General features: G+C 43.6%; 2 protein-coding genes across 3 annotated transcripts; both read right to left on the minus strand.

Moving 5' to 3' along the window:
- Positions 1–25,003: 25,003 nt before the first annotated feature.
- On the minus strand, positions 25,004–74,399 carry IL27RA (interleukin 27 receptor subunit alpha). Of its 2 annotated transcripts, XM_040415091.1 has the most exons (14): positions 74,024–74,398; positions 70,758–70,833; positions 50,700–50,817; positions 50,459–50,619; positions 48,504–48,667; positions 45,298–45,454; positions 44,487–44,554; positions 43,924–44,104; positions 42,945–43,139; positions 37,632–37,733; positions 30,450–30,602; positions 28,224–28,352; positions 27,955–28,133; positions 25,004–26,464 (listed from the first exon to the last, which is right to left on the minus strand). In XM_040415091.1, the coding sequence occupies exons 2-14, from the start codon at positions 70,825–70,827 to the stop codon at positions 26,288–26,290; spliced, it is 1,854 nt and encodes a 617-aa protein (XP_040271025.1). In that variant the 5' UTR covers positions 70,828–70,833; positions 74,024–74,398; the 3' UTR covers positions 25,004–26,287. The 2 variants fall into 2 exon arrangements, with proteins under 2 accessions (XP_040271025.1, XP_040271026.1); XM_040415092.1 differs by lacking the exons at positions 43,924–44,104; positions 44,487–44,554 and having other exon boundaries at positions 74,024–74,399.
- Positions 74,400–89,823: 15,424 nt separating this feature from the next.
- On the minus strand, positions 89,824–113,145 carry RLN3 (relaxin 3). Its single transcript, XM_040415838.1, has 2 exons — positions 112,538–113,145; positions 89,824–90,283 (listed from the first exon to the last, which is right to left on the minus strand). Exons 1-2 carry the CDS (start codon positions 112,716–112,718, stop codon positions 90,003–90,005), a joined length of 462 nt encoding a protein of 153 aa, XP_040271772.1. The 5' UTR covers positions 112,719–113,145; the 3' UTR covers positions 89,824–90,002.
- Between the last annotated feature and the right edge of the window lie 31,034 nt (positions 113,146–144,179).

Raw genomic sequence — 144,179 nt, forward strand, 5'->3', positions numbered from 1 at the left:
GGTTCCAATGAGAGTCTGGATTCTGGTTGAAGGTATTTTGGACCATTCCTCTTTACAAAACATCTTTAGTTCATTCAGGTTTGATGGCTTCCGAGCATGGACAGCTCTCTTCAAGTCACACCACAGATTTTCAATTATATTCAGGTCTGGGGACTGAGATGGCCATTCCAGAACGTTGTACTTGTTCCTCTGCATAAATGCCTTAGTGGATTTTGAGCAGTGTTTAGGGTCGTTGTCTTGTTGAAAGATCCAGCCCCGGCGCAGCTTCAGCTTTGTCACTGATTCCTGGACATTGGTCTCCAGAATCTGCTGATACTGAGTGGAATCCATGCGACCCTCAACTTTGACAAGATTCCCAGTCCCTGCACTGGCCACACAGCCCCACAGCATGATGGAACCACCACCATATTTTACTGTAGGTAGCAGGTGTTTTTCTTGGAATGCTGTGTTCTTTTTCCTCCATGCATAACGCCCCTTGTTATGGCCAAATAACTCAATTTTAGTTTCATCAGTCCACAGCACCTTATTCCAAAATGAAGCTGGCTTGTCCAAATGTGCTTTAGCCCACCTCAAGCGGCACTTTTTGTGCTGTGGGCTGAGAAAAGGCTTCCTCTGCATCACTCTCGCATACAGCATCTCCTTGTGTAAAGTGCGCCGAATGGTTGAACGAGGCACAGTGACTCCATCTGCAGCAAGATGATGTTGTAGGTCTTTGGTGCTGGTCTGTGGGTTGACTCTGACTGTTCTCACCATTCGTCGCTTCTGTCTATCTGAGATTTTTCTTGGTCTGCCACTTCGAGCCTTAACTTGAACTGAGCCTGTGGTCTTCCATTTCCTCAATATGTTCATAACTGTGGAAACAGACAGCTGAAATCTCTGAGACAGCTTTCTGTATCCTTCCCCTAAACCATGATGGTGAACAATCTTTGTCTTCAGGTCATTTGAGAGTTGTTTTGAGACCCCCATGTCTTCAGAGAAAATTAAAAGAGGAGGGAAACTTACAATTGACCCCCTTAAATACTCTCTCATAATTGGATTCACCTGTGTATGTAGGTCAGGGGTCACTGAGCTTACCAAGCCAATTTGAGTTCCAATAATTAGTTCTAAAGGTTTTGGAATCAATAAAATGACAACAGTGCCCAAATGTATGCACCTGCCTAATTTGTTTAAACAATTATAGCACACTTTCTGTAAATCCAATAAACTTCATTTCACTTCTCAAATATCACTGTGTGTGTCTCCTATATGATATATTTAACTGACATTTTTTATCGTAATAACCAACGATTTATACAGGAAAATGATGACGCTTAACAAGGTTGCCCAAACTTTCGCATCCCACTGTATTTGCCCAAAAAAATAAACGTACGGCACATGAATATCATCTGTGTGCTGTCCGCATCTGTATGTCCGTCCCGCAATTATAGAACATGTCCTATTCTTGTCCGTTTTGCGGACAAGAATAGCCATTTTTCTTAATTAGACTGAGAAAAATGTAGATTGCACATGGAAGCGATCAGTATTTTGCTGATCTGTGGTTTGCAGACCGCAAAATACATACAGTCGTGTGCATGTAGCTTATGGCAGTCGAATTCTGTAAGCTGCCGGATTGTACGTACTATAATGCTCTCAATGTAGAAGAACAATAATACTGCCTCCTATGTACAAAAATATAAATACTATAATACTGCTCCTATGTACAAGAATATAACTACAATAATACTGCTCCTATGTACAAGAATATAACTACTATAATACTGCCTCCTATGTACAGGAATATAACTACTATAATACTGCTCCTATGTACAAGAATATAACTACTATAATACTGCCTCCTATGTACAAGAATATAACTACTATAATACTGCCTCCTATGTACAAAAATATAACTACTATAATACTGCCTTCCAAGTACAAGAATATAACTACTATAATACTGCTCCTATGTACAGGAATATAACTACTATAATACTGGCTCCTATGGACAAGAATATAACTACTATAATACAGCTCCTATGGACAAGAATATAACTACTATAATACTGCTCCTATGTACAAGAATATAACCACTATAATACTGCTCCTATGTACAAGAATATAACTACTATAATACTGCTCCTATGTACAGGAATATAACTACTATAATACTGCTCCTATGTACAAGAATATAACTACTATAATACTGCCTCCTATGTACAAGAATATAACTACTATAATACTGCTCCTATGTACAAGAATATAACTACTATAATGCTGCCTCCTATGTACAAGAATATAACTACTATAATACTGCTCCTATGTACAAGAATATAACTACTATAATACTGCTCCTATGTACAAGAATATAACTACTATAATACTGCCTCCTATGTACAAGAATATAACTACTATAATACTGCTCCTATGTACAAGAATATAACTACTATAATACTGCTCCTATGTGCAAGAATATAACTACTATAATACTGCCTCCTATGTACAAGAATATAACTACTATAATACTGCCTCCTATGTACAAGAATATAACTACTATAATACTGCCTCCTATGTACAAGAATATAACTACTATAATACTGCTCCTATGTACAAGAATATAACTACTATAATACTGCTCCTATGTACAAGAATATAACTACTATAATACTGCCTCCTATGTACAAGAATATAACTACTATAATACTGCTCCTATGTACAAGAATATAACTACTATAATACTGCTCCTATGTACAAGAATATAACTACTATAATACTGCCTCCTATGTACAAGAATAGAACTACTATAATACTGCCTCCTATGTACAAGAATAGAACTACTATAATACTGCCTCCTATGTACAAGAATATAACTACTATAATACTGCTCCTATGTACAAGAATATAACCACTATAATACTGCCCCTATGTACAAGAATATAACTACTATAATACTGCTCCTATGTACAAGAATATATCTACTATAATACTGCTCCTATGTACAAGAATATAACTACTATAATACTGCTCCTATGTACAAGAATATAACTACTATAATACTGCCTCCTATGTACAAGAATATATCTACTATAATACTGCTCCTATGTACAAGAATATAACTACTATAATACTGCTCCTATGTACAAGAATATAACTACTATAATACTGCTCCTATGTACAAGAATATAACTACTATAATACTGCTCCTATGTACAAGAATATATCTACTATAATACTGCTCCTATGTACAAGAATATAACTACTATAATACTACCTCCTATGTACAAGAATATAACTACTATACTCACCTGTCCTACCTGGGTATCAAAATTCCCTATAAACTAGATAAAATATTCCAACTAAATTATGCTGCATTATTGAAAGATATCCAACAGCAGTTACACACCCTAAGGATTCCATATGTATCGTGGATGGGTCGGAAGAATATGCTGAAAGCATTTATTATGCCTAGACTATTATATGCCATGCAGATGCTGCCTGTCTTTCTTCCCTCTTCCTTCTTTACGCAAATCAGACGACTCTTTAGCACGTTCCTTTGGAGGGGGAGGGGAGCGAGACTGGCACATCGCACGCTGATATTAAGGAAAGCTCAAGGAGGTATGGCCTTACCTGATGCTCAGCTATATTATAAAGCCATACACCTGAAGAGGTGTTTACATATTCATGCCCCTTGGTCCAATATCTTAGGCAGAGAAATAGAGACCGCACAACTTGATAGGAAACAGAGAGCGGGTTTGTGGGGCCTGAACTCCTCTTCACTACATTCACAAGTGCTGCTTAAAGGCACAGTAGCTGTTGTTAGACAACTAAATAAGGATAAAAGCTTGCTCCTTGCTCCGTCATCATTGATGCCAGCCGACCTTGCTCCATTCCTAGTTAGACCAAATGCAGATGGGGTACCACCAGCATGGAACAAAATACACTCCTATACTATAGAAGAATTCCTAGATGGGGCATCAAGTGCTCTTCATGACCAACATCCTATAAACAACGTTCTATCATCTTGTAACTTTCTAGATACCATTGAATTTAATTCTGTGAGTAAACCATTACTAAAAGACAGACAGAGCAAAACAGAAACCACTTGGTTTGAGAAGCTGATGCTTTTAGAGTCGCCCCCTAACAAACTAATATCTAAACTATACTTAGCACTTAATGTCCAGAACCCTGTAGGGATGCCACACTATTTTAAAACCTGGGCTACAGAACTAGATATAGAATTCTCAGAAACTGATATTTTGCGTATCCACGCACACTCTCATGAATTCTCAAGATGCGTGAGAGTACAAGAGCACTCATACAAGTTACTAACTCAGTGGTATCACACTCCGAAACAACTATTCACTAAAGGTCTCAGCAATTCTGACCTGTGCTGGAGGTGTGGGGAGGGGAGTGGATCGCAAACACATATATTTTGGTCTTGTCCAAAAATACGCGAGTATTGGGAAGGAGTATCTGAAGTAATAGATAAAGTCATAAATAGACACATCCAGCTATCACCAGAATTGGTGCTTCTCTGGCTTCCCACTCCAGGCCTGTCTCCATCCAAATCAAGCTTACCTACACATCTAATACAAGCCCCGAGGCTTCTAATTCCACAGAAATGGCTCAGTAAAGAACCACCTGCACTCCCATATTGGGAAATAAAAGTAGACCAGATATGTAGAATGGAGGAGCTTGCTGGCTGGGAGATCAGGCGGCACGAGAAATATCTTAAAACTTGGTCCCCATGGTTGACATACAGGAACCAGAGTACAGACTCTCAGGTGCGATAAGATGTGAGAGAAGCAACTTATGCAGCCGCCTTATTATAATCTCAATCCATGACCACCAAAATCCAGCAATGTCTGGTAGAGCGTGTATAGATAAAGCATATATGAGAAGCATTTGAAACATGTGTGTTCAGGAGGGTCTCCCTTAGGAGGCCTCACAATCCCAATTCCCTTCCATCCCAAGTTGAAGGTCTATTGTCCCTTTTTCCTCCCCCCTGTATCCCTTTTTTCTTCTGGTTGGAACTTTCCCTCCTCCTACAGATACTGGCGGTAGGGGTAAATATTAGTTCACTTCAGGAAACAGTTATCCTAATACCCACTGACATATATACATCTTAATAAAGCTTACTATGCATGATACAATTATGCTATAGAAACAAGACACTTCACAGGATCTAGGTTGGTCGTGAAATCCTTTATATAGCACTCACTATGTTAAATCTTACAGCGACATAACTCAATGAACATTGTAAAGGAATGCATGTTTTACTCCTCACTAAGTACGCTATATATGTGATGCCTTTGTCTTGTATGGGAAATTGTGAAGTTGGAATGTTTCGACATTGTTTTTATTCTGCTACTTTTATCAATAAAAAGAAATTTGACAAAGAATATAACTACTATAATACTGCCTCCTATGTACAAGAATATAACTACTATAATACTGCCTCCTATGTACAAGAATATAACTACTATAATACTGCCTCCTATGTACAAGAATATAACTACTATAATACTGCTCCTATGTACAAGAATATAACTACAATAATACTGCTCCTATGTACAAGAATATAACTACTATAATACTGCTCCTATGTACAAGAATATAACTACTATTATTCTGCCTCCTATGTACAAGAATATAACTACTATAATACTGCTCCTATGTACAAGAATATAACTACTATAATACTGCTCCTATATACATGAATATAACTACTATAATACTACCTCCTATGTACAAGAATATAACTACTATAATACTACTCCTATGTACAAGAATATAACTACTATAATACTGCTCCTATATACAAGAATATAACTACTATAATACTGCTCCTTTGTACAAGAATATAACTACTATAATACTGCTCCTATGTACAAGAATATAACTACTATAATACTGCTCCTATGTACAAGAATATAACTACTATAATACTGCCTCCTATGTACAAGAATATAACTACTATAATACTGCCTCCTATGTACAAGAATATAACTACTATAATACTGCTCCTATCTACAAGGATATAACTACTATAATACTGCTCCCTATGTACAAGAATATAACTACTATAATACTGCTCCTATGTACAAGAATATAACTACTATAATACTGCTCCTATGTACAAGAATATAACTACTATAATACTGCCCCCTATGTACAAGAATATAACTACTATAATACTGCTCCTATGTACAAGAACATAACTACTATAATACTGCTCCTATGTACAAGAATATAACTTCTATAATACTGCCTACTATGTACAAGAATATAACTTCTATAATACTGCCTCCTATGTACAAGAATATAACTACTATAATACTGCTCCTATGTACAAGAATATAACTACTATAATACTGCTCCTATGTACAGGAACATAACTACTATAATACTGCTCCTATATACAAGAACATAACTACTATAATACTGCTCCTATGTACAAGAATATAACTACTATAATACTGCTCCTATGTACAAGAATATAACTACTATAATACTGTCTCCTATGTACAAGAATATAACTACTATAATACTGCTCCTTTGTACAAGAATATAACTACTATAATACTGCCCCTATGTACAAGAATATAACTACTATAATACTGCTCCTATGTACAAGAATATAACTACTATAATACTGCCTCCTATGTACAGGAATATAACTGCTATAATACTGCTCCTGTGTACAAGAATATAACTACTATAATACTGCCTCCTATGTACAGGAATATAACTGCTATAATACTGCTCCTATGTACAAGAATATAACTACTATAATACTGCTCCTATGTACAAGAATATAACTGCTATAATACTGCTCCTATGTACAGGAATATAACTACTATAATACTGCTCCTATGTACAAGAATATAACTACTATAATACTGCCAACCTATGTACAGGAATATAACTGCTATAATACTGCCTCCTATGTACAAGAATATAACTACTATAATACTGCCCCTATGTACAAGAATATAACTACTATAATACTGCCCCTATGTACAGGAATATAACTACTATAATACTGCTCCTGTGTACAAGAATATAACTACTATAATACTGTCTCCTATGTACAGGAATATAACTACTATAATACTGCTCCTATGTACAAGAATATAACTACTATAATACTGCCTCCTATGTACAAGAATATAACTACTATAATACTGCTCCTATGTATAAGGATATAACTACTATAATACTGCCTCCTATGTACAGGAATATAACTACTATAATACTGTTCCTATGTACAGGAATATAACTACTAAAATACTGTTCCTATGTACAAGAATATAACTACTATAATACTGCTCCTATGTACAAGAATATAACTACTATAATACTGCCTCCTATGTACAAGAATATAACTACTATAATACTGCTCCTATGTACAAGAATATAACTACTATAATACTGCTCCTATGTACAAGAATATAACTACTATATTACTGCTCCTATGTACAAGAATATAACTACTATAATACTGCCTCCTATGTACAAGAATATAACTACTATAATACTGCCTCCTATGTACAAGAATATAACTACTATAATACTGCTCCTATGTACAAGAATATAACTACTATAATACTGCTCCTATGTACAAGAATATAACTACTATAATACTGCTCCTATGTACAAGAATATAACTACTATAATACTGCTCCTATGTACAAGAATATAACTACTATAATACTGCTCCTATGTACAAGAATATAACTACTATAATACTGCTCCTATGTACAAGAATATAACTACTATATTACTGCTCCTATGTACAAGAATATAACTACTATAATACTGCCTCCTATGTACAAGAATATAACTACTATAATACTGCTCCTATGTACAAGAATATAACTACTATAATACTGCCTCCTATGTACAAGAATATAACTACTATAATACTGCTCCTATGTACAAGAATATAACTACTATAATACTGCCTCCTATGTACAAGAATATAACTACTATAATACTGCTCCTATGTACAAGAATATAACTACTATAATACTGCTCCTATGTACAAGAATATAACTACTAGGGGGGCGGAGCCTGGCTGTGTAGCTGGATGGCTGCAAGTTGCTGAGCTCCTCATCCTTACCGGTGAATTAACCCTTATAATACGCTAACAGCACAGCTCTGATGGGCAAAACGGGCAAGGATCGATCCAGGGATCAAGCGGATCCTACTCCTGTGAAATCCAGACAGCCTGACATGGATCAATTTGTTAATAAGCAACCGAAGCTGAGGTCGGCTGAGACCCCCAAGATGGCGCCCGCTCCAGCCCAGGCATCTGACATGGAGGAAGACACAGATGGCGGCAGTGTCTCAGATGCCTCGACTTATAAATCTAGGAAGCAGAGGGGCTTATTTACTAAAGCGGCACTCCTGGATGTGCTGAATTCGGCACTAGCCCCTATCAAGAGGGACCTGTCCGAAATTAAAGAGGACCTCCGGAGCATGGGTCACCGGGTGTCAGACCTGGAAGGCGCGCAGGAGGCAGCTCTCCGGAGGGAAGAGAAAACCTATAAAGCACTCAGTTCCCACACTGACCTGCTTAACGAGGCGCTCCTGAGGGTCGAGGACCAGGAGAATCGGAGCCGCAGGAGGAATCTGAGGATTCGCGGGCTCCCAGAATCTTTTGCTAGTGAAGCGCTGGAGAAAGTGGCGCATGAGATATTCGCCGACCTGCTGGGCCCTGAGAGAGCGGATCGTGTAATCATAGAAAGGATCCACCGGGCGCTGAGGCCTAAGCCTAAGAATACAGATCCCCCGCGTGATGTCATCTGCGGCCTCCTCAGTTTCATCGATACCGCAGCGCTAATGAGAGCCGGCAGGGAAGCAGATCGTCTGCAATATGGAGGTACGCCGATCATGTTTTTTCAGGACCTGGCCCCGTCCACCTTAGCTAAGCGGCGCATCCTCAAGCCGCTTCTGGATGCGCTCAGAGCAGCAAACACCCCGTTCCGGTGGCTATACCCGTTCGGGATCGCGGTCCTCAGAAACGGACGCCAGATATCCATCCGATCGCCAAAAGATCTGCAGGCTAGCTGGGCTCAGCTGGGGGTAAGCCCGATCGAGATCCCCTCATGGATGCCGGCCGACATGGCGGACCCACCTCTCCCGCCACCCCAGGCTGCTGAATGGCGCCCTGTGTTTAATAAAAAGTCGCCCAAGGCCAGGGCTGAGAAGGCTGATCACCCTCCTACCTGAATATGGAGATCTCTTAGGGGACCTTTGTTCTGTTTCCTGTTCTAATCGGTGTGCCTGGGACTTACTGCCTTAAGGTGAAGTGCCCTGGAGCTTACCTTTTGCCTAAAGGCTTTTGGCCTGATGTCAGGACAGTTATGTCCACCTGTTGTGGAGAAGATTGTTCCGGTGTGCAGCTGAAGGATACCCAGTGCCAGTCTATCTTATGGTTCACTTAAAGCTCTGGACTTTGCCTAATCTTTGATCTTTGTTCCTTGTTCTTTGTTCATTTTCTAATATGCAGGGGTTAACCCGGTATTACCTCTGGGTCACCTCCTTTTCCCTGTAAGATGGCCAGTATTTGGCCCTCTGTAGCTCTGCGGGACCCCCCCACCTGATAGACCCCGGCTGGTTGCCGTGATGAGAATGGGTCGTACTGTCAGGTGCTCAGTAGAGCTTTCTATGCAGAATGTATTTGCACCATTGTTATGTAGCTTACCTGTTTGTCTCCCCTCCTTTCCTCGTGTGTCTCCCCCCCCCTCCCCCTCCATCAGATGTCATATATTGTATTTTCAGATGCTGACTGTATGCTTTCTATTTCAGAATGTCGTCTATTGTGATTTCTTCCTTTAACGCCCGGGGAATGAACGAGCCTTGCAAACGATCCCAAATCCTGGCCCTTTTACAGAGGGATAAAGTGTCTATAGCATTCTTTCAGGAGACCCATTTCCGAGAGGGTAAGATCCCCAAATTGCCCCCCAAGAGATTTTCCCAATGGTTCCACAGCACGTATAGTTCGGCTAGCAGGGGTGTCAGCATAGCGATCCACAAGCAGCTCCCCTTTAAGCACTCTGCCGTCTCTGCAGATCCTGAGGGTCGTTACCTGTTTGTTAAGGGCACTATCGCTGACACTCCTGTTACCCTGGCAACTGTATATGCTCCTAACAGGGGGCAGGTTGCTTGGCTCGTTCAGACCCTAGGCCTATTGTCCTCCTTTAAGGAGGGAATGGTTATTCTAGGAGGTGATTTTAATGCTACCCTTGATCCTGCATTAGATTCTTCTAATGGGAAGTCTGCCATTACACATGCCCGTTTGCGGCGCCTTAAACTGGCCCTACAGAGGTTAGGAGTTCTAGATATCTGGCGCACCACAAACCCTACTGGTAGGGATTTTTCCTTTTATTCAGCTGCTAAACTATCTTACCATAGATTAGACTACCTATTTTTATCCAAATCCTGGGCTAACAGAGTTATCAATTCTCACATAGGGAACATCACCCTGTCTGACCACGCTCCGGTATTTTTGAGTATCTCTCTGCAGGACCTCCCGAAGAGGGAATGGAATTGGCGCATAAATGAGACCATCATTTCAGACCCCTCCCATGCTGCTAAACTATCTTCTATCATAACGGATTTCTTCACATCTAATACTTCAGGCCCTGACGCTCCCTCCCCTTCCATTATTTGGGAAACCCATAAAGCGGTCCTGAGAGGAGAACTAATAGCCTTAGGCGCCCATATTAAAAAACAACGGAATCAGGCGGTGGCGACACTTCTTTCCCAGATTCAGGCTCTAGAGCTAACGCACAAAGCCTCCCAGGCCCTTAGCTGTGCCTTGGAGCTCTCAGAAGCCCGTACTAAGCTCAAGAACCTGTTAAATGTCACGTCAGCTAAACTTTTACTTAGAGCCAAATTCCGCTCATATGCGCACGGGGATAAAGGGAATAGGCTAATGTCCGCTTTAGTGAAGAAACAAAAAACTGACTCCTTTATTGCTGCAGTTAAAGATGACAGAGGCGTCCTTCATAAAGGGACTGCAGACATAGCAAAGACCTTTTGTGCCTTCTATAGGGACCTATACAACCTTAAAACACCAGATAATATGTCACCAGCTCAATTAGGTGAGGCAACTGAGAAGTTTCTCTCCTCCCTCCAGTTACCTACTATTACCCCAGCTCAGTCAGCCATGCTCTTATCTCCTATCACAGACGATGAAATTGGTGGGGTTCTCTCCTCCATACCCTCAGGGAAAAGTCCAGGCCCTGATGGTTTTACCATCTCTTACTACAAAACCTTTAAGCAGACCCTAATTCCCCATTTTAATACCTTATGTAACCACTTACTCCAAGGGGGCTCCCTCCCTCCCCAATCACTTTCAGCCCATATTACGGTAATCCACAAGGAAAATAAGGACCCCCTAAATTGCGGGAGTTACCGTCCTATCTCGCTTCTAAATACTGATGTGAAGTGGTGGGCCAAAATTTTGGCTCAACGGATTCAGTCGGTTCTCCCTGGCATTATCAACGAGGAGCAGGTGGGATTCGTCTCTGGCAGACAGGGGAGTGAGAATACGGTCCGTGTCATACAATTGATCACGCATGCTCGTCAGCACTCAATACCTTTAGCTCTTCTCAGTACAGATGCAGAAAAGGCCTTTGACAGGATCAGCTGGCAATTCATGTCTCGGGCACTGTCGAAGTTTGGCCTTCCGGACCAGTTCATCCAATCCGTTTTCTCACTTTATTCGCTCCCCTCTGCCAGAATACGGATTAATGGAACACTCTCTCCAGCTTTTCCCATTACTAATGGGACGAGGCAGGGGTGCCCACTCTCACCTGCCCTCTTTGTTGTTGTCATGGAGACCCTGCTGGCCAGGATCAGGCAAGATCCGGACATTAAGGGGATCACCTTGGGGTCGCATACCCATCTAACGGCCGCTTTTGCAGACGACCTTTTGGTCATAACGTCCAACCCTCTAACCTCTTTCCCCAGACTTCAAGCCCTTTTTGAAGAATATGGAGCGGTCTCAAATTTTAAGATCAACTATACTAAGTCACAGGCCCTGAATATTTCTTGCCCATCCGCTACTGTAGACACGCTTAAAGGTTCCGCTGCTTTTTCGTGGGCCAATAAGTCAATCCCTTTTCTAGGTACCCATGTCTCAGCAAAACCAGAAGATCTTTTTGAGTTAAATTATGTCCCTTTACTGAAATCCATTAGAGCACACTTACACTCTCTAAAACTTCCGTTTATCTCTTGGATTGGGCGGAAAAACTTCATTAAAGCTTTTATTGTCCCCAGACTGCTCTACCTCATCCAAACACTCCCTATCTGGCTACCCCATTCCTTCTTTGTGGAGGTCCGCAGGGTCATCTCAACCTTTGTTTGGTCTGGTAAGTCCCCCAGGTTGGCTTATGCCACTCTCACTCGGGAGAGGAGGTTGGGAGGCTTCGGCCTACCCGACATCTACCTCTACTATAAAGCATCAATGCTGAACAGAGCTTTGAGCCTCATCTCTTGGCGCCCTCTCGGCCTTGTCTCCCGACTGGAGTGTGACTTGCTTTCATATAGGGACAAGTTAGTTCTATGGGGCTTACGCAAATGTACTGCTAATAATAAGTTTACCTCGCCCTTATGGAAGGGTCTGTTACTGGAATGGACTAAACTATATAGGTCCTCGACCCTTAGGTTCCCAAGCTTGAGTCTCCCCTTAGAGCTGCTGCAGGCACACGTTCACCCTACCACCTCTGATGCAACAGGAATTTGGGCTTTACTATCTAACTTTAAACTGAAAGACATCATAACTGCATCAGGTGCCCTAAATTGGAGTAAAATATATGAGATCCCTAGGGTTCAGGGAGCCTCTTTCCTAGCGCTTATGGCTTTTAAGAAAGATTTGGCGCTTTTGGAATCTTTTCCCAGGCCTACGGTAGATCCCTCTTGGTTGGAGGGGAAAATCTCTAACGCCCTTCGCCCCAAGAAACCTCTCTCCACATTCTACAGGGAGCTACTCTCCTCCGCACCTCCAGATCTGTGGTTCCTTGCAGCCTGGGAGAAGGAGCTATCCCTGTCCCTATCAGAACCTGAAAAAGCGTTCATCCTCACACACTCACATGGTTTCAACCGTTGTATTAGAATACAGGCAAACTCTTATAAATTACTTACAAGATGGTATAAGACACCGGAATTCCTTCACAAGCTCAATCCCGCTATCCCAAACAGTTGCTGGAGGTGTGGAGGAGATATTGGTTCTTTATCTCACATTTGGTGGAGCTGCGAGAAAATAAAACCGTTTTGGGTTGAAGTAGAAGCAGCTATAAACAGGATATGTAATAGCCAGATTACCTTAGATGCAAAACTCCTGCTGCTCTGGTGTCCAAATGGCACGCTTACCCCCTCAAAGTATAATCTACAAACCATGCTTATTACAGCAGCTCGACTGCTGATCCCTCTATTGTGGAAAAATGAATCAGCTCCCTCGTTCTTGATGTGGACCGAAAAAATTTACCAACTATATCGGTTTGAAGAATTAGCCCACTGGGAAAATCACTCTAGAGCAGTTTTTGTAAAACTATGGTCTCCTTGGAAGCTATACCGCAAATTCTAGGCTTAGATATGTCTTGACTTAAGATTTTGATTGGCATCCAACTCTCCCCCTCCCCTCTCTCTCCCAACCCACCTTCCTTTGTCTTGTTAGCCCCCCCCCCTCGTCAGATATTTGTTTACATATGTCACTTTCTTATTTGAAGTCGTGTATGCAATCATCTTGAATATATTGTGTTTGCTGACTATGCACTTATCCAGCTGCGTCTGGGCACAAGATGTAGGACTTTCTACATGACTGTATATTTTTCTCAAATAAAAAGAAATTTGATAAAGAATATAACTACTATAATACTGCCTCCTATGTACAAGAATATAACTACTATAATACTGCTCCTATGTACAAGAATATAACTACTATAATACAGCTCCTATGTACAAGAATATAACTACTATAATACTGCTCCTATGTACAAGAATATAACTACTATAATACTGCCTCCTATGTACAAGAATATAACTACTATAATACTGCCTCCTATGTACAAGAATATAACTACTATAATACTGCTCTTATGTACAAGAATATAACTACTATAATACTGCTCCTATGTACAAGAATATAACTACTATAATACTGCTCCTATGTACAGGAATATAACTGCTATATACTGCCCTGAGTGAAAAAATGGTTAGACGACTGGAGGAGCTTTTAAACTAGGATCTGGAGGGGGGGAGGTGTCATACTAATAAGGGGGTAGATAGTGTAGATAGAGAGTGGGTTATAGAAGGGGACAGTGGGGTTTTAGTGGGGACCGGGGTTAGCAAGGAGAATAGGGAGAAGACTGGAAATTTCTATACATTTATAAAAAATAGAACTGCTGGTAACAAGAACCTGTTACATACAAAAATTAACCAAGGTAACCAAAAAATCCCAGATATTCACTTTACAGGTAATAGTAATTTAAAATGTATTTTCACAAATGCCAGAAGTCTATCTAGAAGAATGGGGGAGCTGGAGGCTCTGGTACTAGAAGAACACATAGATGTAGTTGGTGTGGCTGAGACATGGTTGGACTCTTCACATGACTGGGCTGTTAATATTGAGGGTTTTACACTATTTAGGAAAGACCGGGTCAATAGAAAAGGTGGTGGTGTGTGCCTGTATGTGAGGAGTGATCTGAAGACAAGTGTGAAAGAGGCAATTGTGGGTGAGGATGTGGAAACCTTATGGTGGAAGATCAAAGGGATATAAACACAAAAAAAATAATACTTGGTGTAATCTATAGACCCCCTAACATCACAGAGGAGATAGAAACGCGACTGTATAACCATATAGAGCGGGCGGCACAGGCTGGTACAGTGGTCATAATGGGAGATTTTGACTTCCCAGACATTGACTGGGGTCATGGTTCTGCCTCAACCGCAAAGGGGAGAAAATTCCTCGACTTACTGCAGGACCACTTTATGGGCCAATAAAGAAGGAAGGACCAGCACTCGCGATGATGATGAATGTTGCGTTTATTCAGTCACATATTAAGGACATATAGTGACGCGTTTCAGCACAACACGTGCTTTCTTCAGACTATACAATAAACTCCTATCACATCTCTTTTTTACACAGAGAGAGGGAGGAGTAACAAGACAAAAGTAAAATGACATCATACTATGTAGCTCCACCCACCTCAGGGCTGACACAGGTGAAGTAATGAAAGATGCAATAAACCAAAAAAAAAAAAAAAAAAAAAAAAAAAAAAAAAATTCAATGTAGATACATTGATGAAACAATGGAACAGTTGATAACAATTCAGGAATCAAGTCCGCTGAAAGAGACAAATGAAATGTATATTATTATAATCTAAATTCTTATAATAAGAATAATATAGTCAAGAACTAGGTGAAACTGGAAATATTATACTCGCGGTTGAGCCCCCTTGGATCCACAGTTTGTAACCGGTGGATCCAATAAGCCTCACGCTTTAAAAGCAAACTATTCCTGTCGCCGCCTCGGCGAGGTAAAGATACGCTCTCAATCACTTGAAACCGCAACTGCGATATCGCATGACGCTTCTCATGGAAATGATGTGGTAGGGGTAACAACAAATTCTCAGTGCGGATAGTGGACTTATGCTTACTTAATCTATCTTTAATCCGCATTGAGGTTTCCCCTACATAGACCAAACCGCAGGGGCATTTCAAAATATAAATGACATTTTTACTATCACATGTGAACATGCCTTTAATAGGAATTTGTTCTCCAGAATGAGGGTGGGTCAGTGTAGAACCTCTAATGACACTTGAACAGTTGTTACAATTTAAACACGGAAATGTGCCCTGACGCGGAGTAGTCAGTGTGGTTTGTCTGACTATAGGTTTGTTAGTGCCTATGTCTGCTCTAATAATTTTGTCACGGATATTGTCCGCTCTTTTGAAACACATCATTGGAGAATTTTGAAATATCTCCATATGAGGATATGATCTAGACATAATGTGCCAGTGCTTATTGATTATACCCCTTATTCTCTGTGTCCAAGGATGGTACTTCACTATTAATGGAATGCATGGTGGTTTGATAATCTTCTGTCCCTGCGGTTGATCTAACTTCTGCTTTTGGGATTGTAATAAGTGTAGGGGATAGCCTCTGTTGAGGAACTTTTTCGTCATCTCTTGCAACCTAATTTCACAGGTGTCAGGATCAGTCACGATCCTTTTAACCCTCTGGTACTGTGAAAAAGGAATCGCCTTCTTGATTGCTGGGGGATGGCTACTAGTGTAGGTAAGTAGACTATTTCGATCTGTATCCTTGATATATAAATCAGTATACACTGTACCATCATCCTTGCGCTTTACCCATGTATCAAGAAAGGATATTTGTTGAGAATCAAAGTGTATGGTAAATTGAAGCTCACTCCAAATGGAGTTAAGATGACTGTTAAATTCCATGAGGGATCGAACGTCGCCTCGCCATACGCAAAACACGTCATCACTTTATGGGCCAGTCTGTAGAAGCCCCCACTAGGGGTGATGCTCTGTTGGATCTGGTAATCTCTAATGATGCAGAGCTTGTTGGTAATGTTACGGTTCGAGAAACACTAGGTAATAGTGACCACAATATAATTATATTCCCCCTAAACTATAAAAAGCAAACTCTGTCAGGCAAATAAAAGGCCATGGGGGGGTTCATTTTAGCCGTTTATACTTGTTACCTAAAGGGATCAATTTTTTTTAGTGCAATTACTCAATGTGGATTTGAAGCTCTCCCATTTAGCCTCAGTATTATTATGTGACAGAAGCGGCTCCCGGTCTATAAATAAATTATAGTGGGGCACTCCCTGTAGTATTGGGATTTTATTTAATAGGAGATAAAATTTCGGATGATAAATAGTACAATTGGTGGTATAGATAGGTCAATAAAACAAATACTTAATATTAAAATTGATAGCAGGTAAATATATAAATATACACGTGTTCACAATACTGCTAAGAATATATCCAATTGATCAACTCATCCGGAGATCTCAATCTCTGGAAAACAGCAGTCAAGCAGACCTCTGATGATGTGAAATGTTCGCAATACAATGGTGACCAAAAAGTCTTCCAAAAGCCAAAGTAGTATATCAGGTAGTTGTTGATCTCAAGCGCAGGTAAGTGCTGATAACATGCAGAGCGGCGTCCCGCTCACTTAACACAAACAGCGGCGTCCCGCTGTATAATCCACAAGATGCGATCGCTTTTTTGAAACAAACTGGCACAATCTTACCGGGAGGTCTTTAGTGGACTTCGTTGCCCTCGACACGGTATGTCTCCTATGGAAATCGGGGTTCTGGTCTCAAGGGCTATTACTTGTGTTTGAATTCCGCGCCAATCCTTAAAGTACACGTGACCAATAAACATTGTCATAAAATTTGAGAATTTCTTACCTGCAGTTCGGAAGACGTTATATACGTAATTGAGTGCCCATGCAAATACCAATATGTAGGTAGAACTAAAAGATCGCTTAAGAAACGTATCTCAGAACATGTTGCAAACATTAGGAAGGGCTTTGACAATCACTCATTGTCAAGCCACTTCAAAATGGTACATAATCAAGATCCATCATGTTTAAGATTTACAGCCATCGATAGAGTACATAGGGATTGGAGAGGTGGTAATCATATAGAAAAAAATGTCGTGATTAGAAACAAAGCGTATTTTTGAATTGAAGACACTCCAGCCGCTAGGCTTAAATGCAGAGTTTGAACTCTTTGGCTTCTTGTAGATGGGCGCCGACTAACTGGGCGGTTTTTTATTCCGTCCAGTTTCTCCTCGACACTCGGCCCCCATCTACTTTCTTCATCTGTCATCATGCATGCATTTGAAGATCTCCTTTTAGAGAAGTTTTTTTAGGATCTTTTGATACAGCGAGACTATCCCATCAGAAGTCTGAAAGAACCGATCAAATTCTTTTGAACAAATAGTTTGTGGACAATTATTGTGACCTTTGTAACTTTTATCTTCTTTTTTACATTATTTTTATAGTTTTAGATATAATTTATATTCTAGAATGTTTTCCATTTGTATGAAAGGTTTTTAGTCTAGGAAATTGCTAACAGCTTGATTTTACTTTATATTTGAAGAATGTGTTATGAACTATTTGGTTTATCGGATGCCCTTTCCTTGGTATAATCGATTGTTTACTTAACTTCGATGATGTGAAATTGTGGATATATATTTATATATATGTGTGGACTCTTAGGAAAATTCGAGATCCATGGAAATTCGAAGGACCTATTCCAAGCCAGGTTTTCTTGTGAACTTTGACCCCTATAAAGGAGGGGCATTAACAGGGGGATGTTAGCCACTGATGAAGGGGTCATTTCTCTAAACCCCGAAACGCGTTTGGTATTACCCCTTATCTTCAAATAAAGAAAAAACGCACATCGACCGCCTGAGGAGGCGTGGATGTTATTACTGGAAATATCGAACCGCTCAGACAACTTTCGCTGCACGGAGGAAACCCCGACTCATCGCGGGGTCACGTGTACTTTAAGGATTGGCGCGGAATTCAAACACAAGTAATAGCCCTTGAGACCGGAACCCCGATTTCCATAGGAGACATACCGTGTCGAGGGCAACGAAGTCCACTAAAGACCTCCCGGTAAGATTGTGCCAGTTTGTTTCAAAAAAGCGATCGCATCTTGTGGATTATACAGCGGGACGCCGCTGTTTGTGTTAAGTGAGCGGGACGCCGCTCTGCATGTTATCAGCACTTACCTGCGCTTGAGATCAACAACTACCTGATATACTACTTTGGCTTTTGGAAGACTTTTTGGTCACCATTGTATTGCGAACATTTCACATCATCAGAGGTCTGCTTGACTGCTGTTTTCCAGAGATTGAGATCTCCGGATGAGTTGATCAATTGGATATATTCTCCCGTGTGCGACATAATTCCGAATTTACATTGATTGCTCCCAGTCTATGCCCTGAAATGCTGCCCTCAACCCAGTTAGTTTAACTTCTGTTGTGGAAAAAATGTTTGAAGGACTCTTAAGGGACTATATACAGGAGTATGTATGTGACTATAAATAATATTATAAGTGATAACCAGCATGGGTTTACCAAGGACAGAAGTTGTCGGACTTACCTGATGAGGAGGTGAGTAGTAGCCTGGACAGAGGGGCGGCTGTGGATGTAGTGTTTCTGGATTTTGCAAAGGCTTTTGATACTGTTCATCATAGACGCTTAATAAGTAAAGTAAGGTCTATAGGCTTGGAAAGTATAGTTTGTAATTGGATTGAAAACTGGCTGACGGACCGTGTCCAGAGAGTTGTGGTCAATGATTCCTATTCAGAATGGTCCCAGGTTACAAGTGGTGACCCCAAGGTTCAGTGTTGGGCCCTCTATTATTTAATTTATTTATTAATGATATTGAGGAGGGGATTAATAGCACCATATTTATTTTTGCAGATGACACTAAGCTGTGTAGTACTGTACGGTCTATGGAAGATGTCCATAAACTACAAGCTGACTTGAACACTCGGAGTGATTGGGCATCAACTTGGCAAATGAGGTTCAATGTGGACAAATGGAAAGTTCTGCATCTTGGTAGTAATGATCTCTGTGCTTCATATGTCCTAGGTGATGTAGTACTGGGGGAGTCACTTATAGAGAAGGATTTGGGTGTCCTTGTGGATGGTAGATTAAATAACAGCATACAATGTCAATCAGCTGCTTCTAAGGCCACCAGGATATTGTCATGAGGCATGGACTCGCGGGGCAGGGATGTAATAGTTTATACCACTTTACAAGGCATTGGTGCGGCCTCATGTGGAATATGCAGTCCAGTTCTGGGCACCAGTCCATAGAAAGGATGCACTGCAGCTGGAAAAAGTACAGAGGAGAGCGACTAAACTGATCGGGGGCATGGAGGGTCTTTGTTATGAAGAAAGATTAAAATAATTGAATTTATTAAGTCTTGAGAAGAGACGTCTAAGGGGGGACATGATTAACCTGTACAAGTATATAAATGGGCCATACAAAAAATACGGCAAAAAGCTGTTCCATGTAAAATGTGCTCAAAAGACAAGGGGGCACTGCCTCCGACTGAAGAAGAAAAAGTTCAGTCTCCAGAAGCGTCAAAGCTTCTTTACTGTAAGAACTGTGAATCTGTGGAATAGACTTCCTCAGGACGTGGTCATAGCAGGAACAGTGGACAGTTTCAAAAAGGGTTTAGACAAATTCTTAAAAGTAAAAAACATAAATGCGTATGTAATACTGCTCCTATGTACAAGAATATAACTACTATAATACTGCTCCTATGTACAAGAATATAACTACTATAATACTGCTCCTATGTACAAGAATATAACTACTATAATACTGCTCCTATGTACAAGAATATAACTACTATAATACTGCCTCCTATATATAAGAATATAACTACTATAATACTGCCTGCTATGTACAAGAATATAACTACTATAATACTGCCTCCTATGTACAAGAATATAACTACTATAATACTGCTCCTATGTACAAGAATATAACTACTATAATACTGCTCCTATGTACAAGAATATAACTACTATAATACTGCTCCTATGTACAAGAATATAACTACTATAATACTGTTCTTATGTACAAGAATATAACTACTATAATACTGCTCCTATGTACAAGAATATAACTACTATAATACTGCTCCTATGTACAAGAATATAACTACTATAATACTGCCTGCTATGTACAAGAATATAACTACTATAATACTGCCTCCTATGTACAAGAATATAACTACTATAATACTGCTCCTATGTACAAGAATATAACTACTATAATACTGCCTCCTATGTACAAGAATATAACTACTATAATACTGCTCCTATGTACAAGTATATAACTACTATAATACTGCTCCTATGTACAAGAATATACCTACTATAATACTACCTCCTATGTACAATAATATGACTACTATAATACTGCCTCCTATGTACAAGAATATAACTACTATAATACTGCTCCTATGTACAAGAATATAACTACTATAATACTGCCTCCTATGTACAAGAATATAACTACTATAATACTGCCTCCTATTGTCGGGTATTTATTTCATATAAGATATGAAATCATAAAAATTATGATTTCATATTTTTATGAAATATGAAAAATTAAAAATTTAAATTTTTATTGGCGGACATATAAACGCCAGTTCTTTTATTGATGAGATCTAAAGTTAATTTGTGCAGATAATGAAACAGGGTGCAATTAATTATATAAAATATAATTTATTACAAATAAATACATGCAGTAAAAATGGCATACAAATGAATACAAGGATAATATCAAAATTGACCACAAAATGATGCTCCGCCGTTTACGCCGGGCTTACTTAATTTAGTACACCAAGTACAATACAATGTTATTCAAATTATTATCAAATTATTACCGATTATTAAAATATTATAATGTAACAATAACAACAAAACAATAGAAATGAATCTGTGGAAAATTCCTTATGCTCATTCAAAGAATATGGCAGTAAGAGACACCTTATAAATACACCCGTTGGCCTAACTACGGATAATAAAATCCGATCAGAGATTCCACTCTGATAGCAATATTACAGGAATTCTAATGATGTGCACGTTCATTAAAATTTCCCATAAAATTATTGTTTTAACACTATCGACCCACTAATAATGGGGTCTCAACTATATGCCAATTGGAGCGATTTATAATTACTGCAAATGAAATAGATTATACATTACCCCTGGCTTTGGGATAAAGAGCTTTTAGTATGGACCCAGCTTTCCAAGGTTCAGATATGTCCCGTCCTATGGTATGTTCCTGACGTGTGAAGTGATGCTGATGAATAAATCTTTGTAAAGAGTTCCGTTGTGAAGAAGTCCTTGTGAAGTTTTTCCTTTTGTGAAGTTTGTGAAGTGTTTGAAGAAGTCCTTTGCTCTCCCAAAACTGGATCAGATATCCCAATCCTTATCTATGCCCATCCCCTCTTGGATTAGGGATTACCAATTAGATAAGGTGGGTGTGACGTATGTTAAACATGGGGATGATGTCATCTAATTGACATTCCTAAGAAACTTCTGCCCATCTACCACTTGATGGCACTGTTGTATCATATAACAATTTTGAATATTTTAAGAATTAACATATATACAGATTGTTTTATTACTACTTAAACTTTGCCCTTTCACACCTTAAATCAATTAGGAGGGGCTCTTTCTGACACTTTGCTCAGACTGACTGGCGGTATCAGAAGTTTCCCTAATCCCTGAATTTATGGGGCAGATAGGAGTAATGATGGTTTTTCTGGTTTGTGTACCTTAACTGTCTTCAGCTATTGAGTAATGATGTTTGAAATAACATCAGCTCCTCTAAAATAAACCCTATTTAAGAAATTTCCACTTAAACACATTTTATATCCCCTAGAATATACCCTCTCAGTGAGATATAGACATATAAAGATACATTAATAATATTTGGTTATAATACATCAATATTGCATAGTATATATGAATCATTAATAAGTTCAAACGCTAAATAAATGCACACAGGAATATATCTATATGCGAATATATGAATAGATATCTGTTCCACACCAGATGTGTTTTATGGACGTCTCTTATCAGATCATGGTTTAGCCATGAAACACCCATTGTTCCTCAGACAGACAAGTTTAGAGAAACCTGTGTAGATAAATCCATGTCTCTAAACAATAATAAAAGTATAGTCTTCTCTATATTTTCACTTTTAACACATTGAACTTGCTATGAACCCATCTTGGTTTTTTTCAGGTTCATGCTGATCACATGTTGTTAAAGGCAATGATCATCCATATTGAATATGGTATCATCAGATACATTGTACACTTATGAAAATGCACAACACTATGTACAAGAATACAACTACTATAATACTGCCTCCTATGTACAAGAATATAACTACTATAATACTGCTCCTCTGTACAAGAATATAACTACTATAATACCGCCTCCTATGTACAAGAATATAACTATTATAATACTGCCTCCTATGTACAAGAATATAACTACTATAATACTGCCTCCTATGTACAAGAATACAACTACTATAATACTGCCTCCTATGTACAAGAATATAACTACTATAATACTGCTCCTATGTACAAGAATATAACTACTATAATACTGCTCCTCTGTACAAGAATATAACTACTATAATACCGCCTCCTATGTACAAGAATATAACTATTATAATACTGCCTCCTATGTACAAGAATATAACTACTATAATACTGCCTCCTATGTACAAGAATACAACTACTATAATACTGCCTCCTATGTACAAGAATATAACTACTATAATACTGCTCCTCTGTACAAGAATATAACTACTATAATACTGCTCCTATGTACAAGAATATAACTACTATAATACTGCCTCCTATGTACAAGAATATAACTACTATAATACCGCCTCCTATGTACAAGAATATAACTATTATAATACTGCCTCCTATGTACAAGAATATAACTACTATAATACTGCCTCCTATGTACAAGAATATAACTACTATAATACTGCTCTTATGTACAACAATATAACTACTATAATACTGCTCCTATGTACAAGAATATAACTACTATAATACTGCTCCTATGTACAGTAATATAACTACTATAATACTGCCCCTATGTACAGAAATATAACTACTATAATACTGCCCCTATGTACAGAAATATAACTACTATAATACTGCCCCTATGTACAGTAATATAACTACTGTAGGATATGTGATATCTGGCTGATTGCTGTGTCTTTTAGGCTGAGCCTCATGTTGTAGTGATGGATAGACTCTCTTGGTTTTCTATGTTCCTGTATACAGACATATGACCTAGATATACTGACATATAATGTAGTATTATACTTTGTGATAATGGCCTTTGTGCGTCTTTTCTTCTTCACGCCACCAGTCTTCCTCAGGACAAAACACAATTGACGTTTTTATACAATAGTCGCAGGTATGTGCAGCCTGGGCCCGCAGCGATGTGTCCTGGGTGGGCTGTGCCAGAAACATGATGGCTGAAGGCCAAGCTATGGAGGTGTTGTCCCTACAGGAACCAGTCTGCAACTGGGATTTCAGTGGCAGCCAGTGCCTGACTGGTTGCTGTTGTTATAGGCAACATTTTTATTTCCTCCATTCATTTTATGTTATTATTACTGAACTGAGAGAAGTTGCTTTTTGCAAGAAACAGCAGCGCCCCCCTTGTGCACAGTTTACATGTGGTACTGCAACATTCAAGTAAATGAGGCTGAGCTGCAATACCAGACTTTGCCCATGGAAAGGAGTGGTAGTGTAGTCTATTTCTCCATGTTATCATTGTAGGGTTCTTCGGCACAGTAGACGTCTGTCCCTATGATCTCTGCTTCATGTCACCTGTCTCCAGTGGCTTCCATGCTGATGTATCGGATGCACAGAGGCCAGCTCCATCAGATGGCGGTATAATAAAGGATTGCTTCTAGGAGAAAATATCTGGTGGACCATGGTTTGGTAGCAAACAAAGACTACACAGCCCCTGTGTGCTGCCGTATAATGAAAAGTTATACAATTTTCCAATTCGTCGATAATTTCAATATCCCTGTTTGCTTTAATTTTGTGGGAACCTTCGTTATTTTCTCCCAGAAGATACAAACCTGCCAGCTGTCGACACATAGGTGCGCGGCTTGTTATCAGAGTTGTGTCCTAGTGTCCATCACATGACCAGGACAGATTTGTATCCAGTGGAAATAAACTATGAAGGTTTCAATGACAGCAAGCGGCGATTTTATTGGAAATTCTATAATTTTTAATTATGCCATGAATACTGCTGTAGTTGTGTTGTATTGGCTAAGACTGGAATACCCCTTTAAGAATGAGACACTTCTTCCCATTCCAATTGGGAAAACATAAAACCGAAATCACACAGCACACTGTTGTAAGAAAAAAGCGGGAGACACCTTCAGTTCTTATACCTATTTTATATAAAAATAATAATAAAAAATCAAAACAGTGCACAATATTGTCCTCACGGGGTGGGGGGTGGTTGGGTGGGCGGCCATTGTCACGTACGCCGGGTCAGTGATATGTAAACTGGACATGAGGTCTGGATCTTACAGTACACAATGTGGAGAGGCGTCACATAAAAGACAGCATAAACCTCACACACAGGAGATGATGTGGGACGGGGCGAGCACCATTACCTCCTCATACCTGAGAGATTATAGTGGGAAGAACCTATCCCAACTAATGTATCCCATCCATAGAAAAGTAACTACCACCTCAACTCTACCATGAGGTGACCGAAATCTTACCAGTCCTAGTTCTTACCCTGAGTGTAGGTGACCATTCTATCTAATACAAAGTGACCAGGCCCCAACTATGTCGATGTTGACCAGAGACCAGTAACTTGTAGTCACTGGAAGAGAACTAGTCAGACCAAAGATGTCAGAAATAGCTAAATCTTGTCTCTTTACTAGGGTCAGACTGGCCCATCAGAGACTGAAACAGGGCCAGGCTAGCCCACCAGGGGCCCGAATAAGGTCACACTGACCCATCAAAGGTCCAAACTTGGTCAAACTGGCTAACGATAGGTCCAAACTGAGTCAAACTGGCTAATCATAGGTCCAAACTGAGTCAAACTGGCTAACCATAGGTCCAAACAGGGTCAAACTGGCTCACTATAGGTCTAAACAGGGTCACGCAGGCCCACTAGAATCCTTTTGACTCATAGAGGGTTACACTGGCACATCAGATCCTGAAACTGGATCACACTGGCCCATCAAACTAGTCAGCTATAGGCCCAAAATGGTTCATAGTAGTCAATCATAGGTGACCAACACAGTGACACTGACACACTAGAACATCCAAGGCCCCAACAGGGTCACATGGGCCCAGCAGAAGACCTAATTGGGTCATACCGGCCCACCTAGGGCATAAAGAGGGTCACACTGGCCCAAACAGTGTTAGACTAACCAGCCAGTTACCAAAATAGACTCATACTGGTCTATCAGAAGCCAAACAGGGTCACACTAGACCAACAAAGGGAGCAAATGGGGTCAGACTGGCCTAACAGAGGATCATCCAGGTTCTTCAGGTTCAGTTGTGAATAACTGACAAGACCATCTGTTGGGTTTATCACTTTTTTGGTTCTTTGTCTGGACATGGCTAGCTTTGAAGGCCAATACTGCCTATTCTGGCCAGGGCAGCTGACTTGATCTTCTTTCCACCTTGAGTAACTTTAAATGTCCTTTAGCGAAAACCAATAACCTCTTCTGGGGTTGGCATGAAGTGTTTTTCATACCCAGAGATGATGACAGGAGCCTTATTCAGTAGAGTTGACGGTGGTGATGGTGGTGGTGGTGGTGTCGGCGGTTGAGGTGGAGGCTCTATCTCCTCCACTACTGTGATGGGCGGGCTGAGGGAAACCTGTAGCAATATAAGCATATAAATGATATTACATAAGAAATCTCCAGTGGCTAACGGTGTAAACCTATATAGTCATACCAAGTTCTAATAATGTTTAGGCCATTTCATCTTGTTGCCTCCTTAGATAATTTACATTGACCCAAAGCAGTGAGAAAATTCCTGTGTTATAGACATTCCCAAGATGGGGTGCCGTTTAAAGTGCCCTAACCCCTTGTAAAATTAACATATCTGACCTCCGGAGGTGCTGTTCAACTATTTCTCAGAATACTTTAAAAGTGGTATGGTCCAGTCTCTCTAGGATAGACCTCAAGATAATTTAAGGTGGATTTCCATAGCAACTTAATTTTTCTTATGCTTATGGGGTCAGGGAGACCCTCACATGAAGGTGGGAAGAAATACGGCTACCACTACTACTCCACCATGGCTACCACAGCCCCACAGCTCTGATTCCATTATACAATGTCATGACCCATTGTTGCAGGAACTTGATTCCAGTCAATTACAAAGGACAAACAGTTGGCTGCGTTCCCTAAACAAGCAGAGAACGTCATTGTTCTCCCTCCCTCTCCTCCACATCCGCAAAGTATACAGAAATCACAGTCTGCATTTTGTCAATCCTGTCTGAAACGTGTTGGGACAATGAAACACGTGAATCAGCATTACATATGGGGGAAGTGGGCGGATGATGACAGATATCTGCTTATTCGCTGTCTCCCAGCTTGGCCAACTGAGTAGCCAACCCACCCCACACAGAGCCGATATCAGCTGATCATGAGAAACGCGTTGTGTCCTGTGTGCTTAAAGCACTGTACTTCAAACATTAACCTTGTGAGTTCCCCGTCATCTGTTGTGTTTGTTAAAACTCCACCAAGCTCTTCCAATAAACTGCAGGATGGGGCGCTGTTACCCTCCATATATATAACAGCAGGGACGCCCAGCCGGTCATGGCCTTAACCTACATGGTGACAAGTTCACTGAATGGTCAATGAACCTCGCACCAAGTGTGAGCGTCAACGATGGGGCTCAGCCCTAGTGAACCTTTCCAGTAAGAAATATATAGGACTGAAACGAACGTCCACCTGTTACCGTCATGTTGTTTTTTTGGTCACACATTGTGTTACGAGTCATATCTTGATACAGAGCTCCAAATACCCTGCAGTTATAATGATAAACTTCGATGTCTCTGCAGCCACCACTACGGGGAGCTCAGGAGTTTACCGTATGCTGTTTTATTATGAAATCCATGTATAAACAGTATACTGTGAGCCCCAAAGCTCCCTCTAGTGGTGACTGCAGGCAGACAGAATTTGGTAATTTATGTCTAAACCGGGATTTGGAGCTGTGTGTCAGAATAATGGAGTAATATAGAGATATGTATAAAACTAGCATCATGGCTTTCATTTATAATGAATCCAATAATTCATGATGAATGCCATTGACTAAGAATGTAAAAATAGTATTCAAGTTTTATGTTGTAAATGGTTTTCTACCTGCTGGGGTTGCCACATGTTGACACTCGATGCCATGAAGAGTTTCTTAAACTTATCCTCTGGTCTGGGAATTTTTGGCCACAACGGAGTTCCACAGTCACAGAAACACAGAACAGCTCCACAGACAAACAGTATATTGATGACCACGGGCACTATGAGCAACGTACGGTGCCGGTTTCCTGGTGTTGGAGAGGTAGAGAGCATGCTCAGGACACAGTGCCCAATAAAACATATATGCTGCATATGCCAAGAACTTTTCGTGTACATACCTGTCATTTGAAAGGTCTTATGTGGACTTGACTGTCCTTCACCTCCTCTAGTGGAAGCCGTCATCCAGATGTTGTACACAGTGCCTGGCGACAGGCCTGAGAGCGTCTTGTTCCCACTCCTATTAGATACTAGGACAAGACATTCTTACTATTATACCATGGCCCACTGACATACAGTGACAAGATCAGTGCACATATGATGAGTGTGTCAAAAATACTGAGGATTAGAAGGAACAGTAATAGTGACCATGGCTATGTTTAAACAAAATATAAGGGGACAGTAATGGGCACGAACGAGATGCAGATCTGTCTTTTGAAATACTTAATATAAGTGACGTAAAACAGCAGTCTGTTGTGCTGGTGGCCCATGCCCGCCATTCCGCCACTCCTCTGGGTGCCACATTACTGATCAAGTCCCGCTCTCTTCTATCCTGCAGCCCAGACCAGCTTCTTGTTTCTCTACTACTGATAGTTGGTCTTCCTCATTCCCTTCTTGCAAGCTTTAGGTATTCTAGTGTTTGCTAGTCCTAGTGAAGGTGTGCTTATTCTTTCTGTATGCTCGAGTAACAAACTCTGCCTGTTTACTAACTGTGACCCTCCTCTGCGTGACCTGACTACTGCCTGTTTACCATATTGACCTTTATCTGCCAACCACACTGGGATTATTACTACAACAGGTAGCAGCCTGGTGGCTCCCCTGCAGTGAAGACCAGATCCCTGTACAGGGGTTAAAGGGTGAAGACCAGGAGACTGCCAGGACAACACCCTCAGTAATAGCCCAAATCAAACCAGTTAGTTGGTAGACTATCCACCCCCAATGTATGTTACAAAGTCATACATGTGTTTAGTCACCTTTATACCATGTGAGAACATAGCTATGGATGTGTGTAGTGGTGATACTATAAAGTGTGTTAAGGAACAGTGATCGATACCTGTGTGGCCCTAATATTGACTGCGTTTATAGGGGGTGAGGAAAAAACATTGCCATATGGTGCCAATATTAGTTACCCATATACTGGGTGTTAAGACACAATAATGGATACTTGCTATCTATATATGCCTACAGAATGGTAAGGTACAGTAATGTGTGCCTATGTGGTGCCAATATAAAATACCTTTATAGAGAGTGAAAATGTACAGTAACGGGTGTTCATATAGTGCCAATATAGAATACTTATATAAAGAGTGAGAAGGTATAGTAATGAGTGCCCTCGTAGTGCCAATATAAGACACCTTTATACAGAGTGAAAAGGTACAGTAATGGGTGCCCATTTAGTGCAAATATAGAATATATATAGAATAACTTTATACAAAGTGAGAAGGTACAGTGATGGGTGCGCATGTAGTTCTAATATAGAATACATTTGTACAGAGTAAGAAAGTGCCAAAATAAAGTACTTTTATACAGAGTAAGAAGGTACAGTGATGGGTTTGCATGTAGTGCCAATATAAAGTCCTTTTATACAGAGTAAGAAGGTACAGTGATGGGTTTGCATGTAGTGCCAATATAAAGTCCTTTTATACAGAGTAAGAAGGTACAGTGATGGGTGCCCATGTAGTACCAATATAGAATACCTACAGTACATACAGGGTGAGAAGGTTTAGTAATGGGGGCCCATGTATTGCCAATATAGAATATCTTTATACATAGTGACAAGGTGCAGTAATGGGTGCCCATGTAGTGCCAGTATAGCATACATTTATACAGAGTAAAAATGTACAGTAATGGGTGCCCATGTAGTGCCAGTATAGAATACCTTTATACAGAGTGAGAAGTGAGAAGGCACCGTAATAGGTGCTCATTTGGTGTAAATTTTATTTACCTTTATACAGAGTGTGGTGTGCCCATGTAGTGCCAATATTAGTTGTCTTTATACAAAATGAGCAAAAAACTTAGATGGAAACTTGTATTAACTTGTGTTAATACTGTCTATATAGTGAGCAAATTAACAGTGGTGGGTGCTTATATAGAACTAGTACTGACTGTGTATTCAGAATGAGGAGGTACAGTAATGGGTGCCCATGTGATGCCAATAGTAGATACTTTTATAGTGAAAATTATAGTGATTGATGACTATGGGGTGCCAATCCTGGTAGCATTTATGCAGGGTGAGAAGGTACAGTAATGGGTGCTCATAAAGGGTGAGAGGAAACACTGATGGATACATGTGTGGTGAATGGTGTCTCGGGAGGAACAGTCACGAGGATGATGATGGTGATGATTACCTCGATGATCCTCAGCGTGGTCCGTGCTGTTTATGTAGATGGTATGATGTGAAATGATTCCTTTTCTGTGCCGTCTTGGTATCTCCTCCCATGAGACAAGGACATTTCCCACAGAAAGAATATGGCTGGTAAAATTTGGTGCAGTATCAGGAACTGCCAGGTGAGAATAGAGAAGAAAGATATTGTGAATTCTCAGCAAAACCCCCATACCTATGATCTCTGAATGGCACAAGACTGAGAACTTTCACTCATGTCAAAAAGTTAGCAAACTATACTGCCACCTGCTGTTCATTGCATGTAGTGCATACACAGTATATGCATATGGATTACAACAGCACCACCTGTAGTTAGTTGCTGGTATTACTTTACTTTTATGTTATATGTTTTGTGTGCTAGAAATGGTTGCTGTGTTATAAACGTGCATGTTATGGATTCCTTAACTATTATGGAAATTACTTATATCAGGGATGCCCAACCAGCGGCCCTCCAGCTGTTGCAAAACTACAACTCCCAGCATGCCCAGACAGCCTACAGCAGGGCATGATGGGAGTTGTAGTTTTGCAACAGCTGGAGGGCCACAGGTTGAGCATTCCTGACTTATATTAATTACCTTATTTTACTTTCTAAACTGTTGTCTACATTTACAGCTTTGCAAACAATGTTAAATTAGTGGCTCATCGTACACAACTTTTTCAAGATCTGTATGGGATGTCGGCTGTATGCGAGATGTAGTATAGCTCCCTAGGGGAAGTGGCTGCGTTACCCAGTGTGAAGATGAAGGAGCTTAAAGGGAACCTGTCACCGGGATTTTGGGTATAGAGCTAAGGACATGGGTTGCTAGATGGCCGCTAGCACATCCGCAATACCCAGTCCCCATAGCTCTGTGTGCTTTTATTGTGTAAAAAAAACCGATTTAACCACCTCCGGACCGCCTAACGCAGGATCGCGTTCCGGAGGTGGCAGCGCTGCGCACAGTCACGCATATACGCGTCATCTCGCGAGACGCGAGATTTCGCTCCAAGCCGGCCCGCGCATGCGCATCGCGGGCCGGCAAAAGTTAAAGAACAATTTCGTCACCAGCCTGCCAGCAATGATCATTGGCTGGCAGGCTGGCGATTTTTAAAAAATCCAATCACAAGCCATATAACAGATCATATTAGTAAATATGATCTGTTATATGGCTTCTCTGCTCCTGTGCTGGTCCTTTTCGTCGGTTGGATCCAGCAGAGAAGCAGACTGAACTGTAAGTACACCAAACACTTCACTGTAGCCCCAGATCACCCCCCTGCACCCCAATTAACCCTTTGATCGCCCCTGTCAATCACCAGTGAAAGGAAAAAAAGTGATCAGTGTAAACTGTCACTTTTTTTTTTTCACTAGTATTGGCTGTTAGGTTTTAGGGATAGTTTAGGCCTCTTGGTTAGGTAGTTAGCGCCAGTTAGCGCCCACCCCACCGCAGTCACTTTTATTCGCTGATTAGCGTATCGCTAATCAGCATTTGTACTTTTATAGTATCTGTATGTGATCAAAACTGATCACGGTCAGATCTATAATAGTATTAGTGTCACTTTAGTTCGCCCTCCACCCAAAACGCAGTGTTTGCCCGATCAGGCCTGATCGGTCGCCCACACGTGCGTTCACCCACGCCCGCCCCACCGCAGTGACAAAAAATATATATTTTTTGATCTCTGCACATTCACTTTACACGCACTGCGGCGATAAAAAAATCAGTTTTGATATTTTTTTATCAACCGCAGCGGCCTCCGGTACTTCGCTAGCCTCCCCTTTGTAAGACAGGCTTGCTTTTTTTCTTGGGTAGTCTCAGGGAATACCCCTAAATTTAGTAGTCCAAAATGTCAAACAGGGGGTATTCTTCTGAAGAGGCCTACAGGATTCTGACCCAGTCGGATGAGGAGTGGGAACCCTCATCTGATGAATCTAGCGGGTCAGAATATGAACCTGTGGAAAGCAGTGGCTCTCTGACCCAAAGTTCGGACGAGGAGGTGGAGGTCCCTGGCAGCACCAGGCGTACCCGGCCCCATGTCGCTAGACCACAGGTTATGCAGGATCCGCTTCAAGAGCAGCAGAGTGGGGCTGTCGCTGCCGGATCACGTGGTGAGGCCTACACCAGCAGCGCAGCCCTCCCTGGACCTAGTACCAGCACTGCCGTACAACATGGTGACGTGGCGAGCACCAGAAGGGCAGTTGAAGCTGGTACGGTGGCACGTGCACTAGTTACCCCGTCGCAGCCACCGCACAGACAGGCCCGTAGAGCCCCTAGAATCCCTGAGGTGCTGGCAAACCCTGATTGGCAGTCACCAACTTCAGCCGCACCAGTAGTTCCCCCTTTCACCGCCCAGTCTGGAGTTCGGGTTGAGACGGCTCAAATCGGTTCGGCCCTGGGATTTTTTGAGCTGTTCTTGACTGCGGAGCTCTTGGACTTAGTCGTGGCAGAGACCAACCAGTATGCCACACAATTTATATTCGCCAACCCGGGAAGCTTTTATGCCCAGCCTTTCCGGTGGAAACCAGTCCAAGTTTCCGAACTTAAAATTTTTTTGGGCCTTCTCCTCAACATGGGCCTGACAAAAAAGCATGAATTGCGGTCATATTGGTCAACGCACCCGATTCATCACATGCCCATGTTCTCTGCTGCTATGTCCAGGGCACGATTTGAGGCCATCCTCCGTTTCCTGCATTTTAGCGACAACACCACCTCCCGTCCCAGAGGCCACCCTGCTTTTGACCGGCTCCACAAAATTCGGCCCCTCCATAGACCATTTCAACCAGAAATTTGCAGATTTGTATATCCCCGAGCAAAACATCTGCGTAGACGAGTCCCTAATACATTTTACCGGGCGCCTTGGCTTCAAACAGTACATCCCAAGCAAGCGTGCCCGGTATGGGGTCAAATTGTATAAGCTCTGTGAAAGGGCCACAGGCTATACCCACAAATTTCGGATCTATGAGGGAAAAGATCAGACCCTGGAGCCGGTCGGTTGCCCTGACTACCTGGGGAGCAGTGGGAAGACAGTCTGGGACTTGGTGTCACCCTTATTCGGCAAGGGGTACCATCTTTATGTGGACAATTTTTACACAAGTGTGGCCCTCTTTAGGCATTTGTTTCTAGAACGGATTTGCGCCTGTGGCACCGCGCGAACTAGTCGCGTAGGCTTCCCCCAACGGCTTGTAACCACCCGTCTTGCAAGGGGGGAGAGGGCTGCCTTGTGTAACGAAGAACTGCTCGCGGTGAAATGGAGAGACAAGCGTGACGTTTACATGCTCTCCTCCATTCACGCAGACACGACAATCCAAATTGAAAGGGCAACCCGTGTCATTGAAAAGCCCCTCTGTGTCCACGACTATAATGCGCTCATGGGAGGGGTGGACTTCAATGACCAGATGTTGTCTCCGTATTTAGTTTCCCGCAGAACCAGACGCTGGTATAAGAAGGTGTCTGTATATTTAATTCAATTGGCGCTCTACAATAGTTTTGTTCTCTACAGTAAGGCTGGGAAAACACGATCTTTCCTCAAATTCCAGGAAGAGATCATCGAGAACCTCCTTTACCCAGGAGGTTCCGTGGCCCAATCCACCAGTGTAGTTAGCCGTCTACACGAGCGACATTTCCCCAGTGTCGTTCCTGGTACCTCAACCCAACCGTCACCCCGAAAAAGATGTCGTGTCTGTAGCAGGAGTGGAATAAGGCGTGACACCCGCTATTTCTGTCCTGACCACCCTGCCCTATGCTTTGGTGAGTGTTTCCGGAAGTACCACACACAGGTACACTTAGCATAGGGATTGCATCTCACAGGGCTATTAGGGCCCTTTTACTCTCAGCTGCTGCAAACCTCTCCTTTCACCTGGGATAAAGTGCATAACGTACTTCGCCACATCTTTGGGCGATTTGCGCTTTGCACATTGTCCCATGGGGAAGGAGAGGTTTGTTCTATAAAGGTAAAAAAAACTAAACAAAAAAAAAATTACCGGTAAGTAAAAAAGTTAAAAAAGTTAAAAAAAGTTAAAAAAAGTTAATATGTTCTGTTCTAAAGTTAATAAAGTTATTGCTTTGCGGCCTGGTTTTTTCTTTTTTGTTTTGTTTTTTTTACCTTCCAGGTGGACCAACCGATCGACCAGCTGCAGCACTGATGTGCATTCGGACAGAAGCATTGCGCTGCTGTCAGATTACACGCAAGTCGGTGTATGCGGCGCTGCAAGACGAGATTTCTCCTCTGCAGTAAAAGATATGTTTGCCGAGGCATATGAGCTGAGGAGGTGGCGGTGTTCATATACTTTGGCAAACACTTTGTATATATAAAAAAAAAAATCCCGGCAATGATTTATTCATCCACATCGATTGATGTGAATGGAGAAATCTGGTTTGCCAGGGCATACGAGCTAAGTGGGTATGGATGTTGGGCGGAGCTCCTATGTCCTGGCAGACGCCTTTCCCCTCCTTTTTCTTTTTTTGGCAGAGATTTTTTCATCCACATTGATCGATGCGAATGAAGAAATCTGTGCCGTTCATTTTTTTATTTCAGCCCAGAAGCTGAACGGAAAAAAAAAATCTCATTACCCGTATGCTCAATATAAGGAGAATAGCAGAAACTCCTAATGCTGGCCATACATGTAATGATTGCGGAGACCCTCAAATGCCAGGGCAGTACAAACACCCCACAAATAACACCATTTTGGAAAGAAGACACCCCAAGGTATTCGCTGAGGGGCATATTGAGTCCATGAAAGATTGAAATTTTTGTCCCAAGTTAGCGGAAAGGGAGACTTTGTGAGAACAAAATCAAAAAAATCAATTTCCGCTAACTTGTGCCAAAAATTTTTTTTTTCAATGAACTCGCCATGCCCCTCATTGAATACCTTGGGGTGTCTTCTTTCCAAAATGGGGTCACATGTGGGGTATTTATACTGCCCTGGCATTTTAGGGGCCCCAAAGCGTGAGAAGAAGTCTGGTATCCAAATGTCTAAAAATGCCCTCCTAAAAGGAATTTGGGCCCCTTTGCCCACCTAGGCTGCAAAAAAGTGTCACACATCTGGTATCTCCGTACTCAGGAGAAGGTGGGGAATGTGTTTTGGGGTGTCATTTTACATATACCCATGCTGGGTGAGAGAAATATCTTGGCAAAAGACAACTTTTCCCATTTTTTTTATACAAAGTTGGCATTTGACCAAGATATTTCTCTCACCCAGCATGGGTATATGTAAAAAGACACCCCAAAACACATTCCTCAACTTCTCCTGAGTACGGAGATACCAGATGTGTGACACTTTTTTGCAGCCTAGGTGGGCAAAGGGGCCCACATTCCAAAGAGCACCTTTCGGATTTCACAGGTCATTTTTTACTGAATTTGATTTCAAACTCCTTACCACACATTTGGGCCCCTAGAATGCCAGGGCAGTATAACTACCCCACAAGTGACCCCATTTTGGAAAGAAGAGACCCCAAGGTATTCGCTGATGGGCATAGTGAGTTCATGGAAGTTTTTATTTTTTGTCACAAGTTAGTGGAATATGAGACTTTGTATGAAAAAAAAAAAAAAATCATCATTTTCCACTAACTTGTGACAAAAAATAAAAAATTCTAGGAACTCGCCATTCCCCTCACGAAATACCTTGGGGTGTCTTCTTTCCAAAATGGGGTCACTTGTGGGGTAGTTATACTGCCCTGGCATTCTAGGGGCACAAATGTGTGGTAAGGAGTTTGAAATCAAATTCTGTAAAAAATGACCAGTGAAATCCGAAAGGTGCTCTTTGGAATATGGGCCCCTTTGCCCACCTAGGCTGCAAAAAAGTGTCACACATCTGGTATCTCTGTATTCAGGAGAAGTTGAGGAATGTGTTTTGGGGTGTCATTTTACATATACCCATGCTGGGTGAGATAAATATCTTGGTCAAATGCCAACTTTGTATAAAAAAATGGGAAAAGTTGTCTTTTGCCAAGATATTTCTCTCACCCAGCATGGGTATATATAAAATGACACCCCAAAACACATTCCCCACCTTCTCCTGAGTACGGAGATACCAGATGTGTGACACTTTTTTGCAGCCTAGGTGGGCAAAGGGGCCCATATTCCAAAGAGCACCTTTCGGATTTCACAGGTCATTTTTTACAGAATTTGATTTCAAACTCCTTACCACACATTTGGGCCCCTAGAATGCCAGGGCAGTATAACTACCCCACAAGTGAACCCATTTTGGAAAGAAGAGACCCCAAGGTATTCGCTGATGGGCATAGTGAGTTCATAGAACTTTTTATTTTTTGTCACAAGTTAGTGGAATATGAGACTTTGTAAGAAAAATAAAATAAAATAAAAAAATCATCATTTTCCGCTAACTTGTGACAAAAAATAAAAACTTCTATGAACTCACTATGCCCATCAGCGAATACCTTAGGGTGTCTACTTTCCGAAATGGGGTAATTTGTGGGGTGTTTGTACTGTCTGGCCATTGTAGAACCTCAGGAAACATGACAGGTGCTCAGAAAGTCAGAGCTGCTTCAAAAAGCGGAAATTCACATTTTTGTACCATAGTTTGTAAATGCTATAACTTTTACCCAAACCATTTTTTTTTTTACCCAAACATTTTTTTTTTATCAAAGACATGTAGAACAATAAATTTAGAGCAAAATTTATATATGGATGTCGTTTTTTTTGCAAAATTTTACAACTGAAAGTGAAAAATGTCATTTTTTTGCAAAAAAATCGTTAAATTTCGATTAATAACAAAAAAAGTAAAAATGTCAGCAGCAAAGAAATACCACCAAATGAAAGCTCTATTAGTGAGAAGAAAAGGAGGTAAAATTCATTTGGGTGGTAAGTTGCATGACCGAGCAATAAACGGTGAAAGTAGTGTAGGTCAGAAGTGTAAAAAGTGGCCTGGTCTTTCAGGGTGTTTAAGCACTGGGGGCTGGGGTGGTTAATACATATGCAAATTACCTGAGATGAATCCTGTACGTGAGATGAGTCAGGGACAGGACTCATCTCAGGTTTATTTGCATATGTATCAAATCGGTTTTTATACACAATAAAAGCACACAGAGCTATGGGGACTGGGTATTGCGGATGTGCTAGTGGTTATCTAGCAACCCATGTCCTCAGCTCTATACCCAAAATCCTGGTGACAGGTTCCCTTTAAGAGCAGAGGAGCCTCATCCAAACGCTTGCTTACCTTCCTCTTGGCTATAGGCCTCAGCAGAGAAGGTCCGGATGCAGCTATTGTTGTAGAGGACATACACAGAGACGTAATAGGGGACCCCTGAAGTAAATTCACCTATAGGAAGAGATTATGCAATACACATTAAGTGCTGATAATGATGAGGAAGCAGCAGGGCCGGGTCAGTGTGTATATGCGCTGATGGGTAAAACACCACTCCATTAAAAAGAACAGAGCAAATAGTTAATAGCTCAGGAAAAATAGACAAAAGTGTTCAAACTGTTCTACAGTTCCCAAATAATACCTGTATATAGTATCCTTATACCACCACACAGTACCCAAATAATACCGGTATATAGTATACTTATACACCCATACAGTACCAAAATAATACCGGTATATAGTATCCTTATACATCCATACAGTACCAAAATAATACCTGTATATAGTATCCTTATACACCCATACAGTACCAAAATAATACCAGTATATAGTATCCTTATACACCCATACAGTACCAAAAATAATACCGGTATATAGTATACTTATACACCCATACAGTACCAAAATAATATCGGTATATAGTATACTTATACACCCATACAGTACCAAAATAATACCTGTATATAGTATCCTTATACCACCACACAGTACCAAAATAATACCGGTATATAGTATCCTTATACACCCATACAGTACCCAAATAATACCTGTATATAGTATCCTTATACCACCATACAGTGCCCAAATAATACCTGTATATGGTATCCTTATACACCCATACAGTACCCAAATAATACCTGTATATAGTATCCTTATACACCCATACAGTACCCAAATAATACCTGTATATAGTATCCTTATACCACCATACAGTGCCCAAATAATACCTGTATATAGTATCCTTTACAGTTGTGTTCAAAATTATTCAACCCCCAATGCTGTAAAGGGTTTTAGGCAGTGGCGTCTCTAGCTTTCAAATTTTGGGGGGGCACACTGGGGGCCAGGACAAAAGTAGGGGGGCAGCTATAACAACGATACATTTACACAAGTACGCTTAGAAATGCTGCAATACTTTACCCAATACCTAAAACCGCAACAGGGAAGAAAAGTCCAGCTGTCTGTGGATGACACTTTTATAGAGAGGGGGATCTGTGGGTGACACTGCTATGGGGGGGATCTGTGGATGCCACATACCGTATATAGCATCTTATGCTATATGTGTCATCCACAGATCCACCCCATGACAGTGTCATCCCCATTTCCCCCTCCATAACAGTGTCATCCACAAATCTCCCTCCCCGCCTCTCACAGGAGTGTACATATATATAATAAACATATTTCACATGAACACTTACAGTTACTTGGCTTGGCCCTTGGGGATCTCGGACGCCACTTCAACACTTTGGCCGGGGGCTCGGTGGAGCTGATGTTGTGTTTTATCCTAATGAGAAAGATTTCATAATAAGGATTTGGAGAAGGGGCAGAGGGATAGCAGAGCAGGGAGAGGCTGGTGCTGCTACTAGGGGGTCATACCATGGGGGAGTAATAAAACCCACCATAATGCCTCCCAGTAGAAATAATTCTCCTTATAATGTGCAAAACATACCCCCTTATGCCCCCAGTTGAGCTAATGTCCCCCATAATGTGCCAGTATAAAATACCCCTAGGTAGTGCCCCAGTAAATGCCTCCATAGTGCTCCTCTCCCCCCTTCCTGCTAGTGCCCCCCATAATGTACCAGTATAAAATGCCCCATATATCGTGCCCCAGTAGATGCCCTCAGTGTCCCCCATAATTTGCAAGTATAAAATACCCCTTCTTAGTGCCCCCCGTAGATGACTCCATAGTACTCCTGTCTCCCCTTCTCCATAGTACCCACCATAATGTGTCCCAGTATAAAATGCTACTGTACAGAGCCCCCCATATAAAACACCCCTTCTTTGTGGCCTCAGTAGATGCCCCTATAGTGCCCACCAATAATGTGCCAGTAATAAGTGCCCTCAATAACGTTCCACTGCCAGTAACAAGAGCCCCCCAATGTGCCAGTAATAAGCCCCCATCACGTGCCAGTAATAAGCCCCCATCACGTGCCAGTAATAAGCCCCCCAATTTGCCAGTAATAAGCCCCCCATCACGTGCCAGTAATAAGCCCCCCATTACGTGCTAGTAATAAGCCCCCCATTACGTGCCAGTAATAAGCCCCCCATTACATGCCAGTATTAAGCCCCCCATCATGTGCCAGTATTAAGCCCCCCATCGTGCCAGTATTAAGCCCCCCCATCATGTGCCAGTATTAAGCCCCCCCATCATGTGCCAGTATTAAGTCCCCCCATCATCATGTGCCAGTATTAAGTCCCCCCATCATCATGTGCCAGTATTAAGTCCCCCCATCATCATGTGCCAGTATTAAGTCCCCCCATCATCATGTGCCAGTATTAAGTCCCCCCATCATCATGTGCCAGTATTAAGTCCCCCCATCATCATGTGCCAGTATTAAGTCCCCCCATCATCATGTGCCAGTATTAAGTCCCCCCATCATCATGTGCCAGTATTAAGTCCCCCCCATCATCATGTGCCAGTTTTAAGCCCCCCCATCATGTGCCAGTATTAAGCCCCCCCCCATCATGTGCCAGTATTAAGTCCCCCCCCATTATGTGCCAGTATTAAGTCCCCCTCATCATCATGTGCCAGTATTAAGTCCCCCCATCATCATGTGCCAGTATTAGGTCCCCCCCATCATCATGTGCCAGTATTAAGTCCCCCCATCATCATGTGCCAGTATTAAGTCCCCCCCATCATCATGTGCCAGTTTTAAGCCCCCCCATCATGTGCCAGTATTAAGCCCCCCCATCATGTGCCAGTATTAAGCCCCCCCATCATGTGCCAGTATTAAGTCCCCCCCATTATGTGCCAGTATTAAGTCCCCCCCATCATCATGTGCCAGTATTAAGTCCCCCTCATCATCATGTGCCAGTATTAAGTCCCCCCCCATCATCATGTGCCAGTATTAAGTCCCCCCCATCATCATGTGCCAGTATTAAGTCCCCCCATCATCATGTGCCAGTATTAAGTCCCCCCCATCATCATGTGCCAGTTTTAAGTCCCCCCCATCATCATGTGCCAGTATTAAGTCCCCCCATCATCATGTGCCAGTATTAAGTCCCCCCCATCATCATGTGCCAGTTTTAAGTCCCCCCCCATTTTAATAAGCCCCCCCAATGTGCTAGTAGCACTATTGTAAAAAAAAAACACTTATACTTACCTCAGTGTCAGCGATGCGATGCAGACTCTTCCTGTGTCACGCGCTGTAAGGCTCAGGCGGCACGATGCCTGCAGCCTATCAGAGGAAGGGGAAGGGACACGCCTCTCCCTCCCCTGCACCTCCGCTGGCACAGGCAGATTACAATGGAGATGAGCGCAATGGAAGCGCTCATCTCCCTGTGCCCGTGGCGGCGGCACACTTAGGGGGGGGGGGATTTTAGTTGGGGGGGCACAGCATGACGTAGGGGGGGGGGGCCGTGGCCCCCTCTGGCCCCCCCCCCTGGCGACGCCACTGGTTTTAGGGAATTTAGTGTACATTTGTAATTGTGTTCAGAATGAAATCTTACAAGGACTTTTGTAAGAACCAAATGCAACTAAAATGACATCAATTGTTTTTGTAAAACAGTATTAAATGTTTTTTTTTGTGATTTCTTCATTGACACAATTATTCAACCCCTTAAAGACTACCACTCTTAAGAACAGAGGTTCATTCAAGTGTTTTTGATCAGGTATTGAAAACACCTGTGGATGTCAAGGAGCAGCAATCAAGCATAATAAGCACCAATTAGGCAGATGTAAAAGGACTGTGATACTCAGCTCCTTCTAGACATTTACTGGTGTGTTTACAAACATGGTGAAGTCAAGAGAATGGTCCAGGAAGACAAGAGAAGAGGTGATTTCTCTTCACAGGAAGGGCAATGGCTATAAGAAGATTGCAAAGATGTTAAACATACCAAGAGACACCATAGGAAGCATCATTCGCAAATTCAAGGCAAAGGGCACTGTTGAAACGCTACCTGGTCGTGGCAGAAAGAAGATGCTGACTTCGACTGCTGTGCGCTACCTGAAGCGCAAAGTGGAGAAAAGTCCCCGTGTGACTGCTGAGGAACTGAAGAAAGATGTGTCAGATGTCGGTACTGAAGTTTCAGCTCAGACAATAAGGCGCACACTGTGTAATGAAGGCCTCCATGCCAGAACTCCCAGGCGCACCCCCTTGCTGTCTCCAAAGAATAAGAGGAGTCGACTGCAGTATGCCAAGTCATGTGGACAAACCACAAAAGTTTTGGGATAGTGTTCTGTGGACTGATGAAACAAAATTAGAACTGTTTGGGCCCATGGATCAACGCTATGTTTGGAGGAGGAAGAACAAGGCCTATGAAGAAAAGAACACCTTGCCTACTGTGAAGGATGGCGGGGGGTCAATCATGCTTTGGGGCTGTTTTGCTTCTACAGGTACAGGGAAGCTTCAGCGTGTGCAAGGTACCATGAATTCTCTTCAGTACCAGGAGATATTGGATGAAAATGTGATGCAGTCCGTCACAAACCTGAGGCTTGGGAGACGTTGGACCTTTCAACAGGACAATGATCCCAAGCATACCTCCAAGTCCACTAGAGCATGGTTGCAGATTAAAGGCTGGAACATTTTGAAGTGGCCATCGCAGTCACCAGACTTAAATCCGATTGAGAACCTCTGGTGGGACTTAAAGAAAGCAGTTGCAGTGCGCAAGAATGGGCGAAGATACCCGTAGATCGCTGCAAGACACTTGTGTCAAGCTATGCTTCACGTTTAAAAGCTGTTATAACTGGAAAAGGATGTTGTACTAAGTACTAAGATTGAATGTCACTTGGGGGTTGAATAAAACTGATAATGATGTGAGCACAGAAAAGACATTTGTGGTTATTTCATTATAAATGTTATGTTATATTTGTCTGACTTACAAGTGCCTCTTTGATTTAATTGTAAACAAGATGACTGAAATGATCAAAATCAATGTCAAACTGGCCAAAACACTCAATTTCAGTGGGGGTTGAATAATTTTGAAAACAACTGTATATAGTATCCTTATACACCCATACAGTGCCCAAATAATACCTGTATATAGTATCCTTATACACCCATACAGTGCCCAAATAATACCTGTATATAGTATCCTTATACACCCATACAGTGCCCAAATAATACCTGTATATAGTATCCTTATACACCCATACAGTGCCCAAATAATACCTGTATATAGTATCCTTATACATCCTTGGATGACGAGGATGTCTGGTGGGACCCTCACCTGGGAGCACGAATGTCTCATTGATGGCCTGGCTTCTCGTCCAGCGTACCTCCGTCCTCTCGTTTTCTCTCAGCTCTCCCCACTCTATAATGTAGCTCAGGGGGTTGTCAGGTGTCAGAGGTTCTTCACACAGAACATTGAGTCTTCCACGGGAATCTCCCCAGACTTCGCAGTCTGTAGTTGTATTTGCAATTTCTGTAAGAACAGTTATCAAAAATGACCATCAGTGAACAAGAGAAACCACAGGGCAACTCACAAGTGACAGGAAGTGTTACAGGACCATGTACAGTGACAAGAGGAATAACATGATAAGGCGCAGTGACCGGAGGAATCACAGGACCATGTACAGTGACAGGAGGAATCACAGGACCATGTGCAGTGACAGGAGGAATCACAGGACCATGTGCAGTGACAGGAGGAATCACAGGACCATGTGCAGTGACAAGAGGAATCACAGGTAATGTGCAGTGACAGGAGGAATCACAGGACCATGTGCAGTGACACGAGGAATAACAGGTAATGTACAGTGACAGGAGGAATCACAGGACCATGTGCAGTGACACGAGGAATAACAGGACAATGTGCAGTGACAGGAGGAATAACAGGACCATGTACAGTGACAGGAGGAATCACAGGACCATCCACAGTGACAGGAGGAATAACAGGACAATGTGCAGTGACAGGAGGAATAACAGGACCATGTACAGTGACAGGAGGAATCACAGGACCATCCACAGTGACAGGAGGAATAACAGGACAATGTACAGTGACAGGAGGAATAACAGGACAATGTACAGTGACAGGAGGAATCACAGGACCATGTACAGTGACAGGAGGAATCACAGGAACATGTACAGTGACAGGAGGAATCACAGGACCATGTGCAGTGACAGGAGGAATCACAGGACCATGTACAGTGACAGGAGGAATAAAAGGACATTGTACAGTGACAGGAGGAATAATAGGAAGGTAACTTCACCTGTACAGATGGGGGGCACACATGCGGGGGGTCCTAATCCCATGGAATTCCGGGCTCTGATGAATACTGGTGTGGACTGGAAAGGAAGTATCATACTACAACATGGAACCTCAGTGGTCGTCTTCTCATATGTGACCTGGTAACCAAGGATTCTGCCCCGGGCACAGCGATGGTCCAACTCCTGCATGACCAAAAAGAGGGGTCTTATCAGAAGCCACCGCAGCAGAGCCCAGTGCATCATAGCACCTCAGCTATGCTACTAGTGGTGCGTCTAACAGCACAAGCAGCAGCTGGAGAAATGAAGAATGCAGCTCTGGATGTGATTGGAGAATACGACACATAAAGTGAATGTGTACAGTTATTAACATTAACATTTTTCTGATGTGTCTTCTCAGGATTCTCCTGGTTTCCGCTCACCACAGAGAAAGGTATTATGGGATGATATAGATGATGTAGTTACATAGTTGCATCTTAGCTGCTAAGTCACATGTCTGACAGCAAGTTGGAGCTAAACCATTGTCTGTTTCCAAGGGCAGCCAACAAAGTGTTAACTACAACTTTACCTTCCACATTATTTGAAGGGAAGATCCGTTCTGCAAACTTCTCCACACATCACAGCTTCCATTAGGAGCTAAAGGGGTGAAGATGAGAAATGTCCTGATAAGAGATGTGAAGATGTAATGAAGACTTAGGAGAATTCAAGAGGTGAGGTGGAACGGAAGGAGAAGACACAAGAACTTTGTGGTTAGATGGTAAAGTGTGACTATAGGTGATACATATATAAAAATAGTGTGGCAGTCTAAGACGTTATATCTTATGATGCAATCAGAAGACATAAGAAAAACAGAAGATGGTGGAGTAGACTTGGACCTCCTATGAAGCTATAAGAAGAATACATAGGGCCATAAACAACGGTGGTGGGACTGATGGAGAGTGGAAACGGTGATGGTGGTCTATCAACATCCAAAATGGAGTAGAAAATGAAAACTGGGGTTTAGCTGATGGACTGGAGTCTGGAGGGTGGCCTGTGACGAAGGAGCCTGATTCAGATTCTGTTAGCCATAATGGGATCTAGTCTAATATCTATGGTGGCTTCCAAACATACACCCAATGTCTGCCATTCGCACGGACACAAAGGCAGTACGACTTGTTCACCTTCGTGATCCTACAGTTTCCTTGGAAATAAATGGCACTGAAGACATCAGGCAGCTACTTTTCTCAATTGGTCAAAGCTAAATGGGTGACCTGGGGCTGATCAGAAACAATCTAACATCTATTGTTGTGGAACTGCATGAGATCTGAGGAGTAGCCTGGAAGACATTAGATACCAGGAGTAGGCACAGGATGGTAAAAACAGCATTACTCCACTCTTACCCTTTTCTGGACTAGTTAAGACGTGACCCTCGCTCCATGGACTTCCTTTCCTCTTTTTCTTCTTATCTGGTAGATATCGTATCTGGAACTCATAGTCCGTGTACAGCACCGGGTCATCCAGTATATATGTATTTATCTGCAGGTCACTGTCATCCACCTGTGATTTTGGGATCAGAACAATAAAATAGATTTAATATTCTATGGCTCTATCAACATCGGGGGCAGTAAAGACTGAAACTAGAGATATGCCGTTTGATAAACTATGGATGTAATCATGTATATAAGAGGTCTTCTCATTTTTTTTGTCCCTCAGACACAACCATATATCTAGGGAAAATACAACTTATTTCAGACATCCCTGGTGGTCCAGAGTAGTGGAGAAGTTTATGCCAACTGTCCTGATGGTCTAAGATGGGGATTGGGGTTAATGACAGGGTCTAGGATTCTGTGTTTTTCTGTGTGTGTTGGGGGGGGGGGGGGGGGGGGGAGTTTGAAATGTCAGCTTCCCTGATATACAGTCAGGTCCATAAATATTGGGACATCAACACAATTCTAACATTTTTGGCTCTATACACCACCACAATGGATTTGAAATTAAACGAACTAGATGTTCTTTAACTGCAGACTGTCAGCTTTAATTTGAGGGTAATTACATCCAAATCAGGTGAACGGTGTAGAAATTACAACAGTTTGTATATGTGCCTCCTACTTGTTAAGGGACCAAAAGTAATGGGACAGAATAATAATCATAAATCAAACTTTCACTTTTTAATACTTGGTTGCAAATCCTTTGCAGTTAATTACAGCCTGAAGTCTGGAACGCATAGACATCACCAGACGCTGGGTTTCATCCCTGGTGATGCTCTGCCAGGCCTCTACTGAAACTGTCTTCAGTTCCTGCTTGTTCTTGGGGCATTTTTCCTTCAGTTTTGTCTTCAGCAAGTGAAATGCAGCTCAATCGGATTCAGGTCAGGTGATTGACTTGGCCATTGCATAACATTCCACTCCTTTCCCTTAAAAAACTCTTTGGTTTCTTTTGCAGTATGCTTTGGGTCATTGTCCATCTGCACTGTGAAGCGCCGTCCAATGAGTTCTGAAGCATTTGGCTGAATATGAGCAGATACTATTGCCCGAAACACTTCAGAATTCATCCTGCTGCTTTTATTAGCAGTCACATCATCAATAAATACAAGAGAACCAGTTCCATTGGCAGCCATACATGCCCACGCCATGACACTACCACCACCATGCTTCACTGATGAGGTGGTATGCTTAGGATCATGAGCAGTTCCTTTCCTTCTCCATACTCTTCTCTTCCCATCAGTCTGGTACAAGTTGATCTTGGTCTCATCTGTCCATAGGATGTTGTTCCAGAACTGTGAAGGCTTTTTTAGATGTCGTTTGGCAAACTCTAATCTGGCCTTTCTGTTTTTGAGGCTCACCAATGGTTTACATCTTGTGGTGAACCCTCTGTATTCACTCTGGTGAAGTCTTCTCTTGATTGTTGACTTTGACACACATACACCTACCTCCTGGAGAGTGTTCTTCATCTGGCCAACTGTTGTGAAGGGTGTTTTCTTCACCAGGGAAAGAATTCTTCGTCATCCACCACAGTTGTTTTCCATAGTCTTTTGGGTCTTTTGGTGTTGCTGAGCTCACCGGTGCGTTCCTTCTTTTTAAGAATGTTCCAAACAGTTGTTTTGGCCACGTCTAATGTTTTTTCTATCTCTCTGATGGGTTTGTTGTGTTTTTTCAGCCTAATGATGGCTTGCTTCACTGATAGTGACATCTCTTTGGATCTCATCTTGAGAGTTGACAGCAACAGATTCCAAATGCAAATAGCACACTCGAAATGAACTCTGGACCTTTTATCTGCTCATTGTAATTGGGATAATGAGGGAATAACACACACCTGACCATGGAAGAGCCGAGAAGCCAATTGTCCCATTACTTTTGGTGTCTTAACAAGTGGGAGGCACATATGCAAACTGTTGTAATTCTTACACCGTTCACCTGATTTGGATGTAAATCCCCTCAAATTAAAGCTGACAGTCTGCAGGTAAAGCACATCTTCTTTGTTTCATTTCAAATCCATCGTGGTGGTGTATAGAGCCAAAAATGTTAGAATTGTGTTGATGTCCCAATATTTATGGACCTGACTGTATGTCCATTAAAATATGATGAAACACATAGTCGGTGACAGCGAAAATCTGCATTTGCTGGGTTGCTTCTAGTGTCATTTATCAGATGCTGGATTGCTTCTATGAAGGCTTCTCTGGTGGTCTATGATAGTAGAGGGGTTAGTGATAGATTCTTTGATGGTCTGTGGTAGTAGATGATTTAATGTCTGCTTTCCTGGTGGTCTAGAGAAAACAAGGGAACAACTTCTCTATGTTAAGAAGCAGAGGAATAGCTCAGAACTCCTTTAAAATCTTTGCCAGTTTCTCCAAAGCATCAGATATCCTCGTCTTATGTGCTGGAGAAGTCACTGGGCCCCACCAGGCACCAAGGCTATACCACTAGTATAGAGAACATGATGTCATAAGGAGCTTCATTAATTTAAAGGTTTATAATATTATCTTAACTATAACTTCATTGGTCATGGATATTATTATCAGTTGTGATGGGAATTTTACTTAAAGGGGTTGTCTCATCATGGACAATGGGGGCATATCGCTAGGATATGCCCCCATTGTCTTATAGGCGCCGATCCCAGCGGTGAGAATGGAGCTCTGCAAGTGAAGGAGTGCGCACTTCGCATGTGCAGCCGTCCTCCATTCATTTTCTATGGGGCCAGCGAAAATAGCCAAGCACTGGCTCGGCTATTTCCGTCGGCCCCATAGAAATTAATGGGAGCGGGGGCCGCGCATGCGGTACACTCCCATGGGGAGCGAGCTTAGTGGTGGCCGGACCGGAGTCCTCCAGCCACCACCTTGCGGGGCTCCGTTCTCAAATTAGGTGCGGGTCCCAGTGGTGGGACCTGCACCTGTAAGACAATGGGGGCATATCCTTGTGATGAGACAACCCCTTTCATGTAAACCTCCAATTCATTTCCAAATAAATCTTCTAGTGGTCAGCATTCTATTTTCCAATCAGTGCTTCCACCACTAGGGGGAGCTCAGGAGCTGGCTGCCTACTGTTATACACTGATACAGTGCGCTGTATACCAGGTTTAACCACATAGCGCCCATATTATTATCACTGACCTCAGTCCAGTTGTCGGCTCCCCGTATGCGATACCTCAACCCCACTTGTAGGGGCTCTGCTTCTAGACAGTTCGGATTCTCTACGTCCTCTGGATGTCTCCAGGTAATTTGTATGCTCTCACTTTCCAAAATGGATGAATAAAGTTGAGGTGGTTGGATGATGACTGCGAGAAATGAAGGAATATATTGAGCGGACATTCTTGCTGATCTGCTGTTACCCCCAATATATACATTTCCTCTATATAACATGTGATATGTGTAACTATGTAGACGCATGGATCCTGTACTGGTCCCAAGTTGTATTGTACTGCGGAGCTGCATTCACAATTCTGCACGTATCAAAGTTAAAATTTCCCTGTGATCCCTGCTTGTTCAGTGTCTGCATAATAGAGCTTAGGCCCTGTAATATATAAATGATTGGCTAAGGGTCAGATACGTGATATGTATGAGTCACTGTATGATTATACCGCCTAGGTATAGCGTTGGCCAAGCACTAGGCGCTAAGTATGTGTGTACCAGTCACGTGAATCACCTGATTAACTGCCCCTGGGTTACAGGATATCAGCGGCTGTTATGGGTGTCTGTCAACAAACTTCAGGTCACATAGGTAAGTAAAAATAATTACAGTACTGTGCAAAAGTTGTAGGCAGGTGTGAAAATGCTCCAAAGTTAAGGGTATGTTCACACAAAGCATTTTGAAAATTTGCCTACAAAATTCAGAGCCAGAATCCACTTGTGGTTTTATTTTATTTTTCGGCGCAGTTTATCACACTTTATTTCACTTTTTTTCAGCAACTTTTTTATGAGGTTTTTCAGCACACTTTTTTTTTTAACCAGTGGGTGTTTATGTCAATACAAAACTGCCTGACGGTGTTACATGATGGATAAGTATCTGCCGGGCCGACACAGAGGCTGGGGAGGCTCCAGCCTCTGGGCGGCAGGCAGGCCACTGACCACGTCGCTGCTGCTGCCGCGCCTGCCTGGCTGCCGGCCGCGCTGGAGGACGGAGGGAGTGGTGAGCACTTGGCACTGACTTACCTGCTCCCTCCCCGCTCTGGCTCGGCCGCTCCGCTGCTCTGGTCTCTGCTCAGTCGCTTGACTGGCTGCGTACAGCGCGCACTTTGACCTGACGCGCTGTACGCATGGGTTGGGGTTGATGTCTGAATACTAACAAACATACATATCTAAATGGCGGGGGGCGCACTTGGGCAGCTCAGCCTCTGTTGGTGGTGGACCTTGTCCCAGCCCTGCTTCTCAGCATTAATCCTGACCAAATCCTCATTTGCTGAAAACTTGATGATGGACACATCATGCTCACTTTCCTTTCAAATCATCAGCAAAGAACTGGCAGAAACCAGTGGGACCCAGGTGCACCCATCTACTGTTTGGAGAAGTCTGGCCAGAAGTGGTCTTCATGGAAGAATTGTGGTCAAAAAGCCAAAACTGTGTAGAAATATGTAGAAGCAAAGCCAAGCTTAAAGGGAACCTGTCACCGTGATTTTGGATATAGAGCTGAGGACATGGGTTACTAGATCACCGCTAGCACATCCGCAATACCCAGTCCCCATAGCTCTGTGTGCTTTTATTGTGTAAAAAAAATGATTTGATACATATGCAAAATAACCTGAGATGAGTCCTATACATGAGATGAGTCAGGGACAGGACTCATCTCCGGTAAATTTGCACATGTATCAAATCGTTTTTTTACACAATAAAAGCACACAGAGCTATGGGGACTGGGTATTGCAGATGTGCTAGCGGCGATCTAGTAACCCATGTCCTCAGCTCTATACACAAAATCCCGGTGACAGGTTCCCTTTAACTATACATGAAAACATAGGCTTTAGATGCAGCATTTTTCCCATGTCTGCCTAAAACTTTTGCACGGGACTGTAGAAGAGATCATATACATAAGCAATTGGACCATTATATTGTCTGATTTTCTTGCTACTTACTATTATATCCATCATTACTGTACATGAAATTCTCAGTCTGCTTCGTGCCGTCACCAGTAACTGTAATGTTATACTCATGACACAGCACCAGGTCTTTCCGTAGGGTTACCTGCCAGTTTCGACCAGGAGGATTGGTGAAGAGAAGTGACGGATTATGTGTGCTGGAGGAAGTAATCACAAAATGGATCATAATTTCAAAAATGTCTTTACAAGTTCACATAGAAATCTTCACCACACTTACTTTGTGAGATCCTGCAGGAATACTGAGTACTGAGTCCAGACATCACTTCTCCATGAACAGTTCAGGTCTCTAGTCTTCTCTTGGATTTCACATGAGATAAAGCAATCATGGAACAGTCCTGTACACAGCATAGAAAGGGTCACAGACAAATGGATGGCATACATAATCTGTACACGCTCTGCGGACTATAGAATATAACTACTATAATACTACTCCTATGTACAGGAATATAACTACTATAATACTGCCTCCTATGTACAAGAATATAACTACTATAATACTGCTCCTATGTACAAGAATATAACTACTATAATACTGCTCCTATGTACAAGACTATAACTACTATAATACTGCTCCTATGTACAAGACTATAACTACTATAATACTGCTCCTATGTACAAGAATATAACTACTATAATACTGCTCCTATGTACAAGAATATAACTACTATAATACTGCCTCCTATGTACAAGAATATAACTACTATAATACTGCTCCTATGTACAAGAATATAACTACTATAATACTACCTCCTATGTACAAGACTATAACTACTATAATACTGCCTCCTATGTACCAGAATATAACTACTATAATACTGCTCCTATGTACAAGAATATAACTAATATAATACTGCTCCTATGTACAAGAATATAACTACTATAATACTACTCCTATGTACAAGAATATAACTACTATAATACTGCTCCTATGTACAAGAATATAACTACTATAATACTGCTCCTATGTACAAGAATATAACTACTATAATACTGCTTCCTATGTACAAGAATATAACTACTATAATACTGCCTCCTATGTACAAGAATATAACTACTATAATACTGCTCCTATGTACCAAAATATAACTACTATAATACTGCTCCTATGTACAAGAATATAACTACTATAATACTGCTTCCTATGTACAAGAATATAACTACTATAATACTGCTCCTATGTACAAGAATATAACTACTATAATACTGCTCCTATGTACAAGAATATAACTACTATAATACTGCTCCTATGTACAAGACTATAACTACTATAATACTGCTCCTATGTACAAGAATATAACTACTATAATACTGCCTCCTATGTACAAGAATATAACTACTATAATACTGCTCCTATGTACAAGAATATAACTACTATAATACTGCTCCTATGTACAAGAATATAACTACTATAATACTGCCTCCTATGTACAAGAATATAACTACTATAATACTGCCCCCTATGTACAAGAATATAACTACTATAATACTGCCTCCTATGTACAAGAATATAACTACTATAATACTGCCTCCTATGTATAAGAATATAACTACTATAATACTGCCTCCTATGTACAAGAATATAACTATTATAAGACTGCTCCTATGTACAAGAATATAACTACTATAATACTGCCTCCTATGTACAAGAATATAACTACTATAATACTGCCTCCTATGTACAAGAATATAACTACTATAATACTGCTCCTATGTACAAGAATATAACTACTATAATACTGCTCCTATGTACAAGAATATAACTGCTATAATACTGCTCCTATGTACAAGAATATAACTACTATAATACTGCTCCTATGTACAAGAATATAACTACTATAATACTGCCTCCTATGTACAAGACTATAACTACTATAATACTGCTCCTATGTACAAGAATATAACTACTATAATACTGCTCCTATGTACAAGAATATAACTACTATAATACTGCTCCTATGTACAAAAATATAACTACTATAATACTGCTCCTATGTACAAGAATATAACTACTATAATACTGCCTCCTATGTACAAGAATATAACTACTATAATACTGCTCCTATGTACAAGAATATAACTACTATAATACTGCTCCTATGTACAAGAATATAACTACTATAATACTGCCTCCTATGTACAAGAATATAACTACTATAATACTGCCTCCTATGTACAAGAATATAACTACTATAATACTGCCTCCTATGTACAAGAATATAACTACTATAATACTGCTCCTATGTATAAGAATATAACTACTATAATACTGCTCCTATGTACAAGAATATAACTACTATAATACTGCTCCTATGTACAAGAATATAACTACTATATGGACATCCCATATCATATTATAAGACCTTCAGAGACATTTTGACTCCTCATTTTCAGACACTCTGTAACTTTCTCCTGTCTGGAGGATCTCTACCCCCTCAGACATTAGAAGCTCACATAACCATAATCCACAAAGAAAACAAAGACCCCCTCCAATGTGGCAGTTACCGCCCTATCTCTCTGCTAAATGCAGATGTCAAGTGGTTGTCCAAAATATTAGCGCAGCGTACTCAGCTGATCCTGCCGGATCTTGTGGACAGTGAGTAAGAGGGATTTGTGCGTGGCAGACAGGGCTGTGAGAACACGATACGCCTGCTCCATCTTATGGACTGGGCTAGAAGCTCATCCACGCCTTTGGCCTTGTTGAGCACGGACGCAGAGAAGGCCTTCGACAGGGTCGGTTGGCATTATATGTCGCGGGCCCTGTCGAGGTTTGGTTTCCCAGACTCGTTCATATCCGCGATCTTCGCTTTGTACTCAGCCCCGTCTGCCAAACTCAAAATATACGGTACGCTTTCCCCCTCCTTCGCCATCTCTAACGGGACGAGGCAGGGTTGCCCCCTCTCTCCATCTTTATTTTTCTTAGTTATGGAGACTGTGCTCTATAAGATCCGGCAGGACCCTGCTGTTAGGGGCCTTACCATCAATTCTCAGACCCACTTGACAGCCGCATTTGCTGATGACCCATTAATAATGACGTCTAATCCCGAAACTTCTTTCCCTAGGCTCTTGTTCCTTTTTGAGGTATTTGGTTTTGTTTCAAACTTCAAAATCAACTATAGTAAGTCCATGGCCCTCAATGTCACCTGCCCTGACTCGGTGAAAGAGGCCCTTCAGAGAACTACCCCCTTTCAATGGGCTACAAAAGATAGCTACATGTCCCTGCTCAAGCAAAGGATTTGTTTGCTCTTAATTATGCCCCCTTACTCTCATCGGTTAGGAAACACTTACAATCTATCAAACTCCCATTTATCTCCTGGTGTGGAAGGAGGAGCTACCTCAAGACATTTATAGCCCCCAAATTCTTGTACCTACTACAAGTTTTGCCTATTTGGCTGCCGCACTCATTTTTTGTCGAGACTCTACGAGTTTTCTCACTCTTTTTGTGGGGCAACAAACCTGCCAGAATTGCTTATTCTGTGCTGACCAGAGAGAAAAGGTTTGGCGGCTTTGGTCTGCCTGACATGCGCTCCTACTATGCGGCTTATCAACTATTCCGAGGTCTGTCTCTTCTTAATAACTCCTATGATGCGCCATATGTGCGTCTAGAGCGCTCTCTGCTTACCACTAAAATGAGACGGATACTCTGGGGTCTATCCCCTTGTTCACCTGGTAGCTCCTCCTTCTTGCCCCTATGGAAGAGCCTATTGTTAGAATGGGCCAGGCAATACAAAGCCAAAGTGCTTACATTTCCTATCCCAGGCACACCACTCTCCTCCTTACAGTTCCACGTTCACCCGGAAGCTAAGACGCCTTCAGGCATCTGGCCTCTCCTGGCTGAAATTCCCATTAGTGAGATCCAGACTCCAGATGGGAACCTAAATTGGACTTCAGTCTTGAATGACCTCAAAATTAAAAATGCCCACTTTCTTCAGGTGTTCGCCCTGCAGAAAGATATTAAATTAATTAAACTTCAACCTTCAACTACCACTAGCTCCCCTTCTTGGTTAGAAAAACGGATTTCAGACACATGTAAGATTCCTAAACCGCTGTCTACCATATATAAATAATTGCTCTCATCCTCCCCTCCTGAGCTACACTTCCTCAATTCTTGGGAAAGGGAGCTCTCTATTCGGCTCTCAGATCCGGAAAGGGCTTTTATCCTCTCACACTCCCATGGCTTTAGTCGCTGTATTAGAATACAAGAGAATTCATATAAGCTACTTACCAGATGGTACAAATCCCTGGAATTTCTACACAAGCTCAACGCAGACATCTCAAGTGAGTGTTGGAGGTGTGGGAAGGATATAGGTTCCCTATCACACATTTGGTGGTATTGTGAGAGGATCAAAGCGTTCTGGTTAAGCATAGAAGCATTGATCAATGAGGTTTGTGCTACGCAGGTCAAACTAGATCCCAAACTGATCTTACTTTGGTGCCCCAATGACTCGCTGTCCCCCTGTAGATCTGATCTTCCCACTATGCTCATCACGGCGGCGAGATTGCTGATACCGCTGCTTTGGAAGAATGCTGAACCTCCTACTGTAATGATGTGGAGAGACAAGGTGGATCAGATTTATAGATTTGAAGAGCTGGCCCATTGGGAATCCTTCACCCGCCTTCGATTTCTTAAAATCTGGTCACCATGGAAAAACTTTAGAAAGTTTACTTGACTGAGTTAGATATCTCTTGATTCCCCCCCCCCCCCCTTACCATTCCTTTCCCGTTGTTCCTTACTGTTATTATTTTGCCATTAATGGTTTTATTTTAGTGTTGAATCTATTTTTATTGAATAGAAAAAGAACACAACAATCATACATAGCAACCAAGACATTGTATGAAAAGTATATCTCCAATTCCATTTCCAAGACCATGTAAAACATAAAATAAAGTGCACAGATGGATTCAGAGACCACCATATTTCTCTGGGACGCAACCATGAAGACCAGAGAAAACAAATGCCATCAAATAAATGCTAAAGGAGAGGTTCAGCAATATTAGATACATACAGTACGATATGAAGAACCTTGACTACTGAAAGGGAAGGCAAAAGGAACTTAGGACACAATCCTGAGATACTCAGTGATGGCGTTTTGAACAAAGGGCTACTAATATGTAACTCTTAAGTGAAACAGATTAAATCGTTAACCTAGGAGAGACAGGGGGACAGACAAGAACAAAACACGACGAAACAAAAGACAGGGGAGGGAGGGGGGGTGGAAAGTAGGGGGGGGGGGGGGGGAAGGGGAAAGGACAAGACATCATATCACGTATCCCAGGTACAGTCACCTGAGACCAACCAGGTTTGAAAACGAGAGGAGCTCCTAAATTGATTCCAAGGTTCCCAGGTTAGTGCAAATGTTTGGACTTGGTTACAGGCCTCAGCTTCCATTTCTTCCATCCTGAATAAGGCATCCAGGGCACGTATCCACGTAATTCTCTGCAAACTGTCTGAGGATCTCCACTGGCGTGGTATGATCTGTCTCATAGAAAGGACAAATGTTTTAAGTACTCCCTTTTTGACATGTTTGATCCTACCCGGGAATATAGAGAGCAGGGCAATCAAAGGGGAGGGAGATATAGTAGACCGGTAAAGTGCATTATACAGAGAAAAAACATCTTGCCACAAAGGGGCGACCCCAGGGCAGTCCCACCAGATATGTAGCATGGAACCAACCTCTGAATGGCACCGCCAACAGGTGTTGGGGACCGATGGATAAAAATGATGCAACTTAACCGGCGTCCTATACCAACGAGTAAGGATCTTATAGTTCAACTCCTGTAAACGACAGGACCTGGATGATTTATGCGTAAATAAGAGGGAACGATTCCATTGCTCAGAGGACAGGGAGAACGTCAGTTCACTCTCCCAACCAGAGGCAAACCCAACACCTCTCATCTGTTCAACGAGTGATAGGTCCCCATCTCCACCGGCACCCAGCAAGCCATATATCAAAGAAATACCATGATCTGGGCCTGTGTTGGCAACACAGAGCTTTTCAAAATTTGTCAGAGGGGCAGACAGCTGCGATCCGGGAGCCAGAGAGCCCAAGAAGCTACGAAGTTGAAAGTAGTGGAACCAGCGGCTCGGGGAGTTTTGGAATATGTGTGATAGATCCACGAGAGGTAGGAGCCCTGAGCTGTTAAAGATGTCCCTAATTAGGATCCGGGGCGGGGGAATTGTGCGGAAGAAGGGGAGATTCTTGATCTGTGAGGGGAGGCCAGGATGAGCCACAATATGCGTCAAAGGACCCGGTGCGGAGATTAACTTGATTTTGGAGGCAAATCTACTCCATAGTTTGATCAGGATCTGAAGTAGGGGAGAACAAAGAGTATGTAGAAGGCTATTTAGTGTTGCTATAGGGAGCCAAAATATCCCAGGTACCATATGGGGCTCGAGGGTGTGTTCTATGTCTACCCAAAGTTTCAGAGATCGTTTGTGTATAAGGTCTAGAACACAATTAGAAATGGAAGCTCTAAAATATGCCTGGAAGTCAGGAAGGCCAGCTCCCCCCACACTCTTCGCTCTGGATAAAACTCTGTAACTCACCCTGGCCTTAGTGCCATTCCAGATAAACCTAGAAGCTAATGACCGCAATTGGGCAAAAAAACTATTTGGTATAATACACGGGGCAGTCTGGAACAGGTAGAGGAATTTGGGTAAGATATCCATCTTTAGGGCATTTATTCTACCAAACCAAGAAATCTGCAGGGGGGACCACTTCTGGAGAGAAGCCTCTACCTTCCTAAATAAGGGTTTGTAGTTCATTTGAAAGAGGAGATTGGGGTTTGCTGGGAGGTTAATGCCTAAGTGGCGAATCGAGTCCGAGGCTACTTTAAACGAGAAGCTTTCTTTAACATGAGAAATTTCCCTGCGTGGTAACGAAATATTCAAGATTTCAGATTTCTGGATATTAACTTTGAAGTTACTAAGCCTCCCAAATCTCTCAAATTCCCGCAGGACCGAAGGAAGGCCTATTCTGGGGTCCGAGAGATAGAGAAGCAAATCATCGGCAAAAAGGGAAAGTTTATGCTCCTTAGTTCCAACTCTCACCCCCTTTATATCTTGATTATTGCGCAGCGCATTAGCTAAGGATTCCATGGTCAGAATATATAGGAAGGGGGATAAGGGGCAACCCTGGCGTGTACCATTCTTGATAGCAAAAGGTGTGGATAAAAGGCCATTAGCCCTTACCTGAGCTGAGGGAGAAGAGTAGAGAGCCATAATACGTTTAATCATTTTAGAACCGAGTCCTAAATGCTCCAGGGTTAAGGTTAAGAAGCCCCAATTGACCCTGTCAAAGGCCTTCTCTGCATCCACTGAAAGTAAACACAGAGGAGACCTAGTATTCCTAGCTCTAGCTATGATGCCCAAGGTCTTCAAGGTACTATCTCGAGCTTCCCTGCCCGGGACAAAGCCCACCTGTTCCTGATGGATATACTTCGGGATGAGGGGGTGTAATCGTAAGGCTAGTAATTTAGCGTACACCTTTAGGTCCACGTTTAAAAGAGAAATAGGCCTATAATTGGAGCAATAAGAGGGATCTTTATCAGGTTTAGGTATAACCGTTATATGGGCCTGTAAAGTTTGGGGAGGGAAGGGGGTTCCCACTGCTATGGAATTAAAAGATTCGAGTAATAAGGGGGATAGCTCATCTATAAGAAGCTTATAAAAGCGTGGGGTAAGGCCATCTGGGCCTGGGCTTTTCCCATTTTTGAGATCTCTTATAACTCCCGCAATTTCTGGGGATGAAAAGTCATCTTCCAGCGCCAAAGAATCTACGCTAGGAATCTTTTCAGGGCCGAATTGGTCTAGATAATCTTTAGTATCCTGTGTAAAGGAAGCAGACGCTGAGTCCCTCCCTGTGTTCAAGTCATAAAGAGAGCTATAATAGGTGCGGAATTCTGATGAGATTTCGGATGGAGCATAAACAATTCCCTTGTCGGATGTGTTAAGTGAGGATATCTGGGTCTGGGGTAACCTAGGATGTAGAGCTCTGGCAAGCCACTTCCCACTTTTATCGCCATATTCAAAAAATCCAAATTTTACCTTATCACGCAAACATAGTGATCTTTGGTCTAGAATTTGAATTACTTGTTGGCGGAGCAGCGAGATATCAGCTTTCAACTGATCAGAGGGGGTCAATTTATTTGAGGTCTCTTTCCCGTCGAGTTGTGAAAGTAGGGAGGAGAGTTTAGCGGACTTCTCCTTTTTGAGTCTAGCGCCATGAGATATGAAAATCCCCCTGAGCACACACTTAAGGGCTTCCCATTTAATCGGCGGGGGAGAGGGGTCTGTTTGGTGGTTAACTGTAAACTCAGAGATGGCCTTCCTAATGTCTGACATGCACACCAGGTCGTTAAGAAGATTGTCATTCAATCTCCACGTGAAGGGACGGGAAGGCGTCTGCTGAAATCTCAGTAGGCCATACACTGGAGTGTGGTCAGACCAAAGGAAGCCATCCATTGAGCTAAGTGGATCCTCCTCAAGCAAAGATTGTGAAATAAATAAATGGTCTAGTCTGGCATAGCTATTGTGGGCTAAAGAATGAAAACTGAAATCTCTGACTCCCGGATGCAGCACCCTCCAGAGATCTACAAGGCGGAGAGAGGACAGGATTTCCCTAAAGGAACGCTGGGATGTCGGAGAGATAGCTGACCTACCAGACGAAGAATCCAGATCCGGGTCCATCACCATATTCAGATCACCGCCCAGGATGATAGAGGATCCATCTGCAAAGCGAGCCAGTTTCCTGAGAATCTTGGAGCCATATGGAATCTGCCCCTGGTTGGGAAAATAGACATTAGCAACCGTGTATACACGTGGACCATCAGACAGCTTGAGGAATACATAGCGCCCCCTACTATCAATATCTGTAGCCAAAATCGTAGGCCGAAAAGATTTATGGAATGCAATAGATACACCTCCTGCTTTTTTGACGGGGTTGGGACTATGGAACCAAGTCGTGTAATACCCACGGTCACACCTGGGAACCGAGGCAAGCTTAAAGTGGGTCTCCTGGAACATAATAAGCATGACCCGCTTCCGGTGAAAGCGATATAGAATCTGGCTACGTTTTTCTGGTTTATTTAGGCCCCTGGCATTATACGTACAAAAAGAGAGAGGGGACATCTTACCGACCTCTGAGAGGAAACTGGATTAAGTGGGGGAGGGAACACGAGGATCCAAACAAAAGGAAAGAGACAAGGACTAACAAGCAACACGCAGATAAAACAACAAAGAAAAAGAAAAGAAAAAAAACAAAACAAAAGAAAAACCTCCTATAAGAGAGAGCCAAAAACTATGGCTCCGAGGTAGACTAGTAAGTGACTATAGTCACGTTCGACACCAGGTGTCGATACCCCTAACGAGGGGAGGAGAGGTCAAGGGCAAGGCAGCAGCCCCACTGACCCCCGGCATATAAAAAGGAATATCAAAGATATATAACATATAGCATAAAACATTAGAACATGAATACTATACACTGAACCAGCGCATTGGGATAATATGTGAAGTCCCACGAAAGCCAATTAGGCTCAAACAGGTGGTCTGGAATGGCGTCTGGGATGCCTCTGCGGTTTCGGGATCGCCTCTTGCCATTCTTCACGATCACTAACGGGCGGCACCATGAGGGGTCTGGGCCAGTCAGGCAGCTCCACCGCGGGGAGATCTAGTGTAGCCAGAAATCTGGGGAGGTCTTCAAGAGATTTGAACGTAGCAGACTTCCCGTTTCTCTTGGCCGAGAGCTGGAAGGGATACCCCCATCTATACAGGATCTCATTGTCCCTGAGTGTGGATAGAAGCGGTTTCAAGGCCTTCCTAAGTTGTAAGGTGCGGCGTGCTAGGTCCGGGAGGATCTGGATGGTATTCGGGCCCGATTCAGGGCCAGCCGCAGCTCGAGCAGCTTTGAGGATGGACTCCTTCTCCTTGTAAAAGTGAATACGGCAAATAATGTCCCTGGGACGTTTCAGGTCCGTTGATTTTGGGCCCAGCGCCCGATGGATCCGATCTATCTCAATGATCCTGTCCGGATTAATTTCCAAAAGTGAGGCAAAATGGCGTTGCGCCCAGGATGGCAGATCTTCTACAGATTCAGGGACCCCCCTTATTCGGAGGTTGTTTCTCCTATTGCGGTTTTCAATATCGTCCATGTGGGTTAGAATGTCCTGCATTTGAGCAGCGTGCTCATTAATGACTGCACGGTGACAATCCAGAGTATTAAAGATCTGCTCCTGTTTGTTCTCCACCTCCTCTACCCTCTGCCCCACATGCCTGATATCCTGATGCAAGGCCGCAATATCTTGCTTGTGGGAAGCTTCCATCCTGCTGAGCAAAGCATCTACCTCAGCAGTAGTGGGAAGGGATTTTAAATGGAGCTTCCAGTCCCAGTCATCCTCATGGGAGAGGGCAGTGGGCGATCTACTGGAGGCAGCCGACAAGGCAGGGGAGCTGTGGTGGGAGAGCTGTGGGCCTGAATAGGCCTCTGAACCCCTGGAGGCTGGCGATGAAGGGACGGACCCCAAGGTAGGACTCACCGCTGCTGCCACTGCTGCATATGAAACCGGAGGTCCTCCGGTGCTATGTTCCCCCTGGTTCCTGGAGGTGAGGGCCGCAGTTTTCCCTCTAGTCAGAGGAGTAGAGGCGCTCGTTTCCCGCGCCTGCTCCGCCATCTTGGAGGTTGTGGCGCCGGATCTCAGGCTTTCAGGCTGGCTGGACGGGCACAGGAACTTTGTGATGTCCCCCGATTCTCGTGATGCGGGTGCCGGGGTGTTAGCTGTGCCCCTCTTGCGACCCATGAAAAATCTGTGGGCTTCTGGATGCTATATGGGGCTGTAAATGCCGGCGGTGCTCAGGAGCTCAGGCAGTGTGCTGCTCACTCCGCCATTGGCAAGCTCCGCCCCCAATGGTTTTATTTTAGATACCATGTACAGCTTTGATTTGCATTATTTGTCACTTCACTTGCATGAAATGCTTGTCATTCTGCCTTTCATCAAAGTATGATGGTATGTGATTGTATAGTGTACTTTATTCTTTTAATAAAAATAAATTTGGTTAAGAATATAACTACTATAATACTGCTCCTATGTATAAGAATATAACTACTATAATACTGCCTCCTATGTACAAGAATATAACTACTATAATACTGCCCCTATGTACAAGAATATAACTACTATAATACTGCCTCCTATGTACAAGAATATAACTACTATAATACTGCTCCTGTGTACATGAATATAACTACTATAATACTGCCCCTATGTACAAGAATATAACTACTATAATACTGCTTCTATGTACAAGAATATAACTACTATAATACTGCCCCTATGTACAAGAATATAACTACTATAATACTGCTCCTATGTACAAGAATATAACTACTATAATACTGCCTCCTATATATAAGAATATAACTACTATAATACTGCCTCCTATGTACAAGAATATAACTACTATAATACTGCTCCTATGTACAAGAATATAACTACTATAATACTGCTCCTATGTACAAGAATATAACTACTATAATACTGCTCCTATGTACAAGAATATAACTACTATAATACTGCTCCTATCTACAAGAATATAACTACTATAATACTGCTCCTATGTACAAGAATATAACTACTATAATACTGCTCCTATGTACAAGAATATAACTACTATAATACTGCTCCTATGTACAAGAATATAACTACTATAATACTGCCTCCTATGTACAAGAATATAACTACTATAATACTGCTCCTATGTACAAGAATATAACTACTATAATACTGCCTCCTATGTACAAGAATATAACTACTATAATACTGCTCCTATGTACAAGAATATAACTACTATAATACTGCTCCTATGTACAAGAATATAACTACTATTAAGCACATCCTGATCCCACATTTTAACATCCTTTGTAATTACTTACTCCAAGGAGGTTCCCTCCCCCCACAATCGCTATCGGCCCATATCACAGTAATTCACAAAGAAAATAAGGACCCCCTAAACTGCGGGAGCTACCGCCCTATTTCGCTTTTGAACACTGATGTGAAATGGTGGGCTAAGATTTTGGCCCATCGGATCCAGTCGGTTCTCCCTGACATTATTAATAGGGAACAGGTGGGATTCGTCACTGGCAGACAGGGGAGTGAAAACACGGTCCGCGTCATACACTTAATCACGTATGCTCGGCGGAATTCTATACCGCTAGCCCTTCTCAGTACAGATGCAGAGAAGGCCTTTGACAGGATCAACTGGCATTTTATGTCTCGGGCACTGTCAAAATTTGGCCTTCCGGACCAGTTCATCCAGTCCATCTTCTCACTCTATTCGCTCCCCTCTGCTAGGATTCGGATCAATGGCACACTCTCTCCAACCTTCCCCATCACTAATGGGACGAGGCAAGGTTGCCCACTATCACCGGCCCTCTTTGTTATTGTTATGGAGACACTGCTGGCCAAAATTAGGCAAGATCCGGACATCCAAGGGATCACCTTGGGATCTCATACCCATATGACAGCTGCCTTCGCAGACGACCTCTTGGTCATCACGTCCAATCCCACGACCTCATTTCCCAGGCTCCAAGCTCTTTTTGAGGAATATGGTTTGGTCTCTAATTTCAAGATCAATTACGGTAAGTCACAGGCCCTAAATATTTCCTGCTCAGCCACTTCCATTGAAATGATCAAACGCTCCACGGCATTTACGTGGGCTCCCAAGTCAATTCCATTTTTGGGCACCCATATATCAGCGAATCCTGAGGACCTTTACGAGCTTAATCAAGCCCCTTTACTTAGATCCATTAGAGCACACCTGCAATCCCTAAAACTCCCGTTCATTTCGTGGATTGGAAGGAAGAATTATATTAAAGCCTTCATTGTCCCTAGACTACTTTACTTCATTCAAACACTACCTATTTGGCTACCCCATTCCTTCTTTGTGGAGGTCCGCAGAATCTTCTCAGCATTTGTATGGTCGGGTAAGTCCCCCAGAATAGCATACACCACCCTCACTCGGGAGAAAAGATTGGGAGGTTTTGGCCTGCCAGATGTATACCTTTACTATAAAGCGTCAATGCTAAGCAGAGCTCTAAGCCTCCTCTCCTGGCGCCCTCTCAATCTTGCCTCCCAATTGGAGTGTGATATGCTCACCTATAAAGATAAACTGGTCTTATGGGGTTTGCGGAAAAGTACTGCTAATAACATTTATGCCTCGCCTTTGTGGAAGGGCTTACTGCTAGAGTGGTCCAAACTATATCAGGCGTCAGTTCTTAAGTTCCCTAGTATGAATATCCCCCTGCACCTGCTTCAGGCCCATATTCATCCCGCCACCACTGCACCATCAGGAATTTGGGCCCTACTATCTAGCTTAAGGTTACAAGATATTATATCTGAGTCTGGTGCTTTAAATTGGAGTGATGTTTTCGCTCTTCCAAAGGTCCAAAAGGCTTCCTTTTTGGCAGTTATGGCCTTTAAAAAGGACCTAAAGCTTATTGAAAAGGTCCCACGACCCACAAATGATCCCTCATGGATGGAGGGGAAGATTTCAGTAGGCCAACGCCCGCGGAAGCCTCTCTCCACATTATACAAGGAGCTGCTCTCCTCCGCCCCTCCAGATCTGTGGTTTCTCTCAGCTTGGGAGAAGGAGTTATCCATAACTTTGTCAGAACCTGAGAAAGCTTTTATCCTCACACACTCGCACGGATTCAACCGTTGCATTAAGATACAAGCTAACTCCTACAAATTGCTCACAAGATGGTATAAAACACCAGAATATCTTCATAAGATCAATCCTGATATCCCCGACCGTTGCTGGAGGTGCGGAGGAGATCTTGGCTCTCTTTCTCATATATGGTGGAATTGTGAAAAGATCCGGCCTTTCTGGATAGAGATCGAAACTATTATAAATACGATCTGTAAAAACCAGGTTAGATTAGACGCAAAGCTCCTAATGTTATGGTGTCCTAATGACACGCTGACCCCCTCAAGGTCAAATCTACCGACTATGCTTATAACAGCAGCTCGCCTATTGATTCCATTGTTATGGAGAAATGATTCTCCTCCATCCCTCTTGATGTGGACCGAGAAGGTGGATCAGCTTTACCGGTTTGAGGAGCTTGCACACTGGGAGACTCACTCTAGAGCAAAGTTTATCAAAACATGGTCCCCTTGGAAGCTTTATCGTAACTTCTAGATTCACACGAAGCATATGATAGACATCTATTACCCCCCCCCCCTTACCTCCTTTTCCCCCTCCCCTCTTCCCATGTCTTGTCTTTACTTTTTCGTATTAATTACTTTTATGCACATGTTAATGTGTTATTGAGTCATGTCGCCACTGCACTTGAATTGATGCGCTTAGCGAATAAGCATTTGTCCAGCTGCGCCTGGTATTTAAGTGATTGATTTGTCACATGACTATTTGCGTTTTCTTCAATAAAAAGAAATTTGATTAAGAATATAACTACTATAATACTGCTCCTATGTACAAGAATATAACTACTATAATACTGCTCCTATGTACAAGAATATAATTACTATAATACTGCTCCTATGTACAAGAATATAACTACTATAATACTGCACCTATGTACAAGAATATAACTACTATAATACTGCTCCTATGTACAAGAATATAACTACTATAATACTGCACCTATGTACAAGAATATAACTACTATAATACTGCTCCTATGTACAAGAATATAACTACTATAATACTGCTCCTATGTACAAGAATATAACTACTATAATACTGCCTCCTATGTACAAGAATATAACTACTATAATACTGCTCCTATGTACAAGAATATAACTACTATAATACTGCTCCTATGTACAAGAATATAACTACTATAATACTGCTCCTATGTACAAGAATATAACTACAATAATACTGCCTCCTATGTACAAGAATATAACTACTATAATACTGCCCCTATGTACAAGAATATAACTACTATAATACTGCTCCTATGTACAAGAATATAACTACTACAATACTGCTCCTATGTACAAGAATATAACTACTATAATACTGCTCCTATGTACAAGAATATAACTACTATAATACTGCTCCTATGTACAAGAATATAACTACTATAATACTGCTCCTATGTACAAGAATATAATTACTATAATACTGCTCCTATGTACAAGAATATAACTACTATAATACTGCTCCTATGTACAAGAATATAACTACTATAATACTGCTCCTATGTACAAGAATATAACTACTATAATACTGCCTCCTATGTACAAGAATATAACTACTATAATACTGCCTCCTATGTACAAGAATATAACTACTATAATACTGCTTCTATGTACAAGAATATAACTACTATAATACTGCTCCTATGTACAAGAATATAATTACTATAATACTGCTCCTATGTACAAGAATATAACTACTATAATATTGCTCCTATGTACAAGAATATAACTACTATAATACTGCTCCTATGTACAAGAATATAACTACTATAATACTGCCTCCTATGTACAAGAATATAACTACTATAATACTGCCTCCTATGTACAAGAATATAACTACTATAATACTGCTCCTATGTACAAGAATATAACTACTGTAATACCAATCACTATGGGTCAGGGCAGGTAGGTGTTTTCAGCACATGATAAGTGTATTTGCACTTTTCACTGGATTTTCCCCCTGTTTTATGTGTACATACTGTATATACCTTTGATGTGTCACAGTTTCCAGGATGTTTATCACATCGCAGAATAAAGAAAGGATTTATTTTGGTCCTGATTGTAGAACTCAGTAAATATTTCCAACCTTTGCACCCCGTAAACCTATGCTTAAGGGCAATGCACGTTTTTCTCTCACTTCCATATCTGACTACGAATAGTTACTGAGTATGACGACCGCCTAACCACAAAACAGGATTCAAGTGGAAGACAACCGCTAAACAGTGTGTAACACATCACGGAAACTAACTCTTCTAGGCACAACATGAATTGCTCACATAGTCAGCCATCGGCTGAGCAGAAACTGTCTTTTGGTGCCCCTTTAAGTGAACAAGTTCATTGCACATCCCTGTGGTCTGAGAAGATAACACTGTTGGCCACCATGCAGCAGTAAGGAGTGGAGGGGGGTGAAGACCTAATACACAGGTCACAGAGCACGCTCACTACAATCTAGATAGCTGGTGGACAGTGGACACAGTTCACCTCCACTCCCTCTTTGCACAATGACTATTGCAAATGTTACAGAGGATGCCCACTATATTTTCATATAGAAGGAGATAGGTGATGGACAGAGCTGTGATGTCTGCGCCTGTTAAAGAGCATGCTCACTAGACTGTATAGAAGCAATTAGGTGACCACTGCACATGTTATAGAGAATGCCTATTAGACTTCCATAGAAGTCAGTAGGTGATAGACAGAGCTCACCTTCTACTCCTCCATGGAGAGTGAATTCCCTGCATGTTACAGAGCATGCTCACTACACTCTATAGAAGTCAGTAGGTGATAGACAGAGCTCATCTTCTACTCCTCCATGGAGAGTGAATTCCCTGCATGTTACAGAGCATGCTCACTACACTCTATAGAAGTCAGTAGGTGATAGACAGAGCTCATCTTCTACTCCTCCATGGAGAGTGAATTCCCTGCATGTTACAGAGCATGCTCACTACACTCTATAGAAGTCAGTAGGTGATAGACAGAGCTCACCTTCTACTCCTCCATGGAGAGTGAATTCCCTGCATGTTACAGAGCATGCTCACTACACTCTATAGAAGTCAATAGGTGATGTACACAACACAGCTTACCTCCTACCCCTCCTTCCATAGTGAAGTCAGGACATGTTACAGAGCATGCTCACTACACTCTATAGAATTCCGGAGGGGGGTGTACACAGCCCACCTCCTCCTTGCACATTGACCACTACACAATACGGAGCATGCTCAATAAAGTCTAAAGAAATCCACAGGTGATGGACACAGGTCAACTCTCTTCCCTCCTTTCACAGTGACCACCGCACATGTTACAGAGCATGCTGACTACAGTCTGGAGAAGGCAGTAGGTGATAAAACTCAATGGAGGAATAAACTTTTTAGACATTAGTTAATATAACCTTCATCTAAGACTGGTTTAAAATAACCAGCTGTTTTCACCCCCATCTCGATAGAGAGCTCACTTTGTGTCTCCTTTATGGGTATTCACTGAGACTACCTTCTTAGGTAGCCCATTGTTCCAGGGTATCGAACACACTTGAGCTTCAGGAGGCATCCTTAAAAATGACCTTAACAACATCCAATAAAACAGACCTCTCTTTTTCTCAGGCTAGCACCAAATCAAATTTCAGATGTTCTGATTTCTCCTATTCCTTACAATTACTAAGCGATGCCCAACATGTCCTACAGCCCATGGGAGAGAGAGATTGGAACGTGTCCATCTGCCTGAGACTAACCACCATAACCAACACAAAGAGATTAATCTCAACTTTACTCTTCCTTCCTCCAAAACCAAATAAACTGCAACCATACTCCGAGAGGAATAACCAAATGGGCTTTACCAAGAAACGTGATAGTTCAGGACCTGTCCTAGGCCCAGAAATACATGCCCGGCAGTTTCCTACTGGGAAACATGTCTCATATATACAGTATCTCCCAAAGAAACTTGGGCAATATCCAGGAGACGACCTGCTCTAGATGCAGGGATGCCTCTTGGCCTGCCTGTTAATCCAGTCTTCTGCCACAAAACTGCAAGTCTTCTCAAATAAAATACCAACAAACAATACAAGTCTTCCTACTTTTCTTCTTAGTTGGGGTCTTTTGGTTCAAATAACCCCAGAAGGTAACAGAATTCTCCCACTACAGAAAAGGCTACTTTTCTGTGTTTCTGCAGCAGCCTGCAAAGCCATCTTAGAAACATGGCTGGAGCCAGAACATCCAACTCTTCATCTTCATCATCCTAGAAAAACTGACATTTCTTCCAGGGCTTCATGCAAACAGAAACTAGAGTCCAACTTTTCTTCAACACACGGAAACCTATTATTCCAATTATTCCAAGCCACATTAAATCCAGAATCAATTAATAATTTTGAACTGTAAGATGGAAACATCTAGAACCATTGCAGATGATGAATCCATGTGATTCAATGCTAACAAATCCAACGTTCCTGTGGCCCAAAATATTCTTTATCAAGGCTACGTGGCTCTATGTGTCCTCACCAACCTCCTTCACATCCCAACTTTTCTTCAACACATGGAAATCCACTATTCCAATTCTTCCAAGTCACATTTAATCCAGAATCAATTAATGAGTTCGAACCACAACCTGGAAACATCTAGAACCATCGCAGATGATGAATGTGATTCAATGTTAACAAACCCAACGTTTCTGTGGCCTGAAATATTCTTTATTAAGGCTACATGGCTCTACGTGTCCTCTCCAACCTCCTTCCATCCCAATCTTTCTCTCTTCCATTCTACATAATAAATACACCCTCTAGAACAGTATATTAAACATCTTCATGGAGGACTTTGTTAACTCCCCCCTGTATACTCCACTTAGACAGTAGTCATTGTTGAGGTGAGATTCCCCGCTGGACAATCTCTATTCCCACCTCTGTTTCTAACTATCCAGAATCCTGATCCCGCTTATGTCCGGAAACTTAGACTTAGATATTTTTTTTGTTGTGTTTTGATGAATCCAGTTAGATGGACTTTGAAACCAAACTACCTCACAATTCTTGTTTATTAGCTGCTGGCGTAATCACCAAGGTTGCAAATTCCCCTACTCCTGATATGTTGATAAACTGTATAAAAAATATGGCATGTGAATAGGTGAGCTCATCTCCTTCCATCCCTGCACCGTGACCTCTGCCCATGTCACAGAGCATGCCCACTACACTCTCCGATATCAGTCCAGACTGAGGTTTCCTGTGTACAAGTGGTTGTAGCTGTGGATAAATTCCCATTACTACTCATTCTACTTGACCCCCCACCTCTTCTTCCCAGAAATGTACTTATCCAGTATGTCGTTTATGTCATTTTAGGTATTGCAGAACTATGTTTCATCAGTTGTGCAATAAATCGGTGACTCACTGAATGAAGTTATGTAATACTCTCTACTATGTTCTTGTTTCTGTTCTATCGATACCGGTACTCATCTCTGCATGGATATATACAGCATGCCTACAATAAATCGGTGGTATTACATGAATTACACCCCGAGTGTATAAGAGGCTAGCATGTGACCCTCCCAAGAAACAATATGACAAATCTCTGCCTTAGTATATTATAGGGGGTGGACGGCCCGGGCCACAATGATGACTAGCTGCTAGTTAGAATTTTCAATAATGGAAGAAAAGAAGCTTGAGACATGAGCAAATCTTTCCGATGTAAACCGTCCTGAACTCCAAGTTAAAACCCATACTTGCCAACTCTTCCGAAATGTCCAGGAGGTTCTCGGAAAAAGGGAAGACCCCTCCAGACTCGCAGAAAAATTGGCAAATCTCTTGGGTTCCACATGGTGGATTCCATGAACTTCAGTGGTATGTGGTGCCAGGATGCTGTATCATCAGATGCATCCCCAGTACCCAAAACTACACTGATGCAGCAGTAGGCCATAGCTTAGCTAAAAAGAGAAGTTTTTCAGAGCCAGACCTCACGCACCGCAGCCTCCCATCTCTCTCAGACCTCCAATAATGGGCAATCCAACAGGTACGGAGACCATGAATGGTTCCATATAGTAAGAATGTCCACACTTAGTACCTACACAGTGGAACCAACCTGCACCTATTTCTCGATGTGCTCATGAAGTGACATGGGCAAAATAATATTTCAAGCACCCTTTCTAATATCTTTAAGTTTTTGGAGTATGTAAGGAAACAGGAGAACCCAAAGAAACCCAATGTGACTAGGAACATCCAGTGCTGACAACCATCAAGCCACCATCTCCTACAGCTCCTGTAGAGGACTAATCTATTGCACGCCACAGTCCTGCAGTCCCTCTCCAGTGACCATGGTAACGTTTGACAGGTTCCTCACCTACCATGTCCATTTATGATACCAGGGTGGTTTGTGGCACCCAGGCCCTTATGTACCAGGGCCCTGAATTTTAAATAAGAACACAGATTTTGGTCAGGTTGTGAGAAGTAGAGTAAAGAAGGTCATCCAAGTCTTCCAAAATGACACTCCAGTATCCTAAAGGGTAAAGTTCTGCAAACCTCCAAGAAAGGTTAGTACTTGTAGAAAGAATTATTCAGGTCAAATAGCCAGCATGGAGGATAAGAATAACTACTTACCATAAGTGTGGCTGAGATTCAGTACAAGGAGTCCGCTAAGAAAAGCCTTAACCCAACGCCGGTCAGACATTCCACCCTAAAAAATAAATTATCTGATAAACCATATATACACAATAAAATCATATAGACTACACAACCAAGGCCTGAATATGAAATATACTCAAAATGTGCTAGAGGAAGCTCTGCACCATTGTAGGTGCATGGTGGATAGCAGTGCACCCAATGAAGTCTCCTCCTATTACAGTATCTCACAAAAGTGAGTACACCCCTGACATTTTCATAAATATTTTCTTCCATCTTTTCATGGGAAAACACTAAAGATCTGACACTTTGATACAATGTAAAGTAGTCAGTGCACGTCTTGTATAACAGTGTAAATTTGGTGTGCCCTCAAAATAACTGAACACACAACCATTAACATCTAAACCACTGGCAACAAAAGTGAGTGCACCCCTAAGTAAAAATTGCTAAATTGTGCCCAAATATGTTGTGTGTCCACCATTATTTTCAAAACTCAACATTATTTTCCAGCACTGCCTTAACTCTCTTAGGCATGGAGTTCAGTAGAGCTTCACAGGTTGCCACTGGAATCCTCTTCCATCCTCCATGACGACATCATTGAGCTGGTGGATGTTAGAGACCTTGCGCTCTTCCGCCTTCCGTTTGAGGATGCTCACTAGGGTTTAGGTCTGGAGACATGCTTGGCCAGTCCAGCACCTTTACCCTCAGTTTCTTTAGCAAGGCAATGGTCGTCTTGGAGGTGTGTTTGGGGCCGTTATCATGTTGGAATACTGCCCTGCGGCCAAGTTTCCAAGGGGAGGGGATCATACTCTGCTTCAGCATGTCACAGGACATGTTGGCATTCATGGTTCCCTCAATGAACTGTAGCTCCCCACAGCTGGCAGCACTCATGCAACCCCAAACCATGACACTTCCACCACCATGCTTGACTGTAGGTAGGACCTCACCTGATTGCCGCCACACACGCTTGACACCATCTGAACCAAATAAGTTTATCTTGGTCTCATCAGACCACAGGAGATGGTTCCAGTAATCCATGTCCTTAGTCTGCTTGTCTTCAGCAAAATGTTTGCGGCTTTCTTGTGCATCATCTTTAGAAGACGCTTCCTTCTAGGATGACAGTCATGCAGACCAATTTGATGAAGTGTGCGGCGTATGGTCTGAGCACTGACAGGCTGACCCCCCACCCCTGTAACCTCTGCAGAAATGCTGGCAGCCCTCATACAACCTCTGGATATGACGCTGAGCACGTGCACTCAGATCCTCTGGTTGACCATGGCGAGGCCTGTTCTGAGAGGAACCTGTCTTGTTAAACCGCTGTATGGTCTTGGCCACCGTGCTGCAGCTCAGCTTCAGGGTGTTGGTGATCTTCTTATAGCCTCGGCCATCTTTATATAGAGCATCTTTTTTTCAGATCATCAGAGAGTTCTTTTCCATGAGGAGCCATGTTGAACCTCCAGTGACCAGTATGAGAGAGTGTGAGAATGATAACACCAAATGTAACAAACCTGCTAATTGGGCACAATTTGACCATTTTCATTTAAGGGTCTACTCACTTTTCTTGTCAGCGGTTTAGACGTTAATGGCTGGGGGTTGAGTTATTTTGAGGGCTGTTATACAAGCTGTACATGGACTACTCTACATTGTATCAAAGTGTCAGATCTTCAGTGTTGTCCCATTAAAAGATAGAATAAAATATTTACAAAAATGTCAGGGGTGTATTCACTTTTGTGAGATACTTGTACATATAACCTCTCCTATATCTCCCCCTATTACTCCATATAACCTCTCCTATATCTCCCCCTATTACTCCATATAACCTCTCCTATATCTCCCCCTATTACTCCATATAACCTCTCCTATATCTCCCCCTATTACTCCATATAACCTCTCCTATATCTCCTCCTATTACTCCATATATCCTCTCCTATATCTCCTCCTATTACTCTATATACCCTCTCCTATATCTCCCCCTATTACTCCATATAACCTCTCCTATATCTCCTCCTATTACTCCATATATCCTCTCCTATATCTCCTCCTATTACTCTATATACCCTCTCCTATATCTCATCCTATTACTCCATATAACCACTTTTTATATCTCCTTCTATTACTCCATATATTCTCTCTTATATCTCCTCCTTTTACTCCATATATCCTCTCCTCTATCTCCTCCTATTACTTCATATATTATCTCCTACAGTATATCACCTCCTATTACTCCATATATCCTCTCTTATATCTCCTCCTATTACTCCATATAACCTCTCCTATATCTTCTCCTATTACTCCATATATTATCTCCTACAGTATATCTCCTCCTATTACTCCATATATCCTCTCTTATATCTCCTCCTATTACTCCATATAGAACACATAGTGCAACAGCACTCTACAAACCAAATAAAGTACAAAGGTATATTGTATTGCCAATGCTATGCTAATAACTTAGAGATGCTTAGCAAATACATTTTGTACAAAATTATTTGAGCCCGTCTGCCGCATGCCAAGGCGATCTCTATAAGACGGGTCCTAACACTAAAGCTCACCTGTTGGGTGCCATAACAGCGACCATGAAATTCAGGAAGTGTAGGTCCCACATGCATGCTGGGCCCCTTTTGGTTTATATATTTCTATGATGCCAAAATGGCCTCCAATGAATCCAGGGACTACAAATACCAGCATGCATGCTGAGCAAACTATGTACTCATGCTAATTAAAATCAGCCCATGACGCAAAACAGGCCATATAACCTCTCCTATATCTCCTCCTATTACTCCATATAACCTCTCCTATATCTCCTCCTATTACTCCATATAACCTCTCCTATATCTTCTCCTATTACTCCATATAACCTCTCCTATATCTCCTCCTATTACTCCATATAACCTCTCCTATATCTTCTCCTATTACTCCATATAACCTTTCCTATATCTTCTCCTATTACTCCATATATTCTCTCTTATATCTCCTCCTATTACTCCATATAACCTCTCCTAAATCTCCTCTTATTACTCCATATAACCTCTCCTATATCTAATCCTATTACTCCATATATCTTCTCCTATATCTAATCCTGTTACTCCATATAACCTTTCCCTATATTCCCTCTCCTATATTTCTTCCTATTACTCTATATACCCTCTCCTATATCTGCTCCTATTACTCCATATAACCTCTCCTCTTAATGTTCCTATAACCTATTACTCTGTTATTACTCCGGTATGAATACATACACATACCTGCTGTAGGGGACTTTACTGTACATCTTCCTCCTGGCAGTACCTGGGCTGCAGACTTTCGGCTTTCTTCCTCCTCCTCCTCCTCCAGTCTTCTGTGGCTTCCTCTTTTCTCTTCCGTCTTCTCTCTGTATATGGGGGTCAGTGTTCTTTAGGCCCCCACATGGCCACTGTCGGACCCTCCAGCTGTACCCCTCAGTGTCAGTGTGTAACTTCCTTCCTCCCTGCACCTCTGTATAACTTTCATAACTCCCACATGTTCTGCTCCACCCGGTGACGTCTTCCTGTCGCTGTGTAATAGTATCACAGGTCTCATTAACCCTCTCCTGCTGTCTGTAGCTGTCACCCTGCTACTGCCATGCTCAGGGCCGTCTTTAATATTGATTGGGCAAGAATTTACTTGGATCCCGCCTTCCCACACCCTACCATGCAATCACGCCCTCCACCACAACACACACACATAGGCGTGCGCAGCATATTGCATTAGGGTGTGCACCCTAAAGAACAAACACACACACCTCGCGCGTGTATGTATGTATATATTATACACACACATATATATATATATATATATATACACACAAATACACTCTGCATACAGACAGACAGACCTGCACTATCAATATAATGAAGGGAGAAGAAATCATTTTTAAACTTACCCGTATTTTTCGCCCTATAAGACGCACCTAGGTTTTAGAGGGGGACAATATGGGAAAATATTTTTCATTACACCTGAGGTCAGACCACCAATCAGACCCCCAATGTTAATCAGACCTCAGCTGACAGCCCCAATAAGACCCCCAATGTTAATAAGAACACAATAAGACCTCAGATCAGACCCTAATGTGAATGACCATCTTCAGCCCCCCAGGCGCCTCTCTTCAGCCCCCCAATGCCTTATATCAGCCCCCCAGTGCCTCATATCAGCCCCCAATGCCCCTCTTCAGCCCACCAGTGCCTCATATCAGTCCCCAGTGCCTCATATCAGCCCCCAGTGCCCCTCTTCAGCCCACCAGAAGCCTCTCTTCAGACCCCCAGCAGCCTCTCTTCAGCCCCCCATTGCTTCATATCAGCCCCCAATGCCCCTCTTCAGCCCCCAGTGCCTCATATCAGCCCCCAATGCCCCTCTTCAGCCCCCCAGTGCCCCTCTTCAGCCTCTCTTCAGCCCCCCAGTGCCTCATATCAGCCCCCCAGTGTCTTATATCAGCCCCCAATGCCCCTCTTCAGCCCCCAGTGCCTCATATCAGCCCTCAGTGCCTCATATCAGTCCCCAGTGCCTCATATCAGCCCCCAGCGGCCTCTTTTCAGCCCCCATGTGCTTATATCTCCTCCTTTTACTCCATATATCCTCTCCTCTATCTCCTCCTATTACTTCATATATTATCTCCTACAGTATATCGCCTCCTATTACTCCATATATCCTCTCTTATATCTCCTCCTATTACTCCATATAACCTCTCCTATATCTTCTCCTATTACTCCATATATTATCTCCTACAGTATATCTCCTCCTATTACTCCATATATCCTCTCTTATATCTCCTCCTATTACTCCATATAGAACACATAGTGCAACAGCACTCTACAAACCAAATAAAGTACAAAGGTATACACTGCGTGCAGAATTATTAGGCAAATGAGTATTTTGACCACATCATCCTCTTTATGCATGTTGTCTTACTCCAAGCTGTATAGGCTCGAAAGCCTACTACCAATTAAGCATATTAGGTGATGTGCATCTCTGTAATGAGAAGGGGTGTGGTCTAATGACATCAACACCCTATATCAGGTGTGCATAATAATTAGGTAACTTCCTTTCCTTTGGCAAAATGGGTCAAAAGAAGGACTTGACAGGCTCAGAAAAGTCAAAAATAGTGAGATATCTTGCAGAGGGATGCAGCGCTCTTAAAATTGCAAAGCTTCTGAAGCGTGATCATCGAACAATCAAGCGTTTCATTCAAAATAGTCAACAGGGTCGCAAGAAGCGTGTGGAAAAACCAAGGCGCAAAATAACTGCCCATGAACTGAGAAAAGTCAAGCGTGCAGCTGCCAAGATGCCACTTGCCACCAGTTTGGCCATATTTCAGAGCTGCAACATCACTGGAGTGCCCAAAAGCACAAGGTATGCAATACTCAGAGACATGGCCAAGGTAAGAAAGGCTGAAAGACGACCACCACTGAACAAGACACACAAGCTGAAACGTCAAGACTGGGCCAAGAAATATCTCAAGACTGATTTTTCTAAGGTTTTATGGACTGATGAAATGAGAGTGAGTCTTGATGGGCCAGATGGACGGGCCCGTGGCTGGATTGGTAAAGGGCAGAGAGCTCCAGTCCGACTCAGACACCAGCAAGGTGGAGGTGGAGTACTGGTTTGGGCTGGTATCATCAAAGATGAGCTTGTGGGGCCTTTATGGGTTGAGGATGGAGTCAAGCTGAACTCCCAGTCCTACTGCCAGTTTCTGGAAGACACCTTCTTCAAGCAGTGGTACAGGAAGAAGTCTGCATCCTTCAAGAAAAACATGATTTTCATGCAGGACAATGCTCCATCACACGCGTCCAAGTACTCCACAGCGTGGCTGGCAAGAAAGGGTATAAAAGAAGAAAATCTAATGACATGGCCTCCTTGTTCACCTGATCTGAACCCCATTGAGAACCTGTGGTCCATCATCAAATGTGAGATTTACAAGGAGGGAAAACAGTACACCTCTCTGAACAGTGTCTGGGAGGCTGTGGTTGCTGCTGCACGCAATGTTGATGGTGAACAGATCAAAACACTGACAGAATCCATGGATGGCAGGCTTTTGAGTGTCCTTGCAAAGAAAGGTGGCTATATTGGTCACTGATTTGTTTTTGTTTTGTTTTTGAATGTCAGAAATGTATATTTGTGAATGTTGAGATGTTATATTGGTTTCACTGGTAAAAATAAATAATTGAAATGGGTATATATTTGTTTTTTGTTAAGTTGCCTAATAATTATGCACAGTAATAGTCACCTGCACACACAGATATCCCCCTAAAATAGCTAAAACTAAAAACAAACTAAAAACTACTTCCAAAAATATTCAGCTTTGATATTAATGAGTTTTTTGGGTTCATTGAGAACATGGTTGTTGTTCAATAATAAAATTAATCCTCAAAAATACAACTTGCCTAATAATTCTGCACTCCCTGTATTGTATTGCCAATGCTATGCTAATAACTTAGATATGCTTAGCCTCTTCAGAGGGAAAAAAAGAATCAGCACAAAAGTATCAAATAATATGGCTGTATCATTATTCTAAAAATTAAAAAAGCACAACCTCTGACACAAATATAAAGTATTTTGCAGATTATTATTTTTTTTACAATGTGCAGATAGTACTGTACTACTAACCCCTACATACAGGGTAATACAGCGCCCCATACCTCTTACATCCAGTGATGTCTCTTTGATGTAGATGTTCTCTGTCCTCATCTTCTCCTTTCAGACCTTCAGACCAGACCACCAGTTTTCAGCCATTTCTCGTCTCTGCAGTTTGACAAACAAAATTGAGGATTTTACTAAGTTATGACGTAAAGTCATGATTTTATGAAAGACACGGAGGCGAGTATTTGCTTAACTCTTTCTTTACTGAACATATAGCAGCAAAGATAACTGAAGAAAAGACATCAGCGTAACCATGGCAATAACCCCACCCCCACAGCCCCTATATAAGGCGCATCACCACATGAACACTTCCTCTTTCTTTGTGGACTTCAACTGACGAGAACCTTGAACTTGGAACGGTCAACAAACAGCCCGAACTTCGACTGCGAACAACAACAGTGGGTTGCCGCAAGGAGAACATCTGGAAGCAGCTGACAGGAGGCGATCAACCTGAAGAAAATAAGACATCATGGTAATAAGGACACTAACTATCCGAGTGTGGCAAAACCATACCCGGAAACATTCCCTGCGAAAACAATAATGCATTCAATAAATAAATAAATAACATTTCAAAAAGATCATGAGACCCCACAGACCAGATGGGTGGGCATAAAACAAAGGGTGGGAAATACTCGCCTCCGTGTCTTTCATAAAATCATGACTTTACGTCATAACTTAGTAAAATCCTCAATTTTATATCAAGACACGGAGGCTCATATTTGCAAGTTTAAAGCTGAGCAATGACTGAGGTAAAAACATGCGGATCAGGTCTGAAATAGAATTCCCGAAAGGTAGAGACTCGGGACCAATCTGCCAGCTTCATGACATCTTCTAAACGGGCTCCGGCCACCGACATTGAGGTAGCCGCTGCCCCCCGTACCGAATGTGCGGTAAATATAGAAGTGTCAATCCCAGAGAGAGAAAGAATCCACTTGACCCACCGGGAAAGCGTAACGCTGGTTACCGGAGCAAAAGGGCGCCGAAAAGAAATAAACAATTGAGGGGAATCTCCAGAGCGAAAAGATAGGGTGCGAGACTCGTATTCCTTTAAGCATGCAACGGGGCACAGTTGTAGAGAAGAAGGAAAAGACGGAAAAGTAACCGACTTAATACCCGTTTTCGTGCGACGAGATATGTTGAACATAACGCCATGAGGAGTAAAATAACGCGCGTCAATGTCCAAAGCTCGGACATCCGAGACGCGCTTACAAGCCACCAAACAAAGAAGGGTCACTAACTTGGCTGACAGTTGTCGTAGAGACAGCAAAGAGTTGAGAGGCCAATCCTCCAAGAAACGGAGGACTGTAGCGACATCCCAAGTGGTAGAGAAACGAGGTCTAGGTGGACGCGACAGGCGAGACCCCCGTAACAATCTACAAACCAAAGGGTGTTGGCCGGCGGGGCAACCGTCAAACCCAGAGTGTCTGGAGGAAATAGCGGAGCGGTACACGTTTAACGTACGGTAGGCTTTACCCGCCTCAAAGAGAGAAGTGAGGAATTGAAGGATAGCGGCTACAGGGGCTTGTAGGGAATCCAAGTCCCGTGAAACGCACCAACGAACCCAGACGTCCCACGCAGACTGATAGGCTCGTCTAGTGCCTGGAGCCCAAGCTGACTCCAACAGCTGCCTGGTTGCAGCCGAAAATTGTGAGGAATCCCAGGAACTCCTGAAACTCGGCAAGCTAGAAGTTGTAAGGATCCGTCCAACAAGAGCGGATGGTGGCCACCGTAAGGGTCGAGAAGCAGTTGAGGAAAAAATGGCAGAAGTCGAGGTACCTCCGTGAGAAGACTCAGTAATTGTGGAAACCACGACTGTGTCTGCCAAAAGGGAACTAACAGTACTAACTGCGCTTGTTGGCGACGAACCTGAGCGAGTACACGAGGAATGAGAGCAAACGGGGGAAAAGCATAGTGGAGAGAGTCTCCCCAGTTCTGAAGGAAGGCATCTACGGCTTCCGCATGCGGATCCGGACGCCAACTGAAGTACCTGGGAAGCTGCGCGTTCAGGCGTGACGCAAACAAATCGATGCAAAACGGGCCCCAGAGAGATACAATATCTTGGAAGACCCTCGGATCCAACCTCCAGTCGCTGGAGTCCGAAATGTAACGAGAACTCCAGTCGGCTAAGGTGTTGTGGAGGCCTGGAATGTATTCCGCCACCACTGAAATTCTGTTGGAAAGACAAAATTCCCAAAAGTCTTTGGCCAGACAAGACAAAACTCTGGACCGAGTCCCTCCTAGGCAGTTCACGTATCGGACAGCAGAGACATTGTCCATACGTAGGCGAATACACGCCCGAACTGAACCCTGAGCGAAACTGCGGATCGCAAAGGAACCCGCTAAGAGCTCGAGAGCATTGATGTGAAGATGAGACTCCTCGGGAGACCATGCTCCACCCGTGGAGACTCCCTGACAGTGTGCTCCCCACCCCATCAGACTGGCGTCGGACTCGATAACCATATCTGGATGTGGGCCGAAAATAGCCCGGCCGTTCCATACTGACAGATTGTGAATCCACCAAATTAACTCGTCTCTGGTCTCCGAATCCAAGACCAGAGTATCTGAGTATGAGGCTCCCGCTCTCAGGTGAGCAATTTTCAGTCTCTGAAGAGCACGATAATGGAGGGGAGCCGGAAATATCGCCTGAATGGAAGAAGTGAGAAGACCGATCAGGCGAGCCAGGTGCCGGAGGGATAACTGAGGGAGCAATAACGCATGACGAATCTCTTTGCGGATAGATTTGACTTTGGCTAAAGGAAGACTGAGGGATAGATCCAAAGAGTTTATGGCAAAACCCAGGAACTCCACCGTGGTGGCTGGTATGAGGCATGACTTCTCCATATTGAGAATGAAACCTAGCCCTTGAAGAAGGGATTTGGCCATCTCCAAATGATCTAACAGAAGGGAAGGATTCTGGGCCATGATCAGGATGTCGTCCAAATAGATGATTAGACGCACCCCTCTGGCCCTGAGCCAAGCCACTACCGGTTTCAAGAGTTTCGTAAAACACCACGGAGCGGAGGATAGGCCAAACGGGAGGCAAGTAAACCTCCATGTCTGACCGCTCCATAAAAACTGAAGGAGATTTCGGGATGAAGGAGCTATAGGAACCGTAAGGTACGCATCCTTCAGATCCAACTTGACGAACCAGTCTCTTGGAAGAAGCATATCTCTTAGAAGATGGATGCCCTCCATCTTGAAATGTCTGTAGCGAACGAAGACATTCAAATGTTTGAGATTTATGACCGGTCGGAACTGGCCACCTTTCTTCTGCACCAAAAAGATGCTGCTCAGCACCCCCAAGTGAGGATCGGGGGACAACTCTATAGCCCCTTTGAATAGAAGGGACGAAAGTTCTGCATGTAGAAGCGTTTGGTCTGAGACTGGACCCCATAGAATAGCGGGAAGGTTCGTTGGGGGGGATACTAGTTCGATGGTAAAACCCCGGACCGTAGAGAGAACCCACTGGTCTGAGGTGATCTTTGACCACGCATGGAAAAAGAGACGGATTCTTCCCCCAACCTGTTGGGGAATCAGAGACGACACACAAGGACGACTTACCATAAGGGCGTCTAGACCCGGAAGCGCCTCGGAACCCTCTGAAGCGAGAAGAACCTCCGCGGGATGGGAAGAAGGTAGGTTGGTACTTGGAGTCCTGCAGCGATTGGCGGTAATTGAAGGAGCCACGGCCCGTACCTCTGGGCTGGAAGTTGGATCGGCCGGACAGTCGGCTCCTAGGATTGCCGGCCCTGGAGGAAAAACGCGTCTGGAAAACGCGGCGCATGGAGCTTTGCGCTTTATCAAGGGCCGTGAAAGCTCCAACATATTTTCCTAATTCTTTTATGAATGGGTCCCCAAAGAGGAGACCCTGGGCCTCCTTCCCAGATTCTGATAGGGATAAATTGGCCAATTTCGGCTCAATTTTCATTAATATGGCCTTTCTTCTTTCAATGGCAATTGAAGTATTTATATTGCCAGTCAGACAAATAGCCCTCTGGGCCCAACCACTGAGGGCCTCAGGGTCAACCTGTGTGCCCGCTGCTTTAGCACATTCAGCAAGATCAAAGATTTTTGCTAAAGGCCCGGTCAAATCAAGCAGCTTGTCTTGGCAAGCTTTCAATGCTGAGTCCAACCCCTTGCGTGGGTTGAACCCTGTTTTAGCAAGGAACTGAACCACTTTAGGGTCCACGCTGGGGGTCTCGCATATTTTGTGCGGAATCAGAGGTCGCGGACATTCTGCCCGTAATTTACTGCGAGCCTCTTTAGACAGGGGAGTACGGATCCTTGCTTCCAGATACTGAGCCACATGAGTGGCGGGAAGCCATTCAGAGGACCTTGGATGGTGCAATTGGTCGGGGTCGAATAGAGGGTCCCCCATGGGATCCAGGATAGCATCTTTGTCAGACACTATAGGGTCAATACCTGTCCCCGCTATATAAGACGGGTCATCCTCAATAGCAGGATCAACTGCCACATCAATCAAATCATCTTCCCCGGACTGGTGGGGGTAATCATCATAAGCCTCCTCAACAGACTCTGCGTCTGAGTCAGAAACCGGCTCCGGTTGAGACCGTGCGGTTTTCCAAGATCGCACCCTTTCTGCCGGGCGCGGGTTAGCTCTCTTGCGCGACTTGGACGCGCATTCATTAGATGGGACAGAGCCCACATTCACATTTGTTCTGGAGGCAGGAGGGGGCATATCAGTGATAGGTTGAGCCCTCAGGGCCTGGGAGATCGATTGGGATAAGGACACTGTCACTGAGCCCATAGCGGCTACAATAGCATCAGAGATAGACTGCTGGAGGTTAGCAGCCTGTGACTCCTGAGCAGAGGGTTCATTAACCCTATGGGGAGGGACTGGTGATACATGACCAGAATGTCTCACCTGAATAGAGCTGGCCGGGGACACAGGGACGTTAGACATGTTGGAAGGTACTATCTATAGGAGTAAGTCACCCCAATAGACAGAATAACGGCGCTGAAGGAAGAACAGGACAAGGATAACTGTACTGTAGAATCCGGAGCTGAGAACTGAGAGGGAGGGAGTCGCAGCGATGCAGAGCAGTGACGAGACTCCTCCCCTTCACCCGAAGCCAATGAGGTGAACGGAGACAAATGACTGCGGCCGAGAATCTCGCTCAGTATCGCGAGATCTCGGCACCTGAAGAGAGCTGCGTCGCAAAAGCCCGGGAAGACGGAGCGGGAACAAGGAAAGGTAATGAGGAAGGAGGGGGGGGGAAGAAGGGGGAGTAAAATGGCCGAGGCACCCCTGAGGGAACAACAGCTCAAAACGGGACGCCGGAAATGGGGAATACACCTAACAATGCGCCGACAGCGCAAATAGGCAGAGAAAACAGATAATAACAAAACGATTAACCCCTGAAGGAAGGTGAAGAATATATATATATATATATATTGGATATGAGGAAAACGGAGGAAGACAAGTCTTCCAGAAAGGGACTAGGATAGAAATAGGGTGTAACTAAGGTACTAATAAAATATAAGTACAAGTGTAGACATATATATGAAAACAGTAAATGACACAGCAAATAAAATCATCCACTTATCTGAGCTGAAGCAGCAAAGAAAGAGGAAGTGTTCATGTGGTGATGCGCCTTATATAGGGGCTGTGGGGGTGGGGTTATTGCCATGGTTACGCTGATGTCTTTTCTTCAGTTATCTTTGCTGCTATATGTTCAGTAAAGAAAGAGTTAAGCAAATATGAGCCTCCGTGTCTTGATATAAAATCTTAGTTTACTACTTTTCCATCATCCTCCCATCTTCTGGACAAATCATCCTACCACCCCCAATACTGTGCCGCTCTGCTCCAGATAACTATACCTCATAAACAGATAAACCCCCTGATAATAGTAGTACCATGCAGATAGTGCCCTTCAATAATTATTGGCACACAGAGCCCTAAAATAACTGTGCTCACCAAATAGTGCCCCTGACACTAATAGTGTAAACATAACGTCCCCCAAAAATAATTGTGGTAAGCTGATACTGTGCCAAGGTGCCCCCACAGTAAAGTGCTCCCAAAAGTCCACACATGGTAGTAATAGTGCTCCTACAGTGCCCCCAACATGTCCCCACTGTGCCCCAGAAGTAATAATGCTCCCATAGTGCCCATACTAGTAATCATGTTCCCCATAGATCCCCAGTAGTAATAAAGCCCAACATAATGCCCCCCAGTAGTAATAATTCTCCTTATAATTTGCCAGTGCAAAAAATACCCCCTTTTAATGCCTCCAGTTGAGCTAATGTTCCCATAGCGCCCCCATAATGTGCCAGTATAAAATACCCCTATATAGTGCCCCAGTAAATGCCCCATAGTGCTCCTCTCCCCCTTCCTCCTAGTGCCCCCATAATGTACCAGTATAAAATGCACCATATATAGTGCCCCAGTAGATGCCCTCAGTGTCCACATGATTTGTGAGTATAAAATAACCCTTCTTAGTGCCCCCCATAGATGAGCCCATAGTACTCCTCTCTCCCCTTCCCCATAGTACCCACCATTATGTGCCCCAGTATAAAATACAGAGCCCCTCATATAAAATACCTCTTCTTTGTGGCCTCAGTAGAAGCCCCCATAGTGTTCCTCTCCCCCCTTCCCCAATATAAAATACCCCTTCTTTGTGGCCTCAGTAGATGCCCCCAATAATGTGCCAGTAAGAAGTGCCCCCATAGATGCCCCATCGTGCCACCCAATAATTTGCCAGTAAGAAAAGCCCCCATAGATGCCCCCACAGTGCCCCCCAATAATGTGCCAGCAAGATGTGCCCCCATAGATGCCCCCCAATCATGTGCCAGTAACAAGTGCCCCATAGATGCTCGCCAATCATGTGCCAGTAACAAGTACCCCCATAAATGCCACCCAATCATGTGCCAGTAACAAGTACCCCCATAGATGCCCCCCAATCATGTGCCAGTAACAAGTGCCCCATAGATGCTCCCCAATCATGTGCCAGTAACAAGTACCCCCATAAATGCCACCCAATCATGTGCCAGTAACAAGTGCCCCCATAGATGCCCCTAATCATGTGCCAGTAACAAGTGCCCCCATAGATGCCCCCCAATCATGTGCCAGTAACAAGTACCCCATAGATGAAACATAGAAACATAGAATGTGTCGGCAGATAAGAACCATTTGGCCCATCTAGTCTGCCCAATATACTGAATACTATGAATAGCCCCCGGCCCTATCTTATATGAAGGATAGCCTTATGCCTATCCCATGCATGCTTAAACTCCTTCACTGTATTTGCAGCTACCACTTCTGCAGGAAGGCTATTCCATGCATCCACTACTCTCTCAGTAAAGTAATACTTCCTGATATTACTTTTAAACCTTTGCCCCTCTAATTGCCCCCAATCATGTGCCAGTAACAAGTGCCCACATAGATGCCCCCCAATCATGTGCAAATAACAAGTGCCCTCATAGATGCCCCCAATCATGTGCCAGTAACAAGTGCCCCAGTATAAAATACAGAGCCCCTCTGTATTATGTGCCCCAGTATAAAATACAGAGCCCCTCATATAAAATACCCCTTCTTTGTGGCCTCAGTAGAAGCCCCCATAGTGTTCCTCTCCCCCCTTCCCCCATATAAAATACCCCTTCTTTGTGGCCTCAGTAGATGCCCCCAATAATGTGCCAGTAAAAAGTGCCCCCATAGATGCCCCCATCGTGCCACCCAATAATTTGCCAGTAAGAAAAGCACCCATAGATGCCCCCACAGTGCCCCCCAATAATGTGCCAGCAAGATGTGCCCCCATAGATGCCCCCCAATCATGTGCCAGTAACAAGTGCCCCAAAGATGCTCCCCAATCATGTTCCAGTAACAAGTGCCCCCATAGATGCCGCCCAATCATGTGCCAGTAACAAGTACCCCCATAAATGCCACCCAATCATGTGCCAGTAATAAGTGCCCCCATAGATGCCCCCAATCATGTGCCAGTAACAAGTGCCCCCATAGATGCCCCCCAATCATGTACCAGTAACAGGTGCCCCCATAGATGCCCCCCAATCATGTGCCAGTAACAACTGCCCCCATAGATGCCCCCAATCATGTGCCAGTAACAAGTGCCCCCATAGATGCCCCCCAATCATGTGCTAGTAACAAGTGTCCCCATAGATGCTCCCCAATCATGTGCCAGTAACAGGTGCCCCCATAGATGCCCCCCAATCATGTGCCAGTAACAAGTGCCCCCATAGATGCCCCCAATCATGTGCCAGTAACAATTGTCCCCATAGATGCCCCCCAATCATGTGCTAGTAACAAGTGCCCCCATAGATGCCCCCAATCATGTGCCAGTAACAAGTGCCCCCATAGATGCCCCCCAATCATGTGCTAGTAACAAGTGCCCCCATAGATGCCCCCCAATCATGTGCCAGTAACAAGCGCCCCCAATCATGTGCCAGTAGTAGTACCATATGAAAAAACACTTATACTTACCTCCATCAGGCTGGCAGCGATGCGATGCAGGCCTCTTCTGACCTGTGTCCCACGCTGTACAGCTCAGGCGGCGCGATGACATCACCGGCCTCTGATAGGCTGCAGGCCTAGTGCCTGCAGCCTATCAGAGGAACGGGGAAGAGAGACGCCTCTCCCTCCCCTGCCGCAGCACTTCCATCTGTATCGCTGTCCTGAGGACGGCGATACATATGACAATGGAGATGAGCGCTTCCACAATGGAAGCGCTCATCTCCCTGTGCCCTGCCACCGCCGCCCACGTCAGTGACCAGCGGGGCTCAAGAGGCAGCTGCCCCTTTTGCCCTGCGTTAAAGACAGCCCTGGCCATGCTGGCTGTCTCTCACTCCTCATCTCTCCTAACTGCTGACTGTCTCGCCCTCATTTTTGGCAGTCTCCTTGTATTACCACTCCCTCTGTCTCTCCCACTCAGTTTTAAGTCACGTTCACACGGTCAGTATTTCATCAGTATTATTTTTTTATCAGTATTTGTAAGCCAAAACCAGAAGCGGGTCCAAAAGGGGCACAAATCTCTGCACTATAGTTTTCTCTGAAATAGTAATACCAGATACTGACTGTGTGAATGTGGCTTTAGGGTATATTCACACATGCTGGTTTTGTTCAGGTTTTTTTTATGACGCTGTTTCATAAAGCCAAATTCAGGTGTGAATCATAAGGAGAATAGATAGATAGATATTAGATAGCAGGGGCGTATATTAAAAAAAAATTGGGCCTCATAGCAAGAATCTAAATTAGGCCCCGATGCCCCATCCATAGCCACTCCCACTGCCCATTCCTGGCCCCTCCCCTTGCTCCATGAACGGTGTTTGCTGTGTTATATTGTGTGCCATCAGGGCCATGGATTACAAACCAGCCCTGGCACACAAACCCACCAGCCACATATGATGATGCATAAAAATAATAGTGCATAATGCACACTGTGGAGGTGAATTTTGCTTTACTTTGTCATGCCCCTATGTAAACTACCAATAAATATCAATAAAGGAAATACAATTCAAACTCAAAAATGACTAATCACGTGGTCAGGAACATACATTACCCTCCAGTAACACATACCATGATGAATATCAAAATACCTTCAGAGCAGCATCTAATACCAGCGTGCATGGCCAAATTACCTCCCCAACTTCACCATGAAGTATAACATACCCAGCAGTATTGTCCCCTGACAATCCCTCACCTACTGGCAGCAGCATTGTCCCCATTTAAACTTCTCACCTCTGTTGAAGGACTGGAGCAGTGAGGCTGGAGTTGGAGGCAGAGAGCCTTCTGGTAGAAGGTAGAATGGAGTGGGTAAAAGGGGGCGTGACATGACAGGCCACATATTGCCTATGGTCAAATAGTAAGAGGCATAATACATGCAGTGTGTACAGATATATAGTATATACAGCAGTGTACTGATAAATTGCACCTCGTACCTCACATATCAGTACAATGCTGTAAATACTATATTTCTAGGAAGCTGTCTTACATTTAGATCGGCGCTGGATACGCCGAAGTTATGGATAGGCCGGCGCCTTTTCATAACTTCGGCGGATCCACCGCAACCTATGGTCCTTTATTAAGACCAGGATCTAAAACGCTGGTCTTAAGATAGGTAGATATGAAGAAATCAACTCCTAACTGAATATTTCTCTTTGTCTATCTCTGTATACCCTGGGGCAGACTGCTGTAATTTAACAGGAATCAGTGGTGCAGGGTTCCTCACTAAGCAGTGGCGGGTTGCACCTTACTGTCACTCCGTTTTTCATTTTAGGGGTGCTCCCCTACTGCTTGGTCCCTCAAAGTTTTTGATTATGAAAGAACTTTACCAATTAAGCAGTGGACCTAAAAATCAGGGAAAGATTATAAAACTGTCTAAAGTAAAAAATTGCCCATAGCAACCAATCACAAACCCTATGAAAACCATTAGATGCACACTGGCCAAAGCCAACGCTTTTAGCTGGTCCTTCCGATGGCATCTGGGGAGATAAGGATCAGGCGTGTTGCATTTCAATGCCTGATGCTTTTTCTACCAGGAAGATAAGTCACTGCCAGACTTTTTCCATTCACTACATATGCACACTTGGTGTTGGAGTTGAGCATGTATATATATATATACAGTACAGACCAAAAGTTTGGACACACCTTCTCATTCAAAGAGTTTTCTTTATTTTCATGACTATGAAGGCATCAAAACTATGAATTAACACATGTGGAATTATATACATAACAAACAAGTGTGAAACAACTGAAAATATGTCATATTCTAGGTTCTTCAAAGTAGCCACCTTTTGCTTTGATTACTGCTTTGCACACTCTTGGCATTCTCTTGATGAGCTTCAAGAGGTAGTCCCCTGAAATGGTCTTCCAACAGTCTTGAAGGAGTTCCCAGAGATGCTTAGCACTTGTTGGCCCTTTTGCCTTCAATCTGCGGTCCAGCTCACCCCAAACCATCTCGATTGGGTTCAGGTCCGGTGACTGTGGAGGCCAGGTCATCTGGCACAGCACCCCATCACTCTCCTTCATGGTCAAATAGCCCTTACTTTCAAAGTTTTCCCAATTTTTCGGCTGACTGACTGACCTTCATTTCTTGTAAAATTCTTTTTTAAGATGACCTTCATTTCTTAAAGTAATGATGGCCACTCGTTTTTCTTTACTTAGCTGCTTTTTTCTTGCCATAATACAAATTCTAACAGTCTATTCAGTAGGACTATCATCTGTGTATCCACCTGACTTCTCCTCAACGCCACTTATGGTCCTAACCCCATTTATAAGGCAAGAAATCCCACTTATTAAACCTGACAGGGCACACCTGTGAAGTGAAAACCATTTCAGGGGACTACCTCTTGAAGCTCATCAAGAGAATGCCAAGAGTGTGCAAAGCAGTAATCAAAGCAAAAGGTGGCTACTTTGAAGAACCTAGAATATGACATATTTTCAGTTGTTTCACACTGTATATAATGTGAAAATGTTTGTTATGTATATAATTCCACATGTGTTAATTCATAGTTTTGATGCCTTCAGTGTGAATCTACAATTTTCATAGTCATGAAAATAAAGAAAACTCTTTGAATGAGAAGGTGTGTCCAAACTTTTGGTCTGTACTGTATATATATATATATATATATACATACATATATATAGTACCCCAGACCTGAGGATTGCAGTGTAATGTAATTTAATGTAATGTTATGCTATACTCCTTGTTCACCAGCAGATGGGGTATGTTTGGAAGTGTTTGGCAACAGGAATGGGACTGAGCATCCCATTCCTCCCCTCTTGGTAGGAGTGAGCCGGTCCGATTTCTTGCCAAGGGAGGGGAAGAGCTAGTGCAAAGAGTGAGAATGTATAGAGTCAGGAGTGAGGGAGCCTGCAATCCAGCTCCCGCAACTTCAGGCCATGAGGACCCAAGAGTCAGCGCATGTAATAGGACAACTACTTCAGAATGCCTACAGGGTCCCAGGCTACAAAAGATATGTAAGATATGGCATATTTATGTCAGCAGAGTGACCAAGCTATCAAGACTCTGCTGCAAGGTGAGGGAAACATGTTAAGACACCACCACCGCAGTTCAGAAAAGGCATAGCTAGATCCTGCATCATACAGTGGACTTCCCCAAGGCATAGTTGAAAAATTAAGCTAAGAGGTGAGGCATTTCAGCACTACCAATCTTGGCAGGTTCAAGTTGGTGGGACTTGTCTGCATAGATGGGCTACGTGTTGTCTCTGGTTTTCTGGATGGGGTTGTGTGATCAATGTCAGGAGGGTTGATGTAAAGCTATACAAGGAGGGGCACCAGAATTATTTGGCATAAGAAGCAGTTCATTTGATTGAGGCAGTCTGACACTTCTAGGACACTTCTGCTTTTTTATGATAGTTTTTAATTGCTTGGCAAAATTGCTGATAGGATTTCACAGCTCCATATGCAGAGGCATAATATACAAATAAATAACACACCAGACGGCACATATGTGACTGGACACAGCCCGCTAGGGGCTCAGCACACTGATCGTACACTCTGTACACACATGTCTCTTATGTAACGTGATCCAGCCATCTCTAATCCACGGATGTTTCCGGGATAGGGGACAATGTTCATTCTCAGCAAAGGGAGCTAATCTGACTTTTACTACATCCCCACTTGCAGCACGTGTTGGACAAGCCCAGTGCTGCCTCTCTTCCTCTCCTTTCCACTGCCCTTACGGCGTCCTCTGATGCTCCATGCCTGCCCACTGTGGTGTCTCTCCAGGTTTGAGGAGATCCATAGTCCATGATTTCATTGTTGGGAGGTCGTAAGTTGGTAGCCCACTCGCCAAACATCTCTTCTTCTTCCGAATCTCTGTCTGTGGGTCTCAGGTTCCCAAAAAGATCTGCGGGGTCCCCTGAAAAACCCAAATACTCTGTTATTGTATAACTATACCAAACATTTCTAGGCATCTAAGGCATACAATATGAATGTAGTTATGTATCTTCATTATGGAGGCTAAGGAAACTGATATTTGGCCACCAGAGGAATGTGAGATGAGATATATCTCTGGTGTCCAACCTAGAATCAACTTACGATCGATGGCCATGGCAATTATACACAGTCTTCTGAAGTTAACATTTACATAGAAATCTAGTTCACACCTAGTTCTCCTTATGGTTTCCTGTGGGTATTATGCTGAGGAGTTACTCACCCAGCCACATACATCAATACATCATGATTAGGTTAATTTCTGGGCCACAGCCTTGACCTCATTGCTGTCTCCACTTTTTGTGTTCCAAGCCAAACAAAAAAGCTTGAAAATAACCAGGCCTAAAAAGGGTGCAATAATAGACTATGTGGCCTTTGAGGAGCTAGGTCCCCATGTTTATTCAGGCAATACTGTAGAGCAGCAGAATGCCCAAATCAGCAGTGATATCAGTGGAGAGCAGAATGGTGCACACCTCTAGTTGGTGGAGCAACGTCCCACTGGACCTTCCTATTATCCAGCCCACGTCTGTACCATACAATGATCTAATAACACAGCGACCCAATGCTATTAATTTGCTCAAGTCCTAGGGTTCCATATCTTTTGAAACTGAAGCACCAGTCAACCATCCTGAGAGGCTGGACGACGCCCCAGGAAGGTGGATGCACCTTCAGGATCCCTAGTTGTATAAAAACCTACCTTTTTCATAGAATAGTAGTACCATAGTAATTTCCCACAACAGAAAGAACTCAGAGCCGCATAAACTATGGAGGCAACCATTTTGGGAGAAGCAATGCCTATGTGGAGCTCATCATGTGGTCATAAAGAAGGAGATGGCTAGCAGATGAGGGTTTCTACAACTCATCACTGAAAATGGAGAGGCTGTCAGATCAGGGATCCTACATCTGATCGCTAGAAATGGAGAAGCTGTATGATAGGGAATGCTATCAGATGAGGTCTGCTGCTTCTGATCACCATTAATAATATGGCTGCTTCTTATGGTCACTGGTAAAGGAGAGGCTGTCAGATGAGGGATGCTTCTTCTTATCCCTGCAAATGCAAATTTTGCCAGGTGAATTTTGGTGAATATAGAGAATGGAAAAGATAAGGGATGCTTTTTACTATAACTGGAAATGGAGAGGCTGTAAGATAAGGACTACTTTTTATGATCAATAAAACGAAGCTGAGAGATGAGGGCTACATCTTCTAACCCCTGGAAGTATAGAGTTTGTCAGGTAGGGCTGCTTTGGGTGAATATAGGGAAAGAAGAGGCTGTCAGGTGAGGGCTGCTTCTCATGATCACTGGAAATGGAGAGGCTGTCAGATGAGGGATGCCTCCTATGACCACTGGAAATGGAGAGGCTGTCAGATGAGGGATGCCTCCTATGACCACTGGAAATGGAGAGGCTGTCAGATGAGGGATGCCTCCTATGACCACTGGAAATGGAGAGGCTGTCAGATGAGGGATGCCTCCTATGACCACTGGAAATGGAGAGGCTGTCAGATGAGGGATGCCTCCTATGACCACTGGAAATGGAGAGTCTGTCAGATGAGGGATGCTTATGTTTCACACTAGTGTTTTCCCTTTCCGGTACTGAGATCCGTCATAGGGTCTCAATACCGAAGTAAAACGCTTCAGTTTTGTCCCCATTCATTGTCAATGGGGACAAAACTGAACTGAAGGGAACGAAGTGCTCCAGAATGTGTGTTTCATTGCATTCCCATGACGCACACAAAAGTGCAGCAAGCAGCGTTTTTGAGTGCGTTCATAACGGATGCAGGCGGTTGTGTTATCATGACAGAAGCGATTTTGCTGATCCCTGCCGGATCAAGCAAAAACGCTGGTGTAAAAGTAGCCTTAGATTCCTCGCTTTTCTATCATCCTTCCCCTTCTTATGCCTGAACATTGTCATCCTGCTGCCACCCCCAATATTGTGGACAATGTGCTCCCCAGTGCCCCCAAATACTATAGAAAGTATACTGCCATAAAGATAGTCCCCCCCCCCCATAATAATAGTGCTCTTAGATTGCCCCGAATATTAACCCCTTAGTGACCAACCTGTTTTGGGCCTTACTGACCGAGCGTGTTTCTTCCTTTTTTCATCATCGCTTTCCAAGACCTATAACTTTTTTTATTTTTCCGTCTATATAGCTTTATGAGGGCTTGTTTTTTGCGGGACAAGTTGTAGTTTTTAATGGCGCCATTGTGGGGTACACATTACTTTCTGATTAACTTTTATTACCCCTTTCTGGGAAGAAGATGGGAAAAACAGCAATACTGCCACTGCGTTTTTATGTTATAAATTTCACGGCTTTCATTTTTCGGTATAAATAACATATCTTTATTCTCTGGGTCAGAACAATTACAGTGATACCAAATACATATAGTTTTTTTAAATTTTACTACTTTTTTGCAATAGAAAAAAAATAAAAAAAAATGTTTTTGCATTGCCGCTTCCCAAGACCCATAACTTTTTTATTTTTCTTTCTATGGACTTGTGTGAGGGCTTAATTTTTGTGGGACTACTTGTATTTTTCATTGGTATCATTTTGGAGTAAATGGCTCTTTTTGATCGTTTGTTATTAAGTTTTTTTTCGGTAGTAACTTAGACTAATGTAAATTAGCAATTCTGTCTTTTTTTTTTTTTTTTTACGGTGTCCACCGTAAAGGATAATTTACATGATATTTATGTAGTCCGGGTCGTTACGGACGCGGCAATACCAAACATTAGGAGAAGATTTTTTTTTTGCAATTTTTTATTGAAAAGCGTATTTTCAATGGGAAAAAAAGCCTGCTGGAAATTACTGAAGGCTGGTCTTGGGCCTACATCAGACCCCAGGCAGCTTTCACACACATCGGCACCCCGTGATCGCATTTGCGGTGTGCCGATGGGAGACAGAGGGAGTCCGCTCCCTCTGTCAGCATTTTACATGCGGCGGGCGCCATGTTAAGTGTTAAACAGCCCGGATCGGCACTCCTGCTGGTCCGGGCTGTTAGATCAGGGCCGCGGCTCTCATGTCGGGGGACCCGTGCATCCTTAGTCTAAGGCCTCTTAGTGACCGCCGTAGAAAACACGCATGAGTGGTCACTAAGGGGTTAATAGTGGCCCCGACAGTACCCCCCAAAACAACCCCTTTATTAGTAATGTTCTCTATATTGTGCTTAGTAATAATACCCCCCATATTAATAATGCCCCCATAGGGACCCTAGTAGAAATAAAGGCCCCTACAGTGCCCCCAGCAGTAAGAAGGCTCCCCTTTAAAGCCCCTAGTGGTAATAAGTTATAGTGGCCCCAGTATTTTAAAAAACCTCCCTGCTGTGCCCCCTGTATAGTATATATAATGCCCCCTGTAGTATATATACAATGCCCCCTGGTGGAGTACATATAATGCCCCCTTCTGTATTGGCGCTCTATATATATGTTACTTATTGTATATTGAGGACAGTGTGTGCGTGTATATTGTTCAGGTTCAGCTAGTGTGTGTGTGTGCGCATGTCGTAGTTTTATTCCGACCGCCTCTCGGCATGTTTGCCATGCTGCCGTTGGAACTCCGGCCCGCCCCCATTATAGTCAATGGGGCCGGAACGGTAGTCCGGGGGCACGCGTGCACTAGCTGCAGCACAGATCCGACAGGCTGTTCACCCGCCGGAACAGCCTGCTGGAGTTCCTTGCCTCTAGTGTGAAAGTAGCCTTAGATAATCCGAACCTTGTACGCCGAACTTGAAAACAGAAGTTCACTCATCCCTATTCCTAAATTATTTAAATATTTAAAAATAACACACAAATCCTTTAAGGAATGAAGTAGTCTATAAATGCCTTGAACATTTTTTTTATTCAATTAAGAAATATTATAATTTTTTTTTTTACCCAAGCAGGGAGGGGGGCTCCCTGCCATGAGCTCTGCTTGCTTCTGATGTTTAATGTGCACCAGGCAGAGTACATGGGGGGGATTCTGCCTAGGGCAGTGGCGTCTCTAGCTTTCAAATTTTGGGGGGGCACACTGGGGGCCAGGACAAAAGTAGGGGGGCAGCTATAATAACGATACATTTACACAAGTACGCTTAGAAATACTGCGATACTTTACACAATACCTAAAACCGCAACAGGTAAGAAAAGTCCTGCTGTCTGTGGTTTTAAAAAAAAAAAACAATCACTCAGATTTCAACATGTCCTAGTTGCCTGTGGATGACACTTTTATAGGGAGGGGGATCTGTGGATGACACTGCTATGGGGGGGGGATCTGTGGATGACACATACCGTATATAGCATCTTATGCTATATGTGTCATCCACAGATCCACCACATGACAGTGTCATCCCCATTTCCCCCTCCATAACAGTGTCATCCACAGATCCCCCTCCCTATAACAGTGTCATCCACAGTTCTCCCTCCCTATAACAGTGTCATTCACAGATCCCCCTCCCTATAACAGTGTCATCTACAGATCCCCCTCCCTATAACCGTGTCATCCACAGATCCCCCTCCCTATAACAGTGTCATCCACAGATCCCCCTCCCTATAACAGTGTCATCTACAGATCCCTCTCCCTATAACAGTGTCATCCACAGATCCCTCTCCCTATAACAGTGTCATCCACAGATCTCCCTCCCCGCCTCTCACAGGAGTGTACATTTGACATTTCTAAACTGTAATCCATATCCTGCATTAACTTTAACTTTAAATCCGGATTCAGCGGACGCTCATCTCTACTAGTACCTTAACCTTACACCACTCGGCTAGCTTCGGTAACAGGGCCAGGCTACAGCCTACAGGTACTGCCTGTTAGTTGTTACCGAGCGAGCGCTGATTTCTGCAGGTCAGAGGATACGGATTACAGTTTAGAAGAAATGTACACTCCTGTGAGCGGTCCAGTGGCGGATCTAGAGCCTGGTCTCGGGAGGGGCACTTCCAGATTATTTTCTGTCTGCCACCACAGAACAAGGGTGCTTATAGAACAGACTACACAGTGTAGAGTTATACTGTACATTGTGTGGCACAGTGTAGAGGTATACTGTACATTGTGTGGCACAGTGTAGAGGTATACTGTACATTGTGTGGCACAGTGTAGAGGTATACTGTACATTGTGTGGCACAGTGTAGAGGTATACTGTACATTGTGTGGCACAGTGTAGAGGTATACTGTACATTGTGTGGCACAGTGTAGAGGTATACTGTACATTGTGTGGCACAGTGTAGAGGTATACTGTACATTGTGTGGCACAGTGTAGAGGTATACTGTACATTGTGTGGCACAGTGTAGAGGTATACTGTATATTGTGTGGCACAGTGTAGAGGTATACTGTACATTGTGTGGCACAGTGTAGAGGTATACTGTATATTGTGTGGCACAGTGTAGCGGTATACTGTACATTGTGTGGCACAGTGGATGCTATATGTGTATAACAAACATATTTCACATGAAAACTTACAATTACTTGGCTTGGCCCTTGGGGATCTTGGACCACACTTCACCACTTTGGCCGGGGGGCTCGGCGGAGCTGATGTTGTGTTTTATCCTAATGAGAAAGATTTCATAATAAGGATTTGGAGAAGGGGCAGAGGAAGAGCAGAGCAGGGAGAGGCTGGTGCTGCTACTAGGGGGTCATACCATGGGGGAGTAATAAAGCCCACCATAATGCCCCCCCCAGTAGAAATAATTCTCCTTAGGCCGAATGCACACGGCCGTGTTCCGTGGCCGAGAGCGGTCCGTGGTATGCCGGGCTGGATTCCTGTTCAGAGCAGGAGCGCACGGCGTCATTGGTTGCTATGATGCTGTGCGCTCCTGCTCTGAACAGGAATCCAGCCCGGCATACCACGGACCGCTCTCGGCCACGGAACACGGCCGTGTGCATTTGGCCTTATAATGTGACAATGCAAAAAATACCCCCTTGTAATGCCCCCAGTTGAGCTAATGTCCCCCATAATGTGCCAGTATAAAATACCCCTATATAGTGCCCCCAGTAAATGCCCCCATAGTGCTCCGCTCCCCCTTCCTCCTAGTGCCCCCCATAATGTACCAGTATAAAATGCCCCATATATCGTGCCCCAGTAGATGCCCTCAGTGTCCCCCATAATTTGCAAGTATAAAATACCCCTTCTTAGTGTCCCCGTAGATGACTCCTTAGTACTCCTCTCCCCCCTTCCCCATAGTACCCACCATAATGTGTCCCAGTATAAAATGCTACTGTACGGAGCCCCCCATATAAAATACCCCTTCTTTGCGGCCTCAGTAAATGCCCCTATAGTGCCCACCAATAATGTGCCAGTAATAAGTGCCCTCAATAACGTGCCAGTAATAAGTGCCCCCAATAACGTGCCAGTAATAAGTGCCCCCCATCACGTGCCAGTAACAAAGAGCCCCCCCATCACGTGCCAGTAACAAGAGCCCCCCAATGTGCCAGTAATAAGAGCCCAGCCCCCCATCACGTGCCAGTAATAAGAGCCCCCCCAATTTTCCAGTAACAAGAGCCCCCCATCATGTGCCAGTAATAAGCCCCCCATCATGTGCCAGTAATAAGTCCCACCATCATGTGCCAGTAATAAGCCCCCCCATCATGTGCCAGTAATAAGCCGCCCCATCATGTGCCAGTAATAAGCCCCCCATCACGTGCCAGTAATAAGCCCCCCATCAAGTGCCAGTAATAAGCCCACCATCAAGTGCCAGTAATAAGCCCACCATCAAGTGCCAGTAATAAGCCCACCATCACGTGCCAGTAATAAGCCCCCCATCACGTGCCAGTAATAAGCCCCCATCACGTGCCAGTAATAAGCCCCCCATCACGTGCCAGTAATAAGCCCCCCCAATGTGCCAGTAATAAGCCCCCCCAATGTGACAGTAATAAGCCCCCCCATCATGTGCCAGTAATAACCCCCCCAATGTGCCAGTAATAAGCCCCCCCAATGTGCCAGTAACAAGAGTCCCCCTAATGTGCCTGTCAAACTATTGTAAAAAAAACACTTATACTTACCTTCATGTCAGCGATGCGACGCAGGCCTCTTCCGGCCTGTGTCCCGCGCTGTATGGCTCAGGCGGCGCGATGACGTCATTGCGCCGCCTGCGCCGGCCTCTGATAGGCTGCCGGCCTAGTGCCTGCAGCCTATCAGAGGAAGGGGAAGGGAAACGCCTCTCCCTCCCCTGCACCGCTGCAGCACAGGCAGATGACTATGGAGATGAGCGCAATGGAAGCGCTCATCTCCCTGTGCCCGACTGCGGCAGGTCACTTAGGGGGGACATTTTAGTTGGGGGGGCACAGCGTGATGTAGGGGGGGCCATGGCCCCCTCTGGCTTCCCCCCCTAGCGACGCCACTGGCCTAGGGCACAATGTCCTGTATATAAACAGCAGCAAGCAGAGTTCAAAGGTGCGTAGGGGCAGGGGAAGCAGGGCCCACCAGAGCCCCAGGTAGGACTCAAGCAGTATCTATTGTTATTGTAGTATAATCAGGGAGCGGGGCTTTACATCCTCTCCGGGCCCCATAGCAGCTGCCTGGTCTGCCTATATTAGAGGTACACCACTGGATGAGGGCTACTTCTTCTAATCCCTGGAAATTTAGAATTTGTCAGGTAGGGGCTGTTTTGGGTGAATATAGGAAATGAAGAGGCTGTCAGGTGAGGGCTGCTCATGACCACTGGAAATCGAGAGGCTGTCAGACGAGGGTTGCCTATAATGATCACTGGAAATGGAGAGGCTGTCAGTTGATGGCAGCTTCTTCTGAATACCCGACTGGGAACTTAAAGTGGCCTTGAAAAAAAAAAAAAAAAGTGACCCAATCGGCCAGTCCAAATTGATAGAAGGTAGAGCAACACAAGTAGGCAGGGACAGAAGTAGACGAGGCCTGCAATACTATGGTGCAGCACAAAATACCGCCCCAGCAAAATCACAGTGCAGCATAAAATACTGCCATATCACCGTTCTGATGAAGTTGAGTTCAGGAGGACACCTGCGGCTGCTGGCACTGGTGCATAAGAACCTGATGCTCCTACATTAGTTAATGCTGAGAGCATCAGATCCTTATGTACCCAGCCGGCGGCTGTGAGGAGGTCAGGCCGCCCCCTGGGCATCGGCCCACCAGGAAATTTCCCTGTAAGGTCTGTGGCCAGTCCACCCCTGTTTACCAGATCTGGATGTCAGATGCTTTTGTTGAACCAATTACTTTTACATTAACTTTGAATTTGTTTTGTGGGAATCTACTTCCCGTAAAACACATTACACAAGGGTGGAAACAAAGGGCGATGACAAATCCACGACTCTTCTAACCGGAAGGGAACGTGCGGTCACACACAAGGAGTAAAAATCCACATTACAGGGGGATAAAGTAAGTGAACCTCTGTGTTAACGGCATCTCCAAGAGCTAATTGCCAAAATATGTTTCAATAAAAGTAGTACGAGTAGTGTGAGTATTACATGTCCATTACATAAAGGCACACAAAGCCTGGTTACTGACAAATCGGTTCTTCTCACGAAAGACTAGTCAGAGTGAATGCATGAAGATAGGACAAGGCTACCAAAGCCTTGCTAAAGAACCGAGTAAAATGATCTACAAATTCAGGACTGTCCCAAGGAGATGGTATCCTGGTAAAGAGAACCTGTCACCATGAAAATCCAGTGCAATCTGCAGGAAGCATGTTATAGAGCAGGAGGAGCGGAGCAGAGTGTTATATTGTCTTGTGGGGAAAGATTCTGTGAAACATGTAATTTATACATTTATATTTCTGCTCTTTCTGAGCTCAGTCAGTGATTGACAGCTAATTATGCATAAACGGTACTGCAGGGAAGGCTATACATCACTGATAAGATGGCAACTGGGACTACTGAGCTCAGAAAGAGCTGAGATTAATGAATAAAATACATGCTTCACTGAATGTTTTCCTACAAACTATATGCATCTGAGGACATTATTATAGTAGTTATATACTTGTACATAGGAGCAGTATTATAGTAGTTATATTCTTGTACATAGGAGCAGTATTATAGTAGTTATATTCTTGTACATAGGAGGCAGTATTATAGTAGTTATATTCTTGTACATAGGAGGCAGTATTATAGTAGTTATATTCTTGTACATAGGAGGCAGTATTATAGTAGTTCTATTCTTGTACATAGGAGCAGTATTATAGTAGTTATATTCTTGTACATAGGAGCAGTATTATAGTAGTTATATTCTTGTACATAAAAGCAGTATTATAGTAGTTATATTCTTGTACATAGGAGCAGTATTATAGTAGTTATATTCTTGTACATAGGAGCAGTATTATAGTAGTTATATTCTTGTACATAGGAGCAGTATTATAGTAGTTATATTCTTGTACATAGGAGCAGTATTATAGTAGTTATATTCTTGTACATAGGAGCAGTATTATAGTAGTTATATTCTTGTACATAGGAGCAGTATTATAGTAGTTATATTCTTGTACATAGGAGCAGTATTATAGTAGTTATATTCTTGTACATAGGAGCAGTATTATAGTAGTTATATTCTTGTACATAGGAGCAGTATTATAGTAGTTATATTCTTGTACATAGGAGGCAGTATTATAGTAGTTATATTCTTGTACATAGGAGGCAGTATTATAGTAGTTATATTCTTGTACAGAGGAGCAGTATTATAGTAGTTATATTCTTGCACATAGGAGGCAATTTTTATTGTGAAAACAAACAAAAAAATACAATTAAAATACATTCTTACAAAAACAAAAAAATAACAGGCATTGTACACACAATGACTACTCAACTAGAATGACTATAGAATCATATTAAACTTAGAAAGTCCACATTTGCTGGGGAGGAAAAAGAAGAGAAAAAAAACACACAAAATAACATCATATTTTCTGTTTTAAACCAAAGACACATTTCTCCATAATTTCCTATTATTCGGGTTACTCCTTATCTCTAATGACTTAACCCACTGGAGCTCAGACATTATTTGGCTTACGGCTGTGGTGTGGTGGAATGGCTCATTGTGTATAGACACGCGGGTTCTCATGTGCCAATGGTAGTATTTTATGACAGAAATGATCAGGTACATTGTCCCCCTGTCTACATTCCTATTTCTGGATGGAACAGCATAGATTATATCAGCATAAGTCAGGGACTGCAGTAATGGGATGTTTAGCTTTTGTGACACCTCTTCCCATATTCTCCTCCCACCCCTGCAGTCAGATATTAAGTGCTCCATCGTCTCCTCCTGCTGACAACCGAGAGGACAGTTCCTATCTGAAACACTTAAAAATTTCAGGTTACCCCTAACAAATAGCTTTCCATGTAATGACAACCACGCTATGTCAAATAATTTGGCGGGGAGTCGATTCCCATTGAGGAGCTTCAGACTTTCTTGTAAAGTGCTAGTCACACAATCCCTCAAGACAAGTGGAGAACAAAAGAAAGCCCTACAGACCCTCACGTATAGATCTTTCCTTGGCTTACCCTCAATGTAGGACTTCTCTATCTTCCACCTTCTCACACACTTCAGCCCATAGTCCAGGTACTGGGGGAGGTAGTCACTCGTCCATCGACCCCTCTTGAGACTGCCGCCTCGCACCCAAGACTCTGCAAAAGGCATTATCCAGTCCCTGATAATATTCACCCACAGGAAGCTGTTCTCTGAGTCCAGGCAACCAAAATTAACTTTTAGAAACATGGAGTCAAAGAACACCCTTGGATTCAGCATATCCAACCCACCCTCTCTCCTCTGTAGGTAGGTGATCCCTCTTTTTATCAGGTTCAACCTGTTCCCCCACAACAGTTGGAAGAACAGGCTAAAGAGCCTAACGGAGAAAGATTCCGGCAAAGGAAAAACGACAGAGACATACAAGAAGACAGGGACCAGGTAAGTCTTCAACATTTTAACCCTTTCTCTATAGGTCAGCCTCCAGTTCTTCCATCGCTGAACCTTTGCATTTCCGGCTTCCAACTTCTCTTCCCAATTTAGTTTGGCGTTATCATTCCTCCCAAATTTGACCCCTAGGATTTTAATATAGGTGGAGGCTCTCACAAATTGTGGCAGATTAAAGTCTGGATCACTGTCTGATATCCAGAGAGCTTGACTCTTCTCAAGGTTGACCAGAGACCCTGAGGCTTCCGAGTAACTTCTGATGGCCGCAGACAACATCTCCACCTCACGAGGCTCAGATATCACTACAGTCACATCATCCGCATAGGCAACAACACTCAGGGGCAGGCAATGGGGGACTGGCACCCCCTGAAAACCACACTCCTGCAGTGACCTCAAGAATGGGTCTAAGGCAAATACATACAGCAGCGGACTCAGTGGGCAACCCTGTCTCACCCCTGCCTCAACCCTGAAGGTATCACCCTGCCAACCATTGACCAGAGGAAAGCTCTCAGCCTCGCAATACAGAGTCTTCAGCCAATCGATGAATTGCCCCGGAATACCGTACTTTGACAAAGTGGCCCATAGATACTCATGATCTACTCTGTCAAAGGCTTTAGCCTGGTCAAGACTCACAACATATCTCCCACCCCTCAGGGCTTTACATCTCTCAAACATCTCCCTTATCGAGAGGACTGCTCCAGAGATGTTCCGCCCTTCTACTGTGCCAAACTGACAGCCTGACAACAGTGCTGAGGACAGACAAACTAATCTAGAAAACAGAATTTTTGCCAGAATCTTTCTGTCGACATTCAAGAGGGCAATCGGCCTCCAGTTCTTGATGTCACTCGGCTCTTTACCTTTGGACAGCAGAATCAGCGAGGACACTCTCATGGATGGAGGCATCAGGTGACTTTCTAGACAATTTGTATATACATCCACGAGGATTGGGGCCAAGAGGTCTCTGAATGTCCTATAGAATTCTGCTGTTATCCCATCTGGACCTGGTGCCTTCTTCAGATGTAACTTATCAATTGCCTCTTTAACCTCCGCCACCGTCAAATCTGCTGTCAAAGGAGAAAAGTCCAAATCATTAGTATCAGGGAGCGGAGTTGCCTCCAAGAATTGGGTCATCTTGTCTCTATCCAAAACCTTCCTCTGAAACAAGTCAGCATAGTAAGATCTCACTACCCCCAGGATACCCTCCCGAGATTCTTGCAAAACACCCTGGGGGTCAGCGAGACCGGTGACAGATTTATTTGCCACTCGCTCCCGGCAATTCTCAAAGGGATCAGGAGACCCTAAGGTCCCATAATCCCGTTCAAGAACCAGGGAGGTGTACCTGCTGTACTGATACTGCCTTATCTCAGATTTCAGCCGGTCTATCCTTTGTTGGTCATCCCCTCCCGCCGAATATAGTGACTCCAATTCTTTCCGCAGCTTGAGATACTGGCCGTACTTACTCTTCCCCTTTATAACTGACAGTCTCTTTAAGAGGGATCGGATCTCATCCTTGACATCCTCCCACCAGTCGGCCATATTGTCATAAAAGTCCACTCTCTCTAGCTGACTCTGTATAAGAGAGTGAACATGACTCTGAACCGAAGGGTCTTCTAATAGACTGGAATTAAGTCTCCATAACCCTCTACCTGTCCCAGAACACTTTGTGACACCCAAACAGAAATATAAGGCCAGATGGTCTGAATAAGGGACGATCTTCTCATCTTTCTCACCAATGGTCTCTGTAGGACTCACCAGAGCTAAATCTATCCGACTTCTTCTTTCACCACAAAAATAAGTAAATTTTGGTTTCCGACCACCCTGCACAAACACATCTGACAACCCGGCCTGTTGAATAATTCTGTTTAAGACCTTGGAGTCTCTGGTAAGAGGCCTATTAGAGGTCCTGTCACAAGATGTCCTGGTGGCATTAAAATCTCCAGCCATGATGACAGGGATAGATGTGAAGAGATATGGCTTCACTTCATTATAAAGGTTAACCCTTTCAGTCACTGTCTGCGAACCATAGATATTTATAAGACGGAGCCTCCTACCCCGAATAGTAACTTCCAGAATTAGGCACCTTCCCATCAATACCTCTGTCAACCTATGTATAGTTACATCATTGGTGTTAAAGAGGATAGAGACCCCGGCACTTGGTTCTACAGCCAGTGACCAAAAGGATGGACCAGACCGCCATTCACGCTCGGCTTCCCGTAAGAGTCCTAAAGTATTCAAACGTGTCTCTTGTAAGAAAAAGACATCAGCATCAAGAGACCTTAGATGTTCATAAACCGCATGCCTGGTCCTCCTCACTCTGACACTGTTCACATTACTGGAGAACACTTTAAGGGTAAAGTCAGCCATCAAAGCAAAGCAAAGCACAAGAAGCAGAGATATTCCCCCCATCATCATAGATCTGGGTCTGAGCCCACCTGCCGACCACCTGTCTCCATGTCCGATTCGGACAGACATTTAGCTCGCGGGGGTTTCCTTTTTGTGGGGGGATCGCCCTCTTGGTCCTCATTAAATTCATCTACCATCCTCTTTAACTCTCTCTCCATCTCTTCCTCAGCGTCTGACTCTGATAGGACACCGTACCTATTTGTGATAGTCATGACACCTGACCCGGGGTCTACTTTCTTTTTGGAAGGTTTTTGGACAGTGGTCCATTTCCCCTCAGGCTTACGGCTGGTTTTGTCCTTCTTCCGTTTCTTCTGCGGATTTATTGATGCTGGGGCAGAAGACGACGTGCCCACAACCTGCTCAGTGACCTCCCCGTTCCCCTCAGTGGCTCCTGTCTGGGACTGGTCAGGCACTATGTCTCCCATATTATCACCCATATTGTGCTGAGGCTCGGGCGGTGTCACTGCTGACCCTGACAACAGCGTCTCCTCCTCTAGGTCATCTGCCACTTCCAGCAAGTCCTCATCAGGGAAGTCCTTACAAACATTATGCCAGGCGTCTGGACAGTCCCTGTGCGAGTGACCGATCCTACCACAGAGGTTGCACCGGATGTTCTGGCAGGTGGCGCTGACATGGCCGATCTCCCCGCATAAGTTGCATTTTACCAGGGTGCACACACTCGCAATATGACCGGCCTTTCCGCATTTAAAACATTTTCTAGGCTGACCCGCATAGAAGCATACCCCTTTCTCCCGGCCAATAAAGAATGAGTTGGGCAGATGTTGGGTGATGTTGTTAACCTGCCGTAACTTTACCAGGACCTTCCACCCCCCAGTCCATATGCCATCCTCGTCCCTGGTCTTGGTCAGATCTGACATTAGGTCACAGTGTCTTTTTAGCCATACAACAATATCCTGGTGTGGTACCGACTCGTTCCAGAATATTATGGTGACGTTTGCTGTGTCCGGTCTAGAGATGGGGATGAGGCTGTACTTATTCCAGTCATCAGCATCTCTCACCCGGGCGAAATGAGCCCAGAAGCGGTCCAGGTCAGACATGAGTTTAAAACTGACGTCATACCCCTGCCTGTCAGGAAGGTTTATCACTGCCAGGATGTTAGATGGCAGGAAACCCATTTGGTGGCACAGAAGTTCACGGACCACAAACCTCCTGTCAGGCAACTCCTCCTTGGCCCCTCTATGCCTGAACCTGACCACGTTCCTCCTCTTAAAAGCCTGACCTGTATAGTTTACATTAGACCTGAAGGATGGTGACCCACGGCTCCAGGCATTACCAGAGGAGACACCACCAGTTCCACCCTCCTGCTGTACTTGGGGGCGCTGTGGTGGCTGCTGACCGCCTGCACTATGGGGGTCTGACACTTCTGGTGTAACTAAAGGGGCAAAGTGCTGTGCATCAGACTGTACAGCCCCCTCCCCACCATCATCCATAATACTCTGCGAGTCACAAGTCTCTGAAGGCTGATCTAATGGTGGACCCGACTCTAGAGATGACCCCAAATCCCACACACACTGTGAAGCGCTCCCCTCTGCAGAAACATCATCAGTAACATCACATACAGTCATATCAATGCAGTCACTAGCAGTATGATCCTGCTCTACAGAGCCCCGACAGTCCTGCTGAGCCATGACCTGTGAGCTCTCTGCCGCACTGCTGCCTTCAGGCGAGAGTCCACAGTCCTGCTGCTCTCTACTGCCCCCCAGGGCTAGTGGTGACTGCACTGCTACTGCAGAGTTACCTTCAGGCAAGAGTCCACAGTCCTGCTGCTCTCTACTGCCCCCGAGGGCTTGTGGTGACTGCTCTGCTACTGCAGAGTTACCTTCAGGCGAGAGTCCACAGTCCTGCTGCTCTCTACTGCCCCCCAGGGCTTGTGGTGACTGCACTGCTACTGCAGAGTTACCTTCTGGCTTGTCCTGCTTCACAATACAAACCGCTGGGACTTGTGGTACCTTTTGAGGAGTCTCTGCAGGTCTTTGCTGTTGCTGGACACTTTCTCCCACTTCTCTGTACAAATTCCCTTTCTCAAAAGGGAAGCTGGCTGGTCTGAGGACTGGTCTTGCACAGGCCTGCTGGGTGTCATCTGGACAGGTTGGAGACTTGGGTTTAGATGGAGATGGTTCTGGCGCAGGTCTTCCCCCATGTCCCTCAAGTCTTTGCTGGTTCCTGAAGGTTTCAGCGACTGGTCCCATCTGCTCCAGTACAGCCTCCATGTCCTGCACAGCGAGGGCGCTCAGCTTCTTGTCGTGGACGGCCTGATTGTTGGGGTTTGCTGCCTTTAGCTTATAGACACAATCTATCTGTTTCTGCAGCTGTAGTTTTGTTCTTTTTAATGTCTCCAGTCTCTTGACCAGAGCTGGGATCCGCTCGGCCAGACATAGTTCAGGTGCACGCTGAGTATTGGGGGGGTTGTGTACTCACAGAATGGCTCCTTACAGGCGTCCCTCTGCTTGGTCCTTGCACTGGACTTGGTGCAGCCGTGGTCACTGCTGCGAGGTCACTATCTCCAGATTGGGGACTGGGCCCCTGGTTCTTCCCAGTGACTGCACTTGTGGCCCCATGAAGCCTTCCTTCAGTATTCCCTCTGGTCTCATCTGTCGGGTTGGCGACTTTTGCGCTGTTCCCACTCCCGTAACGTGTGCGGTCAGACCGCATGAGGACAGGCTGCTGCAGATTCTCCTGCATGGTCTGCTTCTCCAGGGAAGTTCTCCTCTGTCTGCCTGCGGGTGGGGTGGATTGCACACCTGCAGCCATGGTCTTACTCAGCGATGTCTCCTTCTTTACTTCAAACATTTTCTTTTCATCTTTGCTTCCTGCTGCACTGGGACTGGCAACACTCGGAACATTCCTTCCTTCCAAAGAAACTTCTGGATAATTATCCATGGAGTGAGAAGTCTGGGAATTATTTCCCAGAATAGGCCTTGGAGCCTGGGCCTTGCTTGGGGAGCATCCCCACCCAGAGTGGCCCCGCCCTGGGCTTTCTCCAGACATCCAAAGCCTCAGGAGAGCTACTGACACACGTCCTCACAGCTAGGAGGCAGTATTATAGTAGTTATATTCTTGCACATAGGAGGCAGTATTATAGTAGTTATATTCTTGTACATAGGAGGTAGTATTATAGTAGTTATATTCTTGTACATAGGGGCAGTATTATAGTAGTTATATTCTTGTACATAGGAGCAGTATTATAGTAGTTATATTCTTGTACATAGGAGCAGTATTATAGTAGTTATATTCTTGTACATAGGAGCAGTATTATAGTAGTTATATTCTTGCACATAGGAGGCAGTATTATAGTAGTTATATTCTTGTACATAGGAGCAGTATTATAGTAGTTATATTCTTGTACATAGGAGGCAGTATTATAGTAGTTATATTCTTGCACATAGGAGGCAGTATTATAGTAGTTATATTCTTGTACATAGGAGCAGTATTATAGTAGTTATATTCTTGTATATAGGAGCAGTATTATAGTAGTTATATTCTTGTACATAGGAGCAGTATTATAGTAGTTATATTCTTGTACATAGGAGCAGTATTATAGTAGATATATTCTTGTACATAGGAGCAGTATTATAGTAGTTGTATTATTGTACATAGGAGCAGTATTATAGTAGTTATATTCTTGTACATAGGAGCAGTATTCTAGTAGTTATATTCCTGTACATAGAAGGTAGTATTATAGTAGTTATATTCTTGTACATAGGAGGCAGTATTACAGTAGTTATATTCTTGTACATAGGAGCAGTATTATAGTAGTTATAATCTTGTACATAGGGGGCAGTATTATAGTAGTTATATTCTTGTACATAGGAGCAGTATTATAGTAGTTATATTCTTGTACATAGGAGCAGTATTATAGTAGTTATATTCTTGTACATAGGAGGCAGTATTATAGTAGTTATATTATTGTACATAGGAGGCCGTATTATAGTAGTTATATTCTTGTACATAGGAGCAGTATTATAGTAGTTATATTCTTGTACATAGGGGGCAGTATTATAGTAGTTATATTCTTGTACATAGGAGCAGTATTATAGTAGTTATATTCTTGTACATAGGAGGCAGTATTACAGTTTTATCTAAACTACTGAGGGCTATCTAAACTACTGGAGGCACTATGGGGGGCTATCTAAACTACTGGGGGCAGTATAGGGGACTATCTAAACTACTAGGTGCACTATAGAGGGCTATTTGAACTACTGGGGGCTCTATTGGGGAATAGTTGAACTACTGGTGGACTATATGGGGGCAGTTAAGCTAGTGGGGACACTATATGGGAGTATTATAATTACCTGGCCCACTATAGAGGGGCCTTATTACTTCTGTGAGCCCTACTGGAGGCACTATGAGAAAAAATGGGGGTACTATTGGGGAGGGTTATAATTATTTGGCACAATATGGAGGGCACTACTGCTAACAGGGGTACTTTCGGGAGCATTATCTCTATTGGGGCACTACTAATTACTAATGAGGGCCCTCTAGGGGAGAATTACTAGTATTGTTGGACTTGGCACTTATTTCTACAGTACAGAATTTGGGGACATTGGGGGGCACAGCTGACATAGTATTGGCGATAGCAGCATGATGACACTGTTGGGACATCAGGGAAGGGAGGATAATGATAGAAAAGTGAGGAATCTAAGGTGTCTTTTTGGCAAACTCTGCACAGAGAAGATGCGGCTGAAAGAACTTGTCATGCATGTCCTCCTAAAGGGGTGGGGTGTATGTCCATAACATTTTTGGGCTGTCCATGAATTTTAGTCTAAAGGGAAGGTTGGCAACCCTGGTTAAGGCTGATGAATTGAAGATATTCTTTTGCCAAGACAAGGCTTGAGGTGACAACCACTATCGTGAGCTACAGATTAGCTCAGATCAGTTGCACCCTTGGTAGGTGTGTAACCGAGCAGAAGAAAGCAAGCTTCTAGCGGGTGAAGAGAAGGCATGATGGGAGTGATAGTCTTTTGCATTGGCTCTGCAGGTAGATCAGGCCAGATCAGCACAATAACAGAATAGTGACATTAGTGACTCCTGTGGTTTGTGCTCATGCGGAGGTGACATCAGTGCGGCCGGCTGGTGGTTTACATTAAAGCGAACACTGCAGGCTCACAAAATGTGCAAAATAGATAGACAGATACAGAGTCGGAAATATTCAGTGTATATTATGCTGCAAGCCTTTAACCCCTTAAGGTAAAGCTAATTTCAGTTGGCAGAACTTGTGGTCGATATTCGCCATGTCTGACCACATATTTACCCTGCAGAGGCTAGAACACATGGCCACGGCCAATTCGAGGTTTCCGAAATTACAAGTCCCCCATGTAGTGCCAAAGGCTGGAGACCATCATTCTAGGGGAGCAGCACCGCCAATCACAGGAGGTAGAAGTCCATCCTGCCAAATATTTATTTAGATGCAGGAAAGGGTTAAAAGGCAACCCCACCCTTATAGGTATGCATCCCCCCCGGGTAATGGACAATAAGTTTGTGCTAGTGCTCCGAGTGGTCATCCCTTCCTCCACGGATGTATATAGCTCATCATCTGGTCACCTTCCTACAATTTAAGACCCCATAAAAAAATCCTATATTTTACCATGAATGTTAGCTGTACGTATAGCATGGGGGTCAGTGCCCTTTAAATTTAGTCTCGTTTGTACGTCAAGAGCCCACGAAATACTGTAACCGTGATAATGGCCACAGTTTCTAGTACACATTACGGAGTAATGCAGAACAGTTGCTTTGTCAGAACTCTTTGTTTTCCTGTTCCTCTGTTACTCCTTCTGGAAACATATGACTAAATGGTCCTTGTAAAAGAGGCGATTGTGATACTGTCTGCTAATTTAGTGTATCTAAGCCTATCATATGCGATACTGTCTTCTGATCTGATGGATCTAAACCTATCATGTGTGATAGGCTTAGATACAATAACTCAGCAGACACTATTACACATGATAGGCTTAGACCCTTCAGATCAGAAGACAGTATCGCATATGATAGGCTTAGATACACTAACGTAGCAGACAGTATCACAAATGATAGGCTTAGATCCATCAGATAAGCTGACAGTATCACACATATAGGCTTAGATACAATACCTCAGCAGGCACTATCATGTGTGATACTGTCTGCAGAGTTAGTGTATCTAAGTCTATCATGTGTGATACTGTCTGCTGAGTTGTTGTATCTAAGCCTATCATGTGTGATACTGTCTGCTGAGTTGTTGTATCTAAGCCCATCATGTGTGATACTGTCTGCTGAGTTATTGTATCTAAGCCTATCATGTGTGATACTGTCTGCAGAGTTAGTGTATCTAAGCCTATCATGTGTGATACAGATTTTTGATTTGATGGATCTAAGCCTATCATGTGTGATACTGTCTGCTGAGTTAGTGTATCTAAGCCTATCATGTGTGATACTGTCTGCTGAGTTGTTGTATCTAAGTCTATCATGTGTGATACTGTCTGCTGAGTTGTTGTATCTAAGCCTATCATGTGTGATACTGTCTGCTGAGTTGTTGTATCTAAGCCTATCATGTGTGATACTGTCTGCTGAGTTGTTGTATCTAAGCCTATCATGTGTGATACTGTCTGCTGAGTTGTTGTATCTAAGCCCATCATGTGTGATACTGTCTGCTGAGTTATTGTATCTAAGCCTATCATGTGTGATACTGTCTGCAGAGTTAGTGTATCTAAGCCTATCATGTGTGATACAGATTTTTGATTTGATGGATCTAAGCCTATCATGTGTGATATTGTCTGCTGAGTTGTTGTATCTAAGCCTATCATGTGTGATACTGTCTGCTGAGTTGTTGTATCTAAGCCTATCATGTGTGATACTGTCTGCAGAGTTGTTGTATCTAAGCCTATCATGTGTGATACTGTCTGCTGAGTTGTTGTATCTAAGCCTATCATGTGTGATACTGTCTGCTGAGTTGTTGTATCTAAGCCTATCATGTGTGATACTGTCTGCTGAGTTGTTGTATCTAAGCCCATCATGTGTGATACTGTCTGCTGAGTTATTGTATCTAAGCCTATCATGTGTGATACTGTCTGCTGAGTTAGTGTATCTAAGCCTATCATGTGTGATACAGATTTTTGATTTGATGGATCTAAGCCTATCATGTGTGATATTGTCTGCTGAGTTGTTGTATCTAAGCCTATCATGTGTGATACTGTCTGCTGAGTTGTTGTATCTAAGCCTATCATGTGTGATACTGTCTGCAGAGTTAGTGTATCTAAGCCTATCATGTGTGATACTGTCTGCTGAGTTATTGTATCTAAGCCTATCATGTGTGATACTGTCTGAAGAGTTAGTGTATCTAAGCCTATCATGTGTGATACAGATTTTTGATTTGATGGATCTAAGCCTATCATGTGTGATACTGTCTGCAGAGTTAGTGTATCTAAGCCTATCATGTGTGATACTGCCTGCTGAGTTGTTGTATCTAAGCCTATCATGTGTGATAATGTCTTTTGATTTGATGGATCTAAGCCTATCATGTGTGATACTGTCTGCTGAGTTGTTGTATCTAAGCCCATCATGTGTGATACTGTCTGCTGAGTTATTGTATCTAAGCCTATCATGTGTGATACTGTCTGCAGAGTTAGTGTATCTAAGCCTATCATGTGTGATACAGATTTTTGATTTGATGGATCTAAGCCTATCATGTGTGATATTGTCTGCTGAGTTGTTGTATCTAAGCCTATCATGTGTGATACTGTCTGCTGAGTTGTTGTATCTAAGCCTATCATGTGTGATACTGTCTGCAGAGTTGTTGTATCTAAGCCTATCATGTGTGATACTGTCTGCTGAGTTGTTGTATCTAAGCCTATCATGTGTGATACTGTCTGCTGAGTTGTTGTATCTAAGCCTATCATGTGTGATACTGTCTGCTGAGTTGTTGTATCTAAGCCCATCATGTGTGATACTGTCTGCTGAGTTATTGTATCTAAGCCTATCATGTGTGATACTGTCTGCAGAGTTAGTGTATCTAAGCCTATCATGTGTGATACAGATTTTTGATTTGATGGATCTAAGCCTATCATGTGTGATATTGTCTGCTGAGTTGTTGTATCTAAGCCTATCATGTGTGATACTGTCTGCTGAGTTGTTGTATCTAAGCCTATCATGTGTGATACTGTCTGCAGAGTTAGTGTATCTAAGCCTATCATGTGTGATACTGTCTGCTGAGTTGTTGTATCTAAGCCCATCATGTGTGATACTGTCTGCTGAGTTATTGTATCTAAGCCTATCATGTGTGATACTGTCTGAAGAGTTAGTGTATCTAAGCCTATCATGTGTGATACAGATTTTTGATTTGATGGATCTAAGCCTATCATGTGTGATACTGTCTGCTGAGTTAGTGTATCTAAGCCTATCATGTGTGATACTGTCTGCTGAGTTGTTGTATCTAAGCCCATCATGTGTGATACTGTCTGCTGAGTTGTTGTATCTAAGCCTATCATGTGTGATACTGTCTGCAGAGTTAGTGTATCTAAGCCTATCATGTGTGATACTGCCTGCTGAGTTGTTGTATCTAAGCCTATCATGTGTGATAATGTCTTTTGATTTGATGGATCTAAGCCTATCATGTGTGATACTGTCTGCAGAGTTAGTGTATCTAAGCCTATCATGTGTGATAGAGATTTTTGATTTGATGGATCTAAGCCTATCATGTGTGATACTGTCTGCAGAGTTGTTGTATCTAAGCCTATCATGTGTGATACTGTCTGCTGAGTTGTTGTATCTAAGCCTATCATGTGTGATACTGTCTGCAGAGTTGTTGTATCTAAGCCTATCATGTGTGATACTGTCTGCTGAGTTGTTGTATCTAAGCCTATCATGTGTGATACTGTCTGCCTTGTGGGATACCTCCTCAGGGCACTACATGACAGATCTATACATCTCCATACTTACAGAGCTGTCTTCTACCCACCTGTTTGCATGAGGTCACTTCGCCTCCACCGGGACCCTCCGCATGTGAAGATGACAGCCCGTATGAATTCTCTTCCACACAGCTTCACCCCGATTGTGGGCACTCTGACGCTGCCATGGGCACCGTCGTGCATGGCCAACAGCCACAGGAGCGTCAAGAGAGCCGGTGCCAGTCGCTGCATTACGCTGGATGGTCCCCGGGCAGCAGCGACAGGTGACGAGAATGAATGAGAACTTCTACAGGACTGTGGGCCACCCTCTTATAAGGAGGCGGTGTGGCCCTGAGGAAGAGATAAGAACCTTTGCTCTGCGACCCCCCCTCCCAGACCAGCTCTGAGGGCAGAGATAACCTTTCCAAAGAATAATCAAGCAGGAATTATTCAGAGCTCGTCAGTAGCAGAAAATCACTCTCATTTACTACTTGACAAGTCTAGCGGACGCCATTACACACTGCGCGCTGGAGATTACGAAGGCACATTCCAGTGATGTCACTTATTATCCATCCTCAGCCGCTGACATCATAGTGGTCTACTTACCACAGAAACTCAGGACTGACCAATGGGTGATGAGAAACCGCTCAGGGCTACCATCTCCACACCACGTGGAAGGATCAGGCCTTCATGTTCTTGTGGTGACTAGTGATGAGCGCCTGGGGCAATATTCGAATTTGTGATATTTTGAGAATATTTGGGCGAATATTCATCATGAATTCGCCATCATTTTCTTGATTGCGAAAAATAGTCAATGTAATATGCGCGTATTGCGCGCGCGATACCGGCGTGGGTCACTGTTGCTACATTTTCCAAGCTGCTAGAAGTTTCCTGAGACTGGAGACAATGGTTGGCACGGCAGAACATTACAATAGCTTTATATGCAGATAGAGTGCTCCGATATATGCGCATTAATCGGCAATTAATGATGCGAATATTTTGCCGCAATACGTGCAACTTCACATTTTAGCAGGTCTGACTACATATTACTGATTGGTGCATCACAGCACTATGTCTGTAGCATGTATGTATGGACAGCAGAACCTATCAGCTACACTATATCAGGATATAACCTGCACTGACTATCTCCCACTAACTATCTGTATTATATATGTGAACCAACTAACTAAGGCTAGTTTCACACTAGCGGCAGGGGAGTCCGGCGGGTGAACAGCCTGTCGGATCCGTCCTGCCGCTAGTTCACGTGTGCCCCCGGACTGCTGCTCCGTCCCCATTGACTATAATAGGGGCGGAGTTCCGGCGGCAGCGAGGCCGCCGGACTAAAACTACTGCATGTCGTACTTTTAGTCCAGCTGCCTCTGCCGTGCTGCCGCCGGAACTCCGCCCCCGTCCCGATTATAATCAATGGGGACGGAGCGGCAATCCGGGGGGGCAGGACGGATCGGACAGGCTATTCACCCGCTGGAACAGCCTGCCGGACTCCCCTGCCGCTAATGTGAAAGTACCCTAACTATCTAATGTAATTAAACAGTAAAGCACAGAGTTCAGCAATGTCACTACTCTCTCTCTCAGAACTCCATAAAACTGTAGAAAATGGCTGCTGGGGAGGTTCTTATATAGTAAGGGGGTAGGCAACTTTCCTATTGGTTGCTAGGGATGTTGCTAAGCTCAGACAAAGACATTGCAGCCTTCTCATTGGCCCACAAGCAAGAAGCAGGGAGGGATCATGGGTTCAGATGAAAAAAAAAATCTAGAATATTTATGAATACGAATATATAGCACTATATTCTAAATCTTCGCGAATTCTCGAAGTGGCGATATTCGCGATTAAAATTCGCAATAAGGATACTCGCGCCCAACACTCGTGGTGGCATGGACCAGAACAAGGACCCTTAGGAGATGCCATCAATATTTGGTCTGTTAAGGTTAGATCTTAGAGAACCTCTCCTATCTTCAGTTTCTAGATCAGGAGGTAGCAGTCTCAGGGCTCGTTCACACAAATGTTTTTTGTGTTCCGTATACGGGACGCTTATTGAGTTCCGTATACGGTCTGTATACAGAACCATTTATTTCAATGGTTCCACAAAAAAACGGAATGTACTCCATATGCCTTCCATTTCCGTATTTCCGTTCCATTCAAAGATAGAACATGTCCTATTATTGCCCGCAAATCACGTTCCGTGCTCCATTTAAATCAATGGGTCCGCAAAAAAAACGGAACACATACGGAATGTACTCCGTATGTCTTCCATATCCGTTCCGTTTTTGCAGAACCATCTATAGAAAATTTTATGCCCAGCCCAATTTTTTCTATGTAATTACTGTATATGCCATATGGAAAAACGGAACGGAAAAACAGAATGGAAACCGGAAACACTACTGAAACAAAAAACGGAAAAAAAATCATGTGAACGAGCCCTTACATCTACCATTGTCATGCCAGTGGAGTGTAAAACGAGATTTGATGGCGACTTTGGCCACATAACACGTTGCATGGCTAAAGATCGCATAGTGCTGCACTGCCACTAATGTTCTATCTATCAATCTGGAATCTTCCATCCAGAGGAGTAACTACAAACGGCTGGGCCCCTTGGCAATTTTTTAAATGAGAAGAGCAACTTTCCCGCAACCTCCCCTCCAGCAGCTAGTCAAGATCGCCCACTTTTGCCATACAACCCCCTACTCACTCAGTAGTTATGTCCCATTAGTGCCCAAACACAGTAGTGAGGAACTTTAGTGCCCCCAAACAGTAGTTTACCCGTCTTCACACTAGTTATTCCCCATTAGTGGCCCCGCACAGCAGTTACGCCTCATTATTGCCCCCACACAGTTGAATGCCCACTTAGTGCCGATCCACAGTAGTTATGCCCCATTAGTGCCCTCACACAGTAGAATTCCCCCTTCACAGTAGCTATACCCCCTTAGTGCCCCTTCACAGTGGTTATCCCACATTAGTTCCCCGCCACATAGTAGTTTTGCCCCGTTCACACTTGTTATGCCCCATTAGTACCCCCATGCAGAATGCCTGCTTAGTGCCCCTTCACAGTAGTCATGTCCCATTAGTGGCCCCACATAGCAGTTACGCCTCATTATTGCCCACACACAGTAGAATGCCCCCTTTGGTGCCCCTTCATAATAGTTATTCCCCATTTGTGCCCCCACACAGTAGAATGCCCCCTTCACAGTAGCTACTCCCCCTTAGTGTCCCTTCACAGTAGTTATCCCCCATTAGTTCCGCCACACAGTCGTTTTGCCCCTTTACAGTAATTATGCCCCATTAGTGCTCCCACACAGTAGAATGCCCCCACATAGTAGTTTTCCCCCTTAGTGCCCCTACACAGTAGTTATTTCCCCTTAGTGGCCCCCACACAGTAATTATGCCCCATTAGTTCTCCCACACAGTGGAATGCCCCCTTAGTGCCCCCACATAGTAGTGTCCCCCTTACATTAGTGCAGTCCATGGTGTAATTAAAATAAAAATATAAATACTCCCCTAGCCCCATTCAGCCAATGAACAGAGCACACCCCGCTCTCCTCAGCAAGCACGAGGCAGTGAGGGCATCACACCTGCTGGGCTGAGAGAGCATCAGTACAGGCCGAAAATGATCCTCGGCCTGAGCGCTCTTCTACTCAGCGCAGCAGGAGCGATGCTGTCACTGCATTGCCCCTGCTGAGAACACCAGGGCCCAGGACCGACAGACCTCCATTATGGCCCAGGCTCCCCTGCCACTGAGGGCCCGGTAGCAGCTGCTATGGCGGTAGTTCCGCCCTTGCCTCCATCTTCTTCCTGTTTTGCATCTCTCATTATATGTCCATTGTAGAAGTAGAATCAAAGGGCCTGGAATCTGTATCTTCAATTATGGGGTCTGCTGTGTGGTCTGTATGCGTTTGGGTGGGGTGTGACGATATGTACTATTTGTGGTTCAAAGGTGGTTCCCATTCTTCAGAATCTCCCTAATGTCCTTTCTCAAAAGTTGGCAAATATGACTCACGTTGACCTTCCGTTACAGCGCCTTCTCCTGGTCGATCCCATGTGGAAGATGAACCCGTAAAGTGACTGGCAATGGCGATCAGCGCCACATGTGATTGGCTGGAACAGCACATTATTTGACGGCACAATTCACTACAGTGGAGGGTTAGAAGTACCCCAATGTATACCGCAAACACCTCTGCTCTTCACTGTGCCATTACAATGCTGCGTGCGCCATATTCTCCAGGACGGTGCCTAGGATGCCGCTACAACGTCCCCGTCTCAGACACAATGCAGGAGGCGTCTGGTGCGCCTCACACATATACTCATCTATATGCATGTGAACTTTATTACTCGGCCTTTCATTAGCCCCGCGGCCGCCGACACAGGTTCCTTTGTCTGGTATAATGTCACTGAGCGGCAGATAACATCGTGCGGACGCAGATAGCTGCCTTCTCTCGCCACCTTAACATTTGAATAACAAAAACTAAGCGTGTCACCTCTGAAATCAGATCCTTGACACCGGCGCGCGAGTGTTAACACAGGGTCCGGACGGAGATAACGGCAGAGTAAACAGGAAGATTAGTAAGTTTTCCGCCAGTTAGAAAAGTAACTGTTCATATTTTTCAGAGAGTGAAGGCGTTCGTGACGTTATTGGGTCCAAATTTGCAGGGAACAACCCTATATTTCCAAGGACTAGAGATGAGCGAATCGAAGCTGACGAAGTCGAATTCGTTCAGAATTTCAGGCAAAATTCGATTCTGTGACGAATGCGAATTTCCTCGCGCTTCGTGGTAACGAATTGCAATTTTTCTTAACATGGCGGCTAGCCGGCTACAATGGCGGCTACACGCGTGAGGACATGGGGCAAGGAACTCTGGGAAGGCGGGATGACCCATAATGCCATGCATGCAGCCAGCCAGCCCGGTGATGTCACAGCCCTATAAATACGGCGGCCATCTTAGAGTCTGCCATTCACTATCGTACTTTGTTCGGGGACAGACGTGTATGCAGGCGCTAGGGAGAGTAAAAAAAAAACTAATTGTTAAAACAAAAAAGGAAAGAAGCGATTTAGGGTACTTTCACACTTGTGGCAGGACGGATCCGACATGCTATTCACCATGTCGGATCCGTCCTTCCGCTATATTGTCTATAATGGGGACGGGGGCGGAGCTCCGGCGCAGCACGGCGAAAGCCGCCGGACTAAAAAGTCCTGCATGTCCGACTTTTTAGTCCGGCGGCTTTCGCCGTGCTGCGCCGGAGCTCCGCCCCCATTATAGTCAATGGGGACGGAGTGGCAGTCCGGCGGCACGGCGAAATAGCGGAAGGACGGATCCCACATGGTGAACAGCCTGTCGGATCCGTCCTGCCGCAAGTGTGAAAGATTTCTTACTAGTGCAGGGGGAAAGGATCAATTTCACAGGCAGGGAGAGACGTGTGCAGACGCTAGGGAGAGTCATAGGAAAATCCTCATTGTGAAAAAAAGCGATTTACAAGTGCAGGGAAGCATTACTTGGGGATCCAGATAGTCTCATAATCAGTGACGGTCAGTTCACAGTGTTCGCCAACGAACACATGCGAGCTGCCATCTTGACTCACCCGTCCGGCGATGCACAGGTAAGCCCTTACCTGTGCCGGGAGCCGGTCTGAAATCAAGTGCGGTCACCGGGAGCAGGCAGTTCAGGAACAGCCGCTGGGGGCCTTCATCGGGCTGTTCTAGGAACTGCCTGCTCCCGGTGACCGCATTTGATTTCAGACCGGCTCCCGGCACAGGCAAGGGCTCACCTGTGCATCGCCGGATGGGTGAGTCAAGATGGCAGCTCGCATGTGTTCGTTGGCAAACACTGCGAACTGACCATCACTGCTCATAATACCTCCCTGTTATTGGGGTGCAAGTGCTATGTTGAAAAGCCTTTAGTGGCTTTTATCTGTGGAAAAAGATAAAACTATACGCAGGCCACTTTTGCTGTTAACTGCGCTGATATCATTTAGTGGCCTATTTCAATACAATACGAGAAATATTTACGCAGGTCACTTTTGTGGTTATTTGCGCTAAAAGCGTTTATTGCCATATTTCTAGAGAAAAAGAGAAATATAGACTGTTCATATTTGGTGTTATTTGCGCTAAAAGCGTTTCTTGTCGTATTTCACTACAATACGAGGAAAAATAGACGCAGTTCACATTTGGTGTTATTTGCGCTAAAAGCGTTTATTGACATATTTTTAGAGAAAAAGAGAAAAATATTTGCAGTTCACTTTTTCTGTTATTTACTTAGAAATCGTTTAGTGGCCTATTTTAGTCCAATACGAGAAATATATACGCAGTTCACTTTTGCTGTTATTTACGCTGAAATCATTTCGTTGCCAATTTCAAATCCTTTAGTTGCCTATCTCAGTAAAAAAATAAATATATATTTGGCTCTTTTAGGGGTGTTTTAATTTGCTTTTAATTTATTTAGTTCAGCTAAAAGTACGGTATGTCAGACAGAGAAGTGCCAGGCCCTGCACAGGGGAGTGTCAGAGGTGTAAATGATTCTGGCGCACGCACAGGTCGCAGCAGAGTAAGGGGGCGTGGCAGCAGGGGTTTCTTCCTCTGCCTCAGGTCCACATGTCAGCTAGCGGTCGTGTCTTGACCAGCAACCCTGCCGTTCTTGATTGGTTGACTGGATCTTCGACTTCGTCGCAAGTGGCAGCAGCACCAGCAGCCTGAGTCTAGAGTCGCTGATGAGCAGCTTTCTTCACCTGCATAGTGAAGAAACTACTTACCAGCAGCAGCAGCTAGACCTGGAGCAGGACCTGAACCAGCAGGTGGTGGCATACTTTGACAGCAACCTGCCAGCCATCATAGAACATCCGCTGGACTACTGTGCAGCCAACCTGGATTTGTGGCCGCAACTGGCCGAATTTGCCCTGGAAAAGTCCTGCCTGCCCGGCCAGTAGTGTGGCATCAGAGCGGGTGTTTAGTGCGGCAGGGGCCATAGTTACCCCAAGAAGAACTCGCCTGTCCACCCAAAATGTGTAGAGACTTTTGTTTGTCAAGATGAATCAGGCGTGGATCAGTCAGGTTTCCACCCACCAATGCCTGATGCATCATCCATCTCCACACTATGTCACCATGCCACTCTGTGGCCTCCTGATGCTGCCATCTCCACACTATGTCACTGTGCCACTTTGTGGCCTCCTGTTGCTGCCATGTCCACACTATGTCACCTTGCCACTCTGTGGTATCATGCTGCTGCTGCCATCTCTGCACTATGTCACCTTGCCACTCTGTGGCTTCCTGATGCCTAATCATACTGCTGCTGTCACCTCCACAATTTGTCATTGCGCCACTCTGTGGCCTCCTGATGCAGCCCATGTCCACACTATGTCACCATGCCACTGTGGCGTAATCATACTGCTGCCACCAGCCCCACAATTTGTCATTGTGCCACTCTGTGGCCTCCTGATGCTGCCGCCACCTCCAGACTCTGTCATTGTGCCACTTGGTGGTCTCCTCATGCTGCTTCCACCTCAACACTATGTCATAGGCCCACTCTGTTGACTTCTCATGCTGTTACCACCCTCCCCACTCTATGACGGGGTTGCAATTGTCCTTGCTTGGCCTTCTTGAAATCAGCATTTATTTGACCCTTCTTCTGATCGGTCAGAAGGAAGGAAAAATGAGACGCACAACAGATCCTGTCTATGTAGCAGCTGTAAGGCCTGTATTGTCCCATCAGAATTGGCTTGTGATTTGGTAGCCAAAAGCAGGAGTGGGTACAAAACACAGAAGACATGCAAATATTCCATTCACGTGTCATCTCTGTTTTGGATCCACTCCTGTTTTTTTTGGCTTTAGCAATACTGATGGATTACTGAGCAAATGCTGATCGAGTGAAGGCTCTACTTATAAGCGTTTAATAGAACAGGTTCTGTAGATATCTATGTGGAATCCGCTGACGACGGTGTAAAAGGAGTGCGCTTCTTCTTGGCGCTAACATCGACCTGTAAGACTGAGTTCATACTTGAGTTATTTGGTCAGTTTTGGCCCCATAACTGCCCAAATAAGTGAAGTGTGCAGTGATTCTAAGAGCGACACCTGTCATACGGACTCACAGTATTATTTCACTACCACAGCAGACTCCCTATGCGTGTTACTATAAGGTAATTGAAGAAAGGGACCCGCTCACCAATGTCCCCTCAGGGTAGGTGCTCTAGCTCAAGAATTGAGTCACCCCTCAAAATAAAGGCTAAATATGTAAAGAATTAAGCTGGCACTCATATATGGAATAAGAACATGGTTTAATAAAGTAGGGATAATAACACCTGTCACATATATATCTTCATTAAAATACAATAAAATAAAAAATGAAAATGAAAATAAAACCAATAAGTAAAATATATGTACCAATTCAATGGTGCAGAAGCAGGCAGCACCAAATGTCCATGGGCCTATTGTGGTCCTAGATAGAATAGTATAGACAATAGTGTTGTCGGTCTCTGCAGCTGCAAATGGCAATTTCCTTGTGCATAAAAGGTTTCACATACAATCAAATAGATTCCATAGGTATCCTATGTATTAGGAATGTCCCGCATCAACAGAATACAATGTACCGCATCAACAGAAGACTAATATTTTCTATAAGGTAACTTTCAGTAGAAATATATCTATATCCACTCCGGCTGTTATACTGTTGCAAGCGAATGCCTGTAAGCAAAATTTCAAATAGATAGATGTTTACACTGTCGCAACTTTCAGGACAGATAGTATATCTGTATTGGTAATATATTTTGTTATAAGCTGATGGTTTTTTATTTGAAATTGTCGGCAACGTAAGTCCGTAGTAGAAGAATGTCAGCTGAATCGCAATTGATTAGTTGCGCACGAAATATGTTGCCATATAGACGCTGGTTAATGGCTCCATTCGTTCATTATGTGGCCGCAACTAAAATTGCCCAAGTCAGTTTTGCTTTTTATAGAAGAAATCTCCTATGCAGTTTCCCACAGGTGTGGGCTTACCTCCCTCTGCGCTCGGTGGGATTGTGGTAATAGTCTTTTGCTCCGCTTGAAAAGCCGGCGTCCCGGCTGCGGTGTTAGCGTCCCTCGTGTCTCTCAACGCTACTCCTCACGTGATGCTCTTGTGTGAGGTAGGCGGCCACTTGTTTCCGAGCGCTGACGGAGTAATACACCTGGTCCTCCTCCGGTGTATATCAAGACAGACACAAAATATGGACACCAGAGACACAGACCAATCTAGGTCCGAGGGATACACTAGAGACATATCACAGGGAAAATCCTCAAAAAAGAGGAAGACACGGAGATCACTTAGAAAGAGGGGATCACAGAAAACATCACTAGCAACAATGGACAACATTATTAATATAAGTGGAATAAATTTAACCAATGCACAAATCACACTATTAAACAAGGGTTTAAAGTTTGAACCTTCTTTTTCACTGAATAAGTTTGACACTTATATAGGCATCCAGAAATTCATTCGTAAAATTTGCCTAAGGAAATACTTTATTAAAAATCCACTAGTTAGGGATAACCCAATCAAGGATACATTTATTCACACACAATTGAAAAGGAAATCAAAAAAATTTCTTAGAGCGGAGATTGGTCCTGAAATGGCCACATTTCAAAAAAAATGTGGAGACAGATTTAGAAAAATTGAAAATAAAAAAGAGATATAGAAACAACCTATCCAATGGGGAAATAGGAGCTATAAAACAACTACAGAAAAATCATCAAGTAGTTATCCGTCCTGCGGATAAGGGGGGGGCAATAGTTGTCTGGGGGGAAGATCAGTACAATAAAGAATGCCTCAGACAACTTTTAGACCCAGCAACATATACCCCATTAAAGAAAGATCCTACAGAAGATTTCAAAAGTGCCCTTTCACTATACTGTGAAAAAGGGTTACAAATGGGAATCTTGACAGACCAGGAATATAATTTTATTATGGATACACCGGGTAGGAGGCCCATTTTCTATTGCTTACCGAAGGTCCACAAAAACAGTGTGGACCCACCGGGCCGACCCATTATTTCGGGTATTGGGTCACTAACAGTGAACTTATCACAATATATAGATGTCTTACTGCAGCCACAAGTGAGAAAAATAAGGTCTTATATACGAGATACTACTGATATTGTAAAAACATTAGAGGGCCTGGACGTGCAGGACCATTGGATTATGGGTACCCTGGACGTCCAGTCCCTCTATACCATTATCGATCATGATCAGGGCATTTTGGCCTTGAGAGAACAGTTGTTGAAGGATACGACATGGAATGTCGACCAAATAGATTATTTATTGGAGGGAGTTAATCACATTTTACATCACAATTATTTTTCTTTTTCTGACCAGTTTTATTTAAAGAGAAGGGGAACCGCCATGGGTACCAGGTTTGCCCCCAGTTATGCCAATTTATTTTTGGCGCAATGGGAATTTAACAACATAGACCTGGAACTGGGGGCCGACCTGGTCCTATGGCGGCGTTACATCGATGACATTATTTTTATTTGGAATGGATCACAAGAAAATTTAGATAGTTTCATCATCAAAATCAATGACAATTTGAATAACCTGTGGTTCACCTCCAATATTGGAGAGGAGAAGGTAGAATTTCTGGATATCCAAATCACAAGGAAGGACAATAAATATGTCTGTAACACATTTCAAAAACCCACAGCCAGAAATGGCTATATTCCCTTCTCGAGTTGCCACCTACCAAGGTGGCTAACGAATGTACCCTTCGGACAGTTCCGCAGATTAAAGCGGAACTGTACCGAAGAGGATAAATTTGAGGAGGAGGCCAATTTAATGACTAATCAATTCAGAGAAAAGAACTATCCTGAATCAGTGGTTAATGAGGCCCTAATTAAAGTAAGAAACCTAGATAGGAAGGAGTTTTTTGAACAGACATCGAAGATTAGAGATGGAGACAACCCAGAATTTAGAATTATTCTACCATTCAATACCCAGGCTAAACAGATAGAATCTATCATCAAATCCCATTGGCATCACCTACACAATGACAAGATAATAGGGATGCTTTTGCCCCCAACCCCGAGAATCACCTATTCAAGGGCCCCAAATTTGGGGATCCAAATAGCCCCATCAGTGAAAGAGCAATACAAGGGAAGCCTGACATCCAATTGGCTTCAACCAAAGGGCTTTTTTAGATGCGGTAAATGTATGGGTTGCAAAAAAACTAAATTCCCTAGAAAAACAACAATGGCCATATCAACACAAAACTCTCACTCCATGACTATTAAGACGTTTCTCACGTGTAACACCACAAATGTTATCTACCTGATCCAGTGTCCATGTTCGAGACAGTATATAGGAAGAAGTAAACGAACCCTGAAGGTCAGGATAGCGGAACATCTGAATAACATAGCCAAAGGCTATGAAAAACATTCACTATCCAGGCATTTCAAAGAGGTACATAACAAAGACCCTAGGGGTCTCTCGTTCATGGCACTGGAGAAGGTAGAGAAACATTGGCGAGGAGGGAACCAGATTGAGAGACTATCAAGAGCCGAGTCTAGAAAAATATATGAATTTAGTAGCCTCCTACCAAGAGGCTTAAATGCCGAATTAGAAATTTTCGGCTTTTTATAGGGTGGTGCGTTTGGGTGTCGATGCGGAGTTGCATGTCAGGCTGTTTCTCAGCACTGCAACTCCGCCTCTACCCCACACACGCCCCCCTTTACTCTACCATCTATGATCCCCAAAATACCCATAAGAAGTATTTGAATAGAAACCTCCTCACAACAGGAGAAAGAGAGATTAGTCTTTATAATGGATGTCATCTAATGTTCTAAAATGTACTTATAGTGATGTATGTGATTAAAACATTATAAACATCTGACCCGCATTTTAGCTATTTATATTTTTAGCTATTATTCTTTCATTTTTATATATATAGGTATTGACACATGGCAAGCTATTCCTTGTCATGTGGAGATTGTTCAATTTATAATTTATGATGTACCTGTATGGGATTGATTCAAATGTAATGAGATTGTAACAATGTATCATAATCTGCTATTCTACATATAGAAATATTGCATACAAAACAAAAAACGCATTGTAGTAAATATAAAGAAACGCATCATAACCGCAAGGGAAAAATATGTATGTTTAGTAGTCCGGACCGGTTTTTAGGTATAACCAGGATCCAGTACGGTTTTTCAAGAGTACCGAGGACAAGTATATAATCCGCAGATAATGGAGTCGGGGTAATACCACTGAGGAAGGGGACAGCGCCTCCCCGAAATGCGTTTGGTGAGAATCTTGGCAACAATCCTGGACTAGACACCCCGAATCCTATTTGGAATATAAGTGCACTTTGTACCAAGGGAAGGATCCCATTGATATACACCGGAAGAGGACCAGGTGTATTACTCCGTCAGCGCTCGGAAACAAGTGGCCGCCTACCTCACACAAGAGCATCACGTGAGGAGTAGCGGTGAGAGACACGAGGGACGCTAACACCGCAGCCGGGACGCCGGCTTTTCAAGCGGAGCAAAAGACTATTACCACAATCCCACCGAGCGCAGAGGGAGGTAAGCCCACACCTGTGGGAAACTGCATAGGAGATTTCTTCTATAAAAAGCAAAACTGACTTGGGCAATTTTAGTTGCGGCCACATAATGAACGAATGGAGCCATTAACCAGCGTCTATATGGCAACATATTTCGTGCGCAACTAATCAATTGCGATTCAGCTGACATTCTTCTACTACGGACTTACGTTGCCGACAATTTCAAATAAAAAACCATCAGCTCATAACAAAATATACAGTCTTGTGAAAAAATTAGGACACCCTTTGAAAGCATGTGGTTTTTTGTAACATTTTTAATAAATGGTTATTTTATCTCCGTTTCAACAATACAGAGAGATTAAAGTAATCCGACTAAACAAAGAAAACTGAAGAAAAGTCTTTTCAAGATCTTCTGTAAATGTCATTCTACAAAAATGCCTATTCTAACTGAGGAAAAAGATAGGACACCCTTGCCCCTAATAGCGAGTGTTACCTCCTTTGGCGGAAATAACTGCAGTGAGACGGTTCTTGTAGCCATCCACCAGTCTTCGACATCGGTCTGAGGAAATTTTACCCCACTCCTCAATGCAGAACTTTTTCAGCTGTGAGATGTTTGAGGGGTTTCTTGCACGTACAGCCCTTTTCAAGTCACCCCACAGCATCTCAATGGGATTCAAATCTGGACTTTGACTTGGCCATTCCAGGACTCTCCATTTCTTCTTTTTCAGCCAATCTTTGGTTGATTTACTAGTATGTTTTGGGTCATTGTCATGTTGCATGGTCCAGTTCCGCTTCAGCTTTAATTTTCTAACTGATGGTCTCACATGTTCTTCAAGCACCTTCTGATACACAGTAGAATTCATCGTGGATTCTATGATGGTGAGCTGACCAGGTCCTGCTGCAGCAAAGCAGCCCCAAACCATGACACTTCCACCTCCATGCTTCACAGTTGGTATGAGGTTCTTTTCTTGGAATGCTGTGTTTGGTTTACGCCAAACATGTCCTCTGCTGTTGTGTCCAAATAATTCAATTTTGGACTCATCTGTCCAAAGAACATTATTCCAGAAGTCCTGGTCTTTGTCAACTTTATCGCTGGCAAATGTCAGTCTGGCCTCGATGTTTCTCTTGGAAAGCAAAGGTTTCCTCCTTGCACACCTCCCATGCAAGTTAAACTTGTACAGTCTCTTTCTGATTGTAGAGGCATGTACTTCTACATCAACAGTAGCCAGAGCCTGCTGTAGTTCTCGAGATGACACTTTAGGGTTTTTGGATACCTCTTTTAGCATCTTGCGGTCTGCTCTTGGGGTGAACTTGCTGGGGCGACCAGTCCTGGGCATGTTGGCAGTTGTTTTGAAAGCCCTCCACTTGTAGACTATCTTCCGGACAGTGGAATGGCTGATTTCAAAATCTTTTGAGATCTTTTTAAATCCCTTCCCAGACTCATAGGCTGCTACAATCTTTTTTCTGAAGTCCTCTGACAGCTCTTTTGCTCTCACCATGGTGCTCACTCTCACTTCAACAGTCAGGAGCACACCAAACTAAATGTCTGAGGTTTAAATAGGGCAAGCCTCATTCAACATGCAGAGTAACGATCTACTAATTATGTGCACCTGGTGTGATATACCTGTGTGAGATCTGAGCCAATTTAAGAGGGAATACATGTGAGGGTGTCCTATCTTTTTCCTCAGTTAGAATAGGCATTTTTGTAGAATGACATTTACAGAAGATCTTGAAAAGACTTTTCTTCAGTTTTCTTTGTTTAGTCGGATTACTTTAATCTCTCTGTATTGTTGAAACGGAGATGAAATAACCATTTATTAAAAATGTTACAAAAAACCACATGCTTTCAAAGGGTGTCCTAATTTTTTCACATGACTGTATTACCAATACAGATATACTATCTGTCCTGAAAGTTGCGACAGTGTAAACATCTATCTATTTGAAATTTTGCTTACAGGCATTCGCTTGCAACAGTATAACAGCCGGAGTGGATATAGATATATTTCTACTGAAAGTTACCTTATAGAAAATATTAGTCTTCTGTTGATGCGGTACATTGTATTCTGTTGATGCGGGACATTCCTAATACATAGGATACCTATGGAATCTATTTGATTGTATGTGAAACCTTTTATGCACAAGGAAATTGCCATTTGCAGCTGCAGAGACCGACAACACTATTGTCTATACTATTCTATCTAGGACCACAATAGGCCCATGGACATTTGGTGCTGCCGGCTTCTGCACCATTGAATTGGTACATATATTTTACTTATTGGTTTTATTTTCATTTTCATTTTTTATTTTATTGTATTTTAATGAAGATATATATGTGACAGGTGTTATTATCCCTACTTTATTAAACCATGTTCTTATTCCATATATTGCGTGCCAGCTTAATTCTTTACGTGTTACTATAAGGCCTCATGCACACGACCGTTGTGTGCATCCGTGGCCGTTGTGCCGTTTTCCGTTTTTTTTTCGCGGACCCATTGACTTTCAATGGGTCCGTGGAAAAATCGGAAAATGCACCGTTTTGCAGCCGCATCCGTGATCCGTGTTTCCTGGCTGTGAAAAAAATATGACCTGTCCTATTTTTTTCACGGCCAACGGTTCACGGACCCATTCAAGTCAATGGGTCCGTGAAAGAACACGGATGCACACAAGATTGGCATCCGTGTCTGTGATCCGTGGCCGTAGGTTAGTTTTTATACAGACGGATCCGAAGATCCGTCTGCATAAAAGCTTTTTCATAGCTGAGTTTTCACTTCGTGAAACTCAAATCCGACAGTATATTCTAACACAGAGGCGTTCCCATGGTGATGGGGACGCTTCAGGATAGAATATACTAAAAGAACTGTGTACATGACTGCCCCCTGCTGCCTGGCAGGTGCTGCCAGGCAGCAGGGGGCAGCCGTCCCCCCTGTAGTTAACACATTGGTGACCAGTGGGCCCCCCCCTCCCTCCCCTGTAGTTAACTCGTTGGTGGCCAGTGGGCCTTCTCCCCTCCCTCCCCCTCCTAATTAAAATCTTCCCCCTATCATTGGTGGCAGCGGAGTGTACCGATCGGATTCCCAGTTTAATCGCTGGGGCTCTGATCGGTAACCATGGCAACCAGGACGCTACTGCAGTCCCGGTTGCCATGGTTACTTAGCAATTTGTAGAACCATTATACTTACCTGCGAGCTGCGATGGTCTGCGTCCGGTCGGGAGCTCCTCCTACTGGTAAGTGACAGGTCCGGCCGAGAGCTCCTCCTACTGGTAAGTGACAGGTCGCAGCGCACAGCTCATAGCCTGATCTATCCTCTGGTGTGCAGCTGCTTTAGAGGTGGGGACGTAGGCAGAAGTGAGGGGGCCCAAATCGTTGCCCAGAAGGACTTCTGCAGGTAAGTTACCCATTATGCCAACTTTCACTACACCGAATTCGGCTCCCCAGTCTAGGTGAATGTGGGCGGTACGGCTCCACCAGCCACTCAAACAACTACGGTTTGACCGTACGCTTATGGGCTGGAACCAAGTTCCTCTGTACCAGTGTAATGGTAGCCCCAGTGTCCCCTAATCCTTGGGCGACCTGTCTGTCGAGTTTGACCTCTTGTCGGTGCTGCTGTCTATTACCCCAGGAATAAATGGGATTGACCTCGTACAAACCCCCAGATATTCCTCAGGGTGAGTGTCCGTGTCCACGCAGTGGACAGCCGGGGTACGGGATGCAGCAGGGGTTGACACAGGGGATGAGTTGTTCCAGCAAGGTCGGGGAGGGCCAAAATGGTAATTGGCCACTAGGTGTCCTGGTTCGTGGCATCGGTGACATTTCCCCTTGGAATACTCTGAACTATTCCTGGAAGGACCAGCAAAACGAGGGGGGCTGGGCAGAACAGGGGCCCTAAACTCCGGTCGTGGAGCGGGTCTGGATACAATGGGGACCTGGGCATCGGCTCGAGGATTACGTCGGGATAACGCTGGGTCCAGTCGCCTGGAATCCGCATACTAATCGGCCAGGCGTGCCGCTTCTGTGAGGGTGTTGGGACGTCAGTCTCTTACCTAGGTCCTGCTGTAGATTATTGAAGAAATGCTCCAAGAGAAAAAGTTGTAGCACCTCCTCGGCAGATACGGCCTGGCATCCATTAATCCAATGGGTAGCGGTGTGGTGCAACCTGTTAGCCCATTCCATGTGGATGTCACATCCCCGCTTTTTGGTATCTCGGAATTTCCGCCGGTATGTCTCAGGAGTTAGGGCATACAGTTTAAGTAAGGTGTCTTTGACAAGGTGGTATTGTTTTACCTCGTCCTCTGGGATGGCCCGGAAGGCTTCCGCTGCTCTCCCGGATAGCTGCCTGGATAGAATGGTAACCCATTCCTCTGGGGGTACCTGGTGAAGTACACACTGCCTTTCAAAGTCTGCCAAATAGCTGTCGATCTCCCCCTCTGCCTCCCGGAACTGTTTAAAAGCAGCAAACGGTACCTTCCGCTTTTCTGTGATGGCCGGAGTAAGTGTGACTGGGGGTGGCTCTGGAGGTCGTTGGGCAATAATTTGTTGCAGCTCGTATTCCCTCTGTTCTCTAGCTTCCGCTGCTACCTGGGCGAAAATCTGTGCAATCCGTTGCTCAGAGGGGTTTGGCCCATAGATCGCCAACCGCTCCCTCACTATGCGAGACGTTTCGTCTCCAGATGGGGTAGGGGTTTCAGCCATGGCAGAATTCCGATCCAGCTGCTGTAACTCCGCAATCAGCTCCCTCTTAGGTCGGTTGCTGGCACTCCCTCCACGGCTTTTCCGTAGATCCTTGAGGGTCGTCCTTTTTAAATGCTCATATTGGCTTTCCAATCGACCTGCACGCCTCCTGGGGTAGAAGGACCATCCCACTGCTGCCACCAAATGTAACGGTATCAACTGTTGGCGACGTCCCTCTCCCCTGGTCAGCGTGGCGCTGTAGAGCTGCTCCAGAGACTTCCAAGCCGAGTTGCGATTTCCAGTAGCTGTGCAGCTCTTACAAGAGCTAGTAGGGATATAGCTGTTCCCTACAACGTGAGACAAGGCTGCGAGTTGAGGGTAAGAAGAACAACACTTATTGGTGCCATCCTTGGCCTTATATACAAGTCTCCATGGAAGGGGCCCTCCCCTGTGGACCTGATGGAGAACTGCGTTACAAACACACAGACCAATAGAAATAATCACACAATCCGGGACAGTCCCACACAATGTCTCCCCTCTGCCTGGGAGATAATCAGGTTAGACACTGTAGGTAACCTAATCATCTCCAGACAGGAAAACCACACTTTTTTTAACGCATTAAACGCATTAAAAAGTACCCCAAAATCCTCAATATTCCAACAGACAAACAGAGGGCTTCTGTTACACATAGGTTAGACATAAAGGGGTCGTCTCACTTCAGTAAGTGGCATTTATCATGTAGAGGAAGTTACTAATGTATTGTGATTGTCCATATTGTCTCCTTTCCTGGCTGGATTCATTTTAACATCACATTATACACTGCTCGTTTCCATGGTTACAGTCCACCCTGCAATCCATCAGTGGTGGCCGTGCTTGCACAATATAGGATAAAGCACCAGACTATGTGCGCTCCCATGGTCCCGGCCACCAGAGAGTGCTCTCCAAGGTGGTGCAGAATAGTGCAAAAAATAAGGAATAAAGGGAGATTGAAGTCAGGTTTACAGTTGGTTGCCTGAATCCGCAGGCTAGTCTTGTCTGGTGACAGACATATATATTACCGCTCTGAATTCTTGGTTTTGCCGTATGTTGGATCGTAAATCTTGTCCAATGAGGCTGCTGAGATGTGAGACGTTCCGGTCGTTATTGACCTTTATCAATCTATGGCTGTAACATAAAAAGAGAAGATAAGTATCTGTAGGCTACTTATAGGTGCTGTATGTCTGAGAGGTACAATGTGGTTCCGTATCCTGTATTCAATGACCCTAATCTGTGACCGGTGTGAATAAACAGGGAAACATTCAGAGTATCTTCAGTGCATGCTATCGGGAAAATCTGATGCTGATATAACATTGCAATGTATAATACGGTACGAGGTGGAGAGGAATAAGCCTAAAACAATGCAGGTGGTGAATGGAACAGGTCCTGGGTTAGAGGGAAAAGGGGGGAGCAAGGTATAGTAAGAGGAACTTACCGGAGGTAAAAAGTGTGAGGGAATGCAGAATGACACAGAGCTGCGGTATGGAGCAGAGATGCAGGTGTTCTTAAATATGCCCGGGATCCCCAACTTCCGGTTGTGCGCTTGAGGGAAGCTGGCGCGTTGCGCGCAAGGCACGCTGAAGCGTCCGGGATCCCTTACTACTTGTTTGCGCGCTATGCGTTAAGCCTGCGTATGCGCGGTAGGGGCAAAGTGTGCTGTTAGGGAGAACGCAAGCGCACTTGATCTGTGAGGTGGTGGCGGAGATATTAGAAAAGGGCGCGCAAGTATAAGAAGGGAATATGTACATAAAGCGGATGTAGTGTGAATGATTGGAAGTGGCGGATGTAGTGTGTAAGAGGAATCAGATGAGTGAGTGAGAGAATTGAGTAAATGTAATGAAATAAAATGAAATGAGATGAAATAGAAAGAATAAAATAGAAAGAATGAAATGGAGAAAAATAGAATTTAAAGGAACTATGTAAGAAAAGGGGGATGAAGAAAAAGAAATAAAATGAAGAAATAAGATGAAATGTCAGAGTTATAAGGTACAGTAGATCAGAAAATGGGGGGGGGGGGGGGGGAAGGGAGATCTTCAAGAATGGACCGTCACTACGATTCCACCAGCTCTGGCAGCGATACCTCCCATGGACGACGTTATCCACCGGCTTTTTTAGGACAGCGCAGAAGAAGAGGAAACAAACCCGTAGGGCGTAACGCTCCAGAAGAACATACCAGACTGATCCAGACACGATCTCAGGTAAGACGATACCTTGTTTAATTGTAAACATCTCTTCTTAGACACTAACACCACCTGAATTAGGGCTCTTTCACACTTGCGTTGTTCTGTTCCGGCATAGAGTTCCGTCGTCGAGGCTCTATGCCGGAAGAATCCTGATCAGGATTATCCTAATGCATTCTGAATGGAGAGAAATCCGTTCAGGATGCATTAGGATGTCTTCAGTTCCGGAACGGAACGTTTTTTGGCCGGAGAAAATACCGCAGCATGCTGCGCTTTTTGCTACGGCCAAAAATCCTGAACACTTGCCGCAAGGCCGGATCCGGAATTAATGCCCATTGAAAGGCATTAATCCGGATCCGGCTTTAAGCTAAACGTCATTTCGGCGCATTACCGGATCCGACGTTTAGCTTTTTCTGAATGGTTACCATGGCTGCAAGGACGCTAAAGTCCTGTTTACCATGGTAAATTGTAGTGGGGAGCGGGGGAGCAGTATACTTACCGTCCGTGCGGCTCCCCGGGCGCTCCAGAGTGACGTCAGGGCGCCCTACGCGCATGGATGACGTGATCGCATGGATCCCGGGTCGCTCTGACGTCATTCTGGAGCGCCCCGGGAGTCGCACAGACTGTAAGTATACTGGGGCGGGCTGGAGCGCGCTGGGCGGCAGAAATGGTGAGTGGACGGAGCCTCTAGGTGCTAAAAAGACGCCCCCATAGCACCCAGAGGCTCATTAGCATACCAATAAAACTTCATTTTTTAGGGTAACCGCTGCACAGAAAGGAATTACAATAGCATGGTTAGGTAGAGCAGACACTATCAGATCGCTAGTGTCTGACAGCTAAATAGGTGAAAATGTGGTGGTAGAAACCCTTTAACCACCCTAAGTCTAATCATGGAGTAGAAACTTACATCACCCAGATAGGTCGCGACATCAAAAAGATTGCCACTGAACTAGGCAAATATCCCACCAAACACAATCTGACAACAGAAGAACAAACCGCCCTACGTAACCTCAAAGACAATCAACATATCATTGTGAAACCGGCCAATAAATTGTTGTTATGGACAAAAAAGATTACATTACAGAAATTGAGCGACAACTCTCTGATACATCCACCTACTCCATACTACCAGGATGACAGGCCGAACTGGATGGACAAATGTCTTTTTTCGGCCTTATATACTATGTTACTATGTTACCAAACATTCCAATCCACTCCATTCGGTCCAAAATACAAACAACATTAGACAAATACCTAGTAAGCAATATCATCGACAAGAAAACATATGATTTCCTCATTAATTCACATCCTATTACCCCAGTATTTTACATCCTTCCGAAAATTCACAAATCTCTCATCAATCCACCCGGTAGACCAATAGTTGCATCTACAGACTCCATTTTAGCCCCCCTTTCAATTTTCCTAGAAAAGATACTGACCCAAATCCAGATCTTTCTTATTAGACACAGGCCATTTCCTCAACATCATAAGAGACATGTCAACACTTCCTCCAACATCCCTCTTGGTGACACTTGATGTAAACAGTTTATACACATCTATCACACATGACCTCGGCATAGAAGCCACAAGACTGTCCCTTATTGATGCACAAACTTTAACGCAAGACTACATCAACTTTTGTCTTGACTCACATTAGTCCTCAAAGAGAATTATTTCCTGTTTGGTGACAATTACTACATTCAGACGTGGGTGACCGCCATGGGTTCAAATGTGGCGCCGCCATATCCTAACACGTACATGTCTCATTTCTTACATCTACGAGAATGCACTATTTCAAAAATTTGCCCTTTGCTGGTATAGATGTATATACAACGTATTCTGCATATGGACAGGTCCGGCAAACACTATCAAGCAATTCGTAGATTACATCAACCAGATAAGAATAGAATTAAAATTTACCCTACATTATGATCCCAACTCGATCATTTTTTTGGACACTCTGGTCCAAAAAGACGTGAATGGTAACCTTTCAACTGATCTTTACACGAGACCAACAGACAGGAATGGCCTCCTCCAATACACCAGCTGCCACCCCTACAATACAAAAAAATCCCTACCGAGATCCCAATTTACCAGAGGATGACCCATAGTATCCAATCCACAGAACCAACTGATCCAATTAGAAAAAATGCGGAACAAATTCAGAGATACCCAGATCACCTCCTAACAGAAGAGGCCACTTCGATGTCCCAATCTCACAACTCCACTAAAAAAACGACCACGACTAGAGTAGCTTTCCTTCAAACATACCATCGTTCCCAAAACACAACAGGTGATTCTCAAACATTGGCCACTATTACAACAAACATACCCCATTATTCCAGAATTTCAATTACCAGCTTTAATGAGCCTTAAAAGACCAAAAAATTCTCAGAGACTATTTATTACGGGCCGACATAGGCAGCCAAAAAAAACCTCCCAAACAATTATTCTTGAGCACCAAAAAGAAAGGCACATTTCCATGTCTACATTGTGCATCCTGTAGTAACGTCCTGAAAGGCAACGTAAAATACCACCCACATACAATCCAATTAAGGATTACTATACATGTGATTCTAACTTTGTCATCTATCTCCTCAAAGGCCCATGTGTCCTCATGTATGTCGGAGAAACCACACAGGCAATAAGAGACAGGATAACCAGCCATAAATCTATCATACGATGCCAAAAGACGTGGCTCCCGTTATCGGACAGGCAGCACACAATGTGGCACAATTACGGTTTCAAATGTTGTTGAACAGATCACAAGACCAAGACGTGGTGGAAACCACGTCGGACTTCTAAAGAAAAGGGAATCCTATTGGATCCACACCCTAGGGACTTTGGCGCCTAGGGACATCTTTACGTCTTAACTTGTGCACTATATTTAAGATACTGTATTGACATATGTGATTGTTCATTGTTATTAACATTATTTTTATTTCACTTTCTCCTCACACGTTGAAACATCTCACTTTGTTCCCCCGCAGGTGATATCAGGTTCCTGGTCCAGCCCGCCCCCCCTTCTTTCCGTTTCACATTCATACTACAAACCCGTAAGTAACATATACTTGCTCTCCCCCCCATTTTCTGATCTATCTTATAACCCTGACATTTCTTCTTATTTCTTAATTTTATTTCTTTTTCTTCATCCCCCTTTTCTTACATAGATCCTTGAAATTCTATTTTTCTTCATTTCATTCTTTCTATTTCATCTCATTTCATTTTATTACATTCACTCAATTCTCTCACTCACTCATCTGATTCCTCTTACACACTACATCCGCCACTTCCTTTTCTAATATGGCCGCTGCCATCTCACAGATCAAGTGCGCGTGCATTCTCCCTACCAGCACACTTTGCCCCTACCGCCCATGCGCAGGCTTAAAGCATAGCGCGCAAACAAGTAGTGAGGGATCCCGGACGCTTTGGCGCGCCTTGCCCCCACTGCCGACACGCCGGCTTCCCTCAAGCGCACAACCGGAAGTTAGGGATCCCGGGCATATTTAAGAACGCCTGCATCTCTGCTCCATACCGCAGCTCTGTGTCATTCTACATTCCCTCACACTTCTTACTATACCTTGCTCCCTCCTTTTCCCTCTAACCCAGGACCTGTTCCATTCACCGCCTGCACTGTTTTAGGCTTATTCCTCTCCACCTCGTACCGTATTATACATTGCAATGTTATATCAGCATCAGATTTTCCTGATAGCATGCACTGAAGATACTCTGAATGTTTCCCTGTTTATTCACACCGGTCACAGATTAGGGTCATTGAATACAGGATACGGAACCACATTGTACCTCTCAGACATACAGCACCTATAAGTAGCCTACAGATACTTATCTTCTCTTTTTATGTTATGTTATGAAGTGAGACAACCCCTTTAAGGTGGCCAAACACATTGGATAGAAGTTGGATGATGGCTGAATGACAATTGAACAAACAAACATTTGGTGAGCGTTCATTTCTCAGACACGGCCATACACATTTTAATCCATATTGGCCCACAACACGTTCAATGAAATCGGGTGGTGGATGAAAGATCTTTCTGGGAAGGTTCGTTCAAAGAAAGACCCGAATGATGTTTCTTTGACCGAAAGATCTTTAGTCCGGCTATGAAACACGGACGACTTTTCAAATGATAATCGCCTCCTATCAGTTTCCACTGTCGAATGTTCGTTTTAGGCCTACTGCACACAAACGTTTTTCTTTCGTTTACGTTCCGTATACGGAACCATTCATTTCAATGGATCTGCAAAAAAAAACAGAAGGTACTCCATATGCCTTGTTTCTGTATTTCCGTATCTCCGTTCCGTTCAAACATAGAAAATGTCCTATAATTGTCCGCATGACGGACAAGGATAGTACTGTTCTATTTTTGCGGACCACAAAATACTGAAAAAGCCATGAGGTCGTGTGAAGGAGACCTTAATTGAAATCATCTATTTTGATCAACTTTAGACTAATGTGTATGACCTCCTTTAGACTTCCTATCTCAACTCAATCTTGGATAACAGTCCAACTCCATTATCCTGGTCTGCAACCATATCAATTCAAAGAAGTATTCATGTTCACTGAGCCATACACTAAACTGATTTAGACCATTTTCTACTGACCAGCTTGAAAGATATCGACCAACGATGCCTCTTCTGTTGAGAAGTTGATCCACCATGTTGGATTTTTTCTGATGGCGTCATTAAAAAAAAGTCCTTGCAAAACAACAGCTCCAGATCCCATCAATGGAAGCCCAGAATGGGCCATGGACCAGATTGATTAGCAATTTGTCATGTTAACTTTTGGCATTCCCATCTGAGAGGGAAACCATCACAGACCAACCACGAATGGCGTCATTCAAAAAAAGGCCATCTGAAATCCATATGGCCGGCTTCAATCAGGTTAAAAAACAGCAGAGAAACGACTTTTCATTTTCTCTTAACTCAGAAAGGGTGGAGGGGGTTGGGTATTGGTTTTCATTAAGGAAACGCACCGTGAATGGAGACTTATCTTGGGTCCATGTTGGCTCTTCCTTTTGGCAAAATCTCTGGTATGGCTGACATCAGCTAATTTGCATCCACTGTAAGGCCATAAATATTAGTAAATGAAGAAGCAATGGCTTCCATGTCTAATCTGAAAAGCACAAGTCACGACAGCAGTGTAAAGAACAATAGCACGTGAAGATAAGACTATCTACAATGGTCCAGTCCCCTTATTTATGAGGAGGAAGCAAGGTCAGATTTATACTGATACTTGTCAAGTTTTACAGCCCAGGTCTTCCCTTTCCAAAGTGACGCTCCGACAAAGATTTTGAGATGCATTCTCATATTGTGATATTCTTTGACCAAGAATGATATGTCAATGTGTAAAATACAAAAGAAAAAAAAAACATCTGATCTGAGAACGGTCTGATCTGCTGAACAAAATGTTCCCTATCCTATCATCGCTGTTATTGGCCAAAACCCATAGACTTCAGCTGAACTGGCTGACCATCTAAGGTATATGGGAGCCTCCTGACTCTTTATTATATAAAGGAGCAGTTTTTGCGAGAAACACAGCCTCCATTGTCCATAGGCCTTACGAGACACAGCCCATGGACAGGAGTCTACAGCTAGACAAACACATTAGTCTAAATTTGATCAAAAAGGATGATTTCAACCAAAACAGACCATTATTGTTTGAAAAGAAGCTGGCCGTGTTTGACATTTTTGGTCCAATAGTCGAATAACGATCTTTCGTTCAAAGAAACATCATTCATGAACGAAAGATCTTTCTTTGAAGGAATGTTCCCAGAAAGGTCTTTTGTCCATCGTCCAGTTTCATCGGATATGTCTGGCTAGTTTAACAGCCAATATCGGTATGGCCGTGTCAACCATCAACCAACTTCTATCTAATGTGTATGACCACGACAAAACCTGCCAATTTTAGCTGGACTGGCCAACCATCTGATGTTTATGGAGACCTCCTGACTCTTCGCAGAGAGTTGATGGGGGGATGGTAAGATCAGGCTGTTGGGTGCATGTGAATGGAGTGGTCAGGAGAGAATCCAGGACAACCAAACAACGGGCATTCAACTGATTGTGCACATTTGAGAACTATCTGCCTTTAAAGGCTATGGACACCTTTGAGGGTACCTTTTTTTATTAGCTAAAAACTATTTTTTAACCCTTTCATGACCGAGCTATTTTCCTTTTTTACTCCCCCCAAAGCCATAACTTTTTATTTTTCTGTTCACATAGCTGCATGATGGCTTTTTTTTTTTTTTCGCGGGACAGGATGCCCTTTCTAATGGCACTATTTAGGGTCATGGTAAGTGGGAAATAAAATTATAAATGAGGTGAAATAAAAAAAAAAAAAAAACATTTCCACAACAGTTTTTTGGGTTTGGTTTTTATGGCGTTTCTATGCCATAAAACTGACCAGTTACTTTTATTTTACAGGTCAGTACGAATCCACCAATACCCCATATATATTTTTTCTTTATTGCGTTTTTATACAAAAAAAAAAAAATTGAAAAAAAACCTAACATTTTTTTCTTTTAGTCTCAATATTTTGACCCCTATCACTTTTTAGTGTGCGGAGACTCATTTTTTTAAGGGCGATCTGTACTTTTCAGTGATACCCTTTTGGGGTGTGTGCGACTTTTTTTGATCACTTTTTATTTATCTTTTTGTGGCAGGAGAAGCAACCGAAAAAACCAACGAATCTGCAATTTTGACCTTTTTTTTCGCTGTTTTCCGTATGGGTTTAAATTTTTTATATTTTAATAGTACGAGCACGTCGGGATACCTATGATGTGTATTTTTTATTTTATTTTTTTGGGGGAAAGAGGATGATTTGAATTTTTATATCTTTTTAATTTCCCATAGGGAACTATAACAAGCAATCATTGGATTGCTTTTCTCATAGACTCCAATGCATTAGCATTGGAGTCTATGAGGATTTTACTGTATTTCTATGGAGCCCTGCCACAAGCAGGGGATCCATAGAAATGACTAAGCTCAACCTCCTGCTAAGCAGCAGCAGAGATGAGGATGAGGCAGCTCTTTAGCTCAGTGTTGTGAAGTAACTTGTCCTCCTGTGTGATTAGGACAGGTTCTGTGTGTACGAATAGGACGGCGGCCATTTTATTTCCCTTGATGATTCTCCCCAGACAAAACAAGCCATTATAGACAAGGAAATGTATTTGGGAATATATTTATAATAAAATAATATTTTTGTATTTTCATTTTCTTTATTCCTGGAGAATCCCTTTAAGGCGCCTTTACACTGGCCGAGCATTGGCCAGATAATCACTAACAAGCGTCTGTAGAAATGCTCGTTAGTGATGATCTGGTGGTGTGAAGGTGCTGCCGACACGCTCTTTTATTGGGTAATAGATTGTTAGTGCGGTCACCTAAATCACTGTTTACCGCTGTTTACCAGATGGTGCAGCTCTGCTGCCGGCAAACTATGATTCTTTATGGGGACAAGCGATAGAGATGATCGTTGCATGCTAATGCTGCTTTCTCCCTCACTGACGAGCAGCCACTTGCCAAGAAAGGTCGCTTCCTTCCCGACAATCGTCTCCTCTATCGAGCAGTGTAGCGGGGCCTTTAGAATCCAGGGGCGGAAACCCTGGCCAAGCATCGTCACCCTTTTCCAGGAACAACCCGTGTAACGATGCTCCAGGTCCCAGTCATTAAAGAGGTTGTCTCACATCAGCAAATAGTATTTATTATGTAGAGGACGTTAATGCAAGGCACTTCCTAATGTACTATTATATCCATATTGCTTCCTCTGCTGGCTGGATTCATTATTCCATCACATTATACACTGCTTATTTCCATGGTTACGACCACCCTTCAATCTATCAGTGGTGGCCGTGCTTGCACACTATAGGAAAAAGCACTGACTTCTCTGGTAACCGGGACAGTGGGAGCGTACATAGGCTGGTGCTTTTTCCTATAGTGTGCACGCACGGCCACCACTAATGGATTGTAGGGTGGTCGTAACCATGGAAACAACCTCATTGGACCAGCCATCTCACTGGCTTTTACAGCGAGGGATCTGCGACTGGCCGGTCAGCATTGACCAACATATCACAGTGATATTCCCTTTGCGAGGCCCGCCACCATCTTATTGCAATTAGGCGCAGTGACTGGTTTTCATAGCGCTGTACAACGTGTACATGTTATATTCTCTATGCCGTACATGTACGGTGCGTATCCGCAAGGGGGTCACGTGTGTGTCATTGACCAAATATTGACTAAAAGCAGCATAAGGCTACCTACACAGATTGCAGATCACGTTTTGTTTTTCCGCAGATTCCCGTGTGGAAAAACCGCAGCGTAGTACAAAACCAGCAAAGTGTACGGAATTAGATAAGCCTCATGTACACTTTGAATGTGGATTTGGAATTTCTGCAAGAAGGGCTCATGCACACGAACGTATTTTTCTTCTGTTAAGTTTTTTTTACAGGTCCGTATGAGGAACCATTTATTTCAAAGTGGCTGGAAAAAAACGGAAATGACTCTGTGTGCATTCCGTATGTCCGTTCTGCAAAAGAAATAGAACATGTCCTATACTTGTCCGGATGCAACACGAACGTCACGCGGATGTCATCCTTTTTTTTTTTTGCGGATTCGTGTTTTGCAGACTGCAAATTACATACAGTCGTGTGCATGAGCCCTTAAATGTATTTTATTGGGATTTTATGTCCAACAGAAAGTAGTGAGTATGTGTGAAGTAAAAAGAAAATGATTCATGGTTTTCAAAATTTTTTTATTAAACCAGCTCTACCAGCTTTGCACATCTAGAGGCTGAAATGTTTGCCCAGTCAAGCTCACTCAGATTGGATGGAGAGCAATTCTCAAGTCTTGTCCCAGATTCTCAATGGGATTTAGGTCTGGACTGTGACTGGGCCATTCTAACACATGAAGATGCTTACATCTAAACCCTTCCATTGTAGCTCTGGCAGGATGTCTAGGGTCGTTGTCCTGCTGGAAGGTGAACCTCCGTCCCAGTCTCAAGTCTTTTGCAGCTTCAACCAGTAGGAATGAGCGAACCCGACGTTTTCAGGTTCGGGTGGAATTCCATTATGGATTCCGTTATCACGGAATATAACGGAATTCTATGATGGAATGCAAAACAGAAGCCTTTAAGAGGCTTAACGGAAAAAACTAAGTCCTGTCCTCCATAACGGAAACCAGACTGCTCCGTTATGCTGCCCATAGACCTCTATTATGATAGAATCCATAACGGAATTCCACCAGAACTGGAAAACGTTGGGTTCGCTCATCCCTATCTACCAGGTTTTCCTCCAGGATTGCCCTGTATTTAGCTCCATCCATCTTCCCATCAGCTCTGACCAGCTTCCCTGTCCCTGCTGAAGAAAAGCTTCCCCACAGCATGATGATGGCTCCACCACCTTGTTTCTCCATGAGGACGGTGTGTTCAGGGTAATGAGCAGTGTTAGTTGTCTGCCACACATAGTGTTTTGTATTTAGGGCAAAAAGTTCCAACTTTGGTCTCATCTGACCAAAGCACCTTCTTCCACGTTGGCTGTGTCTCCTACATGGCTTGTGGCAAACTGCAAAAGTGACTTCTTATGGCCTGTTTTTATAAATGTCTTTCTTCTTCCATAAAGGCCAGATTTGTGGAGTACATGACTAATAGTTGTCCTGTGGACAGATTCTCCCACCTGAGCTGTGGATCTCTGACGCTCATCCAGAGTGACCATGAGCCTCTTGGCTGCTTCTCTAATTAGTGCTCTCCTTGCCTAGGCTGTCAGTTTAGGTGGACAGCCTTGTCTCGGTTGGTTTCCAGTTGTGCCACACTCCTACTATTTTTGGATGATGAATTGAACAGTGCTCTGTGAGATGTTCAGAGCTTGGGATATTTTTTATAACCTAACCCTGCTTTACACTTCCCCACAACTTTATCCCTGACCTGTCTGCTGTGTTCCTTGGTTTTCATGATGCTGTTTGATCCACACAGGTGGACTCTATTTACAAAATATGTGACTTATGAAGGCAACTGGTCAAACTGGATTATTTTTAGGGGTATCAGAGTACAGAGGGCTGAATACAAATGCAAAACCACATTTTTCAGATTTTTATTTATTAAAAATGTTAAAAACCATGTATCATTTTCTTTTCACTTCACACATAGACCAACACAAAGTAGTGAGTATCACATACAAGCCCAATAAAAATACATTTAAGTTTGTGGGTGTAACATGAAAAAATGTAGAAAAGTTCAAGGGGTATGAATACTTTTTCAAGGCACTGTATGTTGACTAAAAATCTATGAAAAGCATAAAATGAAGCCTGCACATGCTGCCCTATGGCTCCGCAGCTATTGACGAACAGACATTCCCAGCACGATGAGGGAACGGCCACACGTTCAGGTTTTCTTATGCAGTTTTTGAAGTCAAAACCAGGAGTGGATTCAAAAAAGCGGGGAAGCAGCAGTGTTCCACACCTGATTATGGCTTCACAAATTGCATAAAAAACCTGAACGAGTGCCAACACCCTGGGGAAGTTGAGCGGAGGGGGGTTGTTACTGAAACTACAATCTCTCACGTACCAGAAAACCACAGGTTCCTCTCCCCTATGTGCACAGAAATGGCAGTTGTTGATCTACATTTGCTCGGAATCCACAAAGGTACACGGTGCTCTCAACACGAAACATATTACGAGAAGCAGCGGCGGAGAGGCGTTCCTGACAGATCAGAGAACACGTGACTGGAAAGAGGCAGAAGAGGACGTTTACGTGAAGCAGGAAAACGGCAAAAGGCTCCACAAAAATCAACGAATATGTCAAAAAACAGGATAGGCAGGGAGAGGGGGTCTGAGTCTTGGCAGACCCATCATTCAGCTGCTTGGCAGACCCATCAATCAGCTGCTTGGTCGACCCATCAATCAGCTGCTTGGTCCTATGGCGAGAGTGGCAGACTCTTCATCATTCCGACTGGTTATACTGCTCAACGCCATCATCTTTGTAGTAGTGCTGCAGAGTATTGCAGCTTTGTCCCATGCAAGTGAATGGGACAAACCTGTCATGTTCTGCACCACCTCCACAAAAACTACACCGCACCGATAGTCCGACCCCCACCGATCTAATAGTGATAGCCTATGCGTGTCAGTCTAAGGTGCAGTTCAAACTTTTTCTGCTTTAAATGGAACCAGGGACGGACTCGCCATAGACATACAGGGAAACTTTCTGGTGGGCCAAGGCCCAGGGGGTCGTCCAAGTCCTCCTAATGGCCGCCAACCACTGTAAGTAATGATCCACCTCTCCCCTCCTGACTCGAAAACTCACCTGTATTGCCATCCTGAGGCAACTGGAGTAGGAGGACAGAACGTGGCAGCTGGCCCTGGTGGCCACTACAGAGGGGCAGGTTTCGTGGACATATTTTGTGCTGCGGCAATATTTTGTGATGGACTGTGGTACTTGCCTCTGCTGGGGTGGTATAATGTGCCACAATATTGTATTGCCGGCCTTCTGTCCATTTGGATCTGACAACAGAATCAAATGGAATTACAGGTCGAATGCATTGTATAACACTGACGGCATTATGGGTCACATAGAATGGTAAATCAGTATAATGCTATACGAACAGTCAGTGCCGAGAGGTCAGGACGGGAGCTGCCGCATACTCAAACTGCCGGTCCAATGCGGGGAACACGCACGTCTGAAAGGGGCCTTCGTTTTTTTTCCCCCAAGGACACTTTAAGTCCGCCTTCCACCCCTGACGTATGCCACGGAGCAGCCCATACAGTGGCAAACGTGTGCCAATGCTATCCACTGTAAAAAAAAAAAAAAAAAAAGAAATAAAATTATGCCGGGTTGAGATGGGATGCAAGTAGTAATATATATATATATAAAAAATAAATAAAATAAGCCTCCTTGAGGAGCGAGGGGCTGGACCTGCTGCTCAAGAGACTCCCCGTTACCCTGTCCTGGACCTGTGAATCTCACGCCTGCACCGTTGCTCTGAGTAGCTTCGCTGCTACCTGAGCGGTGTAGGTCTGACCGCGCATGTGCCGCTCATGTCTGGGTACATAGTTGGCATCTGTCCTGCACAGGTAGCAGCAGCAGAGCTTCTTCGCTTGGCCCAGCTACTCAGAGCAACCACACAAGATTGATAGGGCCAAGCAAGACGTCTGCCCCTCTCAATCCAAGGGGAGGAACAGCAGGGCCGACCCCTCGCTCAAAGATTCTTCAACGAGCTCGATGCTGTAGATCAGGGATGCTCAACCTGCGGCCCTCCAGCTGTTGCAAAACTACAACTCCCAGCATGCCCTAATAGCGGT

The sequence above is a fragment of the Bufo bufo genome, chromosome 1, assembly GCF_905171765.1.
Source record: "Bufo bufo chromosome 1, aBufBuf1.1, whole genome shotgun sequence".
NCBI lineage: Eukaryota > Metazoa > Chordata > Amphibia > Anura > Bufonidae > Bufo > Bufo bufo.

Bases quoted from the DNA above. Each gene is read 5' to 3' on its own strand.
- IL27RA (XM_040415091.1), bottom strand. From the start codon at position 70,827: ATGTCTGACCGGCGTTGGGTTAAGGCTTTTCTTAGCGGACTCCTTGTA. The intron at 50,620-50,699 runs GTAAGTGTGGTG...TACTTCCTCCAG, and splicing joins TTCCTGCAGGATCTCACAAA to CACACATAATCCGTCACTTC. The intron at 45,455-48,503 runs GTCAGTGATAAT...CCAAAATCACAG, and splicing joins GAGCCGACAACTGGACTGAG to GTGGATGACAGTGACCTGCA.
- RLN3 (XM_040415838.1), bottom strand. From the start codon at position 112,718: ATGCAGCGACTGGCACCGGCTCTCTTGACGCTCCTGTGGCTGTTGGCC. The intron at 90,284-112,537 runs GTGGGTAGAAGA...TGGGTTTTTCAG, and splicing joins AAGTGACCTCATGCAAACAG to GGGACCCCGCAGATCTTTTT.